The sequence below is a fragment of the Mercenaria mercenaria genome, chromosome 3 (assembly GCF_021730395.1).
Source record: "Mercenaria mercenaria strain notata chromosome 3, MADL_Memer_1, whole genome shotgun sequence".
NCBI classification, from domain to species: Eukaryota; Metazoa; Mollusca; class Bivalvia; order Venerida; family Veneridae; genus Mercenaria; species Mercenaria mercenaria.
Window position 1 is genome coordinate 70,756,795 of NC_069363.1, and position 144,179 is coordinate 70,900,973.

General features: G+C 35.6%; 1 protein-coding gene and 1 long non-coding RNA gene across 2 annotated transcripts; both read right to left on the bottom strand.

Annotated features, from left to right (window-relative positions):
- Positions 1-17,413: 17,413 nt before the first annotated feature.
- LOC123524445 (heparan sulfate glucosamine 3-O-sulfotransferase 1-like) lies at positions 17,414-87,841 on the bottom strand. Its single transcript, XM_045302650.2, has 4 exons — positions 87,760-87,841; positions 42,536-42,667; positions 20,252-21,365; positions 17,414-18,033 (listed from the first exon to the last, which is right to left on the bottom strand). Exon 3 carries the CDS (start codon positions 21,337-21,339, stop codon positions 20,254-20,256), a length of 1,086 nt encoding a protein of 361 aa, XP_045158585.1. The 5' UTR covers positions 21,340-21,365; positions 42,536-42,667; positions 87,760-87,841; the 3' UTR covers positions 17,414-18,033; positions 20,252-20,253.
- A 45,836-nt stretch (positions 87,842-133,677) lies between these two features.
- On the bottom strand, positions 133,678-134,278 carry LOC128556014 (uncharacterized). Its single transcript, XR_008370391.1, has 2 exons — positions 134,070-134,278; positions 133,678-133,848 (listed from the first exon to the last, which is right to left on the bottom strand). It is a non-coding gene; the product is annotated as an uncharacterized LOC128556014 (long non-coding RNA).
- Positions 134,279-144,179: the final 9,901 nt, after the last annotated feature.

Here is a 144,179-nt window from a genome sequence, read left to right on the forward strand (position 1 = left end):
AAGTTTGGTCAAAATCCCCCCAGTAGTTTCTGAGAAGATGCTATAATGAGAAATTAACGGATGGAAGGACGACGGACGCAGAGTGATTTGAAGAGCCCATCATCTGATGATGGCCCTGTTGACCTCCAATTGTGACCTTGACCATTGAGCTAGGTAACGAGGTTTTGCGCACGACACGTCATCTCATCATGAGGAACATTTGTGCCAAGTAATATTAAAATCCCTTCATAAATGACAAGAGTTATGTACCAGACACGAAAATGCGGATGGACGGATGATGGACAGAAAAGTGCATTCCGATAGTCCCCGAAATTTTGAACCAGTAAGGGACTAGAAATGATAACATGGCAAAGTTACAGCCCAGATAAGCTCTAAAATGACCTTTGCTGAAGCTTAAAATAGAAATATCCTTAACCAACTTGATAGATCTTCATTAAAATTGATCTGTAGCACCATGACCTTGACCTTTGAGATAGGGACCCAAGGTTTGCGCATTTATGCCAAAGAAAAAAAAAATTGCTCTATACTTATCTGACATGACATTTGACCTCCAACTGTGACCTTGACCTCTGAGATAGAAACCTGGGGTTTGCACATGACACTCCATCTCGCTAAGGTTAACATTCATGCCAAATATAAACAAGATTGCTCCATGCATGTCAGTCATTTCGGACGGACACACGCACACATGTCCGGCCGAAATGAAAGAGAGGGCCATTTCTTTTGTTATTTTCTTTTGTTTGAATGGGGGCCCTGACCCTTTAATCTATTGTTAACGGATTGAAGCTATTGTTCTCTTTTGTTCTCTTTACTGTTAGATGGCCCTCTCTCATTTCGATTGCCCGCATGGACTGATGCATGCACATACACCGAACAGCCATTTGGACAACTATGTCTTCACTTCCACAAGCGGGCTCAACAAAAACAAGAGATCACAGAGTGATCTTGGCGCCCACCAATGTGCCATTTTTGAGTGTTCCAAATTTCAAGACTTACTGACTAGCTCAAGGTCAAATTTCATTTCCATACACAACACAAATCTATGCAAGTGGTCCAAATTTGAAGGCTGTAGCTTGAGAAATGTAAAAGTAGGTCACTAGGTCAAAATCAAGGTCAAATTTTACTTCGGAATACAAAACTATGCATGTGGTCCAAATTTGAAGCCTGTACCTTCAAAAATGTGAAAGTAGGTCACTAGTTCAATGTAAAGGTCAAAGTTTGTTTCGGTACACAAAACTATGCATGTGGTCCAAATCTGAAGGCTGTAGCTTGAGAAATGTAAAAGTAGGTCACTAGGTCAAAATCAAGGTCAAATTTTATTTCGGAATACAAAACTATGCATGTGGTCCAAATTTGAAGCCTGTACCTTAAAAATGTGAAAGTAGGTCACTAGGTCAATGTAAAGGTCAAAGGTCATTTCAGTACACAAAACTATGCAAGTGGTCCAAATTTGAAGGCTGTAGCTTGAGAAATGTGAAAGTAAGTCACTAGGTCAAAATCAATGTCAAATTTCATTTTGAAACAGGAAACTATGCATATGGTCCAAATTTGATGCCTGTACCTTCAAAAATGTGAAAGTAGGTCACTAGGTCAAAATAAAGGTCAAAGTTTTTTCCAGTGCACAAAATTATGCATGTGGTCCAAATTTGAAGGCTGTAGCTACAGAAATGTGAAAGTAGGTCACTAGGTCAAAATCAAGGTCAACTCATGTCAAGTTTCATCTTGCCACTCAAAAATATACATGTGGTCCAAGTTTGAATGTTGTAGTTACTGACAAGAACATTTTAAAAGCTTTTCCCTATATAAGTCTATATGAACCATGTGACCCCTGGGGCGGGGCCATATTTAACCCTAGGAGGATAATTTGAACAAACTTGGTAGAGAACCACTAGATGATGCTACATTACAAATGCCAAAGCCCTAGGCTTTGTGGTTTGGACAAGAAGATTTTCAAAGTTTTTCCCTATATAAGTCTATGTAAACCATATGACCCCCAGGGCGGGGCCATATTTGACCCTAGGGGTATAATTTGAACAATCTTAGTCGAAGACCACTAGATGATGTCACATACAAATATCAAAGCCCTAGGCCTTGTGGTTTTGGACAAGAGGTTATTCAAAGTTTTTCCCTATATAAGTCTATATAAACCATGTGACCCCCAGGGCGGGGCCATATTTGACCCCAGAGAAATAATTTGAATCATTTTGGTAGAGGACCACTAGATGATGCTTCATACCAAATATCAAAGCCCTAGGCTCTGTGGTTTTGGACAAGAAGGTTTTCAAAGTTTTTCCCTATATAAATCTATATAAATTATAGAAATAAACAAAGGGCCATAACTCACTCATAAATTGTTGAACCAGTCTGATTTTCAGGGGGACACAACTAGGGTACCAATACATCATTCTGACAAAGTTTGGTCAAAATCCCCCCAGTAGTTTCTGAGGAGATGCGATAACGAGAAATTGTTAACGGACGGACGGACGGACGGACGGAATGACGGACGGACGGACCACGGACGCAGAGTGATTTTAATAGCCCACCATCATCATGATGGTGGGCTAATGATGTATAAACTATGCATACTTAAATGGGATATAGTATGAAATGAACTATGAAAATTGTCTACTTAAATGCAGGATATAGTATGAAATGTCTATGAAATTATCTATGAACATAGTATATTTAAATGGTACATAGTATGAAATTATTTATGAACATAGTATATTTAAATGGTACATAGTATGAAATTATCTATGAACATAGTATATTTAAATGGTATATAGTATGAAATTATGAACACAGTATACTAAAATGGTTCCTAGTATAAAATTATCTATAAACATAGTATGCGTAAATGGTACATAGTATAAAATTGTATATGAACATAGTATACTGTAATGGTATACAGCATAAACTTATCTACACAGTACACTTGAATGGTACATAGTATGAAATGATGTATAACCACAGCATATTTAAATGGTCTGTAGTATGAAAGCAATGACTGAATGTTATTTCTTGTGTGTTTATACTTGCAGTTTATACTTGCATAAAACATACTGGGACTTCTGGCAAATCCACGAATCATCAAAAGATTCTTTGATATTTACTAGAAGTCCCCATGTGGCATTACATTTTGAGGTTTCTATCAAAAATATCGACAAGAGGCCAAATTGGGCCTAAGTCACTCACCTGAAGAGGACTTGACCATCTGACCCTGCTTCTGTCACGAAGTTTGATGAACATCCTTTAAGAAGTTCATTGAAATTAAAGTTATTTAATGGTGTTTTTTTCTATATCTTGCTGTGATGGCCCAAAAATTTGTTACCATTAGAATAAACTTCAAGATAAAAAGTTATTCAATTTCTATTTTTAGCTCTTGCAGGCTTTCAAGCACTATTTGGCAAATAATTAGGGCTAAAATTAGGGTTATTTTTGCCAAAAATAAGGGCTAAATTAGGACTAAATGCTCACAGGTAACATGTCGAGCCTGCGGCACCCTTTGACCATATATATTGTTGCTTTTCATCATCACCAGGCAAGGGTCGTCCCCGGCGAGGTACATAGTGTGAGAGGGGGTAGGTGTGGGAGTAAGGCCTTTATCCATGTTGGGAAGAGTGGGGGTCTCTCCCCTGAAAGCTAATGATAATATTATACAGGTATGAAATGGTGGCCACTGGTGCATTATTTGGTGTAAATGTTGAGGTATTGGAGGGGGGTCAGGGGGCTCTCCCCCTGGAAAATTTTGAAATACAGGTATGAAATGGTGGGCGCTGGTGTATTTTTTGTTCTAAATTTTGAGGTATACATAGGAGGGTGTAGCCCCCTAATTTTTGGGAGGTCAGGAGGCTGCCCCCTCTGGACAATTTTGAAATACAGGTATGAAATGCTGGATTGTAGTGCATTTTTTGGTCTAAATTTTAATGTGTGGAAGGGGTATCCCTGTAATTTTATTTGGTGGGGGGAGGGGGGGCTCTCCATCTGGAAAATTTGTAAACACAGGTATGAAATAGTGGTATCTGGTGCATCTTTTATCTAAATTTTGAGGTACTGGAGGGGTACTCTCTTTATTTGAAGGGTGTCATGGGGATTTCCCCCTGGAAATTTTGATACAATAGTATGGAATGGTGGCCTCTGGTGCGTTTTTTGGGCTAAATTTTGAGATATAGTTGGGTGCAACTTAGATGATTACAGGTCACTTCTCAGCTAACTTGGGGGGGGGGGGGGGGGGGGGGGGGCACAGAATCATCCTCTGTAAATGAATCTTAAATAATTTTAACTTCAATAAATAAATTGGTTCATTATAATATTAATTATGCATGAATTTGTGCAAAATAATTTAAGCTCAGACAGAAATTACAAAACAAGAGGGCCATGATGGCCCTATATCGCTCACCTGTTATCATTGAACTTAAGGACAAGTCTTCAAGGTCAAAAGATCATAATAGAAATCAATCAAAAGAATTATGAGAAAATATAGTTGAAATTTTCTTTAAGTAACTTTAAAAACAAGATTTGAAAACTTTTTGTAGAGGTCCACTAGGCAATGCTACATGTCAAATATCTAAGCTCTTCTGGTTTATTTTTAGAAAATTTTGAAGATTTTTCTATGTACAATCAAGTAACCCCATGGGGCAGGGTCAATTTGACCCCAGGGGTCATGATTTGAAAAAACTTTGTAAAAGTCTAATAGGCAATGCTACATGTCAAATATCTAAGATCTAGGCCTTATGGTTTATTTTTAGAATTTTTTTTTAAGATTTTCCTATGTAAAATCAAGTGACCCCTAGGGCGGAGTCAATTTTGACCCCGGGGGACAAGGTTTGAACAAATTTTGTAGAGGTCCACTAGGCAATGCTACATGTCAAATATCTAGTCTCTAGGCCTTCTAGTTTATTTTTAGAAAAATTTTGAAGATTTTCCTATGTAAAATCAAGTGACCCCTGGGGCTGGTCAATTTTGACCCAGGGGGTCATGATATGAACAAATTTTGTAGAGGTCCACTAGGTAATACTACACGTGAAATATCTAAGCTCTAGGCCTTCTGGTTTATTTTTAGAAAACTTTTGAAGATTTTCCTATGTACAATCAAGTGACCCCTAGGGCGGGGTCAATTTTGACCCCCGGGTCATAATTTGAACAACTTTAGTAGAGGTCCACCAGGCAATGCTACAGGTCAAATATCTAAGCTCTAGGGCTTCTGGTTTTTGAGAAGATTTTTTAAATATTTTCCTATGTAAAATCAAGTGACCCCTGGGGCGGGGTCAATTTTGACCCCGGGGGCCATGATTTGAACAAATTTTGTAGAGGTCCACTAGGCAATGCTAAATGTGAAATATCTAAGCTCTAGGCCTTCTGGTTTATTTTTAGAAATGTTTTGAAGATTTTCCTATGTAAAATCAAGTGACCCCTGGGGCGGGGTCATGATTTGAACAATTTTAGTAGAGGTCCACTAGGCAATGCTACATGTCAAATATCTATGCTCTAAGGCTTCTGGTTTTCGAGAAGAAGATTTTTTAAGATTTTCTTATGTAAAATCAAGTGACCCCTGGGGCGGGGTCAATTTTGACCCCGGGGTCATGATTTGAACAAACTTGGTAGAGGTCCACTAGGCAATGCTTCACACCAAATATTTAAGCTCTAGGGCTTCTGGTTTTTGAGAAGAAGATTTTTAAAGTTTTTCCTTTCGGTTGCCATGGCAACCAGTGTTCTGCATGGAATTCAATTCTTTGAACAATTTTGAAAGGGGGCCATACAAGGTCCACCCCTATGAAGTTTCATCAAAATTGGCCTGTTGGTTTAGGAGGAGATGTTGTTTAAAGGAAAGTGTGGACGGACGACGGACGGACAGACGCACACCGGACGGTGAGCGATCACAATACCTCATCCTGAGCACTTTGTGCTCAGATGAGCTAAAAAATTGGATAATTTAAAAAAATAAGGGCTTTTTTTTAGGAATTTGGCCCTTTCTGGGTGATTTTTTAGGAATTTTAGCGACCAAGCAGAAGAATCATTAGAACAAATTTGGAAGAGGACCTTACAATGATGCCACAAACTAAGTTTGATGAAGATCCATAAAGCAACTGATGAAAAGTTGTTTAAAGGCATTTCTATTCTTACGACTTTTAGCCATAACAAATAACAAGAGGGCCATGATGGCCCTATATCGCTCACCTGTTATCATTGCACTTGAGGACAAGAAGGTTCTCAGAAAAAATATCTAAGTCCAAAGGACAGTAAAAACAAAGGGAAGAAATTTAACCAAAAAGAAAAAAAAATTCTTACAAGGTACAGATATGTCAAAATACACCTAAAAATTGGAGGTACCATCCATGTTGTACCATAGAAAAGTGGTCTCGGTTTTTCCCTACGGCCAATAATAAAAAAGTTACTAAAAATAAGCTATTTATAGTAACGTAAAAGGGAAGTAATTAAAAAAAAAATATATTGTATGTGAACAAAAGAAGGATCTGCCAAATAAATCTGTTGACATAAATGAAATTTCAGATCAGTATCTTCATTAGTTACGGAGATATACCCATTTTAATTTGAAATAAAGGGAGGTAATTTGACATAAAATGTGTCCATAGTTATCTACCCTGATTGTCTCAGTCCAACTAATGACAATAATGAAATTTCAAATAAGTCCAATAAGTACTTACTGATATAAATCCATTTTGATTACAATCAGGGGAGGTAATCAGGTATAAAATAACTCTGGAACCTACGATTGGATCTGATTTGTCATGGAATCCAAGATTTATTGTTGTTGAAGATATTTTGAAAGTTTGTATTAAATAAAACCATAAATGAAGTCTCTATATGGCTGCAAAAGCAAAAATAGCCAATTTTGGACATTTAAGGGGCCATAACTCTGGAACCCATGAAGGAATCTGGCCAGTTCAAAAAAGGAACCAAGATCTTGTGGTGATACATGTTGTGTGCAAGTTTGGTTAAAATCAAATCATAAATGAAGCTGCTATTGTGCAGACAAGGTCAAAATAGCTAGTTTTGGTCCTTTCAGGGGCCATAACTCTTGAACCCATTCAGATATCTGGCTGGTTCAACAAAAGAACCGAGATCTTATGGTGACACAAGTTTTGTGCAAGTTTGATTAAATTCATATCATAAATGAAGCTGCTATTGTGCAGACAAGGTCAAAATAGCTAATTCTGGCCCTTTCAGGGGCCATCACTCTGGAACCCATAATGGAATCTGGCCAGTTCAAGAAATGAATCAAGATCTTATGGTGATACAAGTTGAGTGCAAGTTTGGTTAAAATAAAATCATAAATGAAGCTGCTATTTTGCAGACAAGGTCGAAAAAGCTAATTCTGGCCCTTTCAGGGGCCATAACTCTGGAATCCATTAAGGAATCTGGGCAGTTCAAGAAAGGAACCAAGATCTTATGGTGATACAAGTTGTTTGCAAGTTTGGTAAAAATCAAATCATAGATAAAGTTGCTTTTGTGCAGACAAGGTCAAAATAACTAATTTTGGCCCTTTTAGGGGCCATAACTCTGGAACCCATAATGGGATCTGGCCAGTTCAAGAGAGGAACCAAGATCTCATGGTGATACAAGTTGTGTGCAAGTTTTTGTGCACAGACGACGGACGAAGGGTGCTCACAAAAGCTCACCTTGTCACTATGTGACAGGTGAGCTTAAAAGAGCATTATAGCATTTTATAACGAAAAATCTAAACTGCCTATAGCAGGATTCAAACCTGGGACACTCATGTGCTAGTCCAATGCTCTAAGAGTCTACTCCCTGATGCAGATGTCAGAGATTGGCTATAAACATGCATGCTATGTATAAGCACCCGTAACACTAATTTTAGCTCAAGGAGCCCCTAAAAGAGCCAAGTCAAATAAAGTGGTACTACAAATCAAGTTTGATCAAGATCCATCAAGTAATTCATGAAAAGAAGTGGTTTAAAGGGGCCAAATGCCTCCACTTGAACAAATTTTGGAGAGAACATGGCACTTACCCAGACCAATTTTAATGAAGATCTATCAAGTTGGTTAAAGACATTTCTATTTTAAGCTTTAGCAGCCCCTAAAAGGGACCAACTGCCCCCATTTAAACAAATTTGAGAGAGGACCTTATGATGATGCTACAGACCAAGTTTGATGAAGATCTATCAAGTAATTCATGAAAAGAAGTCATTTAAAGGCATTTCTATCTTTATCTCTAGCAGCTCCTAAAAGGGGCTCAGGGCGATCACAAAAGCTCACCCTGTCACTACGTGACAGGTGAGCTAAAAATAAATCATAAATATTTTGAAACTATTTAAAGATTGAGTATTATCTTTAACCGAGATCAAACTGTGAACAACAAATCTGACACGAGGTGACTCGCTAATTGCCGATAATTACTGGCCATTTGATCGTAACAAAAGACGATCACACCTTTTGTTATCAGTTTGAATTGAGAAGCTCTTGTCATTTTGTAATAAGTAATTAACTTCTTCAACGACGGCAAAGTGGCATGTTTTTGTAGGCGTCAACAAACTTTTCTTTGGTCAAAAATTGTGGTGAAGTCACGCGAAACTTAGCAATCAAGTGTTTCTCAAAAATCGGGTATCTTCGGCAATTCTCTCCTAAAAATTGGTTTTGGAAGAAACATGGCCGCTGAAAGGGGTCAAATACGGCGGTCCGGCGGCAATTCCAGTGGCTGCTGTCCGTGGAATGGAGGTGAAAAGCTGATCGGAGGTGACCGTTAGTACAGATAAGACTGTACCTTCAAAAACAAGTAGGTCAGTAGGTCATGATTAAGGCTATTCCAAGATGAGCACTGAAATCTGCATCAACAAGAGCTGTCCGTAAGACAGCCAAGCTCGACTATTCGAAATATTGTCACAGAAGCAGGAAATTATTACCCAAAATGTTAAATATCAAAAGAGTTTTAAGTTCGAAAGGGGACATAATTTGACCAAAATACATATCAGAGTTATGGGTGCTATCAACTAGTTTTATAACCCCGAAGAAACATATTAAGTTTCAATTCAATATCTGCATTAGTTTTGGGGATAGTAAGTTGCATGTAAAACTTTAACCAGAATTTTCTAAGTCCAAAAGGGGGCATAATTTGCTCAAAATACATGTTAAGAGTTATGGAACTTGACCCAGTGAGGTTGGTAATTGACCTAGAAAAAGAATAAATAAGTTTCAAAGCTATATGCCTTTTGGTAATAGCTGTATGTACTTGCACGCAAAACTTTAACCAGGATTTTCTAAGTCCAAAAGGGGGCATAATTTACCCAAAATACATGTCTGAGTTATAGGACTTGGTGCTATCAACAAGCTTTATAACCCCAAAGACACATGTGAAGTTTCAATTTAATATCTGTAGTAGTTTTGGAGATAGTTACTTGCATGTAAAACTTTAACCAGGATTTTCTAAGTCCAAAAGGGGGCATAATTTGCCCAAAATACATGTCAGAGTTATGGGACTTGACCCAGTGAGGTAGGTAATTGATCTAGAAAAAGAAAAAATAAGTTTCAAATCTATATGCCTTTTAGTAATAGCTGTATGTACTTGCACGCAAAACTTTAACCAGAATTTTCTAAGTCAAAAAGGGGGCATAATTTGGCCAAAATAAAGGTCAGAGTTATGGGACTTGGTGCTATCAACTAGTTTTATAACCCCGAAGACACATGTGAAGTTTCAATTCAATATCTGCATTAGATTTGGAGATAGTAACTTGCATGTAAAACTTTAACCAGAATTTTCTAAGTCCAAAAGGGGGCATAATTTGCTCAAAATACATGTTAGAGTTATGGAACTTGACCCAGTGAGGTTGGTAATTGACCTAGAAAAAGAATAAATAAGTTTCAAAGCTATATGCCTTTAAATGATAGCTGTATGTACTTGCATGCAAAAACTTAACCAAGGTGTGACGCCGACGCCGACGCCGACGCCGACGCCAGGGTGAGTAGAATAGCTAGACTATTCTTCGAATAGTCGAGCTAAAAATAATACAAGTGGTCCAAATTTCTATGCTGTTACTTCAACAAGAAGATTTTTAAAGTTTTCACTATATACATACAGGGAAAAGTGACTATGCCCTCAGTTGGCCATGTTTTTTGATGAATCAAAATAATTTGAACAATCTTGGTTGACAGTCAGAGCATTTGTGCAAAATTATTTTAAAGTCAGGTCAGCATTTTCACACAAAAGGGTTTTAAAGTTTTCACTATATATATATAGGGAAAAGTGACCATGCCCTCTGACAGCCATGTTTTTTGACGATTCAAAACTATTTGAACAATCTTGGTAGAAAGTCACAAAAGGACCATTTGTGTGAAATTTTCAAAATCGAGTGAGCTAAAATTATTTTATACAAGAAGATTTTTGAAGTTTCCAATATATACATATAGGGAAAAGTGACCATGTCCCATGGTGGCCGTGTTTTATGACAAATTAGGATAATTTGAACAATCTTGGTAGAGGCTTACATAAGGACCATTTGTTTGAAATTATTTCAAAATCAGACCAGCTGTTCAGGAAAAGATGTCATTTAAAGAATTTTCTATTTTAAGCCCTGGCGGTCCCTATGGGCAACCAAGCAGAACCATTTGAAGCACTTTGGAAGAGGACCACCCAAGCAACATCCAGGCCAAGTTTCATCAACTTCCACCTAATGGTTTCAGAGGAGATGTTGTTTAAAGGAAAGTATGGATGTCGATGCTCAGTGCTTTGTGCTCAGGTAAGGTCCTTACAATGATGCAAAAGACCAAGAGTGATGAAGATCCATAAAGCTGTTCATGAGAAGAAGTTGTTAAGGTATCCGGTCCACAAATAAGCAAGTTCTATGTAATGCTATCAAAATTATTAATATTGATGTCTGGTAAACTCATATAATTTTGGTGTCATTTGAAAGTGTATTGTCTACTGAAAAAGAAAATGTAAATTATATGGCAAAATATTTTTTTTTTTTTTTCACTTTATAGTTTTCAATGATACTTCAACAGAAATCCAGTTATTACAGTGCAAGATTTATCATTTTGCAATCAAAAAACATGACTGTAGTGAATCATGCATATTATTATGGTCATCTAATTTACTAATTCTTGTTCAGCAGACACAACTCTCAAATGATACAAAAAATAACATGGGGTCACCAGGCACCGAAATTTATCTATTTATGGATCAGATACCTTAATAGGATTTTCTAAAATCCATCAATGCATATAAAAGTTATGGAGAGGAAACAAACTTCTACTTGACCTTAAACAGTGACCTTGACCTTTAACCGAATAGCATAGATCATGTGTTGACACACTGTGGGGAGCATTTGTGATAATCAATCAATGCATATAAAAGTTATGGAGCAGAAACAATTTTTAATTGACCTTAAATAGGGACCTTGACCTGAGTCATGTACATGCATGACCTACATATTGCCCTCTATTCACATACCAAGTTTTATTAACCTAGCTTGAATACTTTTTGAGTAAATGCAGGATCCAGATTTGCAGATGGACAGGCAGATGGATGGAGGGCATTCCAGGTAGAGGACTAATTAGTTGCATAATTTTTAAAAGCAGAGCAATGGTAACTGACATACAACATTTTAAACAAGGTGTGACAATGATTCTGATGGCCTGGTAGAAGATTCTTGATCTATCACAATGACATTAAAACAACTTTTTACAATAATGTATGATTAATATCTTTGGTTTGTATAAACAATATTTAAAATACAATATTCAAACAAGTGACTGAGTATTGCAATGGCAATACAGAAGTCCCCTACCAGTGAAAAAACAATTTTACTTAACCTTCAATAGTGATCTTGACCTTTCACCAAAAACCATGGGTCATATGCGCGACACATAGTCTAATCACAGGGAACTTTCTGTGTAGTACTAAAACAAGAGGGCCATTGACCCTAAGAGTGCTCACCTGTGTACAAGGCTTCAAGTGTGTTTGTATAACGTAATGGTACAAGTACAGAGTTGGGTTTCTTCTTTGTTAGCCTATAATTATATACATGTCACACACATTTTTGAACCTAGGGCAATAACTTGAACAATTATGGTTGACACTAAAACCCTGATGTCACAGGCCAAATATCAAGGCTCTAGCTATTATGAATTCAGAGAAAGTTTCTTATATATCCTTAGGATGGCCAGAACATTTTTATACAATTTCTCCAGGCATAAGTATGTTTTTGACAACACAGAAAATGACGTCAGATGACCTTCAGCTTTTCCCAGAAGTATGAAAGAACACAGACTAAACTTGAAAACAAGTCTCATTTGCATTGTGCAATAGCCAGGGTTGACACGCAGGGGTTACACTGTCTAAATGTATGCGCATGAACTTCTTTTTTTTTTTTTTGGCTAATGAGAAGTCAATATTCAGCACTTTCTGATGATTTAAAAATACCTGGGCTTTAGCACGAACCTCGTCAAATCATTCAAAAGGTCCTTTTTGATGTTGTTTAGAAGTGTCAGTATATGCCTCGGATGTCAGATATTTCCATTTTTGAGAGCTGCAGACCTAGACATTTCAGAAATATTTTCAAAATCAATTTCGTGTAATAAATGTTGATTTTACAGAAGCATGAAAGGGCCATCAGATGCTAATACGTTTTATTATGTTACAGCCGCGGAAAAGATATACAGATTTCCTAAAATGCATTTTTTATAGCTATTTTTGTCTCAAATGTCTGTTTTTGTACAAACGTGTTAAAAAATCTTATAAAAACACTCATTTCTAGAAAAAATGATTTTCCTAATAACCTTAGGACGGCCAGCACATTTTTATACAATCTCGCCAGACATTATGTATGTTTTTAACAACACAGACAATGATGTCAGATGACCTTCAGCTTTTCCCGGAAGTAAAGAAAATGAAAGTACACAGACTATCATATTTTTCCCAAGTGTTGGGACAGCATAGAATAATTTTTTTTTTTCACTGTCCCAAGACTTTTTTCCAGAAAAATAATTATTTTGAAGTGTCCCAAAAAATATGGACACAATAATCATCATCGGGTAACCCTCATCCCAACACCCCCAACCCCTCCCATGTTAAAAGCAAAAAAAAGCAAAAACGTTAATAATTATCAGTAATTATTTTGTTGATAAACTTAAGTATGTGGCCTTGTTTTCATCATCAATTAACACCCCCGCTAAGTGGAGATCAAAGCGGTATAGCTGCCTGAGATTGTCATGGCATTACGTCATGTTTTTGCACCATATGGCACATCACTGTTTAATTGTACCACCTCGGTTCTTTAAATTTCCAAGATGTAGTGTTGTAAACAAACAGTAAATAAGACAACTTAAATTGAGATGCGAGTCACAGAAGTATAAGTTTGTTTTCCAATATATGTGCAATATACCGTAAAACCTGACAGGTAAGCGTGTCAAACACTGATAGTCCAAAATATCCTTATCCCACCTCTGTGACCTATTTGCCCTCAAAGGAACTAAAATACCAGTGAAGTAGGTATACATGTCAGAAAAAGCATGCTACTGTATGTACTTTAACAGAAGTGTATTTGCCAAATAACGTTTTACTCCATGTTTTAAACTGTTGCCATGTTTTTTCATTATTTAATATTTTTCTATTCTGTTTTTGGTATTTTCCTGTCCGGACGGGTCTGAATTTTATGCCTATAGTATGTTACACCTATTTACTTTTAGAACAAAATAAAAATTTAAGATCACGCTGTATGAAATTTTACAGGTAATTTTATGAAAAATAGACCGTTTTTATAGAATATTGCCTACATTTTTGTCAATATCTTATTATATCTGTTATAGAATTCAAACTGTATTATTTCTCAAGTGGTGTTGAAAATTTGAAACGTTAATATTAAACAAGAGGGCCAAGATGGCCCTAGGTCGCTCACCTAAGAAACACTCCATAACAGTGTAAAACATGTTTGACCTAGTGATTTCATGGAAACAAATATTCTGACCAATATTCATTAAGATTGGACCAAAAAATTGGTCTCTTGCAATAAAACAAGCATTTTCTTAGATATGACCTAGTTTTTGACCCTAGATGACCCCTGTTCAAACTCGACCTAGATTTTATCAAGGCAATCATTCTGACCAAAATTCATGAAGATCAACTGAAAAATACAGCCTCTATCACATACAGAAGTTTTTTCTTTGATTTGACCAAGTGACCTAGTTTTTGACCTCAGATGACCCATATTCAAATTCGACCTAGATTTCATTAAGGCAATCAACCTGACCAAATTTCATAAATATCAACTGAAAAAAAACTGTCTCTATCGCATACACAAGATTTTTCTTTAATTTGACCTAGTGACCTAGTTTTTGACCTCAGATAACCCATATTCAAAACCGACCTAGTTTTCATCAAGGCAATCACTCTGACCAAATTTCATGAAGATCAATTGAAAAATACATCCTCTAATGCATACACAGTGTTTTTCTTCGATTTGACCTAGTGACCTAGTTTTTGACCCCAGATGACCCATTTTCGAAATCAGCCTAGATTTTATCAAGGTAATCATTCTGGCTAAATTTCATGAAGATCAGTTGAAAAATACAGCCTCTACTGCATACACAAGGTTTTTCTTTGATTTGACCTAGTGACCTGGTTTTTGACCCCAGATGACCCATTTTCGAACTTGGTCTAAATTTCATCAAGGCAATCATTCTGACCAAAATTCATGAAGATCAATTGAAAAATACAGCCTCTATCGCATACACAAGGTTTTTACGTGATATGACCTAGTGACCTATTTTTTGACCCCAGATGACCCATTTTCAAACTCGGCCTAGATTTTATCAAGGTAATCATTCTGACCAAAATTCATGAAGATCAATTGAAAAATACCGCCTCTATCGCATACACAAGGTTTTTCTTTGATTTGACCTAGTGACCTAGTTTTTGATCCGAGATGACCCATTTTCGAACTCGGCCTAGATTTCATCAAGGCAATCATTCTGACTAAAATTCATGAAGATCAATTGAAAAATACAGCCTCTATCGCATACACAAGGTTTTTCTTTGATTTGACCTAGTGACCTAGTTTTTGACCCGAGATGACCCATTTTCGAACTCGGCCTAGATTTCATCAAGGTTATCATTCTGACCAAAATTCATGAAGATCAATTGAAAAATACAGCCTCTATCGCATACACAAGGTTTTTCTTTGATTTGACCTAGTGACCTAGTTTTTGACCCGAGATGACCCATTTTCGAACTCGGCTTAGATTTCATCAAGGTTATCATTCTGACCAATATTCATGAAGATCAATTGAAAAATACCACCTGTATCGCATACACAAGGTTTTTCTTTGATTTGACCTAGTGACCTAGTTTTTGACCCGAGATGACCCATTTTCGAACTTGGCCTAGATTTCATCAAGTTTATCATTCTGACCAATATTCATGAAGATTAAATAAAAAATACAGTCTCTATCGCATACACAAGGTTTTTCTTTGATTTGACCTAGTGACCTAGTTTTTGACCCGAGATGACCCACTTTCGAACTCGGCCTAGATTTCATCAAGGTTATCATTCTAACCAATATTCATGAAGATTAATTGAAAAATACAGCCTCTATCGCATACACAAGCTAAATGTTGACAGACGACGGACGACAGACGACAGACGACGGACGCCGGACGCCGGACATCGAGCGATCAGAAAAACTCACCTGAGCATTGCTCAGGTGAGCTAACAAGACAAACATTCTGACCAAAATTCATGAAGATAGGGTCATAAATGTGGCCTCTATACTAGGGTATTAACAAGCTTTTCCTTTGATCTGACCTGGTGACTTAGTTTTTGACCCTACATGACCCAGTTTCTAACTTGGCCTAGAGATCATCAAGATAAACATTCTGTGCAAGTTTGTAACAAATCAAAGCACTATGAAACTGTATGGCTGAAAGGGCCAAAATAGAAATTTTTGCACCTTTCAGGGGCAGTAATTCTAGAACCCATGATGGCATCTAGCCTGTTTTCAGAAGGAAACGAGATCTCATTGTGACTTAAGTTGTGTGTAAGTATGCTAAAAATAGAAAGTAAAATGTAACTTCTATTGAGTTCACAAGGTAAAAATTAACGAATATTGGCTCTTTTAGGGGTCAACCAGGGGCAGCAACTTGGATCTGACAGATTTATCAGGGAATCAAAGATCTATTGTTGTTCAAGATATTTTGCAAGTTTGTATCAAATCAAAGCACTATGAAACTGTATGGCTGAAAGGGCCAAAATAGAAGTTTTTGCACCTTTCAGGGGTAGTAATTCTAGAACCCATGATGGCATCTAGCCTGTTTTCAAAAGGAACCAAGATCTCATTGTGACTTAAGTTGTGTGTAAGTATGCTTAAAATAGAATGTAAAATGTCACTTCTATTGTGTTCACAAAGTAAAAATAAACGAATATTGGCTCTTTTAGGGGTCAACCAGGGGCTGCAACTTGGATCTGACAGATTCATCAGGGAATCAAAGATCTATTGTTGTTCAAGATATTTTGCAAGTTTGTATCAAATCAAACCATAAATGAAGTCTCTATATGGCTGCAAAAGGCAAAGTAGCAAATTTTGGGCCTTTAAGGGGCCATAAAGAAAAGGAAAGGAAAGATACTATGCCAATACAAGTTGTGAGCAAGTTTGATTAAAACTGATCGCAAAATGTGGCCTCTATCATGTTCACAAGAAATTGTGAAAGGACGACAGACGACAGATGAAGGGCGATCACAAAAGCTCACCTTGTCACTATGTGACAGGTGAGCAAAAATCCTTCAATGCAATTAAAAGTAATGGAGCAGAAACAAATGTTTACTTGACCTTGATGCGACAAGCATAGATAATGCGTTGACAGATTGTCTCATCATTGGGAATATATGTGTAGCATTAAGATAATCCATTAATGCATATAAAAGTTATGGAGTAGAAACAATTTTTATTTGACTTTCAATAGGGGCCTTGACCTTTGATCTACAAGCATAAGTCATGTACATGCATTATCTACATATTGCCCTCTATTTACATACCAAGTTTAATGAACCTAGCTTGAATATTTTTTGAGTAATTGCAGGATCCAGATTTGCTGATGGACGGAGGGCATTCCTATAGTCCTCTCTGGTGTTTCACCGGTAGAAGACTAATAAAACATATAAAATGACTGAAAAAAAACCTGAATACATTAAAGTACAGAATTCTCAAAGCACTGGTACCACATCCAAATAATGTATGGAACAAATTAAGTCAATATTTTGCCCATGATTGGAGGTATAAAATATGAGCTAGTATGTGTGTGCTAATCATTTAGGAAAATTTGTCTTTTGAGCAGTTTGTAATAAACATGATTATTTGTCAAGAAATCATCAACATTTTTTATGCAAAGCTAAATTATTGTAGGAATGATAGATGTGTTAATTCACGAAAATTATAAATAATAAATCTATATTTATATATATATATATATCTTCCTAATGCAACTTTTCCCCTAAATGATCAGTAGAACAATGCATTGTAAATACATACTTTTATCATCTTGGGTGTGCCTTTACTTGAAGTTCATGATATGAACTGCATTGGTTTTAAATTCAAGAACAATTGTCTATAATATCTCTTCTAAATCTTATTGAAGTTCTCAATCTAAGAACAATTTTAGTTTTCTGAGGTAATACAATACTGGTTCTCTTGTCAGAAATTGTAAACGGAAAACTAAAGTAAAATCACAACCTTATTGGTGAGACATATTTTTAAAAAAAAAAAGATATTTAATAATAAAGATTTCAATAAAATAATTCAGCTTGCAAAAAGTCAATGTAACTCAAAGACAAACTGTTTAACAACAGAACACAAATGGCCAAAAGCAATATTGATGAAATAAAGTCAATAAATTCAGACCAGTGGTTTTGTACCAGTATACCTGGTAACATATTGATGTCACTCCCTTAAAGGAATGGTAATCACTGAATAGGTCATAACTCATCAACTTGCACTGTATATGAAATTCCAGATGAAGTTTTCTCCATAGTGATGCATTTCCTTCAGTTTGGACCAGATCCTTTGAAAACTGCAAGAGGATAATTCTAAATAAGCATTTCATTCTTATCAGACAATAAACAGCATTTTATAAAATTTCAAAGAGTAAAACTTCCTATATTGGGTATGGTACATATGTGTGCATGGTTTGCTTCATAATGATGTTTTTCTGTAAGTTCTCTTGAAAATAGTATTAAGAATATCTGTACAAGCTTTCCATCTAATCAAATTAAACAAGAGCTCGTACAACACGAAATGCCCCCCTTGATGCATTGAGTAACTGCACAAGGATAAAAAATTATTGGTCACTGTGCACTGGACATTTGACATATTGACCTGAAATCAATAATTATGGGTCATTTGTAAACCAGTCATATTTAGTGACCTCCGTATCAAAAGCAATCAAAGTTATGCTCGAAATATAAATATATGATGGGCAAATGTTACCTTGCTGTGACCTTGTCCTTTGACCTACCACCCCACCTTCTCATCACCACCTACCTACATCCCAAGTTTGAAGTGAATACCTTCAATGGTTAACAAATTACGCTCCGGACACTAAATATGAACGACAGATTTGACCGTTGAGCTGAATTCGTGGCCTTGACCGTAAACCTACAGACAAGGTTAAGTCCATACCATGCATGGTTATTTAGTTATGCTCCGGAAACAAAATATGATGAACAGTTTTGACCTTTTAGCTCAATTTGAAACCTTGACCTTTGACTTACAGAGCCAGTTCAAGCACTCTGCTCATCGTCTCATCACCATCTACCTACATGCCAAGTTTAAAGTCAATACCTTTAATGGTCATAAAGTTACATTCCAGACATGAATAATGACGGACGGACAGACGCATGTGCAATCACATATGTCCCATTTTTCCAAATAAGCAAGACAAAGATATGGTTCTTCCATCTGCACTTCTTCTTAATGCCGTTTGTTATTGTGTAAAGTCTTAACTAATTCCCTTCGTTTTGGAGTTTTGTTCCATGGAAAGACATGGTCAGTAACCATAATCATACCCACTTCACCCTTCAGCCATATCTTCAAGGAATGGTAAAGACACACATCCTGACCTGGTTTCATGCACATAAGGTAGAAAAAGTGACTTCTAGGGTGTTCTAAAGGGTTTTATAAAATTTGACCAAAAACAGATGTAGTCAAGATTTGACACCAGATGATCCAGTTTCAAACATGGCCTCTATTTCCAAATAACAAAATTTAATATCCTGCCATGTTTCATTTCCATCAGATGGAAAATGTTGCCTTGTGAGCCACAATAACCCTGTCCTACAAACTGTCAATCTGACCTAGCTACAGAAAACCCAGTTTTGAACTTGAACTAGAATTCATCAAGTCAAACATTCGTAGCAAAATTCATATAAATCAGATAAAAAATGTTGGTATGTTAACTAGAATGTTAACATTTTATCAAGTGACCTAGGTTTTGAACCCTAACGACCCGACTCCAATCTTGACCTATATTTGAAAATGGCAAATTTTATAAGATTGAGGTATGAAATGAGGCCTTTAGAATATTAACAAAGTTTTTTATATAACTTGACCTGGTGGTTTACTTTTTAACCAAAGATAACCTAATTTCAAGACCTCAAGTGAACTAAAACAAAGTATAACTTCACTAGTTTCCTATCATTAAAGTTCCTTGTCAAATATGATTACACTTTACTAGTTTAAAACAATGCTGTTAGAATTACTTTTATAACAACAAAATACAAATAATTTCAAACCTTGTTAATACTAAATTTGCCCATTTCCCACCTTGCAAGTTGCTCAAGAATGGAAACTAGGCCACATTTAAAAAAGTCTTTGTTTGCTGTCTCCCAACCCTACCTTTTAAAGCTGGGTAGGTAGGTAGGCAATTTTGTTTTGTTTTGTTTTGGTGGGGGATTATACTTTTACCAGTAGATATATGATCATTTATTTAATATAGAATATTTCTTTTGTAAAAATAAGATAAATCTTTATATGTCGTATAAAAGCAGGAAATTAAATAATACAATTTAAACTTTCTAACTTATTATTTTGCTTACTTGAAATATATGCGACACTTTTCATATCACACCTTAAAAAAAATTTGACCACCATTGTCCAATAAAAACTTCTGGGGTGCAGCATTTTAAGTGGGTATGTAGGGAGACAGCAAACAAACATATTTTTAATTTTGGCCCTATGGACAATATACTAGTGCACTTTCTAGGTGAACAATGAAAAATATAACTAATCACCTTCATTCTTCAAGCCAGTGAAAATTTGTTCCTATCATTTTGTACAATTTCCTGTTGTGTGGAGCAAAAAATCTCCTTAGTTTCCTTTGAACTGTTGTATCGACATCAGGATGCTGTCTTCCTTTGCTATCAGCTAAGCATTTTTGTACATCATCAGTTTTTATGCAATAAAATCCCTTTGTCTTGTTGAAATAGAAATTGCTTGGCTTTATCTTGTGTTCAACTTGTAAAAACTCTTCAACTTCATACATAACTCCAGCTGGATTGTCAACAAGGTCCTGACTCTCTATGATGAATATCTGGTCTAAAGAAAAGAACTCGAGCCAGTGAGATAGATGTTTATGATAAATAGATCTTTTCACAGCCTTATAACTCCTATTTATGTTACCTTTCGAGTCTAGAACATGTTCCTCAAATGAGGCAACAGGCTTATTTTTGGATTTCTTCCCTTCTGCTATTTGTACATAATCAGAAAGGGTTCGCTCTGCAGGATCTCTAAACAGTAACAATAATTTGATTGTTTTATTCATACGATATATTCTTTCTGGCACTTCTTCTTCAGTGAAGTATGCTGGTGTCTTCTCCACTGTGATTTGGTCTCGGTATGAGAAAGGCATCTGTTTCCTGTATGACTCCAGTGACTGATGATAAAAGTCATCATCATCAAAAAAATGCATTTCTGGACCTTTCACAACTATATCTGGATGTATATTTAGATATGTCAACAACGCACGCGTTCCTGCTTTACGGGCTCCAATGATAATACACTGAGGTAGTCGTTTCTTCATATGATGAAATTTCACATGTTCTGATTTCAACTGGCCAAAATCTGACAGGTTGTTTTGTATCACTGTATTACACACTGCATTGTTTAAACAATGCCCCTTATGCAGACATGATATTGCTACCATGCCTACAGACAACAAAACAATAAACAACACACCAATTACTTTCAATCTTGATATCTTTGGAAAAGCAAACTTCCCTTTCTTTATATGAGATGTGTCAGAGGAATCTGTTGGAAGAGGTGAGTATCTGATGTGAGAAGCCATGGTGTGAACTTGTTCGTACATAACAATTTTTATCATTCACCATCCCAGAAAAGTTACAATACCTGAAAAAAATACAAGAGTTATTTATTTCTAATAAATGTTTCCTCTGAATACTTGCTAGGGGACATCTGGAGAATTACTTTAAAATGCCCACATTTTACACTATTGTAAATTTAAAACAGCATGGTAATACACAACATTGATTGACATTAGTCAATTCTTTGTATAATATCCACATTCAAACTAAAAGGTGCAAAAAAAAAGAAGAAAACTGTGTATCTTATTGAATTAAACTACATAGAGACCGTACTATAGCTCTTCGCATACTTTGATTTTTCAAACTAAAGTGATTTTTACAAGTGCACCGGTTACGATAAAAATATAAACAACGGACTCTGTCTATGAAACTTTGAAATGAATGAATGACAGTCGATCTTAGTCATAATACTGATTGACAGTGAATGCTAATGACTCCATGTGTTGCAGAAAGGTATTTAGTTTGTAACTGTAATTTCCCATCAATTGAAATCCTGTCAAAACTGGTAAAATAATTACTTATATTTGGACAAAACTCACCGTCTTTGCCGTTCGACAGCTGCAAAAAGGGCAAATATAAAAGATTCTGTGTAAGCAATATTTCACTGGTACTACCAGTTAGTAAGTTCATACTCTAAATAAAACGTCAGAGAAATTTGGGCAGATTTGTACGATTATGACGTTGGCAGCATTAGATTATATTTTTCTTTACACAAAAATTGCCGTTAGGTAACAAAGCGAATATGCCGATAATCCGGAGTTCACCGATTATTGTTCCAGTTCAGTGTAATCCAGCAATTTAACTGCATATCTATTAGCTACTGCTGTTATAGGGAAGTGGTAGAGTGTCTGCTTTAGGTGTGAGAGGTCCTGGGTTCGAGTCCCAGTTAGAGCTTAACTATTTAGATTCTGCTAAAGCATAGTTTTGCTGTTAATAGACTGTTCCAGATGTTCTGACATTTTAGCACACAGTATCATGATCATTATTTAGCAATCCAGATCAAAGTTGAATGTTAAATCAAATGCACCCAATTAGAAAATATTGACTATATTATGTCCCTTTGATGTTTATGCTCTCCATGTTCAAGAAGAGTTACATTTCCTTGATCACAAAATTTTCGTTAACATGAAAATATTAAATGCTCATAACTCCACACTTCTGGTTAAAATAGTGTCTATATTTCTGTTTTTGAGAAATATATGGACATCTGTCTTGATTTCAAAGCTTTTTAACTTCAAACCTATGATTTGAAAATATTAGGTACTATCTCTAAACTACATTGATGCGAATTTTTCCAAATTTTGAAAGTATACAAGTATTTTGTATCAAATTCAACATTTTAAAGAAAATACTAAAATCATAGGCCTGGTGTCCATATTTAAACAGCCAATTTTCAAGTAGTGCTGAAATACAAACATATATTTTAGTAAAATTTTTGTGGACTGAAATCATGAAAATATGGACATGTCTATTTTATCAAACTTTTTGAATAAATAAAATGATCCAGGAAATACATGTTTTTTTTATCATGACAGGTAAAAGTTGAAAAATACATGTTTTTTAAAGTGACTGATATGCTTTCATGGTACGTCTATTTATATTTTATTTGATTTGTTTTTGTATACAATGTGTTAGTCTGATAACAGGTAAAATTATAGCAAAAAACTCTATTGATCGCTGATTTTGTCCAGAAATTGTACATTGTCCGCGTCAAAAGTACATATTTTCTTGCTTGAAGAATGATCTACATGTAAATTCCACCATTTCATGGATAAAGAATTAATACTAGTTTGGTAAAATAAAATAAAATTATTGCTAAAATCTCCAATTTGTTTATAACCATCAATGAAAGAAGATTCGGTGTGATTTCCTGACTGTACGAGTGTTTGCGACTTACGTAAAAAAGACTGTATGCCTGTTTACAACTGACTTATTTATAAAATATTGGCGTTTCCTATGTTCCTGTAGTATTTCTTCATAATTACAGGGTTCCCACACTTTCACCTCTATGAAATTTAAGGACTTTTCCAGGACCTTGTTGCCATTTTCAAGGACCTCTGTATGACAAATAGGGTTGTACATTCCCGTCAATTTTTCTAGGTTCAGTGTGAAAATATAAGAACAAGAGGGCCATGAATGATGGCCCGATACTGCTTAAAAGTTTCTACTTAATAAATACAGGCTCTGCAAATTTTCTTCTTAATTTTTTTTTTAATATTTCATTTTGTTTCCTTATACTGTCCTCAAGCAAGCTTTTGTTTCTCAAGGAAACTATGAATTAATTACTTGTCTAGCATGCTGTGAAGACTTAATCAACTCCTTCATAATAACTACACCGCTGGTGCCACCTACATGATTTATATAATCTTTGATACACTTCTAGCAATTAAACTATTTTCAGTCAAGTTGATGTTTGATCGTGTCACTAATCAAGATTTTCACAATTATTCTAAAAAAAAATCGAATTTCACAGGGCTTCTTAAAAATCGACAGAAAATTTGACCGAAAGCATAGAATTAGTTTAAATATTCAAGCATAGCTACCTATATAGGTTGATCAACTACAAAAAACATTGGTATTTTTGAAAAAGGAAATTGAAATGACATCCGTGTCCGCCATTTTGAATCATGAATTACTTCCCTTAGCAAAATGGGATAATTCCCGGTATTTTCCCGTACCTTTGCCGTACACTCGCCAAATTCCCCGGAATTTCACGGCTGGGAGTCAATTTTTGAAATTCACGGACTTTTCCCGTTTTCCCGGATAGCGTGGGAACCCTGTAATTATAACCCACAAACGAAGTTTGAAGGAGGGTGGTATATAGGAGTCACCATGCGGTCAGTCTGTTCGGTCTGTTTGTAATTGTGTCCTCATAAATTTGGTCGTGCAATTACTTGAATACTATTACACCTACCTCTCTCAAAGTTTATATACAAACATCGGCAATATGTAGTTAATGCCTGTCTTATTCTTTTCCTTTTCTCTTTAATGTGACACTTAAATGTAAAACAGGGTCTGTTTTTCGTGTCCGTGCCATAACTTCTTTATGCACTAAGGGATTCTGAAATAACTTGGCACAAATGTTCACCATCATGAGACGATGTGTCGCGCACAAGACTACACTTTCTAGAATTTCAACCCATTGAAACCGATATATCATCGCAAACTACAAATAACAAGTGAATGAAGTATTGCCATGCAATACAAAGTCCCCTACTGGAAGGCACCTAATTTTCTCTACTGCAGTATAACATAATGAACTGATATCTGTCAATAATGTATAAACAATATTGTACTATATATACAATATGTTATAATAAAACACTTCGATTAAAATTTGTATATATAAAAACCTATAGTTGTTTTCATATAGCAGTTTTTTTGACAATTATCAAAAAGGTCTCATATAAGTTATTGATAAAAAAAAAGAGTAAAAACAAGAGCTGTCTCCATAGGATGACACATGCCCCCAATGGCACTTTGAATGAATAGTTTTGGCTGATGTTAAGGTTTAGGACCTTTGACCTACGGACCTGGGTTTTGCGCGCAACACGTCTTCTTACTGTGGTACACATTCATGCCCAATAATTTTAAAATCCATGCATGAATGACAAAGATATGGACCAGACACGCCCATCAATGCACTATCATGAAATATGACCTTTAACGTCTAAGTGTGACCTTGACCTTTGAGCTACAGACCTGGGTCTTGCGCGTGACACGTCATCTTACTGTGGTACACATTCATGCCAAGTTATTTGAAAATCCATCCATGGAAGACAAAGATATGGACCGGACACGAATGCACTATCATGAAAAATGACCTTTAACATCTAAGTGTGACCTTGACCTTTGAGCTACGGACCTGGGTCTTGCGCGCAACACGTTGTCTTACTGTGGTACACATTCATGCCAAGTTATTTGAAAATCCATCCATGGATGACAAAGATATGGACCGGACACGAATGCACTATCATGAAAAATGACCTTTTAAGTCTAAGTGTGACCTTGACCTTTGAGCTACGGACCTGGGTCTTGCGCACGACACGTCGTCTTACTGTGGTTCACATTCATGCCAAGTTATTTGAAAATCCATCCATCGATGTCAAAGATATGGACCGGACACGAAAATTGCGGACAGACTGACAGACCGACAGATGGTTCAAAAACTATATGCCTCCCTTCGGGGGCATAAAAAAAAAAAAAATTCTAGATAAGTCCACATAAAACTCTTTACCAGGTAGAGATACAAAATACACCTAAAAATTGGATGTAACATGCATGTTGTACCACAGAAAACTGGTCTCGATTTTTTCCTACGGCCTGTAATAAATAAGTTACAATATAAGCTATTTATAGTAAAACAAAGGGACATAATTCTAAAAACAAGGGTGCCTCATGGTGATGAACATTTGTGCCAAGTTACATCAAAATCCCTCCATGCATGAAGAAGAAATGCTCCAACAGTCATTCTTGTATTTGACCTTTTGCCTCTATGTGTGACCTTAGACCTAGGGACGCGGTTCTTGCGCACAACAATTCGTCTCATGGTAGTGAACATTTATGCCAAGTACATCAAAATGTTCCAGACAAAGTCATTCTTGTATCTGAACTTTGGCTTCTATGTGTGACCTTGACCTTCAACCTAGGGACCAGGTTCTTGCACATGACACTCCGTCTCATAGTGGTGAACTTTTGTGCCAAGTAATATTCAAATCCTGTTTTGCATGACAAAGTTATACACCGGACAGGAAAAATGTCCTATTGACCTTTGATCTCCAAGTGTGACCTTGACCTTTAAGCTAAGGTTCTGGGTGCTGCGCATGACACATCGTCTAATCATGGGGAACATTTATGCCAAGTAATATTAAAATCCCTTGATGGATGACAGAGTTCTGGACCGGACAGGAAAAAAAAACCTATTGACATTTGACCTCCAATTGTGACCTTGACCTTTGAGCTACCGTACATTCCCGCTTATAAGACGCACTCGCTTATAAGACGCATCCCAACATTGGACATGCAATCTGGGGTCTTTTCCACTAACCCTCGTATAAGATGCGGTCATTTTTTGATATCAACAATGTCAACTAGAAAATGCTTTTGTAAAAAAGCGCATGTCTCCCCCAATGCAAAGTCCTATAGGCAAGAGGTTAATAGGGGTCAGGAGCGAAAGTCAAAGAGACACTGATGGTTGGCTGCAATAGGGATCATCTACTTGGCATGTCCAGTCATCCCGCTAAATTTCAACACTCTTGGCCTAGTGGTTCTCAAGTCACTGTTCAGGCTCCTGTGACCTTGACCTTTGACCAAGTGACCTCAAAATAAGTAGGGGTCATCTACTCTGCATGAGCAATCATGCTATTAAGTTTCAACATTCTGGGTCAAGTGGTTCTCAAGTTATTTCCAAAAAATGATTTTACATGAACAGGCCACTGTGACCTACATGAACAGGCCACTGTGACCTTGACCTTTAATAGACTGACCCCAAAATCAATAGGGGTCATCTACTCTGCATGTTCAACCATCCTATTAAGTTTCAACATTCTGGGTCAAGTGGTTCTCTAGTTATTGATCGGAAATGGTTTTCAATGTTCAGGCCCCTGTGACCTTGACCTTTCACAGAGTGACCCCAAAATTGTTAAGGGTCATCTACTCTGCATGAGCAATCATCCTATTAAGTTTCAACATTCTGGGTCAAGTGGTTCTCAAGTTACTGACCGGAAATGGTTTTCAATGTTCAGGCCCCTGTGACCTTGACCTTTAATGGAGTGACCCCAAAATCGATAGGGGTCATCTACTTTGCATGTACAATCATCCTATGAAGTTTCAACATTCTGGGTCAAGTGGTTCTCTAGTTATTGATCGGAAATGGTTTTCCATGTTCAGGCCCCTGTGACCTTGACCTTTGATGGAGTGACCCCAAAATCAATAGGGGTCATCTACTCTTCATGATCAATCATCCTATGAAGTTTCAACATTCTGGGTCAAGTGGTTCTCTAGTTATTGCTCGGAAATGAAGTGTGACGTACGGACGGACGGACGGAAGGACAGATGGACGGACGGACGGACGGACGGATGGACAGGGCAAAAACAATATGTCTCCTTGGGGAGACATAAATATTTGTAGAAATGCATTATTTTTCGAACATGATGTGTTTTGGGAAAAATAAAATGGTAAAATTGCCGATTTTTTTTGCAAAAAAAATGCAAACTTCATTTATTAAATTTTAAAATATATAATCAGCTTATATACAATTATTTTTCTGTGATAAACACATTGAAATGAATTAGAAACGGAGAACTTACGTCTACAAAACAGCCGATATTTTGACGATATTTGCAGATGTTGCACAATGAAATGAAATAAATATTTTTTTAAATATTTTTATTTATAATAAAATGCATATGAATAACCAAGATACGGCGAAAATACGTCTAGAAAAAATTGGCGTTATTCACCAAGATTATTCAAAACTTTGCAGTCTTGTTTAATTAAACATAAATCCTTTTTTGTATGTAATAAAATACATTTTAGCTCCTAGGAAACGGCGAAATTACGTGTACAAATCAGCCGAAATTTTGACAATATTTGCCGATGTTACTCAACGAAATAAAATAAAGTATTTTAAAATGTATTTTAATGTATGATAAATTACATTTAAATAACGTATATTCGGTGAAAGTACGTCAGAAAAGATTATTCAAGAGTTTGCAAGACCTGTTTTATAAAACGTAAAACTTAACAGAATGTTTTAAAATCCTATTTTATACGTAATACAAGAAACGCGGCAATGCCACGAAACCAGGTTTTCAACACTTTTCATAAGAATAAACAAGAGTGCCAGAATGTCACAATATACGCCCGTCACAGCAAATTTCTTTACTCTAGCACCTGTATTTGCAGATGTAATTTTAATTTTGTGGTTGTTTAGTAATCATTGTAATTCTTTTGTTTTTCTAAGTCCATAAAAAAAATCCTTACCAGGTAGAGATACCTTAAAATATGCCTAAAATTAGAAAGTAACAACTATGTTGTACCACAGAAAAGTGGTCTTGGTTTTTCCCTACGGTCAATTATAAAAAAGTTACAATATAAGTTATTTATAGTAACAACTAAGGGAAGTTAATCTTAAAATACAAAAAAAAAAAAAAATACAAAAAATTTTTTTTCAAGTCCACACAGAAATCCTTACCAGGTAGAGATTGGTCAAAATACACCTCAAAATTGGATGTAACATGCATGTTGTACTACAGAATAGTGGTCTTGATTTTTCCCTACGTCTAGTAATGAAAAAGTTACAATATAAGCTATTTATAGTAACAACAAAGGGAAGTAATTCTAAAGAAGGGAACTTCGTCTCATGATGGTGTATAATTGTGCCAAGTTACATCAAAATCCCTCTATGCATGAAGAAGATATGCTCCGGACAAAGTTTTCATTCTTGTATCCTTTGACCTCTAAGTGTGACCTTGACCTTAGACCTAGGGACCTGGTTCTTGTGCATGACACTCCGTCTCATGATGGTGAACAATTGTGCCAACTTTCATCAAAATCCCTCCATGCATGTAGAAGATATGCTAACCCTAACCTAACCCTAACCCTATTTTTAGTAACAATGACCTTGACCTTGATCCCAGAAACCCCAAAATCAATCCCAGCCTTTGTCTTGATATAAGCTTCATACATACCAAGTTTTATTCAAATATCTTTACCGAAACAAAAGTTATTGACCGGAAACCCTTTTTCTATTTTAAGTAACAGTGACCTTGACCTTGACCCCAGAAACCCCAAAATCAATCCCAGCCTTTGTCTTGATATAAGCTACATACAAACCAAGTTTTATTCAAATATCTTTACCGAAACAAAAGTTATTGACCGGAAACACCGCCGTCACCGCCCGCCCGCCCGCCCGACATCTACCCCAATCTAATAACTCAGGTTTTCGTCGAAAACCTGGTTAAAAATACTAGGAAACGGCGAAATTACGTCTACAAATCGGCCGAAATAATATCGGCGACTTTATTGCTGGGCTTTCAAATATGACACGTGTCAATCAATCATAGATTGACATCTGCCAGTCAAATACAGGTATGCCCACTTCGATATATTACCCAATCGTGTTCGAGTTTCGAGTAGCTAGCCATCTCTACATGACCGTCATTTAGCAAGAAGATTAGTCCAAAATTATGCAAAATAATTTCCGTTCGCCATTCTTTGAAGATGCCGAAGTTTGACATCAATCAGTGTCAATCACAAAGCTGTTTATTTGCGGATCTGAAGCATCAAATATTTCATAACGAGTATGTTTTAACACCCTAAAACAGTTCTCTGTAATTGGCGCCAATTAACTTTTAATTGTCTTCTGTTTGCGGGCTGTGAAATATTTCTATGTTCCATTACAATTTACAAGTTAATTTAAAGCCAATACATTATGGTGTTTTAAAAGGAAAAATAATACATTTGTAAAAAAAAAATACTTTTTTGAATCGTAAAATAAATTAGTATCGATTTTTATAGCGGGCCGAAATACGGTACGTGCAGTTAAAGATTTTATCACAGCTATGTAAATGGTGGCCGAAAAACGAAAGTAGTGGTTTGCAGTGACAGAAATAAAGATGTACTGAGCTGTAATTTGAAGATTTTTTAAGATTTTCTTTTAATTTTCGTGTAGAACGCGCTTATAAGACGGGTCCCACACTTTGGCCCAGAAATATGACTCCTAAAAATGCGTCTTTTAAGCGGTTATGTAAGGTAGGTGTCCGGGTTTTGCGCACGACACGTCGTCTCATCATGGGAAACATTTGTGCCAAGTAATATTAAAATATCTTCATGGATGGCAGAGTTATGGACCGGACAGGAAAAAAGCCCTGTTGATCTTTGACCTCAAATTGTGACCTTGACATTTGAGCCAGGGGTCCGGGATTTCTGCATGACACATCGTCTCATCATGGGGAACATTTGTGCCAAGTGATATTAAAATCCCTTAATGAATGACAGAGTTATGGACCGGACACAAAACAGACCCTGTTCATGCCATGTTAACACTTGACTGCCAAGTGTGACCTTGACCTTTGAGCTAGGGGTCTGAAAGTTGTGCATGACACATCATCCTATTATGAGGTACATTTGTGCCAAGTAATATTAAAATCCCTTCAAGGATGGCAGAGTTATGGACCGGACAGGAAAAAAGCCCTGTTGACATTTGACCTCCAATTGTGACCTTGACCTTTAAGCTAGGGGTCTGGGTTTTGCGCACGACACGTCGTCTCATTATAGGGAACATTTGTGCCAAGTAATATTAACCCTTAGCCTGCTAGCAGCAGATGATTATGCCTTTGCGACCAGTGCAGACCAAGATCAGCCTGCACATCCGTGCAGTCTGATCATGGTCTGCACTGTTCGTTATTCAGTCAGTAAATTTGCAGCAAACACCCCTTCAAATAATAAATGGTATTGCCCAAACTGAATGATGGACCAGTCCATTTTAGAAATTTAGCAGGCTAAGGGTTACAAGAGATCACAGAGTGATCTTGGCGCCCACCAATGTGCCATTTTAGAGTGTTCCAAATTTCAAGACTTATTGACTAGCTCAAGGTCAAATTTCATTTCCGTACACAACACAAATCTATGCATGTGGTCCAAATTTGAAGCCTGTACCTTCAAAAATGTGAAAGTAGGTCACTAGGTCAATGTCAAGGTCAAAGTTTGTTTCGGTATACAAAACTATGCATGTGGTCCTAAATTTGAAGCCTGTAGCTACAGAAATGTGAAAGTAGGTCACTAGGTCAATCTTAAGGTCAAAGTTCATTTCAGTACATAAAACTATGCAAGTGGTCCAAATTTGAAGGCTGTAGTTTGAGAAATGTAAAAGTAGGTCACTAGGTCAAAATCCAGGTCAAATTTTACTTCGGAATACAAAACTATGCATGTGGTCAAAATTTGAAGCCTGTACCTTCAAAAATGTGAAAGTAGGTCACTAGGTCAATGTAAAGGTCAAAGTTTGTTTCAGTACACAAAACTATGCATGTGGTCCAAATTTGAAGGCTGTAGCTTGAGAAATGTAAAAGAAGGTCACTAGGTCAAAATCAAGGTCAAATTTTATTTCGGAATACAAAACTATGCATGTGGTCCAAATTTGAAGCCTGTACCTTATAAATTTGAAAGTAGGTCACTAGGTCAATGTAAAGGTCAAAGGTCATTTCAGTAAACAAAACTATGCAAGTGGTCCAAATTTGAAGGCTGTAGCTTGAGAAATGTAAAAGTAGGTCACTAGGTCAAAATCAAGGTCAAATTTTATTTCAGAATACAAAACTATGCAAGTGGTCCAAATTTGAAGCCTGTACCTTCAAAAATGTGAAAGTAGGTCACTAGGTCAATGTCAAGGTCAAAGTTTTTTTCGGTACACAAAACTATGCATGTAGTCCAAATTTGAAGGCTCTAGCTTGAGATATGTGAAAATAGGTCACTAGGTCAAAATCAATGTCAAATTTCATTTTGAAACACAAATCTATGCATGTGGTCCAAATTTGAAGCCTGTACCTTCAAAAATGTAAAAGTAGGTCACTAGGTCAATGTCAAGGTCAAAGTTTGTTTCGGTATACAAAACTATGCATGTGGTCCTAAATTTGAAGCCTGTAGCTACAGAAATGTGAAAGTAGGTCACTAGGTCAATCTTAAGGTCAAAGTTCATTTCGGTACATAAAACTATGCAAGTGGTCCAAATTTGAAGGCTGTAGTTTGAGAAATGTAAAAGTAGGTCACTAGGTCAAAATCCAGGTCAAATTTTACTTCGGAATACAAAACTATGCATGTGGTCAAAATTTGAAGCCTGTACCTTCAAAAATGTGAAAGTAGGTCACTAGGTCAATGTAAAGGTCAAAGTTTGTTTCAGTACACAAAACTATGCATGTGGTCCAAATTTGAAGGCTGTAGCTTGAGAAATGTAAAAGTAGGTCACTAGGTCAAAATCAAGGTCATATTTTATTTCGGAATACAAAACTATGCATGTGGTCCAAATTTGAAGCCTGTACTTTATAAATGTGAAAGTAGGTCACTAGGTCAATGTAAAGGTCAAAGGTCATTTCAGTACACAAAACTATGCAAGTGGTCCAAATTTGAAGGCTGTAGCTTGAGAAATGTAAAAGTAGGTCACTAGGTCAAAATCAAGGTCAAATTTTATTTCAGAATACAAAACTATGCAAGTGGTCCAAATTTGAAGCCTGTACCTTCAAAAATGTGAAAGTAGGTCACTAGGTCAATGTCAAGGTCAAAGTTTTTTTCGGTACACAAAACTATGCATGTAGTCCAAATTTGAAGGCTCTAGCTTGAGAAATGTGAAAATAGGTCACTAGGTCAAAATCAATGTCAAATTTCATTTTGAAACACGAAACTATGCATATGGTCCAAATTTGATGCCTGTACCTTCAAAAATGTGAAAGTAGGTCACTAGGTCAAAATAAAGGTCAAAGTTTTTTCCAGTGCACAAAATTATGCATGTGGTCCAAATTTGAAGGCTGTAGCTACAGAAATGTGAAAGTAGGTCACTAGGTCAAAATCAAGGTCAACTCATGTCAAGGTTCATCTTGCCACTCAAAAATATACATGTGGTCCAAGTTTGAATGTTGTAGTTACTGACAAGAACATTTTAAAAGCTTTTCCCTATATAAGTCTATATGAACCATGTGACCCCCGGGGCGGGGCAATATTTAACCCTAGGAGGATAATTTGAACAAACTTGGTAGAGAACCACTAGATGATGCTACATTACAAGTATCAAAGCCTTAGGCTTTGTGGTTTGGACAAGAAGATTTTCAAAGTTTTTCCCTATATAAGTCTATGTAAACCATATGACCCCCAGGGCGGGGCCATATTTGACCCTAGGGGTATAATTTGAACAATCTTAGTTGAAGACCACTAGATGATGTCACATACAAAATATCAAAGCCCTAGGCCCTGTGGTTTTGGACAAGAGGTTATTCAAAGTTTTTCCCTATATAAGTCTATATAAACCATGTGACCCCCAGGGCGGGGCCATATTTGACCCCAGAGAAATAATTTGAACCATCTTGGTAGAGGACCACTAGATGATGCTTCATACCAAATATCAAAGCCCTAGGCTCTGTGGTTTTGGACAAGAAGGTTTTCAAAGTTTTTCCCTATATAAATCTATGTAAATTATAAAAATAAACAAAGGGCCATAACTCACTCAAAAATTGTTGAACCAGTCTGATTTTCAGAGGGACACAACTAGGGTACCAATACATCATTCTGACAAAGTTTGGTCAAAATCCCCCCAGTAGTTTCTGAGGAGATGCGATAACGAGAAATTGTTAACGGACGGACGGACGGACGGACGGAATGACGGACGGACGGACCACGGACGCAGAGTGATTTTAAAAATCCCTTGATGGATGACAGAGTTATGGACCGGACACGAAATTGCGGACGGACGGAATGATGGACGGACGGAAAAGCGCATTCCTATAGTCCCCGAAACTGGTTTTCAACCAGTAGGGGACTAATAAGCTGTGAAAATATGAACCATAAATGGGGTGATTTGTAGTGAAACGGCGCCAGATTGAATCCACTAACCCTTTGTGGATCGCTTTCTTGACAGTGTCGCATAGTAAACAGCTCTATTTTAGTTTTATCTTTGTATTTGCCATAAACACAGGAAATTTAACATGAAACTTGTCTTATTTTACTGAAAATACATTCTGCGAATGAAATAAGCCCCCATTTTATAAGCAGAAGTGCCATAAAAGGAAACAAGAGGGCCATGAAGGCCCTGTATCGCTCACCTGACCTACTGACCTAAAGATCATCAAGATTTACATTCTGACCAAGTTTCATTAAGATATGGTCATAAATGTGGTCTCTAAAGTGTTAACTAGCTTTTCCTTTGATTTTGCCCAGTGACCTAGTTTTTGACCCCACATGACCCAGATCTGAACCTGACCTAAAGATCATCAAGATTAACATTCTGACTAAGTTTCATGAAGATACAGTCATAAATGTGGCCTCTAGAGTGTTAACAAGCTTTTCCTTTGATTTGACCTGGTGACCTAGTAATGAGCCCACCTGTCCCAGATTTGAACTTGACCTAAAGATCATCAAGATTAACATTCTGACTAAGTTTCATGAAGATATAGTCATAAATGTGGCCTCTACAGTGTTAACTACCTTTTCCTTTGATTTGACCTGGTGACCTAGTTTTTGATCCTACATGACCCAGATTCAAACTGGACCTTGAGACAATCATGATTAACATTCTGACCAAGATTCATGAAGATACAGTCATAAATGTGGCCTATACAGTGTTAACAAGCTTTTCCTTTGATTTGACCTGGATACCTAGTTTTTGACCCCAGATGACCCAATATCGAACCCGTCTAAGATTTTATTGAGGGTAACATTCTGATCAAGATTCATTAAGATTGAGCCAAAATTGTTACCTTAGATTGTTAACAAGCTTTTCCTTTGATTTGACCTGGTGACCTAGTTTTTGACCCCAGATGACCCAATATCGAACTCGTCTAAGATTTTATTAAGGGTAACATTCTGATCAAGTTTCATTAAGATTGAGCCAAAATTGTGACCTCTAGGGTGTTAACAAACTTTTCCTTTGATTTGACCTGGTGACCTAGTTTTGGACCCCAGATGACCCAATATCAAACTCGTCCAAGATTTTATTAAGGGTAACATTCTGATCAAGTTTCATTAAGATTGGGCCAAAATTGTGATCTCTAGAGTGTAAGCAAGCTGTTCCTTTGATTTGGCCTGGTGGCCTAGTTTTTTACCCCAGATGACCCAATATCCAAGTTGTCCAAGATTTTATTTAGGGTAACATTCTGACCAAGTTTCATTAAGATTGGGCCAAAATTGTGACCTCTAGAGTGTTAACAAGCTTTTCCTTTGATTTGACCTGGTGACCTAGTTTTGGACCCCAGATGACCCAATATCGAACTCGTCCAAGATTTTATTGAAAGTAACATTCTGACCAAGTTTCATTAAGATTGGGCCAAAATTGTGACCTCTAGAGTGTAAGCAAGCTTTTCCTTTGATTTGGCCTGGTGGCCTAGTTTTTTAACCCAGATGACCCAATATCGAATTCGCCCAAGATTTTATTGAGAGTAACATTCTGACCAAGTTTCATTAAGATTGGGCCAAAATTGTGACCTCTAGAGTGTTAACAGTCAAATTGTTGACAACGGACGGACGGACGACGACGGACACAGGGTGATCACAAAAGCTAACTTTTGAGCACTTTGTGCTCAGGTGAGCTAAAAATAGCAAATTTTGGCCGTTTAAGGGGCCATAACTCTTGAACCCATGATGGGATCTTGCTACTTTTCGAAAGGAACCGAGACATTATGCCAATACAAGTTGTGTGTAATTTTGATTAAAGTTGATTGCAAATGTGGTCTCTATTGTGTTCACAAGCCAAAAATGTCAAATTTTGGCACTCTAAGGGGCTATAACTCTGGAATCCATGATGGGATCTGGCCACTTTCAAAAGGAACAGAGATAATATGCCCATACAAGTTGTGTGTAACAAGAGCACCGCCCTGCGGGTGCTGAAGCTCATCTGATTTTTTTGTATAATTGAAATATTGTCCTACTCATGATTTTCTAAGTCTAAAAAGGACCATCATTCTTGCAAAAAGCAGGACAGAGTTATGTTTCTTGATGTACAGCATCCGCTTCTGATGGTGAAAAACTGTTGCAAGTTTTAAAGCAATAGCTTTGATAGTTTATGAGAAAAGCTGACTTAAACATAATACCCAACCAAGAAAACTGATTTTCTAAGTCCAAAAGGGGCAATAATTCTTGCAAAAAGCATGATGGAGTTATGTTTCTAGCTGTACAGGGTCAGCTTATGATGGTGAACAAGTGTTGCAAGTTTCAAAGCAATAGCTTTGATAGTTTAGGAGAAAAGTTGACCTAAACATAAAACTTAACCAAGAAATGACGCCGACACCGTTCAAGTGATGACAATAAAGCAATGGTCACATTTACGTTCACGCACGTAGTTGGTCGTAGTTCATTTTAAACGTAGTTTGTCGTACGTTGAAGTACGAACAACTACGTTCAACTACGAGTAAATGGGGTAGGGTTAACTAGGGTATCACTACGTCTTACCACGAGTTACTACGTTATACTACGTATATACTACGATCGAAGTACGAGCAACTACGACAAATTACGATCAACTACGTTGAGCTACGGAAAAGCGTTTAGCCGTAGTGGAGCCCTAGTTTAGTTTAGCCGTAGTGGAGCCCTAGTTGATCGTAGTTGAACCGTACTGTCGATGTGTTTTTCTTGTACTACGATCAAAAACGATACACACTACTGTTAAGTACGATCAAGTACGTTTAACTAAGATCAACTACGTTCAAACTACGGTCACAGTAGGGTCAAAACATCGCAGTTAATCGTAGTCAGATTTTGAACATGTCGAAAAATTATTTCCTTACTACGGACAAATCATAAGTTCGAACTACGATCATTACTACGTTTGACTACGATTATCTACGTGTAACTACGCTTAGTACGATAAACTACGATCAACTACGATCATTCCTTACTACGATTAACTACATGTAGTGTGACCACGCCATAACTCATCATTTTTTTTCAAAAAATCAGATGAGCTAAAAATCAAATATAAAATGTGGTCTGTATTGTGTTCACAAGGAAACTGTGGACGGACAGATGATGGACGAACGGACGGACGAAGGGCGATCACAAAAGCTCACACTGTCACTACCATACAGGTGAGCTAAATATAGTATATGTGCGTTTACTACATATTGTCCATGATTTGACCGTTATTTTTCATACATTTATACTTACCAAATAACACACACCTTTCGATTTAAATGTCTGAATTTGCCGATGGTATTAAAACAAAGACGAGGTAGAAATCACGCCATTTTTATACCAACGAAAGTGGATTGAGCCAGGCTTAGCAATGAAAATGACTAAATCTGCAAGGACAGATTACCGGCGTGTGCTAGCGTTATCACTATCAAATGTAAATTATTTCAAACATGAGAAATAACGGTTAAATCTCGACAGGTAGTAAACACAATGGCCATTCGCAGGGTACTTGTAGGTGCAATAGTTTTTTAAACAAGAGGACCATGATGGTCCTGAATCGCTCACCTCTTCCCACATGACCCAGTTTTGAGTATGACGTCGTTTTTTCTATTATTTGACATAGTGACCTAGTTTTTGAGCTCATGTGACCCAGTTCTGAACTTGACCTAGATATTATCAAGATAAAAATTCTGACCAATTTTCATGAAGATCCATTGAAAAATATGGTCTCTGGAGAGGTCACAAGGTTTTTCTATTATTTGACCTATTGACCTAATTTTCGAAGGTACGTGACCCTCTTTTGAACTTTACCTAGATACCATCAAGGTGAACATTCTCACTAATTTTCATGAAGATCTCATGAAAAATATGGCCTCTAGAGAGGTCACAAGGTTTTTCTATTTTTATACCTACTGGCCTAGTTTTTGACCGCACGTGACCCAGTTTCAAAACTGACCTACATATCATCAAGGTGAACATTCAGATCAATTTTCATGAAGAGCCATTGAAAAATATGGCCTCTAGAGAGGTCAAAAGATCTTAATAATTTTAGACCTACTGACCTAGTTTTTGACCGCAGTTGACCCAGTTTCAAATTTAACCTAGATATCATCAAGATGAACATTCAGACAAACTTTCATACAGATCCCATGAAAAGTATGGCCTCTAGAGAGGTCACAAGGTTTTTCTATTATTTGACCTACTGACCTAGTTTTTGACGGCACATGACCCAGTTTCAAACTTGACCTAGATATCACCAAGATGAACATTCTGACCAATTTTTATGGAGATCCATTCACAAGTATGGCCTCTAGAGAGGTCACAAGGTTTTTCTATTTTTAGACCTACTGACCTAGTTTTAAACGCACATGGCCCTGTTTCGAACTTGACCTAGATATCATCAAGATGAACATTCAGACCAATTTTCATACAGATCCCATGAAAAATATGGTCTTTAGAGAGGTCACAAGGTTTTTCTATTATCTGACCTACTGACCTAGTTTTTGATGGCACGTGACCCACTTTTGACCTAGATATCATCAAGATGAACATTCAGACCAACTTTCATACAGATCCCATGAAAAATATGGCCTCTAGAGAGGTCACAAGGTTTTTCTATTATTTGACCTACTGACCTAGTTTTTGTCGGCACGTGACCCACTTTCGATCTTGACCTAGATATCATCAAGGTGAACATTCAGACCAATTTTCATAAAGATCTCATGAAATATATGGCCTCTAGTGAGGTCACAGGGTTTTTCTATTTTTAGACCTACTGACCTAGTTTTTGACCGCACGTGACCCAGTTTCGAACTTGACCTAGATATCATCAAGATGAACATTCAGACCAACTTTCATACAGATCCGATGAAAAATATGGCCTTTACAGAGGTCACAAGGTTTTTCTATTATTTGACCTACTGACCTAGTTTTTGATGGCACGTGACCCGCTTTCAAAATTGATCTAGATATCATCAAGATGAACATTCAGACCAACTTTCATACAGATCCCATGAAAAATATGGCCTCTAGAGAGGTCACAAGGTTTTTCTATTATTTGACCTACTGACCTAGTTTTTGATGGCACGTGACCCACTTTCGAACCTGACCTAGATATCATCAAGGTGAACATTCTGACCAATTTTCATGAAGATCTCATGAAATATATGGCCTCTAGAGAGGTCACAAGGTTTTTCTATTTTTAGACCTACTGACCTAGTTTTTGACCGTACATGACCCAGTTTCGAACTTGACCTAGATATCATCAAGATGAACATTCAGACCAACTTTCATACAGATCCCATGAAAAATGTGGCCTTTAGAGAGGTCACAAGGTTTTTCTATTATTGGACCTACTGACCTAGTTTTTGACGGCACGTGACCCAGTTTCGAACTTGACCTAGATATCATCAAGATGAAGGTTCTGACCAATTTTCATAAAGATCTTGTGAAATACATAGCCTCTAGAGAGGTCACAAGGTTTTTCTATTTTTAGACCTACTGACCTAGTTTTTGACGGCACGTAACCCAGTTTCGAACTTGACCTAGATATCATCAAGGTGAACATTCTGACCAATTTTCATGAAGATCTTGTGAAATATATGGCCTCTAGAGAGGTCACAAGGTTTTTCTATTTTTAGACCTACTGACCTAGTTTTTGAAGGCACGTCACCCAGTTTCGAACTTGACCTAGATATCATCAAGATGAACATTCTGACCAACTTTCATAAAGATCCCATGAAAAATGTGACCTCTAGAGTGGTCACAAGCAAAAGTTTACGGACGGACGCACGCACGGAAGCACGCACGGACGGACGACGGACGACGGACACCGCGCGATCACAAAAGCTCACCTTGTCATTTTGTGACAGGTGAGCTAAAAATCAGAGGATCATTTTGTTGGCAGACAAACAAACAGATGGGAGTCAACCTATAGTCCCCTCCTGTCTCATCTCGTCGACATTTTGAAGTCGTCAGGTAACATTTCTTCGAGTGACTTCCATAGGGAATCGACAGACGGTTAATTTCTTGCATGACATAGTAGGGACCCTGTGTACACTTTCAGTTTCTAATCTGTATTTTATGGTAGTATATTTCTGTAAAACCAACACGGAATACTTGCATGTAAACGATTCTGAAGCATTCAATTCGTTATATAATTAAGTAGGATAGCGAGTCACAGACCCTCCACCCCCACCCCAATGGATTAGTACATGCATAGCACGAGGGGTTCGACATTAAATGGCATTATATACATGACGACTGATCAATAGAGACAATTTGGTATGTATTTTTTATTTCGTTTATGCCTTTAAAGGACATAAATCACCTACTGTAGTCGCAAAATGGAATACAGTGTCAGTCGCAAATATGCGTTCAGATCAAATATCAAAATTGGCAAGTCGGCATACAGTGAATCAGAGCTCCAGATAAGCTTTTGGTGCAACTGGGTATTTACCCATCACTTTTTGTCTGAATTGGGTACTGGAAATTTGAATTGGGTAAAAATAATATCATTATTCAGCCTTTTCAGAAGTAATTGGGTATTTGCTAAAACTAATTGGGTATTTTACTAATTTCACACAAACAACTGAATATTTTTTGCTTACAGTATATATCGTTAACCAGGATTGACTAACTACATAACGGTACTTTAATAGCACCCTTCAATGATTAATACAAAAATGTGTTTAAAACTGTAATAAAACGTGATTAATTAAAACAGTACACTGTCTTTTAAATTGCTTTTTATGCCCCCAGCATCCACTGATGCGGGAGGCATATACTGATTGTTGTGTCCGTTCGTCCCTTAGTCCGTCCGTCCGTACGAGGTTAACCAAATGGGACCATTTGGTCTAGCATCAATACCCCTTACTAGAATGACTTGATACTAATGCAGATGTAACCTGTGACCATTCCTCATCTTCAGACATCACCTGACCTCATTTTGACCTTGACCTTGACCTCATTTTGGACTAAGGTTGCTTTATATGGGCCATTTCTTGGTTAACCAAATGGACCCGTTTTGTCTAGCATCAATACCCCTTATAAGAATGAATAGATACTAATACAGATGTAAACTGTGACCATTCCTCATTTTCAAACATCACCTGACCTCAGTTTGACCTTGACCTTGACCTCGTTTAGTCCACTGATGCGGGAGGCATATACTGATTGTTGTGTCCGTTCGTCCCTTAGTCTGTTCGTCTGTCCGTACGAGGTTAACCAAATGGGACCGTTTCGTCTATCATCAATACCCCTTACTAGAATGACTTGATACTAATGCAGATGTAACCTGTGACCATTCCTCATCTTCAGACATCACCTGACCTCAGTTTGACCTTGACCTTGACCTCATTTTGGACTAAGGTTGCTTTATATGGGCCATTTCTTGGTTAACCAAATGGGACCATTTCGTCTAGCATCAATACCCATTACAAGAATGAATTGATACTAATACAGATGTAAACTGTGACCATTCCTCATTTTCAAACATCACCTGACCTCAGTTTGATCTTGACCTTGACCTCGTTTTGGACTTAGGTGCAAAATCTATCAACAAGGATGCCACTGGGGGAATCAAGCGTTTATTGAATGCAGCTCCTTGTGGTGTAATCAATGTAAACATGTGTATTTTAATTCATAGTACCCAAGATATTTTTTCTCTAATCATTCTGAGATACTTTTGTTCCATACTGTTGTTTACTTTTTCACTTTTAATGAAGTCAGAGATCAATTCATCAATATCCCGAAAGATGTGTTCACTTCAATATGCGTTCTTCCATAAGATTTCATCCATTATCGGTGTTATCGGTGACACTACATCGTCACAAGAAGATAACTGTCATTGTTGAACAGCAAAACATCCCACTAATTTGTTTGTGCTGCAACAATGTTTTTTCTGCCCTCTTTTACATTTTATCGGCATAAAGAAAATTGTTTACAAAACATCCAAATAACACCAATTAGCCAACTGAATGGTCGTGTGATTTTTCCGATAAATCACACCCTGTTTTGCGTACCGTATAACCAGTCATTTGTCTAGCGTTAAAGTCTTGTACCCATTCTAGTAAATAGAATAAGGAAAATGCGATACGCAAGCGATTTTTTATGAATTGGGTATTAGGAATTTTAATTGCGTTTTAATACGCACACTGTATGAATTCAGCTGGGTTTTCTACAATTTTAATTGCATAAATACGCAAATATGCAGCTTATTTGGAGCTCTGAGTGAATTTTTTTTACCGACTACACAAAAATTAATTTCTTTCAAAAATGCAACAGATATGCAACATCTTATTTACATATATTTATGGAGTATGCATGCTTATTTCAGAAAACATCATGGATTATTTGATTACAAATCATTTTGACATGTTATTCACCAGAAAAACTGTTTCGTGACTTGGTCGAGTGAATTTTCATGCAATGAGTGTGATCAGTCAACATTTTCTCAGCATTTTGTAAACATTACCTGTCAGTTTCATCTATTATATCACCATATACACATATTTATGTTAGACTTATCGTTAAACCTAAATACACATACAGTGTAAAGCAAAATAATTAATTTCAAGACGATTTCTTACCTTCTGCGTGTCTGTTATAATTGTTTTGATCAGTCGCAAGAGGAAGAGGGGGGTACAGTCGTTTATAGGGTGTGAAGTTACGTCCATGCCAAGTTAGTTGTACAAAAGTCTGGTCTAAAGTCTTGAAAACAACTGTAAGAAACAAATAATAGTGTTAGCTTTAACACTGACAATGAAACAGTAATAAATATATCCATTACACTTTTATGGTAGATACTTTTTCTATATAATCTATGACTTACTTCTTATTTCAAAGAACATTTTGTAATCCTGGTATAGCTGCTCATTTGATACAAAATAAATAAACAATAACAAGAGCTCCGCCAAGCTGGGTAATATACCTCCAAAGGGTTATATCACAGGAGGAAGCAAAATTTAAAGATTTTTTTCGGTGGGGGGGGGGGGGGGGGGGAAAGATGGAACCCTTCCAAAATAACAAGAAATGTGGAAATTCCACGGAAACCAGGTTTTCAACTGCATCATGCCAACAGGTTCTAACAAGAGGGTCATGATGACCCTGAATCGCTCACCTGAGTAATATGAGCTACATGTTTCAAATGTCAAACTGATGCTAAAATATTAAGAAAGTAGGTCATATTTATGGTCACTGAAAGTCAGTTTTAAGATCGGTATGCAAAACTGTACATGTCATCCAAATTTCAAGACTGTATCTTGAAAAACAAGAAAGTAGGTTAGTAGGTCACATTAATGGTCACTAAAATTCAGTTTTAAGATCAGTCTGCAAAACTGTACATATCATCCAACTTTCAAGGCTGTATTTTAAAAAACAAGAAAGTAGGTCAGTAGGTCAAATTCATGCAGGGCCTCCGCTGTCGATCGCCAATGTCGCCATTTGCGATGATTTTAAGAATCTGGCGCTAAATTTTGCGAACTGGCGAAAACGAGTGGCGCATAGCTTTTTTTGGGTCGTTTATGTCTTTTTTCCGTAATGATATAAGCGGGTCAAGAATTGGTTCTTGATACACGTGTTTACCTAAAGCGCTGGTTGTGAAAAAAATCGATAACCAGTCTAGGCGGTGTTTGTCAATTCGGATATTGATGTTGGTTGACACTTTGAGAAGATGATTGCGTAAGTATGTGTGAAATCATTAATCAGTTACAAAAACATCTGCAAACTCGTATATTTGAAGTGCGCCGAGGATTTGCCTAAATTAACGACAATTACGGCTTACTTTATGAGTTTGGATTTCTACAAAAAGGCCGACATGTATGTTTGTGACATGTAGATGTATGACGAATTTTTAATTAGTACGAAAGATACATTTAGTTTGTTAATGTTTGCAAACATTTTAGATAATTTTATAATTCGTCAATTAACTTAAAAGATTTTACCGACGGTTGTGAAAACAAAAAACAGAACTGACTTAATTGTTATCCTGGCTAATTTCTTTAAAATGTTCAGGCATTTTGGAATGGTATCAGTTGCTATCATGGCTTCTAAAAGACCTTTAGATGAGTGTTCTATTCCACCTTCAAAAATAGCAAACTTTCAAAATTCTCCTATCAGAAAATTTAAAGAGTCTTGGAAAATTGGACAGATTTTTATTGTGTTAAATGTGAATAAAAGACAGTATAGATTATACTACATGATAGTTAATATTCAACATTATATAAAAACAAGAAATGTTGAGTGCTAAATTGGTTGACGGATTTTTGTAGTGTAATATTTATGTAAATAAGACAGTATAGATTATACTATATGATAGTTTAAGTATATTTAACATTAAATATAGAAACTGAATTTTCCTTTGTTTTTACTTTTAAAATTATTTAATACACCTTATGATCATTCCTAATGTAATTTGAATCTATTTACAATAATTAATTTCCATATGCTCTGACACTAAAGACAACCAAATGAGAGAAATAAAAGTGGCTCAGAACTTTGGCTCAAAAGTGGCTCTTAAGTGGCTCCAACTTTTTCAAAGTGGCGAAAAGGTTGGCGACAAGTATGAAAAACCCAGAGGAGGCCCCGTCATGGTCGCTGAAAGTCAGTTTTAAGATCGGTGTGCAAATCTGTACATGTCATCCAAATTTCAAGGCTGTATCTTAAACAAGAGGGCCATGATGGCTCTATATCGCTCACCTGAGTTAAATTGCTTGCTTGAACAAATTTCTTTGCTAATGCTTCAAAAACAAAAACAAAATAGGTGAGAAGGTCATGGTAAAGATTCTTCAAGATAAGTACTGAAATCTGTTAAAAAATTATACAGGTGGTCAAAATCTCTTTGCTGTAGCTTCAAAAACAAGAAAGTAGGTCAGTATGACCGGTCAGGGTTAATAATATTTAAGATGAGTATTAAAATCTGTATCAAAAGTTCTACATGTGGTCCAAATTTCCATGCTGTATCTTCAAAAACAAGAAAGTAGGTCAGAAGGTCATGATTAAGACTATTCAAGATGAGTATTGAAACCTGTATCAAACATTATACATGTAGTCCAAATCTTTTTGCTGTAGCTTCAAAAACAAGAAAGTAGGTCAGGGCTAAGAACATTAAAGATGAGTATTCAAATCTTTATCGAAAGTTATTGACGTGGTCCTAATTTCTATGCTGTTAAGGTCACAGTCAAATGACCCCTAATTACTTGGGGTCATCACGTAATTATAATTTAACAGTCTAGGAAATATGATCAGATATATTTTAAAATATTTTTTCCTATATAACTCATACAAGTGACCCCCAGGGTGGGGCCTCTTTTCACCCCAGGGGCATAATTTTAACAATCTTTTTAGAGAACCACTAGGCAATGCTACATACCAAATACAAGAAGATTTTTTTTTTTTTTTTCGTATATGTCTTTGTAAAACTTGGGACCCCCAGGGCAGGGCCTCTTTTCATCCTAGGGTAGTAATTTGAACAACCTTTGTAGAGGACCATAAGGCAATGCTACATACCAAATATCAAAGGCCTAGGTCTTGTGGTTTCAGACAAGATGATTTTTAAAGTTTTTTCCTATATAAATCTATGTAAAACTTGGGACCCCCTGGGTGGGACCTCTTTTCACCCCAGGGTCATAATTTGAATAATCTTGGTAGAGGACCACTAGGCAGTACAACAAACCAAATATCAAAAGCCTAGGCCTTGCAGTTTCAGACAATAAGATTTTTAAAGTTTTTTCCTATACAAGTCTATGTAAAACTTGGCACCCCCGGGGCATGGCCTCTTTTCACCCCAGGGTAATTATTTGTTCAATCTTGGTAGAGGACCACAAGGCAATGCTACATGCCTAATATCAAAGGCCTAAATCTTGTGGTTTCAGACAAGAAGATTTTTAAAGTTTTTTTTCCTATATAACTCTATGTAATATTTGGGACCCCCATGGGCGGGGCCTCTTTTAACCCCAGGGGCATAATTTGAACAAACTTCATAGAAGACCCATTAGATGATGTTACATGCCAAATATTGAGGCTCTACTCTTTAAGGGGACGCATACTTTGAAATTAGAAAAAAGTGGGTGGGGTATTATAAAATTTACCTGCAAAAAAGTACAAGGTTTTGGTAAATGAAATGAATACTGTTTCAACTGTTATAAGTACACAAAGGATTGCTCACTAAAATAAAAATGAGAAAAACTGAAACAAGAAAGTTATTGTTGAATTACATAAGACTTCTTGTGTACATTCAAAGTCAACAATTAAGACTTTTTGGTGCGAAAATAATAGTGCTTCACTTTGTCCAAACATTTATCAATGTCCTACAGATTCTAATTTAAAGAAAGAATGTGAAATAAGTTCACTGTCTTGCTTTTCATTTCGCATATGTGAGCTAAAACACATTATTTTGTTTGTTTACAAAGTAGTGCATAAGAAAAGATACGGTGGTCAAGGAATGCCACATTACAAAACTAAAAGAGTATAGTCCCCTTAATACATTAAACATTTATCGTTACAGAAGTCTAGTGGCTTACAATAAAGGCCTAGAAATGTTGCCATTATTAATTTTTAACTTGGTATTCATGAACTACAATGCACTTAAATATCAAAACACATTCAACAAACTTTTGAATTGTATTGTCTTAAAAATCCCAAAAATAAGGTATGAAATTTGGTTGAGAGGTCCAATCAATGTGTATATGTGCAAAAGCAACATTCTAATCTTGTTCACAAAAGTTACTAATAAACAGCAGGAATGTCAATGATCAAAACTGGACGAATATACAGTTATCCTCACTTTAATGTCATTTATAATTTGTCCTTGAATTCTCCACCATACTTTTCATAAGTCTGTTTGCACGAGTTGCACGAGAATGCTGTCATTCACGTAAAAAAAAACGGGGTCAAATAAGTTGTAAATGCAATATCATCTAAACGTAATTAATGGATTATGCAGTTCATGATAAACTTTATCTCATAACGTAACGAACATGTATAATGTTGTAACAACAACTTTACTTACACTGATTTAAGTAGCAGTCGGTTTATAAGTGACTTTATTGATTCATTTTGTGTTTTGTTATTGTTGTCAAAAAGTATAACGGAAGTGCCTCACAACTGAAGCGGAAACCAGTTTGATGCGCAAAGTAGTCCACTGTAAGTAATATTATTTGACAAATGTCCACAGAAATTAATAATTTTCTAATATTAAAGACGAATATCTGAATAGGATTCATTATTTGATAAGAAATTATAATCATCGACATGTTTTTTAAAAAATCGTACACGTGCTGACACCTAAGTTGTCTCCCGTTGTTTATTAGAGTTACCTTTCGTCCGGCGCAGTAATACATTTGCAGTGAATCGCCGAGAAGTCGTGGGAAAATTAAAAACCATGTAAACAAACTAAAATTAACCACCTTTTCAAGATGAATTTCAAGTGATCGACATTATGCATTTAACCCGCCTGACCTGTGTAGCATCTTAGATATCTGTTCTAAGGTATTCATTGTGTAGAATGTCATGTTATGCCCTTGCAATGCTAATCCCACTCTGATTTTTTTGTTTACATTTTTTATCAATGACAAATATGGCGTCCATCCCGAGATGAACAGACGTGGCGTTAAATTTTTACATGTTTAAGCAAACCTGGTGTGTTAGAAAGAAAATCTCATCCCTTCAACATTATTTGGAACACTGTTATTGTAAAAAACCTGTTTTTTCCTTATACAAAAGCTTAATATTTTGTGTTGAATGTACTTTCACAAAGACCTCTGTTTTCCTATTACATTCATAGTACCACATCCTTATCCACAAAGTACTGAATATTACAGGTGTCCATCAGTATTATATCAGTTTAGGAACATGTTTTTTATTTTCCCACCATCGATTTCTTGAATATGCACCCCTTCCGCATTGCCATATGAACTGTGAATGTAGCAATATGCGTCCCCTTAAGATTTTCAAAGTTTTCCCTTTACAAGACAATGTAAACCATGTGACCCCCAAGGTGGGGCTATATTTGACCCTAGTTGGATAAATTTGAATAATCTTGGTAGAGGACCACTAGATGATGCTACATGCCAAATATTAAAGCCCTATGACCTGTGGTTTTGGACAAGAAGATGTTTAAAGTTTTTCCTTTCGGCTGCAATGGCAACCAGAGTTATGTATGGAATTCAATTCTTTGAATAATTTTTAAAGAAGACCATCCAAGGAACACCCCTGTGAAGTTTCATCAAAATTGGCCTGGTGCTTTAGGAGATATTGTTTAAAGGAAAGTGTGGCTGGACGCCGGACAGTGAGCCATCACAATAGCTCACCCTGAGCCTTTGGCTCAGGTGAGCTAAAAACAAGGAAGTAGGTCAGTAGGTCACATTCCATATGACCCAGATTCGAACCTGACTTAAAGATCATCAAGATAAACATTCTGACCAAATTTCATTAAGATATGGTCATAAATGTGGCTTCTAGAGTGTTAACTAGCTTTTCATTTGATTTGACCTGGTGACCCAGTTTTTGACCCCACCTGACCGAGATTTGAACCTGATCTAAAGATCATCAACATTAACATTCTGACCAAGATTCATGAAGATACAGTCATAAATGTGGCCTCTAGAGTTTTAACAAGCTTTTCCTTTGATTTGATCTGGTGACCTAGTTTTTGACCCTACCTGACCCAGATTTGAACTTGACCTAAAGATCATAAAGATTAACAGTCTGACTTAGTTACTAGAGATATTGTCATAAATGTGGCCACTACAGTGTTAACAAGTGAATGAAGTATTGCCATGCAATACAAAGTCCCCTGCTGGAAGGCACCTAATTTTCTCTACTGCAGAATAACATAATGAACTGATATCTGTCAAAGATGTATAAACAATATTGTACTATATAATCAATATGCTATAACAAAACACTCAGATTAAAATTTGCATTTACAAAAACCTACAGTTGTTGACTGTTTCATAACATCTATAAATATAAACAGGCATGCTAGAATGTCACAATATATGCGCATCATAGCAAATTTCTTTACACTAGCACCTGTATTTTCATAAGGAACTTTTTTGGCCAATTATAAAAAAGTTATAATATAAGTTATTTATAGTAACAACAAAGGGAAGTTAATCCTAAAAAAAAAATTTTTTAAATATAAAAAACAAGAGGTTCATTGACCCTAAAGCGCTCACCTGTGTACAAGGCTTGATGTGTATTTGTATAAGTACAGTGTTAGGTTTCTTCTATGTTAGCCTATATTATATACATGTCACACACACTTTTGAACCTAGGGCAATAATTTGAACAATTATGGTAGACGTTACAAATCTGATATCACACACAAAATATCAAGGCTCTAGCTATTATTGATTCAGAGAAGAAAAGTGACCACGCCCCTTGGCAGCCATGTTTTTGACGAATCGGAATAATTTAAACAATCTTGGTAGAGGATCACACTTAGGACCATTTGTGTAAAATTATTCTAAAATCGGGCCAGCAGTTTCACACAAGAAGATTTTTAAAGTTTCCACTACATACATATAGGGAAAAGTGACCATGCCCTCTGGTGGCCATGTTTTTTGACAAATCAAAATAATTTGAACAACCTTGGTAGAGGGTCACACATGGACAATTTGTGTAAAATTATTCTAAAATCAGGCTAGCAGTTTCACACAAGAAGATTTTTAAAGTTTCCACTACATACATGTAGGGAAAAGTGACCACACCCTCTGGTGGCCATGTTTTTTTATAAATCGGTATAATTTGAACAATCTTGGTAGAGGGTGACATAAGGACCATTTGTGTGAAATTACTTCAAAATTGGACCATCAGTTTAGGAGGAGATGTTGTTTGAAGTTCTTCTATTTTTAGCTCTGGCAGCCCCTATGTGCAACCAAGCGGAACCATTTGAATAATTTTGGTAGAGGACCACCCAAGGAACATCATGGCCAAGTTTCATCATAATCCATTCATTGGTTTTGGAGGAGATGTCATTTAAACACAAATGTTGACGACGGATGGACGACTTGACGCACGCACGATGGACACAGCGTGATCACAATAGCTCACCATGAGCATTGCTCAGGTGAGCTAAAAAATCTATATAATATACTATATAACTCTTTGTCAGGTAGACATAGCTTAAAATACACCTAACAAGAGGGCCAAGATGGCCCTAGGTCACTCACCTGTGTAACATACCATAACAGAATAAACACGTTTCACCTAGTCATTACATGGAAACAAATATTCTGACCAATTTTCAGTAAGATTGGACCAAAAAACCTGGCATCTTGAGAGTAAACAAGCATTTTCTTTGATCTGACCTAGTGACCTAGTTTTTTACCTCACATGACTCAGATACGAACTTGTCCAAGACTTCATGATAAACAAGAGATCACAGAGTGATCTTGGCGCCCACCATTGAGCCATTTTTGAATGTTCCAAATTTCAAGACTAGCTCAAGGTCAAAATCAAGGTCAAAGTTCATTTCGGTACACAAACTGTGCATGTGGTTCATGCATAAGTGGTCCAAATTTCAAAGCTGTAGCTTGAGAAATGTGAAAGTAGGTCACTAGATCAATTTCGAGGTCAAAGTTCATTTCGGTAAACAAAACTATGCATGTGTTTCAAATTTGAAGGCTGTAGCTCAAGAAATGTGAAAGTAGGTCACTAGGTCAAAATCAAGGTAAAATTTCATTTCGGAACACAAAACTATGCATGTGGTCAAAATTTGAAGCCTGTACCTTCAAAAAAGTGAAAGTAGGTCAATGTCAAAGTTTATTTTGGTACACAAACCTATGCATGTGGTCCAAATTTGAAGGGTATAGCTACAGAAATGTGAAAGTAGGTCACTAGGTCAAAATCAAGGTCAAATTTCATTTTGGAACATAAAATTATGCATGTGGTCCAAATTTGAAGCCTGTACCTTCAAAAATGTGAAAGTAGGTCACTAGGTCAATGTAATGGTCAAAGTTTGTTTCGGTACACAAACCTATGCATGTGGTCCAAATTTGAAGGCTGTAGCTACAGAAATGTGAAAGTAGGTCATTAGGTCAAGATCAAGGTCAACTTATGTCAAGGTTCATCTTGCCACTCAAAACTATACATGTGGTCCAAATTTGAATGGTGTAGGTTATGGACAAGAAGATTTTAAAAGTTTTTCCCTATATAAGTCTATATGTACCATGTGACCCCTGGGGCGGGGCCATATTTGACCCTAGGGGGATAATTTGAACATACTTGGTAGAGAACCACTAGATGATGCTACATTACAAATATCAAAGCCCTAGGCTTTGTGGTTTGGACAAGAAGATTTTTAAAGTTTTTCCCTATATAAGTCTATGTAAACCATGTGACCCCCAGGGCGGGGCTATATTTGACCCGAGGGGAATAATTTGAACAATCTTAGTAGAGGACCACTAGATGATGTCACATACAAAATATCCAAATCCTAGGCCCTGTGGTTTTGGACAAGAGGTTTTTCAAAGTTTTTCCTTTTATAAGTCACTAGGTCACAATCAAGGTCAAAGTTCATTTTGGTGCACAAAACTATGCATGTGGTACAAATTTAAAGGCTGTACCTTCAAAAATGTGAAAGTAGGTCACTAGGGCAAAATCAAGGTCAAATTTCATTTCGGAACCCAAAACTATGCATGTGGTCCAAATTTGAAGGCTGTAGCTACAGAAATGTGAAAGTAGGTCACTAGGTCAAGATCAAGGTCAACTCATGTCAAGGTTCAACTAGCCACTCAGAACTATACATGTGGTCCGAATTTGAATGTTGCAGGTTATGGACAAGAAGATTTTTAAAGTTTTTTCCCTATATAAGTCTATATAAACCATGTGACCCCCAGGGCGGGGCTATATTTGACCCTAGGGGAATAATTTGAACAAACTTGGTAGAGAAGTACTAGATGATGTTACATTACAAACATCAAAGCCCTAGGCTTTGTGGTTTTGGACAAGAAGATTTTCAAAGTTTTTCCCTATATAAATCTATGTAAATTATAACAAGAGGGCCAAGATGGCCCTAAGTCGCTCACCTGAGTAACACACAATAATAGTGTAAACATGTTTTACCTAGTGATTTCATAGAGACAAATATTCTTACCAATTTTCATTAAGACTTGACGAAAAAACGTGGCCTCTTGAGTGTAAACAAGCTTATTCTTTGATTAGACCAGGTGACCTATTTTTTTAACCTACATGACCCAGATAAAAATTCATGCGATATTTCATGCACACAAACATTCTGACCAAGTTTCATGCACATCAAATGAACAAGAGTGTTAACAAACTTTTCCTTTGATTTGACCGGGTGACCTAGTTTCTGACCCCATATGACCCACTTTCAGACTTAGCCTAGGAATCATCAAGATAAACATTCTGACCATGTTTCATGAAGATAGGGTCATAAATGTGGCCTCAACAGTGTTAACAAGCTTTTCCTTTGATCTGACGGGGTTACCTAGTTTTTGACCCCATATGACCCAGTTTCAATCCAGGCCTAGAAATCATCAACATAATCTTTCTATGCAAGCTTGCATCAAATCAAAGCATATATGAAACCTCTATATGGCTAAAAGGGCCAAACTAGAAAATTTTGCCCCTTTCAGGTGCAGTAACTCCAGAACCCATGATAGAATCTAGCCCGTTTTCGAAAGGAACTGAGATCTTATTGTGACTTAAGTTGTGTGTAAGTGTGGTTAAAATCAAATATACAAGGCAGTCTGAAAGACAGCTAAATCCCCCGCCACTGCTATGGATAGTGAAAGGGTAAACCTTTGATTTTAGCTGTGACCTTGACCTTGAACTGACATGGCTAACTCATGAATTCTGCACAACGTCTTGATGAGGTGATCATTTGACCCAAGTTTCATGAAAATCCTTCAAGGGGTTTAGGAGATACAGAGCTGAAACCTTTGACCTTCAGTTGTGACCTTGACCTTGAGTTGACATGGCTGACTCATGAGTTCTTGATGAGGTGATCATTTGACCCAAGTTTGATGAAAATCCTTGAAGGGGTTTAGATATACAGAGTGGACACAAAATGGAAGGCTCAAACCTTCGACCCTTAGTTGTGACCTTGACCTTGAGCTGGCATGGTTGACTCATAATTTCTGCACATCGTTTTGATGAGGTAATCATTTTACCCAAGTTTTATAAAATTCCTTCAAGGGGTTTAGGAGATATAGAGCGGACACGAAATGGAAGGCTCAAACCTTTGACCTTCAGTTGTGACCTTGACCTTGAGCTGACATGGCTGACTCATAAGTTCTGCACATTGCCTTGATGAGGTGATCGTTTGACCCAAGTTTGATGAAAATCCTTCAAGGAGTTTAGGAGATATAGAGCGGACACGAAATGGAAGGCTCAAACCTTTGACCTTCAGTTGTGACCTTGACCTTGAGCTGGCATGACTGACTCATGGGTTCTGCACATCGTCTTGATGAGGTGATCATTTGACCCAAGTTTGATAAAATTCCTTCAAGGGGTTTAGGAGATATAGAGCGGACACAAAATGGAAGGCTCAAACCTTTGACCTCGAGTTGTGACCTTGAACTTGAGCCGACAAGGCTGACCCTTGGGTTCTGCACATTGTCTTGATGAGGTGATCATTTGACCCAAGTTTCATGAAAATTCTTCAAGGAGTTTAGAAGATATAGAGCGGACACAAAATGGAAGGCTCAAAACCTTTGACCCTAAGTTGTGACCTTGACCTTGAGCTGGCATGGCTGACTCATGGGTTCTGCACATGGTTTTGATGAGGTGATCAATTGACCCAAGTTTTATAAAATTCCTTCAAGGGGTTTATGAGATATAGAGCGGACACAAAATGGCAGGCTCAAACCTTTGACCTTCAGTTGTGACCTTGACCTTGAAATGACAAGGCTGACTCATGGGTTCTGCACATCGTCTTGATGAGGTGATCATTTGACCCAAGTTTCATGAAAATCCTTCAAGGGGTTTAGGAGATATGGACCGGACACGATTTTGTTACGGACGGAAGGACGGACGGACAGACGCAGACCATTCCTATAATCCCTCCGCCACGGCGGGGGATTAAAAATGTCACTTCTATCGTGTTCACAAGGTAAAAATTAACAAATTTTGGCTCTTTCAGGGGTCAGTTAGGGGCTGTAACTCTGGAACCTATAATTGGATCTGACAGATTCATCATGGAATCCAAGATTTATTGTTGTTGGAGATATTTTGCAAGTTTGTATCAAATCAAACCATAAATGAAGTATCTATATGGCTGCAAAAGCCAAAATAGCATATTGTGACTTAAGTTGTGTGTAAATGTGGTTAAAATCAAATATAAAATGTGACTTCTATCGTGCTCACAAGGTAAAAATTACCAAATTTTGGCTCTTTCAGAGGTTAATCAGGGGCCGTAACTCTGGACCTATCATTGGATCTGACAGAATCATCATGGAATCAAAGATTTATTGTTGTTGAAGGTATTTTGCAAGTTTGTATCAAATCAAACCGTAAATGCAGTCTGTATATGACTGCAAAAGCCAAAAGAAGAAATTTTGACCCTTTAAGGGGCCATAACTCTGGATCCCATGATGGGAGCTGGCCAGTTTTCGAAAGGAACTGAGATATTATGCCAATACAAGTTGTGAGCAAGTCTGATTAAAGTTGATTGCAAAATGTGGTCTCTATCGTGTTCACAAGCCAAAAATAGCAAATTCTGGCCCTTTAAGGACCCATAACTCTGGGACCCACAAAGGGATCTGGCCAGTTTTCAAAAGGAACCGAGATATTATGCCAATACAACTTGTGTGTAAGTTTGATTAAAGTTGATTGCAAAATGTGGTCTCTATCGTGTTCACAAACCAAAAATAGCAAATTTTGGCCCTTTAAGGGGCCATAACTCTGGAACCCATGATGGGATCTGGCCAGTTTTCCAAAGGAACCGAGATATTATACCAATACAAGTTGTGTGCAAGTTTGATTAAAATTGATTGCAAAATGTGGTCTCTATCGTGTTCACAAGAAATTGCGAACGGACGACCGCCGGACGGACGCTGGACGGTGAGCGATCACAATAGCTCACTCTGAACCTTTGGCTCAGGTGAGCTAAAAATGGAAACTTGTAAGACAAAGTTCTGCCTCCTAATTTATTCGACGAAGGTTTTGTTTTATACGAATGTCACACAAAAAGGAAGAATATTCCGTATATGAAACAAAAAACATTAAATATGTAAGGAAATATAGATGCAAAAATGTTTTTTAAAAGTTATTATTTCTTCAAGTATGTGAAATAACTCGCTAAATTACTATAAATCCAAACAAGAGCTGTCCGTAAGACAGCCAAGCTCGACTATTCGAAATATTGTCACAAAAGCAGGAAATTATTACCCAAAATGTGAAATATCAAAAGAGTTTTAAGTTAGAAAGGGGACATAATTTGACCAAAATACATATCAGAGTTATGGGACTTGATGTTATCAACTAGTTTTATAACCCCGAAGAAACATGTTAAGTTTCAATTCAATATCTGCATTAGTTTTGGGGATAGTAACTTGCATGTAAAACTATAACCAGAATTTTCTAAGTCCAAAAGGGGGAATAATTTGCTCAAAATACATGTTAAGAGTTATGGAACTTGACCCAATGAGGTTGGTAATTGACCTAGAAAAAGAATAAATAGGTTTCAAAGCTATATGGCTTTTGGTAATAGCTGTATGTACTTGCACGCAAAACTTTAACCAGGATTTTCTAAGTCCAAAAGGGGGCATAATTTGCCCAAAATACATGTCAGAGTTATGGGACTTGGTGCTATCAACTAGTTTTATAACCCCGAAGACACGTGTGAAGTTTCAATTTAATATCTGTAGTAGTTTTGGAGATAGTTACTTGCATGTAAAACTTTAACCAGGATTTTCTAAGTCCAAAAGGGGGCATAATTTGCCCAAAATACATGTCAGAGTTATGGGACTTGACCCAGTGAGGTAGGTAATTGATCTAGAAAAAGAAAAAATAAGTTTCAAATCTATATGCCTTTTAGTAATAGCTGTATGTACTTGCACGCAAAACTTTAACCAGAATTTTCTAAGTCCAAATGGGGACATAATTTGGCCAAAATACATGTCAGAGTTATGGGACTTGACCCAGTGAGGTAGGTAATTGATCTGGAAAAAGAAAAAATAAGTTTCAAATCTATATGCCTTTTAGTAATAGCTGTATGTACTTGCACGCAAAACTTTAACCAGAATTTTCTAAGTCCAAAAGGGGACATAATTTGGCCAAAATACATGTCAGAGTTATGGGACTTGACCCAGTGAGGTAGGTAATTGATCTAGAAAAAGAAAAAATAAGTTTCAAATCTATATGCCTTTTAGTAATAGCTGTATGTACTTGCACGCAAAACTTTAACCAGAATTTTCTAAGTCCAAAAGGGGGCATAATTTGGCCAAAATGAAGGTCAGAGTTATGGGACTTGGTGCTATCAACTAGTTTTATAACCCCGAAGGCACATGTGAAGTTTCAATTCAATATCTGCATTAGTTTTGGAGATAGTAACTTGCATGTAAAACTTTAACCAGAATTTTCTAAGTCCAAAAGGGGGCATAATTTGCTCAAAATACATGTTAGAGTTATGGAACTTGACCCAGTGAGGTTGGTAATTGACCTAGAAAAAGAATAAATAAGTTTCAAAGCTATATGCCTTTAAATGATAGCTGTATGTACTTGCATGCAAAAACTTAACCAAGGTGTGACGCCGACGCCGACGCCGACGCCAGGGTGAGTAGAATAGCTAGACTATTCTTCGAATAGTCGAGCTAAAAATGCAAAACTGTTTCTATTTTGCTATGGTAACGCATATGAAATGAAAGTTTCGGATTTTAGTTTTAGAAATTTTCTTGATACGAAATAAAACGAAACAGACATAATAGTTAGATAATAAGCCTATGTAGATGTATAAAATAAAAAAATCCTATTTCTGAAAAGAGTTTTCGGCTGTCCTTACATGAAAGAGTTATCTCCCTTGCTTTTGCACGATCATTCTTAGAATACAAAATAAAAATTTGTTTCAAGAAGTTGGATCACTGTGTATTGTGATGACATACAATTTATAGGGTTCAGCAATATAAACTAAAATATATTGCAAAATAGTTTTCTATACCCCCATTCTAAATGATCAAATATCTTTTCAGCGTAAGTCTTATACAGATGTAATAATCAATTATTTTTGGTTCATTACCGACGTCTGGTCATTATATCCTGGTGAATTTTGAAAAATATAGTTAATTACCAATGGAATGGTGTTGTTTTACATGTGGAACGGATATGCTTATTTTCAGAAACTATTTCTTACTAGTCTACCGGTAACCATTTATTAAATAATCATATTAGGCAGTTTTAAGGTCTAAAACAAAGATGTTTTAAGCAGGGCTTCCATTAAGTGGCATCCTGGCGTAAAATACGCCAAAAATTATGATCCGTACGCCAATACACAATGTCAGAGGCGTACAAACGACTTCCGATTTTTTCAAAGGACGACAAAATCAATACACCGTGACGTATTTTCACTCGAATGACGTGATTAGCTCCGCCCCATAACTAATCTAAGTGGTATAACTCTATTGATAACCTCGTAAAAACTGCCGGCATTGTTTGAAGTACGAGACTAGTGTGAAAGCATCGTATTTGATAGAGACTGTCTGTAAATGTAAGCCGTTATCCAGATTGCCTACAAAAAAACATTACATGCATTTGGCTTGGATTAAGCTGATGAAACAATCTCCGAAGTCGGAAGACAAAGTAACTAATTGTGGAAAATTTATCGATAATTTCAGCACAAAAAACATCAGTAAGTAACTATATTCCAGGGCTCCAGATAATTTTTTTGGCCTATGAGTATTTACTCATCATAATTTTTGTGAACGAGTAAAATGGTAAAAAACTGAAACTGACTACGAGTAATTTTACTCCTCAAAATTTGTAAATATGAAAAATACAGAAATCAGTTTTATAACATATTTATTGGGTGTAACACCCATGAATTTGTTTGCAATTCAGTTTCAATTCAGAATTCAAGTTTTTGCTTTTCTCCATTGGCTTGCTTTGGCTTCGCTACCGAATCCAATAGAATATTCAAATACCTTTAACTATGTTTTGGGGATGATCATTCTTGTTGGTTTATAAAATGCGTAGTGTTTGTTCACTTTTTTCATTCTTAGAAAGGGACATTTTTGTTGTTTACTCCACACCGAAAGTTGATATTTTAAATTGACACCGCTTTAAAATACGTCTGTACCATCAATATTAATTCCCAACTATTTGATTTACACACGCATTGAGTGTTTTATAAATATTATAGTTTAACCTAGGTTTATAGAGTATTATTCAATGCGTGTGTTCAATGTGGGAGAATTAATGCCGACCGTGCTGTGTTACGTAAAGCATCCAGACGGTTCAGATTTTGTTTACACTAGTAAAAAGTCATTGCGTGCGTTCCTGTAATTTCATAATTTATATGTTTTTATATGCTTAAAAGTGATCAGATAAGCGTATATGCATTATTTCAAAGCATAATTTATGCTAATACGCATCTTATCTGGAGCCCTGATATTCTTCTAGCAAATGACATTTCACATCCAGTTTAAATTAAAACATTTTTTTCCCAATCGGTAATAAATTTGCTACTTATTTTGGATTTTCGTAAATGATAAATCCTACTTTCACAGTATTTTTTAGAAAAAAAAACACAAAAAAAACCCATTCAATTTGTCTCCTATTAAGAACTGATATCTCTGACACATTTTGATGAATAGCCTGAAATACACACAAGCACTTGGCAGCTAAATGTTGGCAAAATTTTCCTTTATTGATTTTCTTTGATGTGGGATGAAAGTTAACTGGTTGGGTATTGCCAGGTGAATAACATAATTTGACATAATTCTACTCCATGTAAAATGTACTTTAGATTTTTTAAAGTGGATTTTCCTTATGTAGCTGAACAACAGTAAGTCTGTTGATTTAATAAAAATGCTGACTGCTGCTATACATATAACAAGAGGGCCATGATGGTCCTGTATCGCTCACCTGTTATCATTGCACTTGAGGACAAGAAGGCTCTCAGAAAAAATATCTTAAGTCCAAAGGACAGGAACAACAAAGGGAAGAAATTTAACCAAAAAGAAAAACAAAATTCTTACAAGGTATAGATATGTCAAAATACACCTAAAAATTGGAGGTACCATCCATGTTGTACCACAGAAAAGTGGTCTCGGTTTTTCCCTACGGCCAATAATAAAAAAGTTACTAAAAATAAGCTATTTATAGTAACGTAAAAGGGAAGTAATTAAAAAAAATTGTAAGTGAACAAAAGAAGGATCTGCCAAATAAATCTGTTGACATAAATGAAATTTCAGATCAGTATCTTCATTAGTTACGGAGATATACCCATTTTAATTTGAAATAAAGGGAGGTAATTTGACATAAAATGTGTCCATAGTTATCTACCCTGATTGTCTCAGTCCAACTAATAACAATAATGAAATTTCAAATTAGTCCTATAAGTACTTACTGATATAAATCCATTTTGATGACAATCAGGGGAGGTAATCAGATATAAAATAACTCTGGAACCTACGATTGGATCTGATTTGTCATGGAATCCAAGATTTATTGTTGCTGAAGATAATTTGGAAGTTTGTATCAAATTAAATCATAAATGAAGTCTCTATATGGCTGCAAAAGCCAAAATAGCCAATTTTGGACCTTTAAGGGGCCATTACTCTGGAACCCATGAAGGAATCTGGCCAGTTCAAGAAAGGAAGCAAGATCTTGTGGTGATACAAGTTGTGCGCAAGTTTGGTTAAAATCAAATCATAAATGAAGCTGCTATTGTGCAGACAAGGTCAAAATAGCTAATTTTGGCCTTTTCAGGGGCCATAACTCTGGAATCCATAATGGGATCTGGCCGGTTCAAGAAAGAAACCAAGATCTTATGGTGATACAAGTTTTGTGCAAGTTTGATTAAATTCAAATCATAAATGAAGCTGCTATTGTGCAGACAAGGTCAAAATAGCTAATTCTGGCACTTTCATGGGCCATGACTCTGGAACCCATAATGGAATCTGGCCAGTTCAAGAAACAGTGCTCCAGCTAGCTATTTACAGCAGGGCGCATCGCCCGTTCCGAAATTCTTTCCGCCCTGTTGACCTGCCAGGCACCCTGCCCGTTTTACAACCATTCATTTCTTCTTTTTAGCCAAACTTCCCTTTTTTGCCTCTGTGATTATAATACACTGCTTTATTGCCTCCTTTTTATCGAGTGATACACGCCGGGGGGCATTGACATAATTAGCAAACAGTTAAACAATATTACCTGCTATAATCGTGCCCGAGGCAGACCATGATATTTTAGACTGCTCCACTAGCATTAAAATCATTGAACCTTAGTGTTAAAACAGTTTGCAAACCAGTCTGAAATCATTATCATTTCGCGCCACCTGTCAAAGTGTACTTTCGTTTTCGGTAATATAGTCGTAAAGACCCCTTTATACACAACTGAAACTTAAGTCCAGACAACAGACATTTATATGTAATTAATAAAAATCGATCACAATCAAATTTAAATAGGAAAATATTTTGATTTTATCGTTTTACAAGTTTTTGAAATCGAAAGTAAGTTGTCGTCTGCTTTGTGAAATTGCCGTTTTTTCATGAAGATTTCTTTGAAATTAGTTTACTAAGATGTAATGACAGGGTACACTTTAATGTCAGATACTGTGAAATGCTGTTAAACTGTCTTTGCATCGTAATATTTTTTCAAAAATAATGTTTAAACTGGACATTCGACGACTTTTAGAAAAAAGTGTAACCATATCCGGATATAAACTTTTGGATACCCGGAATATGTCTATTCCAAGTGCTAAAATTGCTTTTAGACTGTTGTAAGTTAAAAACTTTGCCTGATTTCATTTATTTAAATGGAAGTTTAAACTTTATTTTCTGTATATAATATGTTGCAGGTATAAATTTATAAATATCAAGTAGCCTACATGGAGAAGATGTGTACTGAAATTGTAGCAAGTAAAATAGGCCTAAACACATAGATATTGTTATTCAGTATGCAATTAAAAAGAAATGTTACAAGTTGAAAATCAATGTCAAGTAAAATACAAACAGCAGAATTTTTAGTTAATAAATAGGTGCATTAGAGATGACAGACATAGCCTTTTAAAAGACCATACCTAAAGTGTGCCAAAAAACATGCCTAAATTATGCCAAATTCCATGCCTAAAGTATGTTAAAATGCACTGTATGCATGGACCAGTTATATTTTTTTCCCGGGGGAGCACGGTCCCGGACCGACCACCACCCCAGAAGTGCCCTTTTCAGTACCAGCACCCTGCCCTTTTTTAATCCTAGCTGGAGCACTGAGAAAGGAACCAAGATCTTATGGTGATACAAATTGTGTGCCAGTTTGGTAAAAATCAAATCATAAATAAAGCTGCTATTGTGCAGAAAAGGTCAAAATAGCTAATTTTGGACCTTTCAGGGGCCATAACTCTGGAACCCATAATGGGATCTGGCCAGTTCAAGAAAGGAACCGTGATCTTATTGTGATACAAGTTGTGTGCAAGTTCGGTTAAAATAAAAATCATAAATGAAACCACTATCGTGCAGACAAGAAATTGTTGACGCACGGACTGACGACGGACGAAGGGTGATCACAAAGCTCACCTTGTCACTATGTGACAGGTGAGCTAATAAAACAATAAAAACAAGAGCTGTCTCCGTAGGATGACACATGCCCCCGATGGCACTTTGAATGAATAGTTATGGCCGATGTTAGAGTTTAGGACCTTTGACCTAAGGAGCTGGGTCTTGCGCACGACACAGCGTCTTACTGTGTCACACATTCATGCCAAGTTATTTGAAAATCCATGCATGAATGACAAAGATATTGACTGGACATGCCCATCAATGCACTATCATGGAAAATGATCTTTAACCTCTAAGTGTGACCTTGACTTTTGAGCTACGGACCTGGGTCTTGCGCACTGCATGTCGTCTTACTGTGGTACACATTCATGCCAAGTTATTTTAAAATCCATCCATCGATGACAAAGATATCGACCGGACACGCCCATCAATGCACTATCCTTTAACGTCTAAGTGTGACCTTGACCTTTGAGCTACGGACCTGGGTCTTGCGCACTGCATGTCGTCTTACTGTGGTACACATTCATGCCAAGTTATTTGAAAATCCATCCATCAATGACAAAGATATGGACCGGACACGCCCATCAATGCTATATCCTTTCACGTCTAAGTGTGACCTTGACCTCTGAGCTACGGACCTGGGTCTTGCACACTGCACGTCGTCTTACTGTGGTACACATTCATGCCAAGTTATTTGAAAATCCATCCATCGATGACAAAGATATGGACCGGACATGAAAATTGCGGACAGACCGACAGACTGACAGACCGACAGACAGACGGTTCAAAAACTATATGCCTCCCTTCGGGGGCATAAAAATTTTTGTAAAATAAAATATTTTCTAATCATTCTAGCAGTCAGGGGTGTAACTGTTTTAAGTTATATCAGGGATCATCCTACAAGGCGATTTGAGCGATATCGTCGCTTTAAAGTTGGCCACTTCGCCTAATTATCGCCTCAGGGCGAAATCCAAATCGAGGAGTTTTTCATCAAGTTATTATCTGTTTACTTAAAGTTGTAAAACTTGATGCATATTATAGATTAAATTATCGATAAATCCATAGTCAACCCCGTCTACTCGCCTGTCAACCTTCAGCCAATCGTAGCGTTAATATCCCACACTGTCAATCAATAATATTGTACGCCACCGCCATTTTGAAAATTTTCAATCGGCGTGTAAAAAGCTGATAAACTTAACGAGATGCAACAATATAAATTGTATATTATTCTTTCATTTTATTAAAGATTACTTCAAAAATTATTTCAATTACCTTAATTACGGTCAATTTCTGTAAATGAACGGCTCGGGTACTGTGGATAAAAAATGATTTCGCGGACGTCAGAACTGCCGTACAGTACAAAATATTGTAAAAAGATCGCCATTATCTACGAGTTTGATATTATTTTCGAAAAAAATACTAAATAAATAAATTAAATGTATAAATCTGAACAAGTTGATGCAAAAATCGGGCATTATAAAAGTACGAGAATCGAAACATGAATGAAAATTTTCACAGCGTTTTGATCGTGCACCTGTTAAATTTACGAGTTTCTGACATGTAAATTTCGGATAAAAATTTAAAGGCGACTTTTTCATAGCTAAGTTTATACTTTATTTAGAAATTATGAAAATGATAATGCAAGAATCAATTTCCTTAAATAATTACTGTTTATAAGTTACAGCTAGACCCACAGAAAGTGGATATATATAGGCAGGAAACTGAATGCTATGCCGATTCTTCTTAAATTCCTCAACTTCTCCCTAAATTCTGTGGAGAAGAAGTCACTTCTCCCATAAATTTTGACCTAGGATTATCCCTGTATATAACCTATTTCAGTTACTTTTTCAAGCATTTTATAACCTGTATTAGTTATAAAATATAGTTAACTCAGGAAAGTTATTCAAAAAAAGTCTTTCTGCTGTTCTCACAAACTGGCAGTGTAATTAGTAGCAAACTGAGGTTAATCAAATTCTCTTTTAGTCTGAGCATGACCTGATAAGCATAATGGGATAATAATGAGATATTAAGAGTTTTATAGCTTTAAAGCTTTTGCGTAAAACTTTATCAGCCTTGCGTAAAAAATTTTCCTGCATAGCTGGAAAGATAAAAGGTCAAGGATTCAGGAAATAATTGCATTAGTCTCATTCAAAATGAGGAATCGGCACAGGAGGGCTTTGTAATATTTTATGATAACTGAAACAAGTTATGAAAGTTTAACCAATAACTCAAATGGGTTATAAATTGCGATAACTTGAAACAGTTACACCCCTGACTGTCTAGTGGTCCTTTTTTCTATATTCTATTACTTTACACATTGTTCTGAACCAATTAGATATGATGATGATAGTAATGATGATGATGATGATATTGATGGTCATTGTACAAAGTGATACTATGTAGGACTCCAAGACAATAGCACACTCTTGTATGTAAGGATCTGTGACGTCACCGATAAGGTCTGCTATCTAAAAATAGCACAAGACTCAAATTGCGGACAAACAACCAGTGCATTCATTGTACAATAGCAAAAGTAAACCGTAAATTTTGCCTTTATTTCATTATTTTTGTTCAGGTTTCTAGCCTGCACATCGCAAACAAATGTTTTTTCTTCATTTTTTTTCACTAAACTAGCCGAGAAACTCTTTATTTTATATTCATGTTAAAAATAACATACCGTTTTTCCATCAATATATAATTTTATGTATGAATGGATGATGTTATTATATTATTCTGTTCATTTTTTGACACATCCAGTTTTAAAAAAGAATATTTTGAAATAATAGAATAACATTGAAAATGTATTAATACCAAATAGAGAGTATTATTTAAAACAAAAATGTATTCACAGATCCAAATTATTCTTCCTAGTTACCGTCATAAATATATGAACATTTTATTTTTGTAAAGAAAATTCTTCTTTTTTAAGTGTTTATAAATTTAATACATCTACCTGTGAATGTAAAAAGAAATCTTATGATCACATAATTTAAATTCATTGAAATTTCGAAATGTGATGAACAACATGTATATTTTAAAGTAAATTGTAATACACATTATTGTTTTCGGCCTCATAATATTATTTAGTTATTCGTTGAAACAATTAACACCTCTGTGATATACATATGTTGTGTTTTATTACAAATGGCCCCTTAGTGTGACACTTAGTTTGATAGTAATATTTATATGTTACAGTGCTCCAGCTAGCTATTTACAGCAGGGCGCATCGCCCGTTCCGAAATTCGTTCCGCCCTGTTGCCCCGTCAGGCACCCTGCCCGTTTTACAACAATTCATTTCCTTTTTAGCCAAACTTCCCTTTTTTGCCTCAGTGATTATAATACACTGCTTTACTGCCCCCTTTTTATCGAGTGATACACGCCGGGGGGCATTGACATAATTAGCAAAAAATTGCCTGCTGTGTAATCATGCCCGAGGCAGACCGTGATAATTTAGACTGCTCCACTAGTATTAAAATCACTGTACCTTGTTGTTAAAACAGTTTGCAAACCAGTCTGAAATTATTATTATTTTCGCGCCACCTGTCAAAGTGTACTTTCGTTTTCGGTAACATAGTCGTAAATATCTGTTCATACACAACTGAAACTCAAGTCAAGACAACAGACATTTAAATCTAATTAATTGAAATCGATTACAATCAAATTTAGATAAGAAAATATTTTGATTTTATCATTTTACAAGTTTTTAAAATCGAAAGTAGCTTGTCGTCTGCTGTGTGAAATTGCCGATTTTTCACGAAGATTTCTTTGAAATTAGTTTAATAAGATGTAATGACAGGGTACACTTTAATGCTAGATACTGTAAAATGCTGTTAAACTGTCTCTGCATCATAATATTTTTTCAAAAATATTGTTTAAACTGGACAATAGGCAACTTTTAGGAAAGTGTAACCATACCCGGATACAAAATTTTGGATACCCAGAATACGTTCTATTAGAAGAGATAAACTTGCTTTTAGACTGTTGTAAGTTATAAACTAAGCCTTATTTAGTTTATTTAAGTGGAAGTTTAAACTTTATCTTCTGTATGTTGCACTTATAAATTTATAAATATCAAGTACCTGGAGAAGATGTGTAAGTTGAAATTGTAACAAGGAAAATAGGCCTAAACACATAGATATTGTTATTCAATATGCAATTACAAAGAAATGTTACAAGTTGATAATCAATGCCAAGTAAACTACAAGTTACATATAAGCAGAATTTTAGTTAATAAATAGGTGTATCAGAGATGACAAACATAGCCTATCAAAAGACAAAGTATGCCTTATACCATGCCTAAATTATGCCAAATTCCATGCCTAAAGTATGTTAAAATGCACTGAATGCATGGACCAGTTACAATGTTTTCGCGGGGGAGCATACCCTCGGACCGACTCCCCTAGAAGTGCCCTTTTCAGTGCCAGCACCCTGCCCTTTTTAAATCCTAGCTGGAGCACTGTGTTATCTGATAATACACATGTTCGAATCTAATGCAACACCATTATTTTCTTCCAAATCATATACGTATTTTAATAAGGAAATGTTTGACGGGTCCACACCGACCACAGCTAACATCGGGGATCATAATCAATAATACTGCAAATGGTAGGCAATATAATGCCTCCTTAAGGGGGTAACCGGTCTACGTCTGTAAACAAAGGTTTTTATATATCAAAATGTTCGTAAGGAATTGTAGATTATAGAACTGCTTGATGCAGTTGCAATTTCTGTGGTAGATTACCGATATTCAAGATGGCGTCCAAGATGGCCGCCAAAATAGATATGTTTACATTTATTTACTTGTCTGTGTAAAATAATAGCATATATTGTGCTATTAAGCTGATACTGACTGGATAGTAAAATATAAATTAGAAAAATGCAGTAATATAGAGAAAAGAAACAAATAATACTACATTTAAGGAAGTTCAGGCCTAAAACAAACAGAAATAGTACATTTCATAAGGGTTTCCAAACGGTTTTGCTCTGCATGTATTCAATATTGGATAAATAGATTAACTATAGGTGGTCCCTTTTAATACTACTTAAACATTTTTGATTTATGGTACACAACATACATTTACTTTCCCAGCTGGTTATTTATCCGTGTATTTGACATACTTATTTCCCTTGTTACCATTTATGCCATGAAAAAAAATGAGAAAGAAAACAATTATAAAGTATAAGGTGCATAAATAATTTCTTGTAAGGACAATCTTCTTTTAAGATGTACTGTCCATAAGTAGATTTTGAACTGAATTTAAGAGTCATAACTTGTTCATACAAAAGTGGTGGTATATATGAACAAAAACAAGAACACCTCCGTTTTCAGACAATTAAAGGTATGGCATCCTTCGTACGAAGTACAAATGCAAGTCATATGTAAGTCATATAACTCTAGAAACTAGTACATTTATACAGAAACATTGTATAAAAATCCAAACGGTCTAGGAGGGTTTGAATCCATTTTTATGTATTTGTCAATGGGTAGTTACATAGTAGCTTTTGATCACTATTTTTGGAACTGAAAACCCAAATTGCCTAAAATGTCTAGAGGTACGTCCAATGATAATTTGTAAAATCTAAGGATCACCCGGGTAATTTGCTCAAGATTTCAGTCTTACGGCTTCACATGTATCGCTCAGATATCAGGACAAACTTGTTGAGGACATCAACTATGGGGTGGGAGAGGTAACTGATTTGAAGTTAGCAACATTAACCAATCGACTAAGGAAGTTCTTAATCCAAATTAAGTTGTCTTTCTCATTATAATGTCTCTATTTCTGTACTGTATCTTCCTTTTTCTTTTTGCTGACAGATCTTAATTTGTTTTCACAAGTTGAATTCTTTCTGCAGTTGTTTAAAATCATATCTGGCCAGGGCGCAGCAGTTCATATGTTTTTACGTTCAACAGAGTATGTTTCAAGACATAAATTAAACATAACTTTTATATTGTCTCGATTGTTTCTTGGTGATATTGATATCTGCAATGTCTAATCATGTGGCCTTGAAGTACAAAATAGACTTGACCAAACCAAGTATGCAACGAAGAGAATATTTTCAAAGGTGCTTACTGGCTGCTGTAAAGTCTCCCTACACGGTTATATTTTCGGTTCCATTTTAATCAAAGAGTCTAAAGATTATGTATGATAGAGATCCGCTTTAGTTAGATGTGTCAGGCGTGTTGCACATTTCATTTTTGCATTAGAAAACTCAGTCACATGTTTTGTTTTTTCCTTTGTTCTATGCTTTCATAAGATCTGCTTATCGAGTCTATTAATGAAGCAATAGTAACAGATTAGATATAGATACCAATTTCAATCAGTGTGTGTCATGTAAATGTTTTACATATACATTAATGTCAGTGATAAACACATATTCATAATGGTTAGAGACAGACGATTGAGTAAAGATAGAACCAAAATGTAAACTGTTGAATGTAACAGTTGAGTCTATCCTCTTAAACATGTTATCCCCCAAGTTGCTTTATCTGTTATGAAATACACACAATTGGCGTTGACAAAGAGTGCAATGTGTAAATGCATTTCCATAGGACAGTCCTGATTATTTGATATAAAAGGAATTATAACATTGTTGTCTTGAAAAGAAAATCTTATTCAACATCAAAAGGTCAAGTTGCACAGATGTCAAAATCAGTATTATAGGCAATTCAAAACTATCAAACACCTCATCAAACAAGAGCTGTCTCCGTATGATGACACATGCCCCCGATGGCACTTTGAATGAATAGTTATGGCCGATGTTAGAGTTTAGGACCTTTGACCTATGGAGCTGGGTCTTGCGCGCGACACATCGTCTTACTGTGTCACACACTCATGCATAGTTATTTTAAAATCCATGCATGAATGACAAAGATATGGACCGGACATGCCCATCAATGCACTATCATGAAAAATGATCTTTAACGTCTAAGTGTGACCTTGACCTTTGAGCTACGCACCTGGGTCTTGCGCACTGCACGTCGTCTTACTGTGGTACACATTAATGCCAAGTTATTTGAAAATCCATCCATCGATGACAAAGATATGGACCGGACACGCCCATCAATGCACTATCCTTTAACGTCTAAGTGTGACCTTGACCTTTGAGCTACGGACCTGGGTCTTGCACACTGCACGTCGTCTTACTGTGGTACACATTAATGCCAAGTTATTTGAAAATCCATCCATCGATGACAAAGATATGGACCGGACACGCCCATCAATGCACTATCCTTTAATGTCTAAGTGTGACCTTGACCTTTGAGCTACGGACCTGGGTCTTGCGCACTGCACGTCGTCTTACTGTGGTACACATTCATGCCAAGTTATTTGAAAATCCATCCATCGATGACAAAGATATGGACCGGACACGAAAATTGCGGACAGACCGACAGACTGACAGACCGACAGACGGTTCAAAAACTATATGCCTCCCTTCGGGGGCATAAAAAATAAATGTTATGTTATGAAACATACATCAAGAACATTCTAGACATCAAACAGTAAAATTAACTCGGAATGCATTGGTTAAACAAACATCTTAAACAGTTTCAGTTTGTTTTTTTCCCGGAGTTTCTGCACTCTCACTGACCCAACTATGTAAGAATGCCCTTTGAAAAACCAAATACCCAACTATGGCTGATATTGTCTTTGACCTCTGAGGTATCCTGAAACGCATTAAAACCTGAAGGTGGATAAGGCTGCTGGCCTAGATTGATTAAACCCATTGTCCTGAAGAAGCTCCGATATGAGATCCATGACAAAGTATTACTGATTTTTCAAAGATCCCTAAATATTGGTCAACTCCTATCGGAATGGACGAAGGCAAATGTTGCCGCACAGTTTAAAACACAGTGACCCCGCAAACTATAGGTCCATATCTCTAGCGTGTGTTCTATGCAAACTCTTAGAACATATTACTGCTTCTAGCCTATCCACACACTTCTCAAAACAGAACATTCTATATGAGCTGCAACAAGGGTTCCGGGAAAAACGGTCCTGTGAGACCCAGCTGATAGAACTTGTTGATGAAATATCAAGGAATCTTTCCTCTGCCAAACAAACCGACCTTATCATACAAGACTTCAGCAAAGCCTTCGACAAGGCCAACCACTTTAAATAATAATAATAAATTATTATTCAAACTCCAAGAACATGGTGTCCCCAAACAAACCAGGTTTTTGATCAGGTCCTGCCTAATAGGCACATCCCAGTCTGTCGTGGTCAACGGTCATATGTCTGATCAAGTCCCTGTCACATCAGGGGTCCCCCGGGCTCTGTCCCTGCTCTTCCTACTGTGCATTAACGATCTCCCTGATACAGTCACCTCCCAGGTACGGCTATCTGCAGATGACACAGCCGTGTACCTCACAGATTGCCAAAGGTTACAAAATGATCTTTCAAATGTTAGAAACTTGGGGGAAATGTGGGACATGGAATTTAACCCCAGCAAGTGCAAGGTCCTTCACATCACACGTAGCAGAAAGCCCACCCAGTTCCCCTATAAACTACATGGTCAAACACTGTCCCCAGTTAAGGATGCAAATTACCTTGGTGTCGACATCAGCCACGACCTCAACTGGAACACACGTATCAACAGAATAACAACAAATGCAAACAGAACACTAGGTTTCCTTAAACGCAACATCAAAACACGAAAACGTCTAAGCACTATCATACAAAACACAGGTCAGACCACAGTTAGAATGCGCCTCATCTGTATGGTCCCCCCACACAGGTTAACAAAGCTGGAAATGGTCCAGCGACACACAGTCAGATGGGTTACAAACGATCATTCACGATACAGTAGCTAGCGTAACGGACCTACAGAACACCTAAGGCTGGAGCACACTTGAGAAGAGACGTCTAGACTCCAAACTGGTCATGTTCTACAAGATTAATCACCATCTTATAGCCATCCCACTTTCAACCTGCAAAGAAGCCCCACCCAGGTTCACCAGAAAGATGCATCCCCTCAGTCTCCGCAAAATTCATCTCAACACAGACTTCTTTAAATTCTCCTTCTTCCCTAACACCACAGTCCTATGGAACAGGTTACCCCCGTCCTATGGAACAGGTTACCCCCGCATATTGCGACTCTGTCTGAACTTGAATCCTTCAAACAGGCAGTGGCCTTGTTCCAGCATTAAATACAACAGTTGTTTTTAACCTTCTTTTACTCTAGATCTATTACTGTTTTTAACATTTTAACAATCATGCTATGTCTCATAGTTTCACTATGTCTGGAAGACTTCTTCCAGTTCAACATTTATTCTTCACTAATACCCGACATGCACCCTGCCCATAATACTCACGAGAGGCGTGAGGCAGTAACCATAGATAGATAGATAGCTGTCATGAACACCAATTTGGATATTAATAATGTTCCATAAAAAAAAATTTATAATCGTCTTGACAACATAACATACATTTTAGTGCATTTCAATAAGATATATACAATTTAGCACTTCTGTATACACATAAGTCTCCATATTCAGAAATTTAACAATTTTTGGCGGCCATTTTGGATGCCATTTTTAATATCAATTATCTATCATACATGATGCAACTGTATCAAGCAATTCTGTAATCTAGAGAGTGAAATGTGTAAATGAATTTCCATAATACAGTATTGATTATTTGTTAAAGGAATTATAACATTGCCAGTTTGTCCACGAAGTCTTGAAACAAAAATTTTTCTCAATTTGGCAGCCATTGTGAACGCCATTTTTAGGCTGGCGAATTTATTCGCCAGACTATTATAACCATAAATCGAAATTCTGCAAAGTTCAACAAAAGTTCAAAGGTGCTGAGACTGACAACACAAAACCATTTCATGCGCAATTCAAATAGTTCGCCACGTTTATCAGTTTTGACACAGAGTTGTATAAAGATTGTTAAACTTACCTGTTTTAGTAAATCTATTTGCTTTAACATGTTATATTAATGTTTTATTTTTTTAACGGTAAATACTAGAAAGATAATATTAAAAAATATTACATAATGATGGTAAATTAATTCGCCCATATGAATGAAATGTCTGTATGAATGGAACTTTTTCAAAACTCAACACTGTTGACCATTTCGTTATAGATAATGACCCCGGTCTGTAAATAACTAATTAAACAAACGCTGGTTCCGAGAAACAATTGTCAATTTGAGTTACACTGCGTATTCGACGATCTGACATAACATGGAAAGTGAGAAATATGAAATATCAATTAAAATGAACTTATAGTGATACGAGTTATGTCAGGTCTTATATTTAGGGCTAAAGTTGTAAGAATCTATTCTTTCAGATCATTTGCTGTAGGTACTAAGGGACGTAATCGCTGCGTGGAATTGCCACAGTAACGTGAGAGGAAACAAATGACCACTTTCTACGAGTTGTATGTCTAAAGAGTGACCATGCTATATATTCTTTTTTTCTTTCTTTCTTTTTTTCTTTTTTGCTATTTCTATACTAAATTCATTTTAGAAACATTCTGGCGAATGCTGAAAGATATATTGCAAAAAGTGCCTTGTCACCATTTTGTTTAAAGGGCGTAGATGTAAGCGATTTTTGTTTAAACACACGTTTTTAAGCTGTATTTCAGGTTATTTTAAGATAGTGGACCCGTAACGGTAATGTTTAACAAATGCATTAATTGATACAGTCCTGAAGTTAACACTGTTTCGCACTGTGTTGCATCTTTAAACGACTTTTACTGCGTCATTGTTGTTTGATTGGTTTTTTTATTTGTAAATCTTGTATAAATTATGTTTTTTCCTCCAGCTGAAACAGAGACAAGTTTCAGAGTGATAGGCATTGCGCAAAACGGTCGCAGAGAAGTCATTTTACCTCATATTTTTCTAAATGAAACCTCAAAGTATTGCGTAACAATTATAAAACACAAAATAAAATTATCGATAACAATTTTTCTTGGGAGCCTCGAGTAAGAGAATTTAATCGGACAGAAATTAAGCTCCAACTCTTAAGAATTATAGCCTTGCTCTCTGCATTCAAAAAGAACCATACTATGATAGGGCAGAAGTAAGACCTACCTACATTTCTTCCAAACTTTGTAAACTAAAGAATAGATGCAAAATCAAGAACTTATGCAAAATGTAACAAAGTATTTTCAAAGATGTCTAAACATTCACCCTTCAGGTTAAATTCAATTTAAACAGCAAGAAATGGTTAATCAAATGAAAAATGTCCGCTTTTGTACGACAAATCAATGATAATAAGCATTGTAAAAAAACAACAGTTTTTCTTACTAGAAAGAAGAAATATAATGAACAAAGATTGGTCCTAGTGGGGCTTGAACCTATGCCTTCCTGAAAAATTAGTTAAAGCAGCCTATGGTAGGAATGGAATACTTTACAAAAAAAGGAGGTAAACTATTACGGGTCCGGCAATTTTCCTAATTATCGTATTAGGGAAGGAACAGGACTAGACCATAATCATGAACAGTCCGGTTTATAGTGGTATTCCCTCATACCGACAAGAAAATCACCCCATCTGATCAGTGTTCATACATTCATAAATGTGTTTGTGTATGTGTGTGGGTGGGGAGGGGGTTGCATATCGAAGTATAGATGTTGTGTTTGCTACCTTTATACTTTAACTGATATTATGTTCCTCAATGTTTATGATTGCTTCTTTATAAACATATATAAACGGTTATGGCACGCCAATTGCCCAATTATAACGTGAATCCAGATTCATGATCGAATCAAAGTACTGAAAGTACAGCAAGGCTGGCTACCACAAAACACTGAATGAAAATTGTGCTGGAAAGATGTTTGCAAAATCTTAGATATTATGGGTTTTCCATATCAAACTAAGGCGAGCATAGAGTATTTTTGTGATGAACCATCTTCATTAACTTGTGAATCAAAGTAAAAGTTCAATCGAGAAACCTAGTTTATCGGACGTAAACATGGGTTAAAGAGAGTAAACTATAGTTTACGCCCGTTATCCTGTGTGTTCGCTCGAAAATTTATGTTAGTATTCGATAATCCTAGTTTTTCGACCAAGAATGTAATTATTTGATAATTTGATTGCCGAGAACCATTGTTTACGGACGTGAACCTATGTTTACGGTCATGAACTTGGGTTTACGAGCGTGAACCATAGTTTACGAACTTGAACCTAGGTTTACGTTCGAAAAAATTTGGTTTCTCGAACAAAACTATGATTTCTTGTCATTATCCTATGTTCACGAGCGTAAACCTATGTTTACGGTCGTAAACCCATGTTCACGGTCGTAAACGTAAGTTCTCGATCGTTAACATATGTTCACGTTCGTAAACTATGGTTTACACTCGTGAACCCTGGTTTACTTCCGTAAACATAGGTCAACGCTCGTGAACATAGAATAACGGCCGAAATTCAAAGTTCAATTGAAAAACCTAGTTGAAACATGGGTTCACGGGCGTGTTTTTGCTCGAAAATATGGGTATGTGTTAGAAAAACCTGGTTTTACATTCGAAAGCCCTAGTTTATCTATTGTTAATCCTAGTTTTTCGACCGTGAACCTGGGTTATCGTTATTATTGAACAATTGGCATGCCATAACCGTTTATATATGTTTCTAAAGAAGCGATAATAAACATTGAGGGACATTATATCAGATAAAATATAAAGGTAACAAACTCCGCATCTATATTTCGATATGCAATCCCAACCACACACACACACACACACACACACACACACACATCATGTATGAACACTGATCAGATGCGGCGATTTTCTTGTCGGTATGAGGGAAATTTTGGGCTCGAACCCGGCTATAAACCGGACTGTTAATGATTATTGTTTAGTCACGTTCCTTCCCTATACGATGGTTAGGAAATTTGACGTACCCGTAATAATGTACAAGTGTTTTGTGGTAGCCAGCCTTTCTGTACTTTCAGTACTTTGATTGATATTAGTAATGTTTCATAAAAATAACTCTTTTATTATCCTCTTGACAACATAACATACATTTTAGTGTATTTCAATAAGATGTACACAATTTATCACCCCTGTATATCCATAAGGCTCCATATACAGAAATTTAACAATTTTCGGCGGCCATTTTGGACGCCATCTTGAATATCAGTTATCTACCACATATGATGCAACTGCATCATGCAGTTCTGTAATCTACAGAGCCTAACAAACATTTTGGTATATAGAAACCTTTGTTTACTGAGATAGACCGGTACCTTGTCACAAGTTGTCAGATATGCTTAGGTATTTGCAGTAGTACAAGTTTGCGTCTTGTGTTGTGTGAATCAGTTGTTTAAAGTGAAATACATGTAGTTATTGTAGATATGATTTTAATTCTGCTGATACATTTCTTTGAACGTCATGAATCAAAATGATTTAGCATTAAACGTTTCAACCACAAGACTTAGTGTTCTTAGGTGTGTCGCATTAGAAAATATTGTAATTTGTTATTAAGACTGTAAACCGTTCTTCCGATGCAAGATTTTAATAGTATAATTGGGGTAATGTGCATGCTACATGCTTTTAAATAGTGCTCTTTATTTGCTTAGTAGGCCCGTTTTGAATTGTTTTGTTAAATTTAGTATATTCCTTACATTCATTCCAATATATTTCTTTAATTAGTTATTTATAGTTTCATCTCTTTTATTTATACAGGTGGCATGTTACTTTTTTTAATTGCCAGATACTAGTAGTTGATGATTCGTTATATATAGAAAACGCTCCCTTGTCCGCAATTTGCGCATTGCATTATGGTATAACTTCTGCATGTTCTATTTATAGAACACGAGAGAGTGCTATTTAAGAGGGACTCCAAAATCTGAATGTTAGGCAGTCCTGACTCCATGAAATTGAATCCTAATGGAAGCCCTGTTTAAGTCTGGCCTAATTCATGTTCAGTCAACTGGGACTTTTCTACCTATTTTTGTATCTTTATAGTGAAAAGAGCATGCATTTCTTGCTTTTATCCTTTTCTTCATTTTATCTGAATTAGTAAATACAAGAAGGGCAGTTCAATAAGCTCTCATACAGCTACTTTATTCTTTGGTATTTTGAAACTTATGTCATTTTATACAGTATAAAGATATTTTTGTATCATCCTTTTTTCAGATAATTTTATCAGTAGGTTGTATTTCAAGCAAAGTATGATTTTTCTAATTTTGGCAGGAATATTTTTCTATATAATATATACTGAATTTTCTGCATGTACTTTGGCCAGATCTACAGATGCTCAAGGTAACGTTTATCTATTGTCGCCAGGCTGGTCATTTCTCCCTTTATCCTTCTTTCCTTTCACTAAATTTATAACTCAGATTTTATTTCCGAGTGTATTTCAGATTTATATAATTAGCATTGATAAAATGCAGTAAAACATTATAAGTAAAATAAAGTATTTATATACTGTGAACTGGTTTTCTTGTAGTTGCCAAACAAAATAGATTTCAGTTTATTAATAATGAACCTGGGTTAATTTAAATCAGGAATTGTGACCACTCTTCGTCCGTCTGTCTGTCCAGTGAAATCTTGATCAAGTTGATATGTTGGTCAGTCCTGTTACACATGCATATTTAGTGGGGGCCATTTTTGGTTCTTATCATATCCGGTCCTTTAGAAGAGTTCTATTAATTTCATTGTACAGTGGGGGAAAATGTCCAATCGGGCAATTCGGGGATTCCCCTAACACCTCGCCAGATCGGGAAATTTTGCGCTAAAAATTGCCAGATTGGGCAAGAAAATGGTCCATTTCTATATACCTTAGAAAAAATAATCTGTACATATGGATATTTGACCTAGAGATGATCTGAATGCTTGTTTCATATCAAAAAGGGTATATCTAAGATCCTACCATTCAAAATGTTTTTTGATTGTCTAGATTCGGAGATATTTAACGTTAAAAATTATCAATTCGGCCAGTTTTAATGCATTTTGTTCAATTTCCCGTTTTGGCAATTTACTTTCCAAATCGGGAAAGTGACTTTCCCAACCAGGAAAGTGAATGTATTCTAAATTGTGGGAAATGGCTAGCAGATTCACTAAAATATGTGGCACTGACTTTATGCATACTGATTGGAAAATTACAAAGGAAGAACGTATTCCTGTTCAATGAAATATTAACAATAAAAACCCTTAAAAATTGAGACAAAATTTACAAAAATGAGCAAAATACAACTATGATGTCCTTCTGTCAAGGGGCTGTTTCTTATGTGGAGAAGAACTGTAGTGGATTCCATCGCGCATTAATTAAATGAAGCTCTGCCTAAACAAATGATAGAAGCATCTTGCAGAACAGATGACACGAACTATGATGATAAATGTAATATAGATATCAGAGGTAATATAATGCATACACAATGAACATTTTTGGTAGAGCTAGTTCATAATATAGAGATAGACCCTAAAACTTTCAATGATAGTAATACATTAAATAAAGTCTAGAAATTGATTTCCAAGTCCTTGAAATAACCAAAAATGATTTCACAAATGTGAAGTTTATGATAGTTTTGTTAATATCAATAACAGAAGTTTTAAGTTTTAATTTAAAGTTGTGACCCATGAAGAATGACAACTCTTGCCTTAGGCTATTATTTATAAGCAGAGATATCTATTAGTTTACTTCCCTTGCAATTACATAATTGAGTGGAAAATGAAAACTGTTTTAGACACAATATCATACTTTTATGCACAACAAAAACATTTAGGGCTATATTCATAGACAATACTCCAACACCACTCATTGAGTACACTCAAATAAATTGCCTAACGGTCACGTCTTTACTCAGGAAAGATTCGATTTGTATTCATAAAGGTGAGTGAGAGTCGAGTCAACTCCCAAGAGTGAGTGAATGTTGAGGGAGGTCCTGGGGACACTTGAGTGTTTCTCAAGGTCTCATAGTGTAAGTTAAGATGATACATTTACAATATTTAATTAATTAGAAGGTAAGATAACAGTGTCATGTATGTATTTAAACCGAAAGTTCATATTTGTGCAAGGTATTTTGGAAAAATATATTATGTTCTTTTTTAATACATGTTGCTGAGGGCGACAAAAACGCAAAAAGACCCAACAAATCAAAGAGAGTAAATTGATGCAGACGGTTAAAATAGATACAGAAAATCAAATAAACATTTACGAAACCTAATCTAACGGGGCTCATCAGTCACTCCCATAATATCTGAAGAAGCTTTCGTGTGTATGGGCCCTCCATAAGGATTTTAATTTACCCAACATACAAAACTATTTCACCTATATAAGAATACAGTTCGGCAACAAATGGAGGTTTTAAGATCGGTCGTAGAAATCTAGCGGTGTGCCGTAACCATGGAAATGGCTACAGAAGCTGATAATCGCGGAAACTAAAAAACTTTCTTTTGTCATATTTCAAAAAGCAATGGTATTAGAAACTTGATTTTTTTCATATTTTTATTAAGTTATGAATACCTATTGTTTGCAGTGTTTATATTCTAAATATCTTATTTAATTTCTTAATTGTTGTCAGCACGAGCAAATTTAGTTATTGGCACGTGCATTCAGTTGTGAACCAACAAGGTGCCTCTTTTAATCAGAAAATATTTTCTGGACTTAATTACAACTATGGCTGATTTTTGGCTTGAAAATATTATAAAATACGCATGCAATTAAAATTCTAAAACTTTTGATACGTCAGTTTAACACCATTTCATATCTCAATGCAGTGGATTGCAATTGCATGTCATATACGTTATTCATTCACTTCCTTTTTCAATACACGTGGACAATGAAGTTAGGGAAAAACTCGGCTTGGAATATTTAACATATATAATATGAAAGAAAAAGATTATCAAATTAATTGTTGGAAAACATGTGGATAAATTATGTTGTTTTTTTGTGACATTGTTACCTGTCAGTATTGTATAGATACGCTTAACAGATAATGCATGCATAAAATTGTTCTTGTTTTTTGTTGATATTTTTACTATTACTGTAACGAATTCAAGTACATTTTCAAGACATCGTGCTGACCGGAGTATCAAGCTAACCAATATCGGGGTAACAATATTCAACTATATTTTAGATTTCATACTTCTATCACTTTAATAATTAATCATATAACCGGACTTTTCTCCATAATTTAGCGGTACAATAATGGGAGTTAACTAGGCCTAGACTAACGACTTCCAGGTGTGTAGAACGGTTCTACCAAGGTGATGCCAATGTACATGCTTATATTGAAAACCTGGTGCGCCATGTTATTTGTCAATTGTTAAATATCAGATAACAATGCTAAATGCCAAACACCTTATGCAAAATGTTTTGAAAAAGAAATGACATTTATTAAGTACTATGGAAGGCTATGGAAAGCCGGTGTGCCATGCTAATTGCAAAAAGCTAAATGACAAACAGTTATTGCAAAATGCTATTTGCTTTATGCCTAATGTCAAATATTGCCTATGAAATGCTACATTTGTAATTGTCAAACAATAAATGATAATTGTTAGTTGCAAATACGAGACAATAAATGCCAAATGCGTATTGCTAAGTACTTATTCAGATAAAGAGCTGAATATATCAGTGTATAAATGCATCCTGTAAATAGTCATTGGCCTTTGTAACATAGTGAAAAGTTTCGATCATGTCATCTCATAACACAAAGAACATGTTATTGCTTCAAATCAGGCTGATAGAACTTCATATGTTTTCACGTGATTAAAAGTAACATTCATTAATGTAAGGGATACAGATCATTAACTCACAAAGTTAAAGCATTTGACGGGTAGCATTTGTCATTTGGCAATAATTATAGGCATTTAGCACAAAGCATATGGCATATGGCATTTGATATGTATTGAAGGCCAGTGCGCCATGAATATAGCTAAATGTTAAATGACAATTATTTAATGCAAAATGCCAATAACTTAATGCAAAATGCCAAATACTTTACATAAAATGCAACATACCAAATGCGATATGCCTATGAAAGGTCAATGCGCAATGGTAACAGCAAAAATGTTAATGCAAAATGAAAAATGCTATTTACGAACTGCTTAACTTCAAATATTGGCTTTCGAATGGTAATTGTCAACGATAAATGCTTTTTTGATAAAACAACAAATGTCAAAATGCTCATTGCTAAGTTTAGATTGAAATAAAGTGCTGAGTATATCAGATATATAATCATTGTCCTTCGTTACATAACTTTTTTTCTCTGTTACATATCTTAGTCTATATATGATAAACATTTTACAGCAAAATGTTTCGGTTCCATGTCCCTGTAACATCTGCAACGTTATTGCTTTAAATTAGACAGGCAGCACATTTTTCCCCAAATGAGTAAAAGTTACATTCATTAGTTGCAGAGATAAAGATCAAGAAGATTGATAATTTGAGAACTACCATTTATCATTTGACAAAAAGAATTTGTTTTTATCTTCTTCTTCTCGTTCGCAACTACACTGTCAGACCAGTAGCCTTGACGAAACTTCTGGTTTGCCGCAGATCCTCAATGCCCCCATACAGTTTCTGGTGCGTTGAGGTATCTATCGGCCAAGTCGCAGCTCGCTCATGGTCATGCCTTTTTACATCTCCGAAGTATATGCTCCGCAGTCTGATCTTCCTCACCACATGAACAAGTTGGCAATGATGCCAGTCTGTATTTGATTTGCCCCGAGCGAAGCCTGACCAACATTACTTGTTAAAGGAGATGAAAAGCATCTTTCTCTATCCTTGGTCTCGTTAGTGCCTTGATGATGGTGTCTTTCTTCTTGTAACTCACAGGTTTTGTTGGTTATTCTGACTGAGCTTCTAGCTCAGCCAGTTGGTCTGCCTCTTCCTTGCCTGCAAGTCCGCAATAGATGTAATCCTCTGAAATGCTACTTTGCAGGTTATACTCAGGCTCTGCACTCTCCTGGCTAGTGCGGAGCTTTATTGTTGATCAGAACTTCCATAACAGACAGTGCATATGTGAGAAAGACGACTGAGGAGCTTTCTTCTGCCGAGTCTTCAACCACTGAGACGGCCTTTATGAGTGCTTCAGTCTCTGCCTTGTAATTGCTGCACTGTTTTCCTGTGGCTGCATGTAGAGTTTTTATGACATTTAGCATTTTGTATACGGCATTTAGTATTTTGTATGTAGCATTTAGCATTAAGTATGTGACATTAACATTACGCTATTGATATTTTGCATTAACAACTTCTTATTTAGCATTTGGCAGTTAGCATATCGCATCGGTCCCCACTAACTGCGCAGGAACAATGAGCCCCAGTGTTACGAAAAGAGAAGTTCGCCAAGCATGTAAGATGATGTTAGATGATCTGTTTTTGCAATTCAAAATGTAGTTCCATGTTGTTGATGAGATCTTATATATGAGTCATATAAGGATGTGACAGTTTTAGCTTTGGCTTAGCTGTATTGCTTATTGTATTGAGAAAAGATCTAGATCACTTTCACTGTGAATTTCCATGTCTACAAGTATACAGGTTATCGCTAAATGACAAATTTCATGGGAGTATTTTCAGATGGTGATGTTTTGGGACAGATAATGTTTCTTTAATATATATAACCTAACATCTCAATATATATATTTTCATTTTTGGTGAGAAGACATGTTATATTTAATGGCTATATATGTGTCTTTATATCATTGAAACGCTGTAAAGCACTGAAAATGAGGTCTCAAGATTTAATTGTTTATATGAAACAAATGAAGAATGTAACCTTGTACCATTTCGGTATTTTCCCTATAAGCAAATTGATTCTAATATAGTGTGCATATTGATAAGTACCGGAACAGTCGTACAAAGTTGCAATAAAGAATAAATCCTAGCACTGAGACGTCTAGGATTTATTCAAGTTGCTCAATTTGAGTAAGTGGTTGTGCGTGGGGGTGGGGGATCAGGGGTTTGGCCATCCGCAGTTATTCATTAACACTTGAAATTCGTCCTTACACATAGTCCTATACTTACGTTCTGTTTGCTTTTGAAAACGAGATTATGGTATATGTATGTTTTTCAATGGTTAGAATGTAAACCATCATAGTAAAACGATCATCTGGATTTCATTTTGTTTTTCAATTTGTCAATAAACTGTAAAGTGTTCCGTATATAAAATAACTAGAAATATGCGACTTATTGAAGCAACGGAGCAGGAATGAAAATGTATAAAGATATCATTGCAAACTGTCACTTTAACATATGTTTTTTTTCTTTGTAACCGCATGCAGAGGATGTATATTGCTACTACAAATGTGCATGAAAGAAATACAGACATACTCTTTCAAAAACATAATATTTTCCTTTTATTTTTTCCATCCGGTCTATATACAAAATATATAGTACTTGATAACATACAGATGGTGTTGATATCTCCGGAAAGTGTATTGCATAATACGAGATTTCAACAGAGTAACAATAACTGACCCACCCCGAAAATAAGAAATACGCAAAACATTATTATTTTTTCGCAAATTTTTTCGTACATTCTTTCTACATGTACATTAGCATCACTTTGGTAGAACCGCTCTACACACACTGGAAGCCTTTACTCTAGGCCTAGTTTACTCCCATAATGGTTCCGCTGAATTATGGAGAGAAGTCTGGTAATGTGATAAGTTATTAAAGAAATAGAAGTATCAAACCTAAAATACTTGATTTCGTAATGGTAATAGTAAAAATATCAACGAAAAAGGGAACAATTTTATGCCTGCATTATAATATGTTAAGCGTATCTATACAATACTGACAGCTAATAAAAGGCAATGTCACAAAAACAATTTATCCACATGTTTTCCAATAATTAATTAAATAAACTTTGTTGTTTTTCATACAATATCTATTAAATATTCCAAGACGATATTTAACACATTATTAATTAACTTCATTGTCCATATGTATTGAAAAAGGAAGCGAATTAATAGCTTATATGGAATGCAATCCGCTGCATTATTATAGAAAATGCTGATAAACTGACGTTTCAAAATTTTTAGAATTTTAATTGCATGCGTATAACACAACATATTTAGGCCAAAAATCAGCAATAGTTTTAATGAAGTCCAGAAAACATTTTCTGATTAAAAAGAGACATCTTGTCAGTTTACAACTGAATGCACGTGCTTATTACTAAAATTGCACGTGCTGATGACAATTAAGAAATTAAATAAGATATTTAGAATATAATGACTGCAAACAATAGGTATTCATAACTTAATGAAAATTTGAAAAAATCAAGTTTCTAATACTACTACCTTTTGAAATATGACAAAAGAAAGTTTTTTGAGTTTCCACGATTACCAGCTTCTGTAGCCGTTTCCATGGTTACGGCACACCGCTAGATTTCTACGACCGATCTTAAAAGTCAGTTCTTACTTTACTTAATTGTTTTATCATAGTAAAAAAGTTTTGTATGATGGGTAAATTAAGTATGGCATATATTTTGAAAGATTCCTCGTATATAAAAACACATCGTAGTAACAAATATTTAAATTTCACAAGCCTAGATATTGGTTAATTCATACATTCACTTAAATTTAATGCCATGAAGAAAACCTATATTTATTAAATCTCATTGTTTAAATGACAATGGAAACATTTATTTTATAAAAAAAATATCTTTTTAATAATTGAAATTTATTTTAAAAAATACGGCCTGGCATTCGGGAAACACAACAATTAATGGCAGAGTTAAAATTCAGTTGTTAAAATAAATTTCAATTTCAGCGAAAATTAAACTTGTGTACCTTTAAGTATACACTTCATTCTACTAATGCTGATGAGTAGACTGACTGACGGACGAGCGAACGGACTAAAGGACGTATTGTAAAACAAATGGACGGGCAGACGGACAAACATACAGCCTAGCAATAAGATGACAACTTCCGATTACAAAAATGATGATCAGCACTTTTGCATACCTTAGATGCTATTGTCATATAAACCGTTATAATCCGCTAAATCCATTGTGTACAATGAAACCATTACTCGAGCTGTCCTTCCGAAAGTTACGATTGAGTGGGATTTATGAATATGACTATCGAACTCCACTCACACTCCCGCAAGGTCTACTCCAGGTTCACTTGAGTGATACTTTCCCAAGTTTGAGTCAAGTGTTAGTTTGAGTGACGACTATGAATACGGCCCTTAGGATTTATTCATTTGTGTTTGATTTACCCCTCAAAACATGGTTCCTATGATTCTGTCAACTTACATAATTATGGTAAAAAATAACTTTTAACAAGCCAGTAATAAAATGAAGTACCAGTAAGTAATTAATCGTGCAGATAATACAGTTTTGCTTGTATCAAAATGTCACAATTGAAGCACTTTTGTAATACAGAACACCTGGTAGGATTAGTAAAGGTGCAATTAAATTGATCTCTATTTCCTATGCCTACATAATAGTTCTTTTAAAATACAAATCATAATTTATAATTCTTGATAGCAACGCACATGAATTTAAAACGCTTAATTTGATATTTGACTATTTAAAGATGCATGTACAGGCAATATATATATTAATACACAATTTTATGAAGTTCTAATTAATTTATATATACATTTGAATTAAAAACTAAATCAGCCATAACATAAAATAGCATATGAGCCGCCCCATGAGGAAACCAACATAGTGCATTTGCGACCAGCATGGATTCAGACCAGCCCACGCAGTCTGATCAAAATCCAAAACCTATGGAAATTAGAGACACTGTTAGTGAACTGAAGTGATCCTGATCAGAGCAAATGTGCAGGCTGGTCTGGATCAAAGCTGGTCGCAATGCATATTAAATTAAAAATACATGTATTTTATAAGACACATCCAAAATTTTATATTTCAGTATTGTCACAGGTCCTCCAGAGTCTATATATAGTTCACACCCAAGTCAACATGAAAGAGGTAGAGGTGTGATTCAACCAGTTAAGTGCATCATCACCTTGGGGAAAATCATTGAGGAAATTCTGATAGGCGCAACTGTATACTGAAAATAAAACTGTTTTTACTCACTCTAATTCAATTTTGTACCCATTTGCATACGTTCAAATGTTTTGTTTCTATTTGCAGGTTGAGCATTCTGGTGATAGAACACCGCCAAAAACTCTTGCGACAATGCCTGGTCAAACCATGAACTATTATGCACCGATTTAAAAGAATAAACCATTTATAGATACTTACTGTTCGTTTTGATGCTATATACTCTCTGGAAGTCACTTTCCCGATCTGGAAAGTAAGTTGCCATAACGGGAAAGTGAATTTTTAAGGCTAAATATCTCAGAGTCAAGACAATTCAAAAATATTTTGAACCGTAGGATTAGTGTTTCCTGCAGGCCTTTTTAACATGGCGCAGCGCCATGCCCCATTTGAAGTGCCGCCAAACTGCCCTTCAAACTGCCCGTTTGCGCCACGTGCCCTTTTATTCTATCAGGCTTGTGTATTTATCTTGACAAGTGCCCTTTCAAAACCAGCCTGGATAGCCAATGTCCGCGGGACATCTTCCGCGTATTGTATCGTCAATCAGCGGCTTTGATCAACAGGTCGACACGTGGTTGCATCAACCGTGAATGACCCTGATTAAGAACTGACAGGATTATGCAATCAATTACTGTTTTATGATACTTTAATTGGGAAACAGTATATGAAAAATTGTTGTTTTTAGCACGTCGGCGGAGAAGCTACATGTAGCCTTTTTTTGGAAGAGATGATTGAAAACGGTCAGTTAAACGATAATTATTTTAAAAGGTTGTAACCAATTAAAATGTAGATTGATTGTCGCACATTTCTGATGCGCTCATTACGCCTTTAAAAATAAAATATTGAATGTTTGCCCTTTGCCGATCGCCGACCAACCCATGAAAAACGACCAGACTCAAAATGTTTTACATCGATTTTATCTACAAGATATATTTTATTCCTTCAAGGGTATCATTTATAAAAATAATATAAGATAAACATTTAAGCTTTAGAATGATACCAAATTCATTAAAATCGACAAATGTCTTGGTTAATAATTACGAAGTCGTACTTTCCAAAGCAAATTCATGACGCGCCGACGCAGAAGTTGCCGCCATCTTGAAAATTTGAAAACGTAGTGATTAAGTTATAAAACCTGATCGAGATTTAAATGAATAAACTAAAAATGCAAGGCCCTAGTTTTGTTTTCGTAAATAATTTGTCAAAATGATTTTATAAGGCCGAAATTTAAGTTGAAAGTGCACAGCTGCATGCGTCAAGCAAGCCGAAATTTTTAGTTATTACTCGCAATGAACCATAGGTATTCACATTTATGTTTATATTACTTAATACTGTATGATTAGATGGACAAAAACCAGATTCATAGTCAATCATTGATTCAAACTAGTGTATGTATCGCAGAAAGGGAGTGATAAAAATAGTGGCAGACGATCTAATCTAGCAAATTTCACAGCATGTCCTTTTTACGTCGCATTCTACTTTCGTTTTCGCATGCCCAAAACACTAGAAAAATGTAACTTTCCATGTCGATTTGTTGTCTAAACCTTACTTACAACGAAGAACAATGGGTTTAATCAGCGATGTAGGTATAAAGTCATTGATTACGTGTAGATTTGATGAACTGCCTAGATGCTCTCAACGTCATTCAATGCCGAAATGATATGTGATGATTGACAAAATAAAGTTCTGCATTGATAGTTGTTCAATAAAACTTGTTACTTATTAAGTCATCACCTGATATCTGTCTCTGAAAATGCAAGCCAGCACTTCACGTTGGTAACAGAATAAGAATGTTTGAAAGTATGGTAAAATAGAGAAAAGTAGGAACTTCACAAGTCGCTAAACATCTAAGGAATAACACAAAATATCTACCCCATATCTGAGATATCAAAGATTCTCAAATGCAATGTGAAAATAGTATGTAAAATGGTGCCAGCAAGCGTACTTAGACGTATGCCCTTTCAGTGCCAAACCGCGTGTTAAAAGTGCCCTTTTTCAAGGGAAGCACCATGCCCCTTTTAGAGTCTGCAGGAAACACTATACCCTTTGTGATACGAAAATGTGCATTTAGATCATCTCTAGGTCAAATATTCTTATGCACAGGTAATTTTTTCTACGGTATATAGAAATGAACCATTTTCTTGCCCGATCTGGCAATTTTTGGTGCAAAATTTCCCAATTGGGCAAGGTGTTAGGGGAATCCCCGAATTGCCCGATCGGACAATTTCCCCCACTGTTGTAACAGACAATAATGAAGAAATATGATTTTACACTGCTCGCTAACGTTCCACAAATTCACAACATGTAACCAGTGAATTCAAAAAGAACAACAGGGGACAGTATTGACTGGTTCACCAGTTGGCGATTTGATGTGGTACATACTACATGGCTGTTATTTACATAGGATTTCAGCTTATGTCTTTCGGTTTGAAACTAACATATTTTTTACCGATATACTGATAAAAACGAGCAAGATTATCAGATAGTCCAACTAATTTAACGCAAAGGAAATATTGAGATAATTTTTTCATATGGGCAATATCCCCACTCGCGTCAAACACTCGAAAGACCAAAACAGTTGAAGCAATTTCTGATCAAATTCCATCGCTGCCGACGCTTTACGTGCTACTGGTTTCCCAGTAGTTTCTATGTTTATTATATTTTACAATGCAGAAAAATTTCCGAATCTGGTGTTAAAATGCACAGATGCAAATTTCATAAAACTCTATGTCCAACGTTTTTGCTCATCTTTTGGTCCGACATTACAGTTTGACAGTCACAATATAAAACAAACTGAAACTGTATGCGTCGGATTAATTCGACTAACCGGACCCCTAGCCACTTTCATAAAATAATTAAATACATGTATAAAACATACTAAGAACCATTGCATCTTCCTACTGGTCGTCAACGATCGAAAAACATTTCCGCAGTATGACTAGATACCCTAAACATGCTTAAGGGCCCTTTCCGCGGAAAGAGCTTAACTGATCGGAAAGTGCCTGCCAAATGTTTCTTACACTGGCACCAGAACCGCAAATTTAGCTTTGGGTGGCCTATTTTATAAAAAAATATGCCTTTTTTTTTTTCAGTTTATTAAAAAATATCAAAGGAATGGTGCCTTTTTATTTATAACTTTCCATAGAATTTAGCTATCGCTCGTACTCATGTACTGATCGGAAGGTCTTACATTAATTTAACAATGACAACAAGAAATCCTCACCAAAGAACCCTATTTTTGCAGAAATTAAGCGAATTTTATCGCTTTCGGAATTATTTACACCTCGACGACCCATCTACTTCCGCTTCTACTCGATGGTTTTGTAACGAGCGATCTCATTGGACGACACGGAAAGCGTCAAATGCCGCGATATTTGAATGTGAAAAATGTAAACAAAAACCGGCTTCTACCTAGAAAAGAATATTTTTCTGTGTGACTACTTATGAAAAAAGTCATGAATGATAAAATATCAGAAAAGACTTCTCAATCAGAAATAGTACAGTGGTATGCTGTTTTCATGTATAAAATAAGATACATTTTCAATTTTATTTGCCCCATTAGTCTGATTAGATCTGTTCCATTCCAAAGGTTTACCCCAACTTTAGTGTCATATGACAAAACAACGACACTTACCGGCAAAGTAAACATGGTTTGATAAACTAAAAAAAAGTCACCCTCGAGAAATTTAACGATTTTTTTCTGCTTTGCCAAACATCCAAATAAATGACAAATTTATATTTTCAACGGCAGTCTCCCATTGTAATTTCTTGTCGCCATTGGAGTTTGCTCTCTAAATTTGGAGTATTACGGGAAAATTCACGTGAATTTTATCGGGAGCGATTCAAGACTCATTTCGTTTATGAATGCATGAGTGAAATGAAATGTTGTATTTAAAAAAAAAAAAGCTATAACAATGAACACATTATTTAGATCTAACAAAAATGTAAATTGACTCACTTTTAACAAAGTTATATACACTCCAAAATTCTTCCAAGTCTTCAGTAGCTCTATCCAATCCTCGATGAGTAAATTGTAAACAAACAAGCTCTTTTAAACATCGGTGAAATTCAGGCATCAATCGCACCATGCCCTTGAAACGATGACTTGTTCAAAATAACATCATTTCCAAACGCATGGTTCAAAGATAACCTGTATTTTAGCATCCTTACTGAAGTATTTACAGTCCGCCACATATCCAATTTCTTTCACAATGGTCAGTTTTGAACTTCAATAAACAATATTCACCGGTTGTGTATGCAAGAGAATTCTTTTTCTCCGAAAGAAACTTGTGACGTATTAGACAAATGACGTAATCTTGCTGTGGCCATATGCAGATTTATATGAGGCGCACAAGGGAAATATTACCTCCAGGTTTAAATACACAATCAGCTGATAGAAGATAGAAATCTTGACGTAACTATGTCACGCTATCATTATACTTTACTTCTTGAAATATATATTTAAACAATGCTTAATTGTTTATTGTTTTATCAACCTATCTATTTTATTTCATTTCTTTTTTAAATTTTGCTGTTTATATATAGAAGCATCTCCTTTTTCTTTAAGCTCGTGACTTACTCTTGATCCGAGGGCTGCTAATTTAGATTTCTTTTAAAGCGAAATCGGACCGCGAACCCATTCTCTCTATTTATTGTTATCAAATCTATCATTATTATTATACCAGATTTATATTTGACTTAAATAACTTGTATGAACGATCCAGAGAGCAGTCATAGAGCCTACTCGGAATTTGAAGTTATTTGTAATGGCGATTCCAGAATTAAATTTATGGGGGAGGGGCGGTGTCGGACGGCAATCGAATCTTTTAATGACGGGTGGTGGGTTCCATCGGAAAATCATAATTATGGGTGGTGGGGTCCATCCAAAAATCATAATTATGGGTGGTGGTCCTCACAAAAACCGTCTTTATGGGTGATGGGTTAATTGTAAAAATGTATAAAATATGGGTGGGTGGGTGTTTGATCACCTCTATTAATTAATTACGGATGTTTTCCTTTCTTTTTAACTATAAGTTGCTACTTTAATGAACGCAATTTTGACATTACCGATCTAAGAAATATTATCTTTTTTGATAAATTTCTGTTCATTAAGCATTTCTTTTTTTCTGTCTCGTTCCCTTTGAATTTGAAGTCTTGGTCATGCTTTTAGCGTCCTTAATTAATCGCTGAAAGTATGTCAGTCAACATTTCCTGACGTAATAGAATCATGTCACCGATTATGTACTGTATATCCACGGGTGGTAAACGCGCAATCCAATTCCCGCCGGGAATACGCTTGAAATGGGTTGCGCAACGTCCGGTGCTGGTGTTGCGCGTAAAAAAAGACGAAATTGAGGTATGTGAAGTTATGATTTTGCTTAGTATGAGACAAGAATAAATTTTCTCGAAAAAAGCAAAATGCTATTCGACACAAATATGAAAATACATCATATGTGTAAAATATCTGGTTTGTAATTTATGATTCGGCTCTATTATCACAAAAACTCAGGCGACACGAAGCGTGAAAAAAGTATGAAATCAACAAAAATGGGAGTTTCTGACCTCATATGCCTAATCTGAGGACATCTGATGCTTTTTATGATAACTCAACTGTTATAAAGTAACGAATATCAAAATTATTTGCTTCAAATCCTGCTTACGGGGACATAATTGACAAAAAATAATCGGGAATGGGGTTGCGCACCGGGAATGGAGCTGCTCGTATACATCATAATGTATATAATGTATACGCGCAACTCCATTCCCGGGGCGCAACCCCATTCCCGATTATTTTTTGCCAATCTTTCCCCCAACAGTAACATTTCATTCAAGTATATGTAATATTCATGACTGTTTTACACGCGTTTGATCATTAGAAGCGTCACATTTCCAGAAAGAAGGCACAAGAGTTAGAAAATTTGCATTTTTCATGATTCCATGCTTTTTTGACAGCTCAAGCCAGCAGAGTTTTCGTGATGACAGGGCCTATTCTTAATTTAATAAATTGGTATTTCACACATATGATCTTTATTCATTTTTGTGTCGAATAGCATTTTGCTTTTTTCGAAAGCACTCATAAATGTGTCATTATTTACAAAAACCAAAACCCACCTACCTTGATTTTGTATATATCGGTGCGCAACACCAGCACCGGAAGTCGCGCAACCCATTTTTAGCGTATTCCCAGTGGGAATTGGATTGCGCGTTTACCACCCGTGATATCGCACTTGTGCAGAAGTCAATAAAATCCGTGGAGACTGATTGATACCTCACTTTTCCCGCCTTTCATTCACACTCGTGTATTCTGTCTGGCACGTTACGCGTATAAATATTTTTTGTTATGCCAAGGATATAGTTTCAGAAATGAAATCGAGGCAGGCCGAAAGGAAAACATGCGTGAATTGAGTAAAAATCTTAGCATGAAGATCACTGTTCCCAAAATTAGTCGAATTTTCCATGCACGCATAGATACTTAAAACAGGCGTACAGAATCCACGCGCAATTCCACACAAAATCGTATGTTAGTAAATAGTACCGATTTCATTATCCGCTGCCGACGTAAATATCATATCGTCATCATCTATATTAAGGACATACCTGGCACAGGTATTTCAATATATTTGTGAAGCATTAGCCGATTCGGATTTGTTTACAATAAAATGCTAAGTCGCTAAGAAAACCCACATCAATATTCATTCACGTCTATAATTAATTATGGGAAGTCACTAATGTCGCACACAATCATATTTGAAATGTTTTCTTTACTAATACGTGGTCTAACATGTATTTGAAATATTTAAACTGTTGCACACGCTGTTTGTCTATTTTTCTTTCGAACTGTTCGGTTAAATCGCTTATGCAAATCGCGAACATCAATTTCTTCTTTCTCAAAGCCAACATCGTAAAAAGAAAACCTTTTTAAAACTTATTTTACGTTGAAGTAAAAAAAAATTGACGTGCGAAATGTTTCATATCTTTTCCGAAACATTACCTGTCTTTACTATTTCTTTCATAGTTAAACAGTATGTGGCCAAAAAAATCACAAGTTGTTACTTTAGCGTTTAGCCATTTAAAGGCACTGACATCCAGATTTTTGTTTGAAGTTTGGTCAGATTTTGAATATATGAACACGAGGTTGTGTTGCTAATCTGTTTCAGAATGCCAAATTAAGAGATAAAAACATGCCCGAGTCGGGGATCGAACCCGGGCCGCCGCCGCGATAAAAATTTCACTGGGGTCGTGACCAATACATCACGGAGGAATATTTAAATAAATATAAAGCTTTATGATTAAGGCAGTTTACCTCCAGTATCCCGTTATTTTGAATAAATCGCCAAAAAAAAAAAAATAATAATAATAATAATAATTCTTATGTGTTTCTGTAACATAATCTAACATTAACTATTAAAACTTTCGTGAGAAATTTAGAAATAATTTTCTGATGTCTATTTTTTGTTGTTGTCATACTTTCTGGTGTCGATCTGTCAACTCTTTATTAACTGAGTTGCAATCGTTAATATGTACTATAGCACTACTTCATAACTGTAGTGGGCAGCTTCACCCCGAGTATTTTGGGCAACAAGAAAAAGATGCAATACACGCGCTACTTCAATCACTTTTATTCCTTACGTAGAACGTACAATAGTGTAGCTTAGCGAAGCGGTTATCTGAAAGTCAAAACATTCAAACTATCAGTAACCATAATACATAAAAGAATACGCATAAAACCGCATACGAACATACAAGTATTAACATAAAGAAAACATAATACATTGTACATCTTTAACAAAGAAATTGCGGGAATCCTGCACTAGTTATGTGAACAAAGCCATTACTTAATAAAAATACAAAATCATCTACCTTAACAATAAAATGTGTAATTGTTTCAAAAATAAATTATTTGAACAAATAATTCCTCCGAACAAGGCAGTAAAAACAAAAAATTAACTTACTGAACAATGCTATCTGTGCCCAAAACGTAGTGAATTGAAACATATAGAACTCGTGCCTTACTCGACAAATTCTAAAAATCAACTGCCCTCTGGCAAGGCGGCAAATTTTGCATTTGCATATAGTTATTATTTTCTAGGGACAGTTTGACCAACCACAATGCAGAAAGCGCCCTCTAAGCAGATAAATTCAAAATTTCATTTTCTATATATGGGTGACACTCATCTCTTGTGACCCTAAAGCGTTGGCAGGAACCAGAAAACTATAAATTAACATTACGTTGGACAGCGGACATGATAAATGTCCATCAAAAATTAGTAAACCCGATAATCAAAACCTGAACAAATATTCGGAGTCTGAAACATCTGGGGATCAGTGCTTTTAAAACAAATTTAGTAAAACATATACTGCGTGCAATTATTTTGAAAACGGGCTAAATTTCCTTAACCCGCCGGCTTAGCTCAGTAGGAAGAGCGTTGGTCTACGGATCGCGGGATCCTCGGACGGGGCGTATGTTCTCCGTGACGATTTGATAAAAAACATTGTGTCTGATATCACTCGTCCTCCACCTCTGATAATTAATGTGGGGAAGTTGGCAGTTACTTGCGGAGAACAGGTACTAGTACAGAATCCAGGAACACTGGTTAGGCTAACTGCCCGCCGTTACAAGACTGAAATACTTTTGAAAAACGACGTTGAACCCAAAGCCAAACAAACAAAAACAAATTTCCATAAATCATGTCCAATGAAATTACAAGCCTTGTCGGCGTCAGGGAATGATACTAGTTTTAATGACTCAACACGATTCTTACGAAACCATATTTCTGTAGAACCTGTGCTAGATCGATATATACATTTTCGTACATTGTTCGGCAGATGTTGAACACAACGTTAAGATGGAAACGGGAATAGTAACATAATGAAAATCCAGCTTAAATATACGTAAATATCGGGCCATCGTATACAACATAATGAATTTCTCCATAGAACCGGAAGCAGACGTTTCTTCTTCGTATTCTGGCGGGAAAACTGCATTGCCTTCCATGATGCTCCTTCGGAAATGACCGTGTGCTTATGGAAAATTACGTGTTGGCGTTATATTTTCGCGTCACCAGAAACGTTAAGTACTATGTTGAAACTATCATGTAATTGTAAACAAAATGCACTACTACAAAATGAAAATGCATGCTTTAGAGCTCGAATTTTTATATTGTGCATGTACGTCCGTGACAGACTCTGAAATGTCTGTATTTATAATATTTTTCATTCGAGTTTCAGTGACAGAAAAATTAATATAAGAATAATGCCCATGTGTTCTCAAAATAACGAGACGTTCGCACGCACATTTGTTTTTTTTTTTTTTTTTTTTAGAAATCACCTTGTTTTTTGTGTTTGTTTCTTTCTATTTTCTTATTTATTTATTTTATTTATTTATTTATTTTTCATTTTGAGGTGGCCTGTCACGAATTCCCCAAAGAATTAACATAACACAATAACAAACACAGTCTTTTCAAATATTAACTCGGGCATTTTAATTTTGAGTTAACCCCTAGTTTATTGCGCTACGGGCGCCGCCATATTGGAAAGTCGACGTAACGTCATATAGCATTACGGTCTATGGGGAAAAAAGAAAAATCCAAGATTATTTCTTTAATATATACTTTATTAAAGAAATGAAAAAAAGGTCTAGAGATATTGATGTATGGGATATAAATATGTTTTTTTGGACGATTTTACCGATACTGATAATTCAGAAACGAGGTAAACGTAATAGGTGGAACAGACTTTAGTTCTAAACTGGTCTGTGTGGCTGTGAAATAAACTTCAATAGATCCAGGCATATTAACTAGCTAGTTTTATTAAGGGACCCAGACTGTCCAAAATAAATGTTTAACATTAGGTATATGAGCATTTTCTTAAAAAATTTAGACCCCAGCCCAAAATCCATGGGCCAAGGGCTATAACTGTGCCCCTGCTAATTTATATCCCTGAGATCCATGTATAGAAAGGAACATTTACATTTCATAATTGGGAGACAAAAAGTGTTTTTTATGTTTCATTTTCAATGTGGAATGGGCATGATGAAAGTGAGAAGGGGATTTCTTAATGATCCTGGCTTTGAATTATCTCCCCTTGAGCAAAAGTATATCCTGGTCAGACATAACTAAAAAATTGTAAAATTGTAAGGCTCTGAGTTGACATAATTTCCTTACATGCTGAAAAAAGGATCACTGAGATGTATTGGTACAATATTCTACATAGTTCTATAACTCTGACCCAGCATTAAATTAATTACCTCCCTTTAAGGAATAAAAATGGAGTTTGTCTTGTAATTCTCCTGATCTCCCTTTAAAGAAGAACAAATACATGTAAAGGGATTGACTTAATGCTTTATCCAAGGCCTAAATCATTCTTTGTTTCCAGTAACATATTAAAAAAATCAGGGTAGGTAGGTCAGACTTTTTCAAATATTTTTTAATCTATTTAGTGAAACTTTTCATAAATTATTTCTTTGTCAAAGAATGAATACAAATAAGGGGGTTATGCCTATAGTAAGTTAATTTCCATGTTTAAAGCATAAAAAAGTGTTGTTTTTTTTGTTAAAAAGATGGGGAAAAAAATTCTCAAAGGCCATAAAACATTTAGGATTTCTTGTTGTCATTGTTAAATTAATGTAAGACTTTCCGATCAGTACATGAGTACCAGCGATAGCTAAATTCTATGGAAAGTTATGACCGGCGAAACGGGGCGAAGTGGGATCCCGTTCATTAGGCCTAAAAAAAATTATTGGTTTCCGGTAACATGCTCAAAAAAATTAGGGTAGGTAGGTCGGAAAAAATATTTTTTTTATTAAGGGAGACTTTTCGGAAATCATTTTTGTGTCAAAAAATGATTACAAATAAGGGGGTTATGCCTTTAGAGCATCAGTAAGTTGATTTCTAACATCACTGGCCATGTTTAAAGCAGAAACAGTGATGTTTTGCAACTTTTTGTGAAAAAGTTGAAAAAAAAATTCTTCAAGGCAATAAAAACATTTAGGATCGGGCCAAAAATTTAGGGTAGGTCGTGATACCGGAAACAAACATTTTTTTTTACGCCTTACCATGTTTTAATATAAGAACAGAGGGCAGGGGCGTAATAAATAAAAAGGCACCATTCCTTTAATATTTTTTAATAAACTGAAAAAAGGCATATTTTTTTATAAAATAGGCCATCCAAAGCTAAATTTGCAGTTCTGGCGCCAGTGGTTTCTTATTGGGATTTATTCCATTATTGAATTTCTTCATATTTTATTTAGGCTAACAGCTAAATGAGAAAATAAATTGTGAAACATTTTTTATAAGTTTTTGAATTTTAAATGAATTATGGACAAAATGTGTATCAGGAAACTTAAAGGAATAAGGTCAGTAATTCGGTCGAAAATATGCTTCCGTGATGTAGTCAGAAGAAGTCCATAATAAATGAACAGCAAAAGAAAAGGCGCGAAAGTTACGTCATCGCTGCTTAGTGATAACCTGCCGCTGTTTTGAGGACGTCCGCGTATAGTCAGGGAGAACGTTCTTAGATGACGTCGCAGTTATTCTGTCTGGTGCACATAATGGCCGGGAAGCTGATTTTAATGTTTAATGCCACAACATATGTGCGATTTATAATATTATCTTGTTTACAAATGGAAAGGAAAATATAATGTAAATATAAAAAATGAAACTTCTTTTTTCGGTGTTCATGCGAAATGAACGACAGAATAGGATCGGCAAATTAAACATGAATCGCTAGCGGATTTGCCGATCCTATTTTGTCGTTCATTTCGCATGAACACCGAAAAAAAATCATTTCATTTCTTAAATGGATACTTACAAACAAATTTTTGTTCCGTTGATTTCTCAATATGATAATCATATTGACTGAAAAGTTTTGATCTGGTTGACGTAAGGCCATTATTGCAATAAACAAATTTAATCTATACGGTTATACCAGTCAATCTTTCACACCTATTGATTGAATTACCGGCTGTAAAAACATAATCAAAGATGACATCGATCAATTATGTTATTGTAGTTACATTTTCTTTGTGTTCTATGTGTTAACATTATGATATCCATAAACAATATAGGCCTATGTACAGCAGTTCGTCCATTTATAATAACATTTATCAGTATTACTTTATGTGATACTTTTGATGAAACGGCATTTTTAAGCACTTATTGAAAATTGTGATAAACCAAAATTACTAGCAAAACGACATGCATAGCATCCTTAATAAATTTCATGGTGAAGTCTAAGGACATTTCAACTTGTAAAATTGTATTGATATTTCATCGGTTTTTAAATTCATGTTTGAAGCTTCGTTTTTGATCAAGTTTTCATATTAATGTTTAACAGTGGCAATGTTGGCTTTTATTAACATAACTTTAATACATTTTTGGTTTTCCCCAATTAAAATAGTTTTATCGTAGCACATCGGGAAACTCGGAAAACATTAAAGAACTTGTGGCTAGATTATCTCTCACGTAATTAGATATTCGATCTTATATTTATTCTGGGTTAATAATATATATAATACTTACATATAAAATAGAAAGAATTTTATTATATGTATATAAAAAACCTAATCAAAATGCTTTATCATAGTCATAAGTTCTTTTATGATTTCCGGATTTTCCAAATTTTCAAATAGAAAAATGCAGCGGTTGTGACTATCAAATTATATAACTAAACATTGATATTTTCTACTTCTTTTTATGTATGCGATAAAATTATATTCTCGTTTTGATATTTATGAAAAACAGATTAATTGCTTTAATAGTACTTTAACTCTTTATAGCACTTTTATAATTTCCGGATTATCCAAAGTGATACAAATCCAATAAAAAAATCGTTATTTTGACGATCATACTACCTCATTAAGTGTAAATATTTTCTACTTCTTTCTACATATGTCGTAGCATAAAGGTTCCGCTAAAGATAAATATAAAAAATTAACTTAATTACTTTAAAGTTTGAAACACTTCTATGATTTCCCCGTTTTCGAAAATGCTACTTTGTCACATAGAAAAATACGCTATTTTGACGATCAGATTACTAAATGCGAATACTTTCTATTTCTTTTTACATATGTCTTTACATTGAGGTGCCACTATAGAGACATTTAAAAAATAAATTATTTGCTTTAAATTTAAATAAGTTACCAGCATTTTTGTGATTTCCGGGTTTTCCAAAATGCTACTATTTCACATAGAAAATGCATTATTTTGGCAACCAAATTACTCTATTAAATATTAGCTTTTTCTATTTATTTTTATAAATATTGGAGTATAGAGTCTCTTGTTTAGACATTTACCAAAATTAGACAAATCCCCTTTAAAATGATTATTTTATGACCTCTTAAGTGATTTCCGCAAATTAGCCGTAAAATTTCCGGGTTTTCCAGGAAATACACTTTTCCATATTTGGCCAGCAGCAAGTTTCACCTGTTATCTTTGTGGCCTAATCAGAATTTTGTGACACATCTATACTGGCATTAGTAAAGCATGATGATGAAATAATAAAAAAAAGTTTCCAACTTAAATTTATTTTCTTTACAATATTTCAATTACACCTGTTGCAGCCTTGTATTAAATTTTATGCTAAAAAACCTGTATGTAGAGAAAATAATTTGTGAAAACTAAATTAACTTTTTAAAATATGTCCTAAACAGTATGCCCAACCACGTGATCGTGTTACGTATATAAAATATAAACAATCTCTAAAAGTAGCTAAATAATAGGTTTTGTATAGTGAGTTGAATGGTAACATTATGCAGTATTGTGTATTTCACGGAAATCAATGAAGTTCTACGAAAAAATACGAAAATCCGCGCATGCGCTATGATGCTGAAGGTGAGTAGTATAAATAGCGGACCACAGCCGATAGACGGTCATTATCGCTACTGCTGCCATAGAGGTAAGACGTACATAAAGGCATTAGAAAAGATAGGAGAAAAATAAATATTAATAATTTAAATAGGTGAATGTCTTATGCTTGGTTGCCCTCTAAGTTGCAGTTCGCTCAGCTCTGAGGGTAATTAGGCTTACTAGAAAGTTTTGATATTTTGTTGCAAACAGTTGAAGCATCCCACTAACTAAAATCTGAAAAGTAAATCCCTCGGAAGCACCGAGAACAATGCAATCAGTGAAAATTGCAGACTCGGTTTGATTGATAATAACGGTAGCCCTGTTGAAGAAGTTTATTTGTAATATATTGGTTAGGTTCATTGAAATCCTCAACATGACTACACACTCTTGCAAACCGAATTAACTGAGAAATATAATATCATATCCCATAAGATGTAGCCTGAGGTACATCCCCATCCAAATGGGGAAAATTTACAATATTAAAATTAAAATCATCCCTCTTGTCATAAATTTTGGTATGTGTAATATCTCTATAGCCAATCATGTACCAGTAGGCGTGGCTTAAATGTAATGCATGCATGCCACTGACCAGGGTTAGTTAGTTCTAGGATAGTCGTGAAATGCAGTACTAGAAACAATGTAAATAAACCAGTATAAACCAGCTATGTTGTCTTCCTATATCTTGTGTAAAAACATAACACCCCGACACATTACATTGGCGACGAGGATGAAGGATTTAATTGTGGAAAAAAGACAAAATGGAATGAACAACATAAAACAATAAAATTTAATACTAGTGAAGCAGGACTATTAGTGATTTTTAAAGCAAACAAAGACAATCATGGCTGCAAAACTTGATGTGTCAACACCTCCGCAGTTTATAGTAACAGGACAACACACACATTTGGCAAAACAATGGGAACAATATATCAAACGTTTTAATTATTTCATCAGTGCCGCAAATATAACCAAAGATGAACAGAAACGTAATTTACCGTTACACGTATCGGGAGAACAAATTCAAGATATATTCGAAACATTGCCAGAAACAGGAACATCATACAATGAACCAGTTACCTCACTTAACCAATATTTTGCACCAAAGAAAAATGTGGCGTATGAGAGGTATATATTCCGTCAAGCGGGACAAGAACAGAATGAAACAATTGATAATTTCGCGGTGAGGCTGTCGAAATTGGCAATATCGTGCGAATTTCCAGAGACCAAGAAAAATGACATGATTCGCGATCAAATAATTGAAAATGCTAAAGTAGTGCATTGCGTCGAAAACTATTACAAGAAACAGAACTGACCTTAGAAAAAGTCCAAACAATTGCAAGAACATTTGAACTGTCGGCATTACATACAGAAAAAATGACAGAAAACAACAACTTCGCAGTAAACAACATCCAAACGCAAAAAAGACGGAACTCAGAATACAGTTCTGTCAAACCAAACAGACAAAATATCAAACCAAGTAGACAAACAGACAGACATTTGGAAAAAACAATATAGTGCACAAACAGCAGTTTGCTATCGTTGCGGAAACAAGGGGCACTATGGGAAAGATTGTCGGAAATCGCGAAATGTTACGTGTTCTGCCTGCACCAAAATCGGACACTTCGCTAAAATGTGTAAAACCAAAAGTGTAAATAGTCTGGGAAATCGCAGGATACAGGAAAAACAATATAGTGAACACACAGCAATTTGCTATCGTTGTGGAGACCAGGGACACTATGGAAAAGATTGTTGGAAATCGAGAAGTATTACGTGTTTAGCCTGCAAAAATATCGGACACTTCGCAAAAATGTATAAAACAAAAGGAGTAAATAATCTTGGAAATCGGGAACAGTGCGAGGAATATGAGCTATTCAACATGTCGGACAAAAGCAATCCCGCTACTATGGATTTGTGTATAAACGGTAAAATTACAAATATCTTAATCGATTCCGGTAGCTCAGTCAATGTTATAGATAAACAAACTTATGACAGTGTAGCGTGCACGGTCTAGCTCAGTATATTAAATATAATTTTATTTTCCTATGGGCTTCCTTGCCGACTGATTGGAAAACAAATGATTTTTAAAATGATTGGTGAACTATACAATAATTAATGTGAATCAATCTATCTCAATTTAACTGATGATGAGCGCTCAAAACTAGTGGATGGGATCTTGTAGTATGGAGATTCACAACAAACAATGCCTGAGGTGAATACCATACATTAAGATTTTACCAAAATACTACTAGATGTCAAGTTCCTGTCGTCGTGGCCCTTAAACGAAACGCAATGTTTTGAGTAAGAACTCAGACTATGACAGGAGGTCAAGAACCCAATAGTATATGATAATTATTTCTTATTTATTATCGCTCGGCAGCTTGGCAGATTCATATAATATATTTACTTTGACGTTGTTGACTCCTCGGTAGCCAGGCAGGTTCTCATCTCTTCGTGGTGCTGGCCGCGTATTTATAAGTTTCATCCAACTGTAATTAATGAGCGCTCAGTGATTATGACAAAATCAAGCTCCTTAGTACAATGATCATGGAAGTGCGTAATTTGTCCTTAATTTGTGTATTTTCCGTAATTAGAGTCTAAAACTGTCGTAATTAACGGGTCAGTAGATAGAACTTTCTTTTCTAGGAATTCATGAAAGATTAGTGCTTATTTCATTTAGTCTATCATCTAAAATATTGAATTATGACGGATCATCGGCGGTTCGAATATGATTGGGTCTAACTATTCTAGGTACGAATCATAAGGTATGCGGTGACTAAATTATATCAAACATCCTGATAGAGGCATCTCGCCACATTACCCTCTCCTCCGAGTTCATGCGCCCCGCATGACATTTAGAAACATAACTTCGTATTCATAAATTACGACAAACTGAAAAATGCAGAGTATATCGAGGCATTGTTTAAATATTTCTCTCTGAAACAATGCATACATAAGACAATATCTTTCCTTTAATCTTAAGTTGTTATCAATCACATAGCATATTGAAAGTCAGTTTTTCTAAATCTCAGACTGTCATCATATTTCAAAGATGATAATCAGAATCACATGTTCATCAGCTCTTCCACTGAGATCTAGCCATTATCGTCAACGTAAAATTTGATACTTGATGAATAAGGTTTATAAATAGTTTCACTATGTTGCATTTTCATATGCTTTTTCAAGTATGCAAGTTTTAACATAACTTTATTACATATGTTACATGTCCTCTCTAAATCATTCTTCTTTGAACACTCGACAATATGGTTTTCAAACCTTATACCTTCTGGTATATGTGTCCTGCACACTGGGCATATTGGCAAAAGTTGACGTTTCTTCGTCTTGTCCGCCATGCTAATATCTTTGCAAACATTTGTATTTTGTAAGGAGTCTACGTTTTGGACTTTACTGTCGCTGTCTGTATGAACCTTTCTTTTCCTATGGCGTGTCCGTCTTTTATTCGGTTCATCAACTTGTCCTGGCTGACCAACTTGGTAACAACCTATTCTTCCTGTACAGAACAAGTCGAAAGTTTGTCCACGGATTTGGATGGTATTTTGTACAATGTCTATGCTTACATCATACATCCGCATAAAATCAAGGCCCAGTACCACGTCCATGTCGATCTCTGCAACTATGACAGTAGTACGCCAATATCTGTTGTTACCAAATAAAATTGACAGCTCTGTCTGTCCTTTGACTTTCAAATAATGCCCACTCGTTGATGAAACTTGGAAGTCAAATTCTTTCAGAGTGTGATTATGCTCAATTGAGCTCCAAAATTTGTCGGATATGAGAGTCAAAGTTGCTCCCGTATCTATCAAACAATCTACTGACTTCCTGTCAATACTTGCTGTGACATATAAACCTGATTTTGGCACGCTTGGTTTATTGAATCTGCGGTCGTCTCTTCTTTTGCCTGCCTCCGATCTCAATTCTGAGCTGCCTGGTTTAAAATTATAATGGAACTCTCGTTTTCTATTCTTGGGAGGAGAGTTTGTAACACCCGAATTTGAATGTTGGTATCGTCTTTTCAATCTATCATCATTTGATCGGTGATAAGGTGCTTGTCTGTATTTACCTTGTTGTACTCGTCGTCTATCATAACCGTATGGTCTATGCATGGATCTATTTTCAGTCTTATTGTATTGTCCTTGGCGTTTCAAACTATCTACGCTATGTTTAAGATTCAAAACTACGTTTTTAAGATCTTCAATTTCTTTTGACTGTCCCTCATTTTCTGCGCTTCTAAAGATTCCCTGTTGTTTCTTTTCAGCACGATAGAAGGCCTCCAACTCCACTGCATGTCTGACGGCATCGTTTAGATCCGTAGGCCTGGCCTGCTTAATTTTGAGACGCATTTCTGAACTCACAAGGGCGTCGATGAATTGTTCCTTAGCCAGAGTCTCCCGAACGTCGGCTGGGGCATTAGGATATGCCAAGTTAGCTAGACGTCGGATATCCTGTCCCAGTTCGGCCATTGACTCTGTAGCTTTCTGTTGTCTGTCTCTCAACTGAACCCTATATAACTCGGTTTGATTTCTCGGTGAAAACCTATCTTCTAAAGCTCTTATTAATTCATGATAATCCGTAGTCTTTGAATTAAGGTTGCCAAAAACTCCCTGGGCTTGTCCTCGTAGTGATACGGATAGATATAAGCCTTTCTTGTTGTCATCCCAGCCATTTAAAGTAGCACATGCATCAAAGTGTGCCTTATAATCTGTCCATGCACTTGTCCCGTCGTATGTGGCTGGTTTCACCAAAGTCGTCTTACTGGAGCTTGATATTTTTGTTCCATCACTTGAATCTAAGGTTTGCTTATCCTCGATTTTTGGTGGATGGGCAACCTTTTTTATGCGCTCCGTCACAAATCTATCTGGTTTTAATGACTCCACTTTGTCTTTTGATGTAGGTGTTTCTGGTAACAGACGTCTAGGCTTCAATGGTCCTTTATGTATCGTGGATAACCCTTCGTCAGGTCTGCCTGGTGGTATCATTTTAAAGACATACTTTTTATCACTCTGTATTGGGGTTGAGGTACCAATATCACTCAAGGTCTTATCTATTTCTTATTGTAACTTTGAAATCTCTCGTTCAAGTATCAAAATTCTATTTTGTCTCCTCAACCTCTCAACCTCTTCAACCATGGTTTCGTCGTGATGAGGTAACCCAGAAATGTGCTCAGCCATCTTTTAACGTGGATAAGATAGCCTATATGAAGCTATGAATATGTCCCCCGTTGGGCGCCAAATTTTGTAGCGTGCACGGTCTAGCTCAGTATATTAAATATAATATAATTTTCCTATGGGCTTCCTTGCCGACTGATTGGAAAACAAATGATTTTTAAAATGATTGGTGAACTATACAATAATTAATGTGAATCAATCTATCTCAATTTAACTGATGATGAGCACTCAAAACTAGTGGATGGGATCTTGTAGTATGGAGATTCACAACAAACAATGCCTGAGGTGAATACCATACATTAAGATTTTACCAAAATACTACTAGATGTCAAGTTCCTGTCGTCGTGGCCCTTAAACGAAACGTAATGTTTTGAGTAAGAACTCAGACTATGACAGGAGGTCAAGAACCCAATAGTATATGATAATTATTTCTTATTTATTATCGCTCGGCAGCTTGGCAGATTCATATAATATATTTACTTTGACGTTGTTGACTCCTCGGTAGCCAGGCAGGTTCTCATCTCTTCGTGGCGCTGGCCGCGTATTTATAAGTTTCATCCAACTGTAATTAATGAGCGCTCAGTGATTATGACAAAATCAAGCTCCTTAGTACAATGATCATGGAAGTGCGTAATTTGTCCTTAATTTGTGTATTTTAGGTAATTAGAGTCTAAAACTGTCGTAATTAACGGGTCAGTAGATAGAACTTTCTTTTCTAGGAATTCATGAAAGATTAGTGCTTATTTCATTTAGTCTATCATCTAAAATATTGAATTATGACGGATCATCGGCGGTTCGAATATGATTGGGTCTAACTATTCTAGGTACGAATCTTAAGGTATGCAGTGACTAAATTATATCAAATATCCTGATAGAGGCATCTCGCCACAACAGCTTAATCAAGCCAATCATTGAAAAGTCAAATGCAAAAATCTATCCATATGGCAGCAAGTCACCATTGAAAATTCTTGGGAAAACAAAGCTGCAGGTCAAGTTCAATAACACAGATCATGAAACTGAGTTTCAAGTCATAAATCAACCTGGACTGGGAATCTTAGGTCATAAATCGGCTGTGCTTATTGGATTATTACGCATCGGAATGTTAAACAATATGCAGAGTTCACTAGTACCGGAACATCTCGGGTCAAACAAACACAGATAAAATCCTAAGGTAATTTCAGGACAGATTCGAGGGCATAGGAAAATTGAAAGATGTTCAATTTAAATCAGTCGATCAAACCAACTGCTAAATCTCGAGAAAATTACCGTTCAAAATCAGAAAGGATTTTAAAAACAAAACTGATAAGTTAGAGAATGTACTCACGTGTCGCGCAACACAATATTGCATACTACAGAACTGTTATTCAATAGGAAAATAAAAAACCAAGTTACCGGTGTACATTCAGAATAAAGTGCCAACACAGTTAAAGTCAAGAGACAAAGAGCGCAAACAAAAATTAAACAAAATGCTGACAAAACAAAAAAACCGTAAAGTGACAAAATTTAATCCAGGACAAAAAGTTTTAATCTTAAAACAACAAAGGAATAAACCTCTTCAGTGTGGGAAAACAAACCAATGGAAATAGTTAATCAAAAAGGGACATGTGTTGTTATAAAAATCAGCGGATGGCACTGTTACCCGACGCCACGTATCTCATGTCAGGCCGTTTTATGAAAAACATTATCATTCTAATAGCGGGATTCATCGCATGAACAAACAAAATGACCGGTCAAACAGCAGAATGTCACAACGCAAAACCAATTTGCCGTCAAAATTTAGAGATTTTCATGTGCAAAGATATGGAAATAATTAAACTAATAGCCATAATACCGAGGTATGGACATGCGAACCGTCCTAGCTGTTGTGATCTTTACTTGTTAAAAGAAGGAAAATAAACAGATAACAAATCCAGAAATGTTTAAAAACAGACAGTTTATCAATTTAATGTATTATGTTTACAGGACATTAACTCTAGAAGTGCAAAATTTATCAAAACCAGACACGGGATAATATTCAGAGAAAATTTATAGGACTCTTCAAGTGCACAATATGTTTTAATTCATTATTATGGTTTACAATTACCTGCACTTAAATCAATCAAAATAAATAGAAAAGATTTGCCGTAAAAAGTCGCCCCGACTTCATCTCAGTGTTGTTATATTTTCTGGTCCTTCGGGATCATTGATTTCAACTCATTTAGATTTGAAGATTGAATACTGCTTAAGCCGGTGCTAGGGGGCGTGGGCAGTGTTGCATTTTCCATTGCTGCTCATGAACAGACTCAATCAAACCGAGTCTGCAATTTTCACTGTTTGCCTTGTTCTCGGTGCTTCCGAAGGATCTACTTTCCAGATTTTATTATGAACATGTATTCATGTATGTGATAATTATGTCGTAATGTTGAGATTCTTAAATGCTATACATGTATTTTCTTATACAAAAAAAAATGATTGTCATTTCGTTTAAAACAAGAGAAGGATGTAATATCTCTATAGCCAATCATGTACCAGTAGGCGTGGCTTAAATGTAATGCATGCATGCCACTAACCAGGGTTAGTTAGTTCTAGGATAGTCGTGAAATGCAGTACTAGAAACAATGTAAATAAACCAGTATAAACCAACTATGTTGTCTTCCTATATCTTGTAAACATAACACCCCGATACATTACAGTATGTATAAAATTGTCGTAAACAGAGAGATGCAAATCTAGAAATGAAGCAGTAGTATCCGAGTTGTTAGTTTCATTTAATTGCAGCTCCCGGGGATAAATATTATCCATCAACTGATCAAAAACGGATTATCCATATTAAGTATATCATCTAGATAGCGTGATGTGCTATTAAATGCAGTAATAATGTCTGCCTGTGTATCTGGAGAAAGGCCCAACATAAAATCTCTTTCATAACAATATAAAAACAAATCTGCGACAAGGGGTGCACAATTTGTTCCCATGGGAATACCAATTGTCTGAAAACTGCATTCCCAAACCTGACGTAAATATTGTTCAATAAAAAGGAAATGGCTTTACAAACTTCGTCACAGGTCCACATAGTATAATTCTTTACAATGCTACTAGTAAAAAATGCTTTATCGAAATTGCAAGCGAGAAAAGTAGCATTTTCCCTGGCAACAGTCTTTTGAATTAGGGCAGTTAGTTTTTCATTTATTAAGTTATATGGTAAAGTCGTATACAAAGTAGAAAAATCGTATGTACTGACTGAAGACACCTTGTAATTAATTCTAAATTTATCCAGGATTTCGCCAGAATTTTTTACCGACTAAAATAAGTTTTTACCAGAGTTTTCGTATACTTTGTCACAATATCTTTCTCATAACACTGAGATGAAGTCGGGGCGATTTTGTTACGGCCGCCACGCAGCATTTAACACACGCTGTTGTGAAATAAATAAAATCTGAAAAGTAAATCCATCGGAAGCACCTAGAACAAGGCAAACAGTGAAAATTGCAGACTCGGTTTGATCGAGTCTGTTCATGAGCAGTAATGGAAAATGCAACACTGCCCACGTCCCCTAGCATCGGCTTAAGCAGTATTCAATCTTCAAATCTAAATGAGTTAAAACCAATGAACCCGAAGAACCAGAAAATATAACAACACTGAGATGAAGTCGGGGCGACTTTTTACGGCCGCCGCACAGCACTTAACACCCGCTGTTGTGAAGTAAATACAATCTGAAAAGTAAATCCATCGGAAGCACCGAGAAAAAGGCAAACAGTGAAATTACAGACTCGGTTTAATCGAGTCTGTTCATGAGCAGTAATGGAAAATGCAACACTGCCAACGCCCCCTAGCACCGGCTTAAGCAGTGTTCAATCTTCGAATCTAAATGAGTTGAAATCAATGATCCCGAAGAACCAGAAAATATAACAACACTGAGATGAAGTCGGGGCGACTTTCTACGGCCGCCACACAGCACTTAAGGATTACATGGTGTAATAGCCATATTTCGTATCTTGTAACTGGATGATAATATCTAAATGAAATTTGGTCACTTTAAAGACAGTCAAAATTAAAAACGTTTCACCGAGAGATTTTTCGAATTTTGTCATTTTTAGGGGAGATAATCGGTATTGAAGTTAACATTGATGCCTATGGGAAATATCTGATTTCTTTGATTATGGGAATCTGAGCTTGAGTTTCGAGAAAATTTTGCGGTAGAAAGCTGCATTATATGATTCTGATACAAATATAAAAAAAGAAATCGAAAATTCACCGTAGGGAAAACGAGAAAATTATTTTTTCTAGTTTTCAGGGGAGATAATTCATGAAAAACCAAAATTATCAGGGGAGGTAATCTAAAGGAAATTTTTGAGAACTTCTGTCACTATATAACTTGTCAATATGCACCTTATTTCTTTCGTTTGACATTTTCAAAGCTTACATTATCAAGTTGTATGTACGCTTTTGGTGAAATTGAGGCCTATTACGGGTAGTCATCCTTAACACCCGCTGTTGTGAAGTAAATAAAATCTGAAAAGTAAATCCCTCGGAAGCACCGAGAAAAGGGAAAACAGTGAAAATTTCAGACTCGGTTTGATTGAGCCTGTTCATGAGAAGTAATGGAAAATGCAACACTGCCCACGCTCCCTAGCACGGGCTTAAGCAGTATTCAATATTTAAATCTAAATGTGTTGAAATCAATGATCCCGAAGAACCAGAAAATATAACAACACTGAGATGAAGTCGGGGCGACCTTTTACAGCCGCCACACAGCACTTGACACCTGCTGTTGTAAAGTAAATAAACTCTGAAAAGTAAATAACTAAGCTGCAGTTCGCTCAGACCTGTTAGTTCATTTGTTTCAGCTCTAGAGCACGGTCCAAAAAAGTAAGAGTTTCACATCTAATTAAGCTATTAAGGTTTGAGACATAGGTTTGATAGAGAATTTTTAAAACTGAACTCGGACGTTAATACTTTATAATTTTATTGCATGATAATTAAGTTTAATCACTTCAGTTATAAGAATCATTAATCTAATCACTTGTACTTAATCAGGAAAGCAAAACAGCTTGAGGAAAATTTATTCATATTGTTTCGAACAGATCAGTGCTTCATTCTGTTATGTTATGAAGTTCATACTTGTGTTTTTATATGTCTTTTTGTTGAATATCCGCTCGAGACCACACGCCACGTTACAAAATTTGGTGGCAGCGGTGGGATAGAATAAACAGTGGTGATATAGTTTGAAACTTGACTATAATACCGTTAATAAAATCTGGAAAGTAGATTCCTCGGAAGCACCTAGAACAAGGCAAACAGTGAAAATTGCAGACTCGGTTTGATCGAGTCTGTTCATGAGCAGTAATGGAAAATGCAACACTGCCCACGCCCCCTAGCACCGGCTTAAGCAGTATTCAATCTTCAAATCTAAATGAGCTGAAACCAACGATCCCGAAGAACCAGAAAATATAACAACACTGAGATGAAGTCGGGGCGACTTTTTACGGCCGCCGCACAGCACTTAACACCCGCTGTTGTGAAGTAAATACAATCTGAAAAGTAAATCCATCGGAAGCACCGAGAAAAAGGCAAACAGTGAAAATTACAGACTCGGTTTAATTGAGTCTGTTCATGAGCAGCAATGGAAAATGCCACTCTGACCACGCCCCCTAGCACCGGTCTAAGCAGTATTCAATCTTCAAATCTAAATGAGTTGAAATCAATGATCCCGAAGGACCAGAAAATATAACAACACTGAGATGACATTGTCCCGAACCAAAATGGCCGATTGTAAAGATGCTGAGATGGAAAACCTCATTCAAGAGCTTCAGGCGCTGAGACAAGACAATTAAAGGTTGAAAATTGAAAACGAAATGTTGGAACGACAAATAACAGAACTACAGACCTCTTCTCCAGTAGGGCCATATGAAAAACCGCATATAATGGCACGGACTGATGAGACTATAGATGAAACTGCAGACTCGCAGATCAGAGGTCATTACAAACTTCAACAATCACCTTACAATAAGTATTTTGAAACTCTACATATTCCTGAAATGTAAGAAGGTTACACTTAAAACTATGGCTGAAGCCCCCAACAATGATCAGCCGTCTCAGAAAAGAAGTGTAATGGCGAAACCTGCTACGTATGATGGACCTTTTTCCTGGAAAGATTACAGAGCACATTTAGCTGTGTCTCTTCGGGGTCAGGCCCGAGGCATTTTCAGCAATTTGTCCGCGAAAACAAATGATTATGAAAAATTAGCAGCTGCCTTGGAAGAAAGATTTTTGCCTCCAAACCAAACAGATTTGTATAGGGTTCAGCTAAGAGAAAGAAGGCAGAAACCAAGGGAAAATCTATCAGAACTAGCCCAGGACATTCGACGGCTAACCTACCTTGCTTACCCTACAGCCCAAGCCGATGTTAAAGAGATACTCTTGCTAAGGAACAGCTTGTTGATTCCCTGCATAGTTCCGAGATAAGGATACGGACGAAACAAGCAAGATCAGAACTCGAAGCAGAGCTGAACGAAGGACAGTTGAAGGTATCAGCAACATCTCCATGTCTGAAGATCAAAGAGAAGATGAAACAACTACGAGCTAGAGCAATGAACGACTTAGGGTGGCAGCTTCGAACATTTTCATACCAGAATCAGTTTCATAACCATTCGAACAGAGACAGAACATACCTGATCAGACAGGAAGATAACTAGTTGAATGTGTTTCAACATCAGGGGATGAACTAGAGGTAAAAGGAATCACTGAGGTTGATATACAACTACATACAACTCTATACATATTCTGTGTTGTTGTTGGTAATATCCACACAGATGTAATTATAGGGTAAGACTTTTATGTTGTGTTTGTGTATTGTTTAATTTTTCAGCTTGAACATTTCTGATTGGGTGGTTCTAATACTCCGCTATAAAAGCTTTGGGTATTGTTTAATCACGCCTTGTTGTGATTAATGGTGCCTGCTTTTTGATTCTGTCTTTTGGCAGTTTCTGTAATATGCAGGCTCCATAACCAGAGATCCCCTCTCTAAATTCCAGTTTGTTTAGTTCTGCCAATTGTTTTCTCGTTTAGGGCAAAGCCATTATTTTATCTGGGGACCATACACGCTTCTTATGGAATTGCTCTCTGTGCATCATTGAAGGTTCCATGTGCACCGCCATATGAATACATCTGCGGATGTCTCTAAATTATATTCTGGTATTTATAACATGTGTAAATGTTGAGTTCTGCTCATCCCTGGGCTAGAGGGTGTGGACGGTAGCTTACATTTCCACTACCGTCTATGAACAGGCTCAGTCAAACCGACCCCGCAAATCTGAAGCTTACATCTAGAAAGTGTTCCTATTTGTAAAAGAGGTAGAGTTCCTTGGGCACATCGTATCTACTGATGGAATCTGCACAGTCCCTAAGAAAACAGAAAGTATTAAAACTTGGCCTGAGCCAAAATGTATGAAAGACATTCGCTCCTTTTTGGGTTTGTGTATCTATTACAGGAAGTTTATATACTGTTTTTCAGAAATAGCAAAACCACTGCATAAGTTGACATAGAAGGGTTCAAGGTTTCAATGGACTTCAGAATGTTCATCTGCTTTTGAATACTTAAAAAGGAAATCGGCTGAAGCTCCTATTTTAGCTCATCCTGACTTCGAGCAAATATTCATACTTGATACAGATGCAAGCGAGCTAGCAATTTTGGGAGTTTTATCACAGAAAATCGATGGAGAAGAACATGTGATAGCCTATGCAAGCAGAACGTTAATCAAGACCAGAGACGTGAATGTGTTACACGGAAGGAGTTACTTGCTGTAGTACATTTCGTTAAATATTTCAGACATTATCTGTACGGTCGACAGTTTCTGCTGAGAACTGATCACGAATCCTTGAGGTGGATAATGAACATGAAAAATCCAGAGGGACAAGTAGCAAGATGACTAGAGGTGTTATCAACCTACGACATGAAATCGAACATAGACACGGAAGGTTGCACAAAAATGCTGATGCTTTAAGGTATTAGGTCACTAATAGTAATGTTTACAAAATGGCCTTTGCTTGGTATATTCTGAAAGGTAACCGTGTTTTGCACTATTTTGCAAATTTTAAACAACTTTACCGTGCCGTTTTATTATAAATTTTGAATAACTTATGGTATCTCCTCAAGCTCAAGTACAGACAAATTTCAAAGTGATAGCCACTATCCAAAACGTTTGCAGAGAACTCATTTTACAATTAATTTCAATAGAAGAAACATGAAACTATTGGTAAACAATTATAAAACACAAAATAAAAATGTCAATATCATTTTTTCTATGGTGCCTCAAGTAAACGGATTTAATGAGACAGAATTCATACTTCAACATTGAAAAAATAAGGACGAATGATGTGTTTCTGTTTTGGAGTTTGCTTACTCCATTTAAAAATAACCTTAGGGAAGACGTAAAACCTACCTAAATTTCTTCCACAATATATAATCTAAGAGTGAAAGTAAAATAGAGAACTTTCACCGCGTGTAACTCAATATTTTTAAAGATGTGTAACTCTACCCCTTCTGTTTAAGTAGTATATTCACTTTGAACACCAAGAAATCGCTTATAAGATTCATCTTTTTCCATTTTTGTACAAAAAATCAATAATAAGTCTTGAAAGAAGTAAAACCTTACTAGTAAAAAAGGAAAATAAGGGAAAAAATTTTGGTCCCAGTAGGGCTTGAACCTACGCACCCCTAAGAACTGCAGTAAAAGTAGGTTTATGGTAGGAATTGAATACTCTTCAAAAAGGAGGTTCTCTATTAGTGATCTAATACCTTAAGTCGAAGCATGCGAACAGTGTGGAATGAACTGTCGAAACATAAGTAAGATAGCAGAAGATTAAGTCCAAGTTTCAGGTATTCACATTAATGAGATCAATAATTGTGGTATGTATGATGTTCAAGCTTAGGACGAAGATATTGTTAAAATCAAAGATTGGTTGGAACTTACCACAAGACCTAGTTATACAGCAATATCCGAAGAGAGCTTTTCCATCAAGTCGTTAACCAGCTTAACAGACACCGCTTAAAAGGTTTATTAGTTAGACGCTGGGATAATCTTGAAACAGGAGAAATATTCTGGCAAGCCATAGTACTGATAGGACACCGAAGAACTGTCCTGAAGTATGCACATGGCATAAAGGTGTCCGGACACTTGGGTATGAAGAGGACTATAGGAAAGATAAGGCAACATTTTGATTTGTCTGGATTTCACGCTGATGTCAAAAGATATGTCAATGGATGTAATTATGTATGAAACGGAAAGGACCAAGACAGACAAAGAAGGCTACTTCGTAGTGGATATCCCATGGAACGAATAGCTGTTGACATATTGGGAGAACTGCCTGAAACAGACAGAAGAAATAAGTACATATTAGTTGTATCAGATTTCCTTAAAAAATGGACAGAAAGTTACCCTATATCTAATATGGAAGCTAGTACAGTCGCTAATATAATGGTAGAACAGTATATCAAGGTATGGCATTCCGAAACAGATACATTCCGATCAAGGCACGCAGTTCAAAAGGAAATTGTTCATGGAGATGTGTCGACTACTACAGATAGAGAAAACAAGAACCACACCTTACAATTCAGAATCTGACGGTATGGCAGAGGGGTTGAATAGAACGTTGTGCACCATGCTCAGTGCATTTGTTTCTGACTGGGACCAACAGTAGATATTGTCTATGATATGCCAGCTAGTATCAAACTCATCCCTGTTAATCAATATGTACGGGAATTACAGGATAACATGGCACGGGCACATAAGTTTGTCCGAGACTATACCTGAAAAGCTATTAATAGGCAAAAGAGATATCATGATACACGGCTTTATAACGGAAACCTGAAACAAGGTGATACCGTCTATGTCTATTTCCCAGTCAAGAAAGTCGGTCAATCTTCAAAGTTTACATCTTACTGGAAAGAACCATATCTGGTTGAAGAACATTACCAACTTTTAGTAACATCGATCTATCGGAAAATCGATAAATTTGCCTATATAAACAAAGAAGGAAAAAATCACTTAAACTTAAATAGAAAAAGTTCTATTTGGAAATCAAAAATTCGATACCCCACAAATTAAAGTTTAATTTATTCCGGATATTATGAATATTTATTTTAAAAAATATTTTAATATTTGGTTGGTCCTTTTTTACTTTAAATAGACCAACCTCAGTTCATATAGACTCTGTAGGAAACGGGTTAAAAAATTTGACTTTTTCAAATATAACAGATAAAATGAGATATTTTCCGCAAATAATCAAAAATTCGATACCCCTAAAAATGTAGAAAAATTATTCAATTTTCGTTATGTGTAATTTGTTTTAAATTTGATAATGGTTTGTTTGGTCCTTTTTGCATTTTAGTGTGTACAGTGAACATTTCTTTAAAAATCCGGCTTTTTCCGCCGTTATCCGTAAGTACTCGGAAGCTGTTACGGAAAATACTGTCGTCTGCTAGCCTGACTGTCGGTTCAAGTTGTTATAGTCAAAGCCTATGAATTGTAGGCAACTTCACATTGACAAAAAAAAACAAAAAAACAACAACAAAAAACTGAGATTGTAATAAGACAAATTAAAACAAATTAATTGTTGAACTCAGAAACTCCGAAACCTAGATCTGCTGTCGTTTAAAATAACGCTATGGAGGATTAAGTGTTCAATTCGCATCTATAAAATATACAAATGCTTTTAATTTTCATCGCAAAAAAGATACTTAAAGCAACTAATTCTCATGTGTTTCCGTAAAATATAGTCTGTCAGTAATTGAGTTTCAAAGCATTCTTAAGAAATATAGCGATAATTAATTTCAAGATACCTATATTACCTATATTATTTTTTGCCGCTGGTGACTTTTTTATTGCCGCGGCGGTCAGGGTCCGATCTCCAACGCGGTCAACTTTTTTTCTTCATATGGGATTTTTTTAATAATTTTGAAACAAAAAAATCATTTTCTATTATTCATAATATGACCAAACTTTAATTTGAAAGATAGCCTTGATGAACTGATAATTCTGCTTCTTTCCTAATCTACTTTGTATATATTATTCTGTATTCTTAAATTAATGCATGTTGTTGGTACATTCTTAAATCATTCGTTTAAAAATTGCGATATCTGTTATTTGTTTTAGTCCCAAGATTGCACACAATCACATCAAGCATAAAATAATTTAATTGTAACAAATATCTTAAAATTACCCTTTGACTTTTATTGTGTATTACAATATTGCCTAGGGGTAAACAGTATCCGTTCATTGTTGTTTCAAGTCGGGTAATAAAAAATATGTTACCCCACTTACTACAAGTGATAGGTATTTTTATGGTTTTATGGTTTTTGCGTTTTAATATATTTATTTCACTTTCTTCTGTCTTTATATAGTCTTTTCCCTTTCTTTCAGGAACTTTGTTTTTACGATTTGTACACTTATTTCATGAATCGTATGACAGTACAAATTTAGAATTCACGTCGTTAATAGAGTTGTTCCGTAAATATTTACTGAGTAAAGATCTTGGCCCAAATTTCACGAAAAAAACTTATTTATTCTAAAATTATAATTTAGTAAGTCTGCTGTTCTAAAATTGAGATATTGATTAAGTTATTGTTATTTAATGTTGATTTTTTCCTGTAACGATATATTTATAGTTAAATTATACTATGGTAGTAGTATTTGTCAGCAGTACCTATTCAAGTCACGCAAATATGATATTTCTATTTAGGCACGATATAAGAAGCTTAATCCTTACCATGCTAAATTACAATAATAAACTTGTCAATCTTTCAATTTGGACAGTACTATGAAAAGGGTGCATACAAAAAAGTTACTGGCTGAATGGCAGACAGTGTAGATGATGATCAGTCTGCACATCCGTGCAGACTGATCATGATCTGCACCGATCGCAAAGGAAGAACAAATCGTGTCTAGCATGGTAAGGGTTAAGTATTTCCTTTTAAAAGTATAAGTCTTATTTCTATACTTCTTTTTCTTTAAAGCGACTGGTCCCCAAATCGTTCGACAACAAAAATACTTTTTAGATATCTTGAAAAAAAGCTATATTTCTTATGAAGGCTTCAAAACTTAATTACTGACAAACTTTATGTTACGGAAATACATGAGAACTTGCTGTTTATTTCTACCCTTTACGATAAAAATCGAAAAGCGTTAGTGATTTAGAATTTTGAAAATATTTTAGAAACAAAAGCTCATACTCCAATGTTTATAATATGTGAAAGAAAGCGCGTATAGAGGAAGTATATACGCTTTCTAAATATTTTAGATAACATATTCATATTCATGAATATTTATTTTATTTACAGACAGTTTCTTGTGCATAAATATTTCTTTTCTGTAAATAGATATATGTTAGCATGATGTTTCATGTATTAAAAAGAAAGTAAATCTATGTGTTCGATGTATAAAATGTAACGATTTCTAAATATTTCAGATAACATATTCATATTCTTAAATATTACTTTTATTTGACAATTAATAAAGTATTAAATAATGATTTTCACTTTAATAATTATTAAAACTTCATTCAGGTATATCATATAGAAAACCGCCCGCCTGTAAATGCATCAGATAATGACCAAAGCTGTTAATAATTTTTATTTCACGCGTTTCGAAGTATAGCGTGAAATATTTGTCTGAACGCGGAACGCTTTACAAAGGGTGATAATTGATATTGGTCAGTATGGATTTTGCACGGGGTTTTTCAGTGAAGCGTACATGTATGTACATATAAATAGATGTGTAATCAGATACTGGTCATTCTACCAGACGACTCCGAACAAGTTAAATTTGTTAGATAACACGTGGTAGCCGGATAAAATGGAGGAGGAAAATGCCATGCTTTCGCGCTTAGAGACAATGATAAACAGCAAATTTGAGGCTTTTGAGAAAAGGATTAGTGATAACCAGAAGGAATTATCACAGTCACAGATTTCAGTGATTCAAGAAAATCTTCATGATAATTACGTATTTAAGAAAAAGGGACATGAACAACAGTACAAAGTTAATTCGCAAGTTATAGACAAATTGCGTAGAGCAGAGGGTTTTGTAAAAGAGGCGAGCAGAGATTCTTCAAACGAGGCCGCAGATAATGCCATCAGCAAAATTACCGAAGGTATTGATATTCTTCAGCATCGTCAAAAATGTATTAAGCTCGCTGATTCATCGGAACACGGTTGGAAAGTAGTACACGAATACGAAGCTCACCCACTGGCAGACGATTCCGATGACGAGAAAAAGATATACAGAGCCCAAATGCAGGCAGAACGTAAAGTTCAGCGGGAGAGACGTACGAGGAGCAGACGTTACGTTCCCTACACAAACCCCGGTAACCAGTCCAGCGGTACAGCGTCCATATCAACGAGACCACAGACGCAGTCGGCAAACAGGAAACCAGGTTCTTGTTTCCGGTGCGGCAAGCCAGGCCACTGGAGGGTTGATTGTCGTGTGGCGCAAACTGAGTCTCAGTCGGACAAGAATGTACAGATAAGTACTTTTGTTAGTTCTTTTAGCTGTAAAGATTTGAACTCCGGGGAGAGAGAAAATGATTTTCTGCTAAGTTCAAAATTGTCTGAAAATACCAAAATATTAAACAAAAATTGTAAGTCTGAGTTAGCGCAGACGAAAAATGCAGAATCTCCTGTTGGTAGACTGAAGTCTTCTTTCAGACACTGGCAAGATGCCGGTGCAGGGGAGTATATTTTAGACATAATTCAGAACGGTTACAAGTTACCTTTCCAGAAGGTGTCCAGTTCTATAGAATTAAACAATAATAAATCAGCCCGTGATAATGCATCATTCGTTTCAAAAGAAATTCAAAGTTTATTATCAAAAGGCTGTATTCGAGAAGTATCAGCACCGCCGAAAGTGATAAATCCACTTACTGTAGCAATCAATCGTTCAGGCAAGAAAAGGCTCGTTTTGGACTGTAGGCACTTGAATTTAGATTTGTTTAAGTATAAATGTTGTTTTGAAAATCATTCGGTAGCCAGAGACATATTTTCAAAAGGAGACTATTTATTCAGTTTTGACATAAAGGGGGCTTATCATCATATAATGATTTTCCCCGAGCATACGACGTATCTCGGATTTGCTTGGCTGGAAAACGGTGTGAAACGTTATTACGTTTTTCAAGTTTTACCATTTGGAATTTCTACTGCCGGATTTATATTTACAAAAATTTTAAGAATCTGTGTTAAAAAATGGAGGGAAATTGGGTTCAAAATCGTATTATTCCTAGACGATGGTTTGGGAGGAGCAAGTACTTTTGAAACAGCCTTTACTACTGCAAAATTCATAAGGCAAGATTTACTTAATTTCGGGTTTTTATTAGCAGAAGACAAATGTCACTGGTTACCGTGTTTATATGCGGTTTGGTTGGGCTATGAATGGTACATGTCGGATGGTATCCTAAAAGTGACCGAAGATAGAATCTGTCGTACTGAAAAGTTGCTTGATGACTTGATTAACCAAATTGGTAACGGTTCAGTTCTTGTGCCCGTGAGAAAAATAGCTTGTTTGATAGGCCAGCTCATTTCTATGCAGAGTGCTATCGGTGATACGGTTAGGTTACGTTCAAGGTCACTGTATGATTGTGTAGCTTCCAGATCAGGCTGGAACGCCCCAGTTCAGGTTAGTTCTACCGCCTTATGTGAAATAATGTTTTGGAAAGATAATTTGAGAAAACTGAACATGAATGATTTAGAAACAAAATCTGTTAATCGGGCATACGTCACTGTTGACGCCAGTGAAGCTAGATATGTAGAATATGCTAACGTCTTTGTTGACGCCAGTGGAGCTGGATTTGGTGGTTTTATCGAAGAAAGCGAGAATAGCGAAGTAACCGGAAGTTGGTTAGGTTCCGAAAGTATTTTGAGTTCCACATGGAGAGAATTAGAGTCTGTTTACCGCGTGATGAAAAGTCATGTTACAAATTTGCAGGATAAAAAAGTAATTGTACATACAGATAACAAAAATGCAACCTCAGTTTTACGAATCGGCAGTAATAAGCCGTTATTGCAAGATGTTTCATTAAAAGTGAACGGTTTCTGTTCAGAAAATAACATTTCTTTATTTCCTAGGTGGTTGCCAAGGGCAGATAACTCTGAGGCAGATTACCTTAGTCGATGTTCAGACAGTGACGACTGGTCCATTTTAGATTCTATATTCAGGGCGTTAGACGAAAAATGGGGACCACACTCTGTAGATCGTTTCGCTTGTCATTACAACACAAAATGCAGTAATTTTAATTCTAGGTACTGGTGTCCTGGCACAACGGGCGTTGATGCAAATTTGGTCTGAAGAGAACAACTGGATTGTTCCTCCGCCTAGATTGATTTTGAAGTGTATTCGTAAGATATTAGCCGACAGATGTCACTGTACAATTGTAGTTCCTCAGTGGAAGTCTGCGCCATACTGGCCAGAATTATTTCCGGGCGGAAGTCAAGCTATATTTATTAAAGACTGTGTTTATTTTCAGCCTGGAAAGTTGACAAAAAGAGGAAAAGGTAGAAACGGGATTTTTGACGGCAGACAATTATTGTTTGGCTTTGTTGCTGTAAGAATTGAATAACTTGTGAAACAGAAATTGTTTTTATCCTTCAGGTTTGAGCTTGCAGCAATGCATTGCCAGTGAAGTCGAGAAGACTGGATTATCAGACAGATCTTTTGATGACCTTACCCATAAAATGGCCGGATTTTTAGTGAACTCTAAGAGTGACAATACAGTTAAGAAGTACTTTCATTATTTTCAAAAATGGGAACATTTCGCAAGTTCAAAAGGAGGTCAGTCTATACCTGTCTCTCCAATTATTGTGTGTCTATATTTGACAGATCTTTTGGATAAAAATTTTTCAGATAATGTTATTTCATCGACAGTATATAGCATTAAGTGGGCACATTCATTGAGAAATCTTACTGATCCAACAGACAATTTATTTGTGAAGAATTTATTAGATTCTGCGAAACGTATTTCTCACAGAACTGTAAATAAAAAGGATCCTGTTTCTTCACAGTTGTTGATAGAGCTTTGTAGCAAACATGTAAATACGAGAGATGTTCTTGTTCTCAGAGATTTGTGCATGATTCTTTTAGGTTTTTCAGCCTTTTTAAGGTACGACGAAATCAGGAATCTTCATTGTAATGATGTAAAGTTTCATGAAGATCATTTCAGTTTATTTATTCGCAAAAGCAAAACTGACCAATATCGTTTCGGTAACGAAGTTGTCGTTTCAAAAGGTTCTACCTCAGCATGTCCGTTTTCAATGCTTCAGCGTTATTTAGATGTGTCTGGTCAAACTTCTGATAGTGAACAGTTTTTGTTTAGACCTTGTTTCAGGTCGCATGGCAAAAGCCGTCTCATATATAAAAACAAACCTCTGAGTTATACAAGGGCCAGGGAAACTATAGTTTCTAGACTTAAAGAAAACACAGCTGCTGGAGATTTAAATTTAAGTTTGCATTCACTTCGTGCAGGTGGCGCTTCAGCAGCTGCAAATTCCGGTGTAAATGAACGCTGTTGGAAAAGACACGGTAGGTGGAAAAGCGAAAACAGTAAGGACGGATATGTCGCTGATTCTTTAGAGAGTAGACTCGCAGTTTCTAAACAGTTATTTTTATAACAACACCAGCCCGCTCTTTTCGAATTCTACACTCACGTCTGGTCATGCATATGGTGTTGTTTGTGTTTTATTAGTGTAGTACAGACTTTTTATTTCACGCGTTTCGAAGTATAGCGTGAAATATTTGTCTGAACGCGGAACGCTTTACAAAGGGTGATAATTGATATTGGTCAGTATGGATTTTGCACGGGGTTTTTCAGTGAAGCGTACATGTATGTACATATAAATAGATGTGTAATCAGATACTGGTCATTCTACCAGACGACTCCGAACAAGTTAAATTTGTTTCAAAAATTTAAGGGGGAAGATCTAATGTTAGTTATTAAAATACATGGCGGCAAAATTTTTGCATATTTTTTAAAACATCATTTCCCGTAGAATATAGGCTTATGTACTTTGCAAAGAAAATATGACTTTGTTTGATTTGATCTATATTAAGTTTCAGTTTTCATATTCAATGTATTGTGATTTTTTCTTTCTTTTCAAATACGAAGTACATTTCAAAAGACATTTTTGTACACTCCAACGTCATCTATTAAATGGCGAAGTCAAAATATGTGTATATTAAGTCTAGTCAAAATATGTGTATATTAAGTCTTCTTGATATTTAACATTTTGATCTATATTTAGTTTCAGTTTTCATATTCAATGCATTGTGTAAATTTTTACAAATATGAAATACGTTTCAAAGACATGTTTGCTTATTCCAAGGTCATCTAATGACGAAGTAAATATTAATACATGAAGTCATCTTGACATTTATTATTTTGTTTTACTAGTATTCTATAAATTCAGTATTTGAGCAAATGATGTAAAATCTCACTTTAACTGATTTATAATATTATTATGATATCATACGTCTACATACGCATTATGAATGGGGTCCAACATTCAGTGATCTGACATTTGACAAAAGGACACAGGTTTCTCAGAGAAATTTCATAAAAAAAAAAAAAAAAAAAAAAGAAAAAAAAAAAAAAAAATGTTTTGATCTCTGTGTTTTTCCTGGGCGAGTCAGTTCGCGACAGCGTGCCTTCGGATTAAATCAGATATTGGCTATGATTTTTACGCACTAGTTTTGTTTCTTCATCTAGTTTTGAAGGCAAGAGACGTATGGTATTATCTGTGTGACCAAAAAAAAAAAAAAAAAAAATGTTTCATTTTGTGATGTATTGTAATTATCCGGCTGCTTACATTGCCTTAATAAACACTCACGTCTGGTCATGCATATGGTGTTGTTTGTGTTTTATTAGTGTAGTACAGACTCGATTTTTGCCCCCGTGTTACTACAACAACAACAATTAGTACGGAAATCAACGAATCCGTCCGGTAGCGATGATATTGGATTATTGGTTTTATTGATTTTTATGATAGGTAGATCTGCCCCGCTTTATCGGTTTAGAGATGTTACTAAAAGTTGGTAATGAAAAATGTCTGATGTATTGTACAAGGTGAACTATGGAAAATCAATGTCATCGGAAATAATACATGTTGACGGATTAAGAAAAGCTTCTAAGAATCATTTATCTAATAATTTGTACTTAATCAGGAAAGCAAAATAGCTGGAGAAAAATTTACATATCTTGTTTCGAACAGATCAGTGCTTCATACTTGTGTTTTTATATGTATTTTTATTGAATATCCGCTCGAGACCACACGCCACGTTACATGTATAATTGGAACAGTACATACTGGCGACATGCTTTTTGTGTATGTATTTTGAGAAATAGTGATTAGTTGGATATTATAGACTTTTATATTCAACTGGTTACTTACGTCTATTACATTTGTAAGGATTCGCGTAAATTGGTTTTGTACTGAAAGCGGTTAAAAAAAACTGGACATCCATATCTGATAACTAATTACTAGTGTGTATTTATTTTTCAAAAACGGAAATTGATATAGAACTCAAAAATGTAATACAGCTTAACAAGGCTAATACCTCAGATTTAGATGTTATATTTTATACTTGAACTTACAACTGTGAAGAGTAATTCAGAAACAAACATATATGATAATAGAGACAATTTCAATTTTGAATTGTCAACTTTCCCCACCTTGATGGGGATGTCCCTCGAGCGACATCATGCGATGTCAATATTTCACAACTTATTCGTTTTGCAAGAGCTAGCTTACTCAGAGTTAGAGGATTTTAATGATCTGTCAACATTCACATATCAATATTTCGATAATATTTAGTTACGCAAAAATATACTTTTATTAATTTAACTACCAAAGTCCATTTTTAAAAAGTCGCAAAAACGCACACGAAAGATGTGTTTTTAGAAAATGAATATATACAATTTATAGAAATAAGGACCTGTAGATTTTGATTTTTTACCAGAAAATGTTTAAATTTCACACACATTTTAAATGCTCTTTTACGATAGGTCATGACAACGCCATTATTTTGTTTTGGTGTCATTTTCTTCCCTTATAATGTTTTTCGCTTGTTTGTAAATTCTAAATATTCGGTTAAAGTCGTAAAATTGGCGAATTTATATGATAGCATAATTTGTTATTTTTAAATTGTGAAAACTTATCAACAGCATATATTGTTCTAAACCTAGACTAAATTTCAGAATTGTACGTTCAGTTAAATTACTGGCAAAAGAACTAATGACGGGTTATCAGTTTTGTTCAGTATATGTTGTCTATAGCAATCATCAATGCTCTTTCAAACTTATAATTATGTTTACATCAAAATACTTAATTCCTGAAGACATATCGGCTCAAAGATTTAGGATCAGTAGATATTAGTAAAATCTATGCACATTCCAAACACAGAAGGGCCCTAAATTTCGTTCCTAAATAAACTAAATGGATCATTTACAAGCTGAGATATATAGATCTTAAACATTCTGCTGAAATTACCATTATGTCTTGAATATGAAATGAAAAACATGATAAGATGATATTTCTTTATCAAATCCCTTAATCAATTCTGAATATCTTCACGGGCAAGGAAAGCCTGACAAAAAGTTAATTTCATATGAAAGTCATCCTCAAGCCTTTCATGACGCCGAAAAAAAGATAAAATCGGACCACTTATGAAAAAGATATGGCAGTTTGAAATTTAAGAAAATGGCTGATCGTGGAGGCGGCCATTTTAGTGTGTTTATGACGTCATTTACACATTTCTGAATTCTTTATTTTGGAAATAACCTTTAAAATAGATTTAGTTCATGTGTTTCTTGAGTGCAAGATGTAAAACATGGTAATTTCTTTCAATATAGCTGGAAAAAGTGGAGAAATTATTTTACAGAAATAAGATAACACATTTCAAATATGTATCTAGAAATTTAATAAATCCGCCATTTTGTCTTTTGTTGCCATGGAAACAAAATGGCCGCCATTTTGATAAAATATTTAAATTGTGACAGGATGGTCGAACCGGGGACATAATTACAGGAACAATTTAACACTCACTACAATATTTACAAGTTTATTTACAGAAAAAAAATGATTATTTACAATGAATGAAAAAGAAACTAAATAGAAGAAAAGAAAAAAAAACTGAGCTCAAAATCCGATTAATTACAGTTCATTTTCATCTTGACGTATAACAGGTGTTTCCTTTTATTTAAGACTTAAAGCAGCACTAAGAACTAATCTTTGGTAAAATAATGTCCCACTAAATCGCAAAGACGTTGACTCCTTTTTGGCTCCCCATGTCCGATGTTTGTAGGTGTTTGTATCCCTGAGCTGTCTCAGCTGACTACAAAAATCAGCGTCTTGGCGGTTAAGGCACAACCATGGGAAGAAAGATCTCTACGCTGGGAAATCACATCCAGGCGAGTACAGACAAGTAAACCTCGGGTATAGGAGGGTCGTGACATCATCAGGTAAAAAGTCGTCTGGTGGAAGAAGCTAAAATATATAACATATGGTAAGCACCATAGCAAATACAAATAAGGGCATAAAACTGCTCCTTTGGGTACACCATACCTCCGTAGGCTCCCATAAATAATACGTGCTACTTATACAAATTATATGTGCTACTAAGTTCATACGTCACGTGATTACGATACGTCACTTATTACTTTCATTATTTCTCAAATTAATTACTTTCTAGTCTAAAGTTAAAGTATGATAAAGATATGAAAAGGTTATGTTGAAAAATTATAGATAAGATTATGATAACTGCAGCTATTATTTACAACCACAAATTAACACATTGCAATGCAAATAAAACGTAGCAAAATAGCTGGTATGAATGTATTATCAACTACCATACAACAAAACGGACATTGTATAGATATGCTATAGACTGGCACACAATAATTTCAAATTACAATTACATATTAAATGTACACGGTACTAGACTTGTCTACACATACATTTATACATTACAATGCAATGCAGTATTGGCGTTCCATAATTTACAACGAAAAGATTGACATATACAATTTATGACAAAGATAACTTTCTAATTATCATGTTACACAATTTTCAATATAAATTGTACAAATTATACTAACGAAACATTTTAGATCCCTCTTTCGAAATAAATAATTTACAAAAGTCTGAAAAATTCAATAAATTAGCCTGACATATCGAAACTAGCTAATCCCTTGCCGAAAAGTAAACGTTTTACAAAACTCTGTAGAATTAACAAAAATTTACTAAATAAAAATCGCAATTCAAAAATTATACAAAAGTCTAACAAATAAATTACTTACCTCGATCGAGCAAAATTTTATTTCTACCAAGAATATCAGAGTGACATAATTTCGTCTCAAGACTGTAATGGGGTGTGCGCTAAAGATATCTAGTCCAGTCTATTTGTATGCTTATGTCCCGCCAAATATTGGATTTTCACGGGAATCACGACATAGCCGTGAACTCTGACAATTTGAATTTTCACGGGAATCACGACATAGCCGTGAGCTCCGACTACTTTGGCGCGAATGTGAATCGGACAATTTAAGCCCCGTTATAGTGGTTTTGGGGATAAAAACATAAATTACTGAAGTTTAGAAAATTACTGAACCGAATTTAATAAAATTTACATGGAAATTTAAGTTATGAAATACAGAAAAACATGAGAGGTATTTATGCGTAAAATCTGACATTTACCTCAATAACTCAAAAATTTACAAAAAGATGATGCAATACCTGCATTTCAACTACAGATACATTGAGGCCCGTATGTCAGTTTGTGACATAAATGCTCAAAACTTTTTCATTTTTAAGCTGATTTTAAAAATTCTTTCATTTCTTTAAATGATTTAACAAATGCTAGCAGACGCAATTAACATCAGAACATCATTGCTTTTCCCTTTAATAATCTAAATATGACAGCGGAGTTTCATAGACTAATAATAAAAATAATAATAATAATAATAATAAACATCTATGGTTTTAACTGAAAATCGTTTCTCAAAGTCCAATGGTTTATCATCAACTTGTTTAACACAAGTTAAAGGTAATTTCTGTACCCTGTGTCATCATGTGTCCTCACTGTCGGGTGGGATCGGATTTCTACTAAAGGAGGATTTTGCAGATCTACATGAAATTATTGTAATAAATAAAAATATTGATGGTATTTTATGGTTATGTCTTACAGAAAAGGTTTCATCTCAGTGTTGTTATATTTTCTGGTCCTTCGGGATCATTGATTTCAACTCATTTAGATTTGAAAATTTAATACTGCTTAAGCCGGTGCTAGGGGGCGTGGGCAGTGTTGCATTTTCCATTACTGCTCATGAACAGACTCAATCAAACCGAGTCTGCAATTTTCACTGTTTGCCTTGTTCTCGATGCTTCCGAGGGATCTACTTTCCAGATTTTATTAAATAAAACCATTACGTTTGTGTTTGTTATTTGCCGCCTATCCAGTCCACTAGGAGAATAGAATTAAACGAATTTTATGAAAGAATGTTGACAAGCATTTACACTTTTCAAAATGATGGTACCTTATACATTGGAGGTGATTTTAAAAGCCACATTAGTGATTATTCTGATTTTATTTCTGGCATTTATATGTTACCAGAATGAGACATTATTGATCATGTGTCTAATACTTATGGGGATAATTTGAAAGAATTTTTAATTGACTGTAATTTATGTGCCCTCAAAAGTAGAAATAAATTTTGAAAAAATGATATTACGTCTACTTCAAACAAAGTTGTAGACTATTGTTTAGTTCAACATGAACAATTGAATAAAATTGACAACTGTACTGTTACACGTACTACAGAGTTAATATCGAAGTTGATTGGTAGAAATATTCCATCTACTTCGATTCCAGATCATTCAGTATTGACTTTTATTGTTGATTTAATGGAGGAAGATTCTCAACGTGCTAGTCATTTAAGTTCTGAAAATGACAGAAATGATTCTCAGGCATCTAACTCTTTTGATAAATTTGATCTGAAATCAATGCCTAGCGATTTTTACAAGATGATAATGTAAATAGTCTGTTACATCAGCATATTTTAACTTGGAGCAAAGTTTAAGACATAAACAAGATATTGATACTACTTACTCTAGTATTTGTGGTATTTTGAAGCAAGAAATGTATAGTAAAATCGATCACAAAACTATTGTAGTAAATAATAAACGGTCTAATAAGAAACGAAAGATTAGCAAACCATGGTTGAATGATTATCTTTCTAGCCTTTGGAATGCATTTTTGAGGCTGAAAGAAAATGGCTAAAATGCACCAGTCCACATGACAAGGCTAGGTTAAAGCAAAGAGCTATAAAATAAATGGATCGGCAACTTGAAAGGCATATAAAGGAAATCTCGCCAATATCACGTAGGAACTGAATGAGATCTCGTTTTACCGGTGTATGAAACAGACAGCAAAATGATAAAAATCTGTGTCGTGAAAACCTTTCTATCAGATCGTTTGTTTATAATGGTAATGGTGCTTTTAGCTCACCTGAGCCTAAGGCTCAAGGTGAGTTTTTGTGACCGCTCAATGTCCGTCGTCCGTCGTGCGTAGTCCATCGTGCGTCCGTCAACATATTCTAAAAAATCTTCTCCTAGAAAACCACCGGGCAGAATTACATCAAACTTCACAGGAATGATTCTTGGGTTTCTCCCTTTCAAAATTATTCAAAGAATTGAATTCCATGCAGAACTCTGGGTGCCATGGCAACCGAAAGGAAAAACTTTAAAAATCTTCTTGTCCAAAATCTCAAGGCGTAGAGCCTTGATATTTGGCATGTGACATCATCTTACGGTCCTCTATCAAGATTGTTCAAATTGTGTCCCTTGGGTGAAAAGAGGCCCCGCACCGTGGGGTCTCATGTTTTACATTGACTTATATAGGAAAAAAATTAAAAATCTTCTTGTCTGAAACTGCAAGGCTTTTGCTTTTGATATTTGGTATTTTGCATTGCCTTGTGGTCCTCAACCAAAATTATTCAAATTATGCCCCTGGGGTGAAAAGAAGAGGCCCTGCCCCGGGGGGTCTCAAGATTTACATAGACTTTTATAGGGAAACAACTTTAAAAATCTTCTTGCCTGAAACTGCAAGACCTAGGCTTTTGATATTTGGTATGTTGCCTTTCCTAGTGTTTCTCTACCAAACGTTTTCAATTATGTCCCTGGGGTGAAAAGAGGCCCTGCCCTGGGGGTCCCAAATGTAACATAGACTTATATAGGAAAAAACATTAAAGATCTTCTTGTCTGAAAGTTCAAGGCCTAGGCATTTGATATTTGCTATATAGCACTGCCTAGTGCATCTTTAACAAGAGTGTTGAAATTATGCCCCTGGGGTAAAAAGAGGCCCCGCCCTGAGGGTCACTTGTTATATACGTTATATAGGAAAAATACTTCAAAAATTATCAGATTATATTTCTTAGACTTTTAAATCATAATTACCTGATGACCTCAAGCGATTAGGGATCACTTAACTGTGACCTTGACCTACTGACCTTCTTTCTTGTTTTTTAAGATACAGCCTTGAAATTTGGATGACATGTACAGTTTAGCACACCAATCTTAAAACTGACTTTCAGTGACCATGAATGTGACCTACTGACCTAGTCCTACTTTCTTGTTTTTAAAGATGCAGCCTTGAAATTTTGATGACCTGTACAGTTTTGCACGACGATCTTAAAACTGACTTTCAGTGACCATAAATGTGACCTACTGACCTACTTTCTTAATATTTATGATCAGTTTGACATTTGAAACATGTTGCTCATATTACTCAGGTGAGCGATCCATGGTCATCATGACCCTCTTGTTTTTTTAATGTTATTAGTATTTTCTACATGGGGAAGGAATTTATGATTTGAAGTATGAGAAATCAACAGCTGTCGTTTGAAAATTGGACCCGATTCGGTTTATTACGTGCCGGTGTAACATTATTGACCCCGTTGAAAATTGACCCCATATGGGTCCTTTTTCAACGTTGAGAATTGACCCCGCCAATATTTCAACATTAAATTTTGATCAAAATGTCGTTGAAAACTGATCAGTCGTTAATTTTTTATCAGTAATTGGGTCATTTTTTAACAGTTCAAATTAAGTTAAACGCCGGAGATGGTCTGTTTGTAGAAGAAAAACACAATGGACAGAACCAGAAACTATCACAGGCTTGCTGGATAGCTTTTCTATAAATAATTTCACAAGACCGAGCCCGGGCTCAAACCGCTAACTTCCTCGAGGTAAGCGAGATCATCTATATGTTGGACAGAAACTGTTAACAAAAGTGATTTTGTGGTCAGACTTCGACAGGTACACCAAGACTTCTACACAGGAAGTATCAATATATTTATAAGGGACATCTCTGTACATTATAGTGATATCTCTTTAATACAACGAGATGTATTTTAACGTCATAAAGATATCTCTTTATGGTAAAGTATAGAAGCGTCCTAGTGCCAGGTTTGAAATAGTTTATCTCAAAATTAGGAGTTAATAAATGCTAATTACTAGAATTAAGACTTAATAGCTTCTAATTACGAGATAAAAATATTACAATATCACCATTTTTCTAACCTTTGATCAGTTTTTTGTCTAATATCAAAGTAAATGCACCAACTATTCTTGTAAATACTTATTATATGCCATTTTACGAATGTGTATAATCTTCCTTTTAAGTTCGGTTATAGAATGTACATATATGGCTTTTAGATACAGTCACTTATAATTCTGTTTAGAATGACCACATGTTTTAATGGATTTATATGATGTGTAAAAATTGTAAATGTGGATGAGACTTAGAATAAGATTTAAGTAAGAAATAGAGATACAGAAGACATCTTTATTACCTCCTCATAATAATAATGATAATAATTTCACCGAGTCTTAAACTGTGAATGGTTTGACTTGATCCACACATAATATATTAGGCATTCATATCAGTTAGTGTTTTATGTTCGGTCATGTAAAAGTGGTGTAACATATTTAGACCCCGTCGGTTATGTAATAGAAAGAGCATTGAAACTCGAGGGTAAACGATTTGTACGAAGGGGCATAGCCCCCGAGTATAAATCGTTTACCCGAGAGTTTTAATGTTCTTTCTGTTTTGTATCATAGCCATCCATATATGATAATTGTAGGCGTCCCACATTGCCATATACAGCTGTTCAGTGAGTACTTAAAATCCTTGCTTTACAAATGTGTAAAGCCCAGGTAAAATAAACCAATGCGAGAGCAGAAAATCAACAGCACATTCTCTAATCAGCCCTTGTGTCTATTTTTAGAATGACCTGATAAAACTCAGGTTTATGGTTTCAGAATTCGGGCAAACATTCAGAGAGATGTGTGTTATTTATTTAGACTCAATGAATGTTATGTGATGGTTGAATATTGTTTTACACATTATTTTTTCTGTTTAAGAACTTAAATATATTCAGACATGTCATAGAACTCTGTTGACTGAATTACAGAAACATCTATTTTACCTGATGTTATTATAACATGCAGTAAACAGTTTTCACACCAAATTAGATCACTAGTATATCTTATTTGTGTTGAAATTTAATTAGATTGACTATACTGAGAGCTATGACATTAGTTATAACAAATAATAACTCAGGAAAACTTGATGAATAAAAAATAACATTAAAAATTGGTTTTAACTAAGATTATCATAAAATCAAATGACATATTGTTCTGTATTATCATTGGTGAATGTAAACAACAGATGACACCGATAGGAAAATAAACCATCTGTTATTGAAGCCTTAGATTGAAATCTATATCAGAAAAAAATACATATTAATATGAAAGTTACATAATGTGATCTGTCAGTATAAAACAATTTTCCCTTTTTTAAGCACCAGAGTGGGGAGATCATGAACAACCGTCTTAACTTTGTACGAATTATTTTTTTTTTAAACTAAAACATATTCAGTATTTTAGCCAACTCAGTGTGACCAATCCAGATGTTGCGAGTTTGATCTCGGTGACAATTTGACTAGAGAGAGTAAATAAGAAATAATTTGTTCTGGATCCAAATCTTGTGGGGAAGTTGTATGACAGTTTACATTACTTCAGAGACTCATGATATAGGCCTTTAGCCTAAATAGAACTAAAACGATAGTAATGCTGCAACAAACAAAGAAAAAAAGTAGAATCTGTCAGAACAAATGTTACAAATTTATTATGGAACAAAAATCAAAAACAATATATTTTTCTGCATTTTTTACTGTCATTCAAGATTATATTAATAATCATTATGTGTAAAAGTTACTAAATTCGAATTTAAATTTCCGTCTTAAACAAAAGCAGAGATTGTTACAAAATACAATTAACAGATATCATCTAATAACTTCGTGGAAAATGATAGTTTAAAAGTTAGTCCAGTACCTTTACTAGGTACATTAACTAAGTAGCTTAAAATGGGCTATAAAATTACAACCCATTAATTTTTTAAGTTAAACTATCGTATATATATAAATCATGCAGATGTTCTGATTTTAACTGCCCATTTCGCCAATTGTTAAGACATTTTATAAGCATTTTTTTACTGAGAATAAGTCTCATAGATATGTATACATGATCAATTATTACATGTATATTCCATTCATGATTATATTAAAAGATATGAACAAAATATTCAAATATTCAACCATCTTAGTGAATAAGCATTTTAGTGCCTTAATATAAACAAATTTTGCAACACTGGCCAGGTACATCATTTACTGTGAAATAAGAATGTGCAAATGCAATCCTTACACTAATTAACTCTATGTGCTACAGGATTCTACTGTCCGAAAATCTCTCTGCCACGAGTGTTTGTTACTAATAATAGGGATGACCGCATTGCGTGTGACGTAGTGATACCTGTAATCTGAAAATGTGCTATAAGATACACTTCGCTGTCTACTGTTCCAGACATGCTGGCATACTTTCCTATCCAACAGTGCGGTAACTAGCGTGCGGGTATTAAATACCTGCACACATTTAGTTACCGCACCCTGTACTCGGTGTATACGATTTACCAGTACCAAATTTGTTAAGAAAAAGCACCGAGCTATGATACAATTACATAGGGATCATTTTAAAACGTTTAAAATTCACCTCATTAGTCATTTTAACGTATTATCATCATTACATGACAGACCCATGAAACATTCTAGCATAAAACTGCTGTTCTTGTCACTTTTCGGGGGTGTTTTAACAGGAGAGAAAACGTGTGTTAACAGAGATTCTCGCGCTCACGTGCTGTTACAACACATTCTTATATATGCGCGTTCCTGGCAAAGCATAAACGTATATACGGTCCCAAAACGGATAATTCAAATGGAAATGACGTTAACGTGAAAAAACCAACTCAGACATCCCCGCGCATTTCTTGGAAATTTTATGACTGTACTGCGACTCGAACCAACGGTCCTAAATCGATGAGAGCTTTTGAATTTAACTTTGAAATATGACCCGACAGTAGTTGATCAGTTTTCAGACATACAGTCCATACATTACAAATATAGTCACCAATTTTACAGATAGATATTAATAAGCATCTTAAGATGTGTAGCTGGGTTTTAATTTCTAAATCTGACTAGTATCTGCAGAGTTATGGCCGATGAATTGGCAAATAATTTGACGTATTATTAGCTTGTGGCGCGCTCGAATGTATAACTAAACGTTTATTACTTACAGTCCTGAAAAAATACAAAAATGTTAATCTTTGATATGTATGGTAATTTAGGCAAATTATTAGGATTAGTTTTTAACGTTGAAATATGATTTGACTATAGTTGATCAATTTTCAACGAGGGTCAAATTTTCACGCGTGGATGGGTCATTAAATAACGGGCGGGGTCAATTTTCAACGTTGAAAATTGATCAATCATCCGTTGAAAAAAGACCCATGGGGTCAATATTTAATGTTACACCGGCCGTATTGCCATTGTAATACTTTAATAATATAAACGTGATCAAGTCAGCAAACGCTTCAATAAGATAACGCGGTGACACGAGCTTACGCGATATTATTTCCATTCCTTATTGCCATTTTGTGTATTTTACACTTCTTTGGGTAAAGGTTGTTCCATAGTTGCTAGGTAATCTTTAAATGCAGCGAACTAAACGGGCTTACTGGCTAAAGCTACAAAACGACATTTTGCCTGAGTGTAAAGTAATAAAGTTTGGAAAACTATAGGTAAGGTAACGGTATCGAAATCCAGAAATAATACAAGTTAAAGCATAGCAAAATTTCCTTCTAGGGCACATCTATATAAATATATAATGATCATCTTGTAAAATTTTGGTTGCAATGTCTGTTTTAAATATTGGTCAATCAGTGTGTGGAACTCTAAGATTCGACGCAATGACAAGACCATTCCACCTTATTGACATTCCGTATCCCCCGTTTAAGGGTCACGTGGGCGTTACATTTTGCACCAAGGGGCGTTCCCAGTGGGCATTCGACGTCGTAACGACGTTGATACGACGTCGGATACGGACGTCGATTCAACGTTGCAGGTCAGAGACCACCAATTCAAAAAAGTACAGGGAACTTACTGGGAATAAGGTAACATCTGTGCGTTCTGATTGGTCAGTCATGTAAACAAACTCAGGAAGTGATTATTTTTTCAAAATTGATATTTTTTCACTGCATTTACAGTATTTTATTATACAATTTGACAAAATTTGCTACATTTTATGTGTATTGAAAAAAAGTTTTATCAAACGAGTTTCTCCCGCCATGTCAATGATGTAAACAGGGGGTCATCTCATTCACACGAAAATTACTTAAATAAAGTATCACTATTTATACGTTTTTCGTCCGATATTTTGGTAGAACTAAGATAGTTCTTGAAAAACTTGTAATTAGATATACATGTTTCGATGTATGGAAGGCCGTACACTCCATAATGTTACAATGTAAGTCTATGGGAAAACAATTGGTGGTATCTAACCTGCATTTTGGTTGAAAATGTAAGTTTTTTTAGACGTCGAAGTCTGACGTCGATTCAACGTCGGTTTTCTGACGTCGATTCAACGTCGCGTTTCTGACGTTGTTTAGACGTCATATTTATGATATTCTTTCCAAGAAACAACATTAATCATTTCATCTTTATAAATAATTTTATTTATAATGTAACATTAAAATTCTTTTCAATCGACATCTATCGTCATGATAAATAAGGTCAACATAAATTCGTTGTAGTCAGTGGAGAACTTTCTGCTTTGATTGTTGAATCTCTCAAAATCATCACAATTATCAGTGCAAACTTCATCTGAAATATATAAAATGTGAATGTTCAGTTATTTCAAAGGCATTCTGAAAGTTTAAATTTTAAACATTATATTCAATGTTAACTCTTCTATCAAGTATGTTTATAAGTTTTATTTTATAGTTAAAAGTTTCTTGTACTTACGAATTGTATGAATTTTCTAAGGCGGATAATAATTGATATGATAAGTTAAATAATTAAGAAATAAATATTGAAATACTTACTTTCTACAAATCGTGTTGAATATTAATCCATATAGTTGCTCTAAATGTCTGCAAAACTCTCGCGAATGTATCAAATTACCATGAGAATGTGTAAACATCTCTGCGAGTTGCGTGTGTCTAACTGAGCTACATGTGTAAAGTTCAACGCTGGGTCAGATTTCGTAACTAATGTTCCCGTTTTGATCCAGGTATATCATCTGACATCATAGTTTAAAATGGCATGTTCTAATCTCTGGTCTGGCCCGATGAGCCCAATTTTCGACTGGGCCGGGCCAGGCCAGGGCAGGCCATAGATTTCAATTTTGTTAAAGGTGAAAGTGATTTCTACAGCATCTTTAAAATCTGACTTTTGAATTTGTTAATTGAAGAATATGTTTGGATATTTCAGACATTATATAAATACATTTTGAATTCCTACTCAGCAAAATTATACACCTGGGAATAAGCCTGTAGCTAACAAAACTATTAAGTCTAATTTAAAGGTGATGCCTGGATTAAATGTTATGACTATTATCAGGGGATCTCCACCTCAATTCACACTTGACTGGTGTCTTGGTTTTACCCCATTTGAATATTAAACCTATCTGCATGTATTTTTTTATCTATTGAGGATTATTTAGTATTGTCCGAAACTATTAAACTGTCACTCAAGAATATTCCGTATGCTTCCGTAAATAAATTTTCGGTGCCAAAACTTAAATAAAAATATAAATATTGAAAACCAAATAAAATATAAACATTTCTTTATCACCAGGTCGTATATGCAGATTATAGTTGTGCTGACAAAAATTTCAGCTACCAATCTCGGGGATGTGAGTTCGAGACACCTGTTTGACCATTTTCATTTTTTTTTAAATTTCATCCGTAAACTTAGAATGCAGGAAAACTGTCACACTTATCGTGATTTATTTTTCATTTATTGAAAGAAATACACAAGTTTTTGACATTCTTCTATGTACAATTTATTACCAAGAGTGTTAGATATATTTGACAAAATGTTAAAAGGATAAAAACAGTATCGATAAAATGACATTATATCGAATTAATGAAAACAGTCTGAATTGAAATCGAACCCATGGTAACGTGCGTGCAAGTCTGAGAACTTATCACTACGCCACTGTGCCATTGGTAAACTATGCAGGTTATTTTGGTCAATTTAGATATTTTCAGGTTACAAATATGGTGTAAAATAAAGAAAACGCCCGAAAATATTGGCGAAGATTAATGAGTGCCACCTGTCAATACTTACGGACATCAACTGTTATCCCCGTTCCAGGATCTGGGATAATATGATGTGGGGAAGTGATAAATAAATTTTGTAGTCTAGGTTATATACATACTGAATATTTTTTGTAAGACTGCTTTTATATTGTTCTAAGTATGGGGAAAAAATCCTACAAAGCTTTATGAAACAGGCTGAAGAGCATCTTTTAGCGTTTAAATAAATGTATATCAATTAGAAATAACATAAACACAATGATAAATATTTTTGTAATATATAACATAACAACATATTACATACTAAAAATCATTTACATGCATATATTAATCAAGAATAAAGATTACCGTAGGTTGCTTCACATATCAACCACTAGTTCTCCATTGGCAATGAAGATGGGCAACAAAGATGAAAAGACTCTGAATGGCAGTTATTGGGGATGTGTTGTGGATGAAGTCTTGATGAGTAAGAAACAATACTGAGAAACACAGTCAAGTAAAAGTAAAAACTGTCAAAGTAAAAATATATAACAGGACTCATCTCAAAAAAACTTTAAGAACTGCAACAAAGATGGGAGTTGTGAAGGGATATTAAGAGACTAAGCGAAAACCATTACTTCCTTCCGGATAGACAGATGAACAGACAAATGCCGGCGCCATTAGTGGGGTGGGGGAGGGTTTCAGCTCTGTAATAGCTCTCGTGACTTTATCACAGGAAGTGAAAAGAAAACTTAGATGCTAATTAATTTTTGTGTTAGAAAACTATCAAATAATCTAAAATGCCAACACCCTGACCACTTATAAGAGGCCCCACAGTGAATATTATTTTTATTACTCATCCATAAATTGAACATCAGCTTGATTAATTACAATTCCCAAAGAGATGCATTCACTGCATTCAAATATTCAGCTATATTGCAGCAGGTAAACTTATTAATGAAATTATCCATTAGTTTTAAAACTAAGTGTTATAGTTGACTTTAAATAATTTGATTACAGAAAAAACCTGGTAGTTATCATTTAGTTACACCATTTTCTTCAGTGCAAATCCCTATTTCAAATAAGATGAATGATGGCTAATTAATGATTCTCCAGAGGACTGGTTTCTCATTCTGTTTGACCTGCAGCAAGTAAACAATACAGGTTAATACTGCCTGCTACTGTAATTGTATATTTAAATTTTATGCCATTCATTTCTGGCCTGGCCTGGCCTGGCCCGGCCCAGTCGAAAATTTGGCTCATCGGGCCAGGCCAGAGATTAGAACATGCCGTTTAAAACTGAGCCAAAATGAAATTCTTGCGCCAGACCAATTTAGTTTGTTAAATGCATACTAATAACTACTCATTCCCTCGGTTACAGGTCGGATGTTTTGGTTATTTTTATTTATTCAGACATAGTTTTATAGAAGTGCCTGTTCAACCTATACTTAACAGCTACATCATGTAAAATAAAATTGAAATTATGATTTTGTGTTAAACTCAAATGTGTCCATTCAAGGAACGAGTTCATCATTGGAAAATATAATTGTGTTTTTGCTGCGAAATATTTAAAAAATCCGACATGTATCCAACGTCGCTTAAATGTCTACTACCAATGTCTGTTAGACGTCGTGGTTTCAACGTCTTTTCGACGTTGCATTTAGGTCGCCGAGGTCGCGACCTAAATCAAACCGATATCCAACGTCGATTCGACGTCTACTACCGACGTCTGTTAGACGTCGGGGTTTCAACGTCTTTTCGACGTTGCATTTAGGTTGACGACATCGCGACCTAAATTCAACCAATATCCAACGTCGATTCGACGTCTACTACCGACGTCTGTTAGACGTCGGGGTTTCAACGTCTTTTCGACGTTGCATTTAGGTCGACGACATCGCGACCTAAATTCAACCAATATCCAACGTCGATTCGACGTCTACTACCGACGTCTGTTAGACGTCGGGGTTTCAACGTCTTTTCGACGTTGCATTTGGTCAGAGACCACCAATTCCAAAAAGTACAGGGAACTTACTGGGAATGAGGTAAGTGTATACCTGGGAATAAGGTAACGTCTGTGCGTTCTGATTGGTCAGTCATGTAAACAAACCCAGGAAGTGATTATTTTTTCAAAATTGATATTTTTTCACTGCATTTACAGTATTTTATTATACATTTTGACAAAATTTGCTACATTTTATGTGTATTGAAAAAAAGTTTTATCAAACGAATTTCTCCCGCCATGTCAATGATGTAAACAGGGGGTCATCTCATTCACACGAAAATTACTTAAATAAAGTATCACTATTCATATGTTTTTCGTCCGATATTTTGGTAGAACTAAGATAGTTCTTGAAAAACTTGTAATCAGATATACATGTTTCGATGTATGGAAGGCCGTACACGCCATAATGTTACAATGTAAGTCTATGGGAAAACAATTGGTGGTCTCTGACCATTTAGGTGGACGACGTCGCGACCTAAATTCAACCAATATCCAACGTCGATTCGACGTCGTATGACTGCTGGGTTTATTTCTGCACCAAAATACAAGAAATCAAAGTACTGAGAGGACTGATGGGGGCAGTGAATTGCAGTTTCAAGACTTAATGTAACTCATTCATGTCGGGGAAGTACATACAGGCATTATGTAATGCACTGGTGTGTGGCAAAAATGCAGTGGTCACAACTTTTACAGTGAACAACAATAAAAAGAAACAAGTTCTTGTTTCAATAAATTTATTAACTTTGTGTTCTATACACTTCTATGTTTTGTTCAAAAGGTAACGATAAAAAATCTAGTCTTGTTTAACAGCAATTATTTATCGACAAACAAAAACCTTTCATTACCAGGTTTGATAAAATGAAAAAGATATGGAGAATAATAGGTTAGTGCCGTAGATGAGAAAGTTTATCTGGCGAGGTGGAGGAGGTTATCGGGTGAGCCGAAGGCGAACCTGATAACGTCCGGAGCCGAGCCAGATAAACTTTCTCCATCTTAGGCACTAACCTATTATTCTATTTATCTTGTCATTACTTCATTTTCCGATATTTGGCAATTTATTTTACAAAAATAAGTGTGCGACAACCGCTTTAATGACGTCATATTCGTAATGACGTCACTTATATAATGACGTGATTACCGGCAAAATCGCAATAACTTCTTCGTTTTTGAATAAAAACTCATTATTTGACCACTCATTTTCTTAGTTCGGACATTTCCAACACAATGATGATGGTTTCGTTGCAAATTTTCTTATGACAACAATATGGATCATAAGGTCACATGATCAACTGACCGTATATCACTGGTCACATGATCAACTGACGGTATATCAAGAAAGATATACGGCACCCTGATATCGGGTCGAAAATACTGCAAGTGACAGGATAAAAATGTATACATTTTGTATTTCAGTTTCCTCAATACTTCAGTTTGCACTCTTAGTCCTCACTCTTGTGTTATTGACAGTCTAACAAAAAACAGGCATATTTAAAAAATAAATAACACAACTCATCTCTAAGATATTTTCCCTTCCTAATCATCCTGATAGAATAAAGATATAATTCTATTTTTATTGAGTTCACAGTAACACGCCTGCCATAAATTCCTGAGTTATATTTATACAATTTGTATTTAAATCACTGTTGCAAAACTATATCAATGCAAAAAGTATACTATTTAGATATGTTACCTGTTTTATTAAAATGTAAAACGGATACTTACATGTCACTATAACTATCGTTTAAATGAAATAAGATACGTAGCTCTTTATATGCAAATTTACGATCTTTTGTGGTTTTGTCTAGATCTCCTTCTGCTACATAAAAATGGCGGATATCACGTGACAAGCAACTAGACCACTAAATTATTTCAATCAAATTATTCAGTATAATAAATGGTAGATCTATGTGTTTCAGCTGTTCGCACAAAAATGTTCTACATTTATCAGATGTGAGGCAATCCTAAAATTTTCACAGACGGTGCAAACTTTGATACTTTCAGTTAAGAAACTTCTGAACTTGCACCACTGGGCATTTGCCTGAATTCTTTACAAATTCGTAGATCTATCAACCATACACTAAAGGGAGAATAAGTAGTCGGTTCAAAAGCTCACATTAGCTATATTGTAGTTGGTTGCTATGTTGCCGACTTTAGATAAATTTAATCTTATGTAACTAACCAACAGTCTGGCACACACACAGCTACATCTATTTCTTATTCTCGTATACAGGATATTAAGGGGACGCATACTTTGAAATTAGAAAAAAGTGGGTGGGGTATGATAAAATTTACATGCAAAAAAGTACAAGGTTTTGGTACATGAAATGGATACTGTTTCAACTGTTATAAGTACATAAAGGATTGCTCACTAAAATAAAAATGAGAAAACTGAAACAAGAAAGTTATTGTTGAATTACATAAGACTTCTTGTGTACATTCAATGTCAACAATTAAGACTTTTTGGTGCGAAAATAATAGTGCTTCACCTTGTCCAAACATTTATCAATGTCCTACAGATTCTAATTTAAAGAAAGAATGTGAAATATGGTCACTGTCTTGCTTTTCATTTCGCATATGTAAGCTAAAACACATTATTTAGTTTGTTTACAAAGTAGTGCATAAGAAAAGATACGGTGGTCAAGGAATGCCACATTCCAAAACTAAAAGAGTATATTCCCCTTAATACATTAAACATTTATGGTTACAGAAGTCTAGTAGCTTATAATAAGGGCCTAGAAATGTTGCCATTATTAATTTTTAACTTGGTATTCATGAACTACAATGCACTTAAATATCAAAACACATTCAACAAACTTTTGAAAATGTATTGTCTTAAAAATCCCTAAAATAAGGTATGAAATTTGGTTGAGAGGTCCAATCAATGTGTATATGTGCAAAAGTAACATTCTAATCTTGTTCACAAAAGTTACTAATACACAGCAGGAATGTCAATGATAAAAACTGACGAATATACAGTTATCCTCACTTTAATGTCATTTATAATTTGTCCTTGAATTCTCCACCATACTTTTCATAACTCTGTTTGCACGAGTTGCACGAGAATGCTGTCATTCACGTAAAAAATGGGGTCAAATAAGTTGTAAATGCAATATCATCTAAACGTAATTAATGGATTATGCAGTTCAAGATAAACTTTATCTCATAACGTAACGAACATGTATAATGTTGTAACAACAATTTTACTTACACTGATTTAAGTAGCAGTCGGTTTATAAGTGACTTTATTGATTCATTTTGTGTTTTGTTATTGTTGACAAAAAGTATAACGGAAGTGCCTCACAACTGAAGCGGAAACCAGTTTGATGCGCAAAGTAGTCCGATGTAAGTAATATTTTTTGACAAATGTCCACAGAAATTAATAATTTTCTAATATTAAAGACGAATATCTGAATATGATTCATTATTTGATAAGAAATTATAATCATCGACATGTTTTTTTAGAAATCGTACACGTGCTGACACCTAAGTTGTCTCCCGTTGTTTATTAGAGTTACCTTTCGTCCGGCGCAGTAATACATTTGCACTGAATCGCCGAGAAGTCGTGGGAAAATTAAAAACCATGTAAATAAACTAAAATTAACCACCTTTTCAAGATGAATTTCAAGTGATCGCCATTATGCATTTAACCCGCCTGACCTGTGTAGCATCTTAGATATCTGTTCTAAGGTATTCATTGTGTAGAATGTCATGTTATGCCCTTGCTATGCTAATCCCACTCTGATATTTTTAGTTTACATTTTTATCAATGAGAAATATGGCGTCCATCCCGAGCTGAAATGACGTGGCGTTAAATTTTTACATGTTTAAGCAAACCTGGTATGTTAGAAAGAAAATCTCATCCCTTCAACATTATTTTGAACACTGTTATTGTAAAAAACCTGTTTTTTCCTTATACAAAAGCTTAATATATTGTGTTGAATGTACTTTCACAAAGACCTCTGTTTTCCTATTACATTCATAGTACCACATCCTTATCCACAAAATACTGAATATTACAGGTGTCCATCAGTATTATATCAGTTTAGGAATATGTTTTTTATTTTCCCACCATTGATTTCTTGAATATGCACCCCTTCCACATTTCTGTATGAACTGTGAATGTAGCAATATGCGTCCCCTTAATGGAATTACAAGTCAAAGACTGGTCATTAACGCAACAATAGTATTTGACGAGTATAATGCAACACAATATGTTAATTTAATTAATACATGAAATGAATTTTGCTTACGATAATGAAGAATCAGTGCTCAGCTTAGGGGAGGATACCCCATGATACTCCCCTACCAAACTTGCGCCTTCGGCTCTAGATCTGCCGGGCCTGCAACTTATAAAAAGCCAGTTACGCCCCTGATTTGATTACATTTTATAAAAAGAATACAATATTTAGCGCAATCTCCGGTTTGAGCGTCTGCAATGAGTGATGTATATATTTAGCCTGTTTAAGCATATAAACGTTATGTATTTACGTTTTTCATTGTCCATTCAAGAGAAATAATATTTCCACAACTTTATTTCACAATTAGACAAATGCAGCGCTATTTGATTGTATGTCCAGGGCTTCAAAAGAAGAATGTAAAAAATGGCACACTTGATTAGAACAATACATATTTTGACCGATTAAGTTAGCCCCTACAACTGCAGATAGTTCAGCGCCTAGTCATATGAGTATCATAAGAATAACTCAATGATTGCTAAAACACAGAGGCTTGACGGGGCGCTATGGCCCATTTGGCCCCTGGACAAGGCTTTGTCATGAATGCACAGGGGATCACTTGCCGCCCCCAACCACCGTCGAAAAGGTTTGCCCCCCCCCCCCCCCCCTCTCCCAAAGGTAAACTCGCTCCTACGCCTATGTATATTCGGCAACCTTATTTCTTATTTACCGGCCATCTACCTTACACTGAAACAATCGTAGCTCTACCTATTTTCCTCATTTTTTTTAGATTAATATTTGCATAAGCCAGAGATTAACTCCTCCCCGCCAGGTCAAATAAAACGCACTATAAAACTTTATAAAAACAACTTTTTTATGCCCGATATATGTCCGTACACAGCTAGTTTATTTTTTGACTACACGCTTATCGCATATGTATAGATAAAATTTATGTGCAAGTATGTTGACTGTCTAGAGCGTTTTACTCCATGCTTTTAAATTGATGCCATTATTTCATTTGTCAATATTTTTCTATCCTGTTTTTTGCATTACCAGGCAAAAAGTTTGAATTTAATGGTCGCGGCGGTTTAAATATATTTACTTATAAAATAAAATAGCTATTTACGATCGCGCTGTATGAATTTTAATGGTAATATTGTTGAAAATCGGCTGTTTTTGTATAATTTTGCATACAAATGCGTTGATATCTTATCAAAAATACCTAGCATTCGAGCTATATCTATTCTTTATCGATAGTGAAAGTTTGAAGCGTTTTGTTTTTCGTCTGCAGTAGTACACTCTAAATACACGCAGCGTGACGTAGACATAGGTCAAGACTCAGCCAATCATTGCTCGCTGGAAATCTCTAGCAGTTAGGGATAAGTTCTTTACACATTTTTCTTATTTTCCTAAAAATGCTATCTTTTGAAATAATAAAAATTTTATGCAGTTTCCAGCTCCTAATTCCTTTATGTAACCATTTCAATAACTGTCTTATATTTCTTTTATTTACAATATCATTTTTTCATTGTCACATTTAATAACTTCTCTATATCAATGGCAAAATCTTAAAGCGTATCAATTAGGTTTCAGGATGGGTCACATGATCAAAACAAGTGTCGGTTTCAGAATCGATCACGTGATCAAATCAAGCGTCTTTATTATTCATACGTTTAAGTAGATCTATTATTTATATTTACAATACATTTTAGTTTTCTTCAGATACTGTTGTTAATATAAAATGTTGTTTGTTGTTTGATCATATTTGGATAAAAAATATAATTGCAAAACGTCAAAATTGAAGTTATGTTTGGTAAATACTTTGGAACTTGTTTTCTTTGTGTTGTCAGGTTGGTCATAAGCTCGACAAGGACATTGACAGACGGTTTGTTGAATCTGGGGGCACTGCCCCTAAAAACTAAAATTTTGAAAAGAACTATGTTGTTTTCTGTTGCCTGAAAAAATATCAAGTCCGCTATTTCCACAGTATTTACGCTAACATAAGTTGTTAAATCCAACAACAATGTAAATCCGTTACTACTTTCAGTTGAGAAAATACGGCAATTAAGAAAACACTGGCTGTACACATTGACCCGATTTAAACTCAGTCCAAAAATGCCCACGTGTTATTGGAAAATCGTACACGCGTGTAGAATTTTAGCACTAGTTTAACTTACCAATACGTTTTGAGAAGTTTATAGAGCTTATAGCAGACTATGACAGTAGCGGACATTAAAAGTGAATAGTGGATATTTTACGGAACTTGGTGTTTTTTTTTCTAACATGTAAAATAGATATTTTACGGAAGTGTTTGATTTTAATCAGTTAATTTTTGTTCACCTCTTCAAAGCTAGTAAGTCATTTTTGTGCTAGATATATGGTAGGATCCTAATGTACTACTGATTTGATGCGCTCACAGTCTACGAACTCGCACACAAACTTAGTGGTCATTGGTCAAGTAATTCATGGCTGTAATTTAGTAGTATCTGTCCTAAATCTCGTGAATGTGACATCCGGGCATTCCATTCGTGAATTTATTACGCACAATGAGACGGTCGCAATTGGGTTTGTTTTCACATATTAAACATGCATTCGAAGGTAACGACGTATGTTAACCTTTGTGATAAATGAAATGTTTGGCCTGCTTCAATAACTACACTTTTCCATCCTCGGGTTTAGTAATGTGTGATCCGCAGAACGCGTTCAGCCAGACAGTCGCCTCAATTAGGAAAGAAT

Coding starts and splice junctions, on each gene's coding strand:
- LOC123524445 (XM_045302650.2), bottom strand. CDS start 21,339: ATGATAAAAATTGTTATGTACGAACAAGTTCACACCATGGCTTCTCAC.